General features: G+C 46.5%; 3 protein-coding genes across 3 annotated transcripts; 1 reads left to right on the top strand and 2 right to left on the bottom strand.

Annotated features, from left to right (window-relative positions):
• Nucleotides 1-22,582: 22,582 nt before the first annotated feature.
• Nucleotides 22,583-23,578, top strand: LOC115385419 (trace amine-associated receptor 1-like). The gene is made up of 2 exons (XM_030087410.1): nucleotides 22,583-22,871; nucleotides 22,944-23,578. The coding sequence occupies exons 1-2, from the start codon at nucleotides 22,583-22,585 to the stop codon at nucleotides 23,576-23,578; spliced, it is 924 nt and encodes a 307-aa protein (XP_029943270.1).
• Nucleotides 23,579-34,706: 11,128 nt separating this feature from the next.
• LOC115385426 (dehydrogenase/reductase SDR family member 13-like) lies at nucleotides 34,707-91,069 on the bottom strand. The gene is made up of 5 exons (XM_030087417.1): nucleotides 90,767-91,069; nucleotides 78,115-78,233; nucleotides 59,078-59,201; nucleotides 35,619-35,945; nucleotides 34,707-35,094 (listed from the first exon to the last, which is right to left on the bottom strand). The coding sequence occupies exons 1-5, from the start codon at nucleotides 90,891-90,893 to the stop codon at nucleotides 34,838-34,840; spliced, it is 954 nt and encodes a 317-aa protein (XP_029943277.1). The 5' UTR covers nucleotides 90,894-91,069; the 3' UTR covers nucleotides 34,707-34,837.
• A 1,177-nt stretch (nucleotides 91,070-92,246) lies between these two features.
• On the bottom strand, nucleotides 92,247-121,961 carry LOC115385422 (PHD finger protein 12). The gene is made up of 15 exons (XM_030087412.1): nucleotides 121,269-121,961; nucleotides 119,993-120,174; nucleotides 110,372-110,444; nucleotides 109,827-110,280; nucleotides 109,317-109,437; nucleotides 109,101-109,233; nucleotides 108,408-108,572; nucleotides 103,058-103,201; nucleotides 99,649-100,318; nucleotides 97,313-97,414; nucleotides 97,091-97,237; nucleotides 96,911-97,006; nucleotides 94,799-94,881; nucleotides 94,585-94,723; nucleotides 92,247-94,414 (listed from the first exon to the last, which is right to left on the bottom strand). The coding sequence occupies exons 1-15, from the start codon at nucleotides 121,332-121,334 to the stop codon at nucleotides 93,963-93,965; spliced, it is 3,027 nt and encodes a 1,008-aa protein (XP_029943272.1). The 5' UTR covers nucleotides 121,335-121,961; the 3' UTR covers nucleotides 92,247-93,962.
• Nucleotides 121,962-130,192: the final 8,231 nt, after the last annotated feature.

Raw genomic sequence — 130,192 nt, 5'->3', positions numbered from 1 at the left:
TCTCTGCAGTCTGTCCCTGTCTCTGGACTCTCTGCAGTCTGTCCTTGTCTCTGGACTCTCTGCACTCTGTCCTTGTCTCTGGACTCTCTACAGTCTGTCCTTGTCTCTGGCCTCTCTGCAATCTGTCCTTGTCTCTGGACTCTCTACAGTCTGTCCTTGTCTCTGGACTCTCTGCAGTCTGTCCTTGTCTCTGGACTCTCTACAGTCTGTCCCTGTCTCTGGACTCTCTGCAGTCTGTCCTTGTCTCTGGACTCTCTACAGTCTGTCCTTGTTTCTGGAATCTCTACAGTCTGTCCTCGTCTCTGGACTCTCTACAGTCTGTCCCTCTCTCTGGACTCTCTGCAGTGTGTCCCTTTCTCTGGCCTCTCTCCAGTCTGTCCTCATCTCTGGACTCTCTACAGTCTGTCCTCATCTCTGGACTCTCTACAGTCTGTCCTTGTCTCTGGCCTCTCTCCAGTCTGTCCTCATCTCTGGACTCTCTTCAGTCTGTCCTCATCTCTGGACTCTCTGCAGTCTGTCCTTGTCTCTGGCCTCTCTGCAGTCTGTCCTTGTCTCTGGACTCTCTACAGTCTGTCCTTGTCTCTGGACTCTCTACAGTCTGTCCTTGTCTCTGGACTCTCTGCAGTCTGTCCTTGTCTCTGGACTCTCTGCAGTCTGTCCTTGTCTCTGGACGCTCTACAGTCTGTCCTTGTCTCTGGACTCTCTACAGTCTGTCCTTGTCTCTGGACTCTCTACAGTCTGTCCCGGTCTCTGGACTCTCTGCAGTCTGTCCTTGTCGCTGGACTCTCTGCAGTCTGTCCTTGTCTCTGGACTCTCTGCAGTCTGTCCCTTTCTCTGGACTCTCTACAGTCTGTCCCGGTCTCTGGACTCTCTGCAGTCTGTCCTTGTCGCTGGACTCTCTGCAGTCTGTCCTTGTTTCTGGACTCTCTGCAGTCTGTCCTTGTCTCTGGCCTCTCTCCAGTCTGCCCTCATCTCTGGACTCTGTACAGTCTGTCCTCATCTCTGGACTCTCTGCAGTCTGTCCCTGTCTCTGGACTCTCTGCAGTGTGTCCTCATCTCTGGACTCTCTTCAGTCTGTCCTCATCTCTGGACTCTCTACAGTCTGTCTCTGTCTCTGGACTCTCTGCAGTCTGTCCTTGTCTCTAGACTCTCTGCAGTCTGTCCTTGTCTCTGGACTCTCTACAGTCTGTCCTCATCTCTGGACTCTCTACAGTCTGTCCTTGTCTCTGGACTCTCTGCAGTCTGTCCCTTTCTCTGGACTCTCTGCAGTCTGTCCTTGTCTCTGGACTCTCTGCAGTCTGTCCTCGTCTCTGGACTCTCTGCAGTCTGTCCTCGTCTCTGGACTCTCTGCAGTCTGTCCCTGTCTCTGGACTCTCTGCAGTCTGTCCTTGTGTCTGGCCTCTCTGCAGTCTGTCCTCATCTCTGGACTCTCTGCAGTCTGTCCTTGTCTCTGGACTCTCTACAGTCTGTCCTCATCTCTGGACTCTCTACAGTCTGTCCCGGTCTCTGGACTCTCTGCAGTCTGTCCTTGTCGCTGGACTCTCTGCAGTCTGTCCTTGTCTCTGGACTCTCTGCAGTCTGTCCCTTTCTCTGGACTCTCTACAGTCTGTCCTTGTCTATGGACTCTCTGCAGTCTGTCCTTGTCTCTGGACTCTCTACAGTCTGTCCCGGTCTCTGGACTCTCTGCAGTCTGTCCTTGTCGCTGGACTCTCTGCAGTCTGTCCTTGTCTCTGGACTCTCTGCAGTCTGTCCCTTTCTCTGGACTCTCTACAGTCTGTCCTTGTCTCTGGACTCTCTGCAGTCTGTCCTTGTCTCTGGACTCTCTGCAGTCTGTCCCTTTCTCTGGACTCTCTACAGTCTGTCCTTGTCTCTGGACTCTCTACAGTCTGTCCTTGTCTCTGGACTCTCTGCAGTCTGTCCTTGTCTCTGGACTCTCTGCAGTCTGTCCTTGTCTCTGGACTCTCTACAGTCTGTCCTTGTCTCTGGACTCTCTGCAGTCTGTCCCGGTCTCTGGACTCTCTGCAGTCTGTCCTTGTCTCTGGACTCTCTGCATTCTGTCCTTGTCTCTGGACTCTCTGCAGTCTGTCCCGGTCTCTGGACTCTCTACAGTCTGTCCTTGTCTCTGGACTCTCTGCAGTCTGTCCTTGTCTCTGGACTCTCTGCAGTCTGTCCCTTTCTCTGGTCTCTCTACAGTCTGTCCCTTTCTCTGGACTCTCTACAGTCTGTCCTTGTCTCTGGACTCTCTCCAGTCTGTCCTTGTCTCTGGACTCTCTACAGTCTGTCCTCATCTCTGGACTCTCTACAGTCTGTCCTTGTCTCTGGCCTCTCTCCAGTCTGTCCTCATCTCTGGACTCTCTTCAGTCTGTCCTCATCTCTGGACTCTCTGCAGTCTGTCCTTGTCTCTGTTCTCTCTGCAGTCTGTCCTTGTCTCTGGACTCTCTACAGTCTGTCCTTGTCTCTGGACTCTCTGCAGTCTGTCCCTGTCTCTGGACTCTCTGCAGTCTGTGCTTGTCTCTGGCCTCTCTGCAGTCTGTCTTTGTCTCTGGACTCTCTACAGTCTGTCCTTGTCTCTGGACTCTCTGCAGTCTGTCCTTGTCTCTGGCCTCTCTGCAGTCTGTCTCTGTCTCTGGACTCTCTGCAGGCTGTCCTTGTCACTGGACTCTCTGCAGTCTGTCCTTGTCTCTGGACTCTCTGCAGTCTGTCCCTGTCTCTGGACTCTCTGCAGTCTGTCCTTGTCTCTGGACTCTCTACAGTCTGTCCTTGTCTCTGGACTCTCTGCAGTCTGTCCCTTTCTCTGGACTCTCTGCAGTCTGTCCTTGTTTCTGGAATCTCTACAGTCTGTCCTCGTCTCTGGACTCTCTGCAGTCTGTCCTTGTCTCTGGACTCTCTACAGTCTGTCCCTTTGTCTGGACTCTCTGCAGCCTGTCCTTGTTTCTGGAATCTCTACAGTCTGTCCTCGTCTCTGGACTCTCTGCAGTCTGTCCTCATCTCTGGACTCTCTACAGTCTGTCCCTTTCTCTGGACTCTCTGCAGTCTGTCCCGTTCTGTGGCCTCTCTCCAGTCTGTCCTCATCTCTGGACTCTCTTCAGTCTGTCCTCATCTCTGGACTCTCTACAGTCTGTCCCTGTCTCTGGACTCTCAGCAGTGTGTCCCGTTCTGTGGCCTCTCTCCAGTCTGTCCTCATCTCTGGACTCTCTGCAGTCTGTCCTTGTCTCTGGACTCTCTACAGTCTGTCCTTGTTTCTGGACTCTCTGCAGTCTGTCCTTGTCTCTGGACTCTCTACAGTCTGTCCTTGTCTCTGGCCTCTCTCCAGTCTGCCCTCATCTCTGGACTCTCTACAGTCTGTCCTCATCTCTGGACTCTCTACAGTCTGTCCCTGTCTCTGGACTCTCTGCAGTCTGTCCTTGTCTCTGGACTCTCTACAGTCTGTCCTTGTCTCTGGCCTTTCTCCAGTCTGTCCTCATCTCTGGACTCTCTACAGTCTGTCCTCATCTCTGGACTCTCTGTAGTCTGTCCTCATCTCTGGACTCTCTACAGTCTGTCCCTGTCTCTGGACTCTCTGCAGTCTGTCCTTGTCTCTGGACTCTCTAGAGTCTGTCTCTGGCCTCTCTCCAGTCTGTCCTCATCTCTGGACTCTCTCCAGTCTGTCCTCATCTCTGGACTCTCTGTAGTCTGTCCCTGTCTCTGGACTCTCTGCAGTCTGTCCTTGTCACTGGACTCTCTGCAGTCTGTCCCTGTCTCTGGACTCTCTGCAGTCTGTCCTTGTCTCTGGACTCTCTGCACTCTGTCCTTGTCTCTGGACTCTCTACAGTCTGTCCTTGTCTCTGGCCTCTCTGCAATCTGTCCTTGTCTCTGGACTCTCTACAGTCTGTCCTTGTCTCTGGACTCTCTGCAGTCTGTCCTTGTCTCTGGACTCTCTACAGTCTGTCCCTGTCTCTGGACTCTCTGCAGTCTGTCCTCGTCTCTGGACTCTCTACAGTCTGTCCCTGTTTCTGGAATCTCTGCAGTGTGTCCCTTTCTCTGGCCTCTCTCCAGTCTGTCCTCATCTCTGGACTCTCTACAGTCTGTCCTCATCTCTGGACTCTCTACAGTCTGTCCTTGTCTCTGGCCTCTCTCCAGTCTGTCCTCATCTCTGGACTCTCTTCAGTCTGTCCTCATCTCTGGACTCTCTGCAGTCTGTCCTTGTCTCTGGCCTCTCTGCAGTCTGTCCTTGTCTCTGGACTCTCTACAGTCTGTCCTTGTCTCTGGACTCTCTACAGTCTGTCCTTGTCTCTGGACTCTCTGCAGTCTGTCCTTGTCTCTGGACTCTCTGCAGTCTGTCCCTGTCTCTGGACTCTCTGCAGTCTGTGCTTGTCTCTGGCCTCTCTGCAGTCTGTCTTTGTCTCTGGACTCTCTGCAGTCTTTCCTTGTCTCTGGACTCTCTACAGTCTGTCCTTGTCTCTGGACTCTCTGCAGTCTGTCGTTGTCTCTGGCCTCTCTGCAGTCTGTCTCTGTCTCTGGACTCTCTGCAGTCTGTCCTTGTCACTGGACTCTCTGCAGTCTGTCCTTGTCTCTGGACTCTCTGCAGTCTGTCCCTGTCTCTGGACTCTCTGCAGTCTGTCCTCGTCTCTGGACTCTCTACAGTCTGTCCTCATCTCTGGACTCTCTACAGTCTGTCCCGGTCTCTGGACTCTCTGCAGTCTGTCCTTGTCGCTGGACTCTCTGCAGTCTGTCCTTGTCTCTGGACTCTCTGCAGTCTGTCCCTTTCTCTGGACTCTCTACAGTCTGTCCCGGTCTCTGGACTCTCTGCAGTCTGTCCTTGTCGCTGGACTCTCTGCAGTCTGTCCTTGTTTCTGGACTCTCTGCAGTCTGTCCTTGTCTCTGGCCTCTCTCCAGTCTGCCCTCATCTCTGGACTCTGTACAGTCTGTCCTCATCTCTGGACTCTCTGCAGTCTGTCCCTGTCTCTGGACTCTCTGCAGTGTGTCCTCATCTCTGGACTCTCTTCAGTCTGTCCTCATCTCTGGACTCTCTACAGTCTGTCTCTGTCTCTGGACTCTCTGCAGTCTGTCCTTGTCTCTAGACTCTCTGCAGTCTGTCCTTGTCTCTGGACTCTCTACAGTCTGTCCTCATCTCTGGACTCTCTACAGTCTGTCCTTGTCTCTGGACTCTCTGCAGTCTGTCCCTTTCTCTGGACTCTCTGCAGTCTGTCCTTGTCTCTGGACTCTCTGCAGTCTGTCCTCGTCTCTGGACTCTCTGCAGTCTGTCCTCGTCTCTGGACTCTCTGCAGTCTGTCCCTGTCTCTGGACTCTCTGCAGTCTGTCCTTGTGTCTGGCCTCTCTGCAGTCTGTCCTCATCTCTGGACTCTCTGCAGTCTGTCCTTGTCTCTGGACTCTCTACAGTCTGTCCTCATCTCTGGACTCTCTACAGTCTGTCCTTGTCGCTGGACTCTCTGCAGTCTGTCCTTGTCTCTGGACTCTCTGCAGTCTGTCCCTTTCTCTGGACTCTCTACAGTCTGTCCTTGTCTGTGGACTCTCTGCAGTCTGTCCTTGTCTCTGGACTCTCTACAGTCTGTCCCGGTCTCTGGACTCTCTGCAGTCTGTCCTTGTCGCTGGACTCTCTGCAGTCTGTCCTTGTCTCTGGACTCTCTGCAGTCTGTCCCTTTCTCTGGACTCTCTACAGTCTGTCCTTGTCTCTGGACTCTCTGCAGTCTGTCCTTGTCTCTGGACTCTCTGCAGTCTGTCCCTGTCTCTGGACTCTCTACAGTCTGTCCTTGTCTCTGGACTCTCTACAGTCTGTCCTTGTCTCTGGACTCTCTGCAGTCTGTCCTTGTCTCTGGACTCTCTGCAGTCTGTCCTTGTCTCTGGACTCTCTACAGTCTGTCCTTGTCTCTGGACTCTCTGCAGTCTGTCCCTGTCTCTGGACTCTCTGCAGTCTGTCCTTGTCTCTGGACTCTCTGCATTCTGTCCTTGTCTCTGGACTCTCTGCAGTCTGTCCCGGTCTCTGGACTCTCTACAGTCTGTCCTTGTCTCTGGACTCTCTGCAGTCTGTCCTTGTCTCTGGACTCTCTGCAGTCTGTCCCTTTCTCTGGACTCTCTACAGTCTGTCCCTTTCTCTGGACTCTCTACAGTCTGTCCTTGTCTCTGGACTCTCTCCAGTCTGTCCTTGTCTCTGGACTCTCTACAGTCTGTCCCGGTCTCTGGACTCTCTGCAGTCTGTCCTTGTCGCTGGACTCTCTGCAGTCTGTCCTTGTCTCTGGACTCTCTGCAGTCTGTCCCTTTCTCTGGACTCTCTACAGTCTGTCCTTGTCTGTGGACTCTCTGCAGTCTGTCCTTGTCTCTGGACTCTCTACAGTCTGTCCTTGTCTCTGGCCTCTCTGCAATCTGTCCTTGTCTCTGGACTCTCTACAGTCTGTCCTTGTCTCTGGACTCTCTGCAGTCTGTCCTTGTCTCTGGACTCTCTACAGTCTGTCCCTGTCTCTGGACTCTCTGCAGTCTGTCCTTGTCTCTGGACTCTCTACAGTCTGTCCTTGTTTCTGGAATCTCTACAGTCTGTCCTTGTCTCTGGACTCTCTACAGTCTGTCCCTCTCTCTGGACTCTCTGCAGTGTGTCCCTTTCTCTGGCCTCTCTCCAGTCTGTCCTCATCTCTGGACTCTCTACAGTCTGTCCTCATCTCTGGACTCTCTACAGTCTGTCCTTGTCTCTGGCCTCTCTCCAGTCTGTCCTCATCTCTGGACTCTCTTCAGTCTGTCCTCATCTCTGGACTCTCTGCAGTCTGTCCTTGTCTCTGGCCTCTCTACAGTCTGTCCTTGTCTCTGGACTCTCTACAGTCTGTCCTTGTCTCTGGACTCTCTACAGTCTGTCCTTGTCTCTGGCCTTTCTCCAGTCTGTCCTCATCTCTGGACTCTCTACAGTCTGTCCTCATCTCTGGACTCTCTGTAGTCTGTCCTCATCTCTGGACTCTCTACAGTCTGTCCCTGTCTCTGGACTCTCTGCAGTCTGTCCTTGTCTCTGGACTCTCTAGAGTCTGTCTCTGGCCTCTCTCCAGTCTGTCCTCATCTCTGGACTCTCTCCAGTCTGTCCTCATCTCTGGACTCTCTGTAGTCTGTCCCTGTCTCTGGACTCTCTGCAGTCTGTCCTTGTCACTGGACTCTCTGCAGTCTGTCCCTGTCTCTGGACTCTCTGCAGTCTGTCCTTGTCTCTGGACTCTCTGCACTCTGTCCTTGTCTCTGGACTCTCTACAGTCTGTCCTTGTCTCTGGCCTCTCTGCAGTCTGTCCTTGTCTCTGGACTCTCTACAGTCTGTCCTTGTCTCTGGACTCTCTGCAGTCTGTCCTTGTCTCTGGACTCTCTACAGTCTGTCCCTGTCTCTGGACTCTCTGCAGTCTGTCCTTGTCTCTGGACTCTCTACAGTCTGTCCTTGTTTCTGGACTCTCTACAGTCTGTCCTCGTCTCTGGACTCTCTACAGTCTGTCCCTCTCTCTGGACTCTCTGCAGTGTGTCCCTTTCTCTGGCCTCTCTCCAGTCTGTCCTCATCTCTGGACTCTCTACAGTCTGTCCTCATCTCTGGACTCTCTACAGTCTGTCCTTGTCTCTGGCCTCTCTCCAGTCTGTCCTCGTCTCTGGACTCTCTTCAGTCTGTCCTCATCTCTGGACTCTCTGCAGTCTGTCCTTGTCTCTGGACTCTCTGCAGTCTGTCCTTGTCTCTGGACTCTCTACAGTCTGTCCTTGTCTCTGGACTCTCTACAGTCTGTCCTTGTCTCTGGACTCTCTGCAGTCTGTCCTTGTCTCTGGACTCTCTGCAGTCTGTCCCTGTCTCTGGACTCTCTGCAGTCTGTGCTTGTCTCTGGCCTCTCTGCAGTCTGTCTTTGTCTCTGGACTCTCTGCAGTCTTTCCTTGTCTCTGGACTCTCTACAGTCTGTCCTTGTCTCTGGACTCTCTGCAGTCTGTCGTTGTCTCTGGCCTCTCTGCAGTCTGTCTCTGTCTCTGGACTCTCTGCAGTCTGTCCTCGTCTCTGGACTCTCTACAGTCTGTCCTCATCTCTGGACTCTCTACAGTCTGTCCTTGTCTCTGGACTCTCTGCAGTCTGTCCCTTTCTCTGGACTCTCTGCAGTCTGTCCTTGTCTCTGGACTCTCTGCAGTCTGTCCTCGTCTCTGGACTCTCTGCAGTCTGTCCTCGTCTCTGGACTCTCTGCAGTCTGTCCCTGTCTCTGGACTCTCTGCAGTCTGTCCTTGTGTCTGGCCTCTCTGCAGTCTGTCCTCATCTCTGGACTCTCTGCAGTCTGTCCTTGTCTCTGGACTCTCTACAGTCTGTCCTCATCTCTGGACTCTCTACAGTCTGTCCTTGTCGCTGGACTCTCTGCAGTCTGTCCTTGTCTCTGGACTCTCTGCAGTCTGTCCCTTTCTCTGGACTCTCTACAGTCTGTCCTTGTCTGTGGACTCTCTGCAGTCTGTCCTTGTCTCTGGACTCTCTACAGTCTGTCCCGGTCTCTGGACTCTCTGCAGTCTGTCCTTGTCGCTGGACTCTCTGCAGTCTGTCCTTGTCTCTGGACTCTCTGCAGTCTGTCCCTGTCTCTGGACTCTCTACAGTCTGTCCTTGTCTCTGGACTCTCTGCAGTCTGTCCTTGTCTCTGGACTCTCTGCAGTCTGTCCCTTTCTCTGGACTCTCTACAGTCTGTCCTTGTCTCTGGACTCTCTACAGTCTGTCCTTGTCTCTGGACTCTCTGCAGTCTGTCCTTGTCTCTGGACTCTCTGCAGTCTGTCCTTGTCTCTGGACTCTCTACAGTCTGTCCTTGTCTCTGGACTCTCTGCAGTCTGTCCCGGTCTCTGGACTCTCTGCAGTCTGTCCTTGTCTCTGGACTCTCTGCAGTCTGTCCTTGTCTCTGGACTCTCTGCAGTCTGTCCCGGTCTCTGGACTCTCTACAGTCTGTCCTTGTCTCTGGACTCTCTGCAGTCTGTCCTTGTCTCTGGACTCTCTGCAGTCTGTCCCTTTCTCTGGACTCTCTACAGTCTGTCCCTTTCTCTGGACTCTCTACAGTCTGTCCTTGTCTCTGGACTCTCTCCAGTCTGTCCTTGTCTCTGGACTCTCTACAGTCTGTCCCGGTCTCTGGACTCTCTGCAGTCTGTCCTTGTCTCTGGACTCTCTGCAGTCTGTCCTTGTCTCTGGACTCTCTGCAGTCTGTCCCTTTCTCTGGACTCTCTACAGTCTGTCCTTGTCTGTGGACTCTCTGCAGTCTGTCCTTGTCTCTGGACTCTCTACAGTCTGTCCTTGTCTCTGGCCTCTCTGCAGTCTGTCCTTGTCTCTGGACTCTCTACAGTCTGTCCTTGTCTCTGGACTCTCTGCAGTCTGTCCTTGTCTCTGGACTCTCTACAGTCTGTCCCTGTCTCTGGACTCTCTGCAGTCTGTCCTTGTCTCTGGACTCTCTACAGTCTGTCCTTGTTTCTGGAATCTCTACAGTCTGTCCTCGTCTCTGGACTCTCTACAGTCTGTCCCTCTCTCTGGACTCTCTGCAGTGTGTCCCTTTCTCTGGCCTCTCTCCAGTCTGTCCTCATCTCTGGACTCTCTACAGTCTGTCCTCATCTCTGGACTCTCTACAGTCTGTCCTTGTCTCTGGCCTCTCTCCAGTCTGTCCTCATCTCTGGACTCTCTTCAGTCTGTCCTCATCTCTGGACTCTCTGCAGTCTGTCCTTGTCTCTGGCCTCTCTACAGTCTGTCCTTGTCTCTGGACTCTCTACAGTCTGTCCTTGTCTCTGGACTCTCTACAGTCTGTCCTTGTCTCTGGCCTTTCTCCAGTCTGTCCTCATCTCTGGACTCTCTACAGTCTGTCCTCATCTCTGGACTCTCTGTAGTCTGTCCTCATCTCTGGACTCTCTACAGTCTGTCCCTGTCTCTGGACTCTCTGCAGTCTGTCCTTGTCTCTGGACTCTCTAGAGTCTGTCTCTGGCCTCTCTCCAGTCTGTCCTCATCTCTGGACTCTCTCCAGTCTGTCCTCATCTCTGGACTCTCTGTAGTCTGTCCCTGTCTCTGGACTCTCTGCAGTCTGTCCTTGTCACTGGACTCTCTGCAGTCTGTCCCTGTCTCTGGACTCTCTGCAGTCTGTCCTTGTCTCTGGACTCTCTGCACTCTGTCCTTGTCTCTGGACTCTCTACAGTCTGTCCTTGTCTCTGGCCTCTCTGCAATCTGTCCTTGTCTCTGGACTCTCTACAGTCTGTCCTTGTCTCTGGACTCTCTGCAGTCTGTCCTTGTCTCTGGACTCTCTACAGTCTGTCCCTGTCTCTGGACTCTCTGCAGTCTGTCCTTGTCTCTGGACTCTCTACAGTCTGTCCTTGTTTCTGGAATCTCTACAGTCTGTCCTCGTCTCTGGACTCTCTACAGTCTGTCCCTCTCTCTGGACTCTCTGCAGTCTGTCCCTTTCTCTGGCCTCTCTCCAGTCTGTCCTCATCTCTGGACTCTCTACAGTCTGTCCTCATCTCTGGACTCTCTACAGTCTGTCCTTGTCTCTGGCCTCTCTCCAGTCTGTCCTCATCTCTGGACTCTCTTCAGTCTGTCCTCATCTCTGGACTCTCTGCAGTCTGTCCTTGTCTCTGGCCTCTCTGCAGTCTGTCCTTGTCTCTGGACTCTCTACAGTCTGTCCTTGTCTCTGGACTCTCTACAGTCTGTCCTTGTCTCTGGACTCTCTGCAGTCTGTCCTTGTCTCTGGACTCTCTGCAGTCTGTCCCTGTCTCTGGACTCTCTGCAGTCTGTCCTTGTCTCTGGCCTCTCTGCAGTCTGTCTTTGTCTCTGGACTCTCTGCAGTCTTTCCTTGTCTCTGGACTCTCTACAGTCTGTCCTTGTCTCTGGACTCTCTGCAGTCTGTCGTTGTCTCTGGCCTCTCTGCAGTCTGTCTCTGTCTCTGGACTCTCTGCAGTCTGTCCTTGTCTCTGGACTCTCTGCAGTCTGTCCTTGTCTCTGGACTCTCTGCAGTCTGTCCCTGTCTCTGGACTCTCTGCAGTCTGTCCTCGTCTCTGGACTCTCTACAGTCTGTCCTCATCTCTGGACTCTCTACAGTCTGTCCCGGTCTCTGGACTCTCTGCAGTCTGTCCTTGTCGCTGGACTCTCTGCAGTCTGTCCTTGTCTCTGGACTCTCTGCAGTCTGTCCCTTTCTCTGGACTCTCTACAGTCTGTCCCGGTCTCTGGACTCTCTGCAGTCTGTCCTTGTCGCTGGACTCTCTGCAGTCTGTCCTTGTTTCTGGACTCTCTGCAGTCTGTCCTTGTCTCTGGCCTCTCTCCAGTCTGCCCTCATCTCTGGACTCTGTACAGTCTGTCCTCATCTCTGGACTCTCTGCAGTCTGTCCCTGTCTCTGGACTCTCTGCAGTGTGTCCTCATCTCTGGACTCTCTTCAGTCTGTCCTCATCTCTGGACTCTCTACAGTCTGTCTCTGTCTCTGGACTCTCTGCAGTCTGTCCTTGTCTCTAGACTCTCTGCAGTCTGTCCTTGTCTCTGGACTCTCTACAGTCTGTCCTCATCTCTGGACTCTCTACAGTCTGTCCTTGTCTCTGGACTCTCTGCAGTCTGTCCCTTTCTCTGGACTCTCTGCAGTCTGTCCTTGTCTCTGGACTCTCTGCAGTCTGTCCTCGTCTCTGGACTCTCTGCAGTCTGTCCTTGTCTCTGGACTCTCTGCAGTCTGTCCCTGTCTCTGGACTCTCTGCAGTCTGTCCTTGTGTCTGGCCTCTCTGCAGTCTGTCCTCATCTCTGGACTCTCTGCAGTCTGTCCTTGTCTCTGGACTCTCTACAGTCTGTCCTCATCTCTGGACTCTCTACAGTCTGTCCTTGTCGCTGGACTCTCTGCAGTCTGTCCTTGTCTCTGGACTCTCTGCAGTCTGTCCCTTTCTCTGGACTCTCTACAGTCTGTCCTTGTCTGTGGACTCTCTGCAGTCTGTCCTTGTCTCTGGACTCTCTACAGTCTGTCCCGGTCTCTGGACTCTCTGCAGTCTGTCCTTGTCGCTGGACTCTCTGCAGTCTGTCCTTGTCTCTGGACTCTCTGCAGTCTGTCCCTTTCTCTGGACTCTCTACAGTCTGTCCTTGTCTCTGGACTCTCTGCAGTCTGTCCTTGTCTCTGGACTCTCTGCAGTCTGTCCCTTTCTCTGGACTCTCTACAGTCTGTCCTTGTCTCTGGACTCTCTACGGTCTGTCCTTGTCTCTGGACTCTCTGCAGTCTGTCCTTGTCTCTGGACTCTCTGCAGTCTGTCCTTGTCTCTGGACTCTCTACAGTCTGTCCTTGTCTCTGGACTCTCTGCAGTCTGTCCCGGTCTCTGGACTCTCTGCAGTCTGTCCTTGTCTCTGGACTCTCTGCATTCTGTCCTTGTCTCTGGACTCTCTGCAGTCTGTCCCGGTCTCTGGACTCTCTACAGTCTGTCCTTGTCTCTGGACTCTCTGCAGTCTGTCCTTGTCTCTGGACTCTCTGCAGTCTGTCCCTTTCTCTGGACTCTCTACAGTCTGTCCCTTTCTCTGGACTCTCTACAGTCTGTCCTTGTCTCTGGACTCTCTCCAGTCTGTCCTTGTCTCTGGACTCTCTACAGTCTGTCCCGGTCTCTGGACTCTCTGCAGTCTGTCCTTGTCGCTGGACTCTCTGCAGTCTGTCCTTGTCTCTGGACTCTCTGCAGTCTGTCCCTTTCTCTGGACTCTCTACAGTCTGTCCTTGTCTGTGGACTCTCTGCAGTCTGTCCTTGTCTCTGGACTCTCTACAGTCTGTCCTTGTCTCTGGCCTCTCTGCAGTCTGTCCTTGTCTCTGGACTCTCTACAGTCTGTCCTTGTCTCTGGACTCTCTGCAGTCTGTCCTTGTCTCTGGACTCTCTACAGTCTGTCCCTGTCTCTGGACTCTCTGCAGTCTGTCCTTGTCTCTGGACTCTCTACAGTCTGTCCTTGTTTCTGGAATCTCTACAGTCTGTCCTCGTCTCTGGACTCTCTACAGTCTGTCCCTCTCTCTGGACTCTCTGCAGTGTGTCCCTTTCTCTGGCCTCTCTCCAGTCTGTCCTCATCTCTGGACTCTCTACAGTCTGTCCTCATCTCTGGACTCTCTACAGTCTGTCCTTGTCTCTGGCCTCTCTCCAGTCTGTCCTCATCTCTGGACTCTCTTCAGTCTGTCCTCATCTCTGGACTCTCTGCAGTCTGTCCTTGTCTCTGGCCTCTCTGCAGTCTGTCCTTGTCTCTGGACTCTCTACAGTCTGTCCTTGTCTCTGGACTCTCTACAGTCTGTCCTTGTCTCTGGACTCTCTGCAGTCTGTCCTTGTCTCTGGACTCTCTGCAGTCTGTCCCTGTCTCTGGACTCTCTGCAGTCTGTGCTTGTCTCTGGCCTCTCTGCAGTCTGTCTTTGTCTCTGGACTCTCTGCAGTCTTTCCTTGTCTCTGGACTCTCTACAGTCTGTCCTTGTCTCTGGACTCTCTGCAGTCTGTCGTTGTCTCTGGCCTCTCTGCAGTCTGTCTCTGTCTCTGGACTCTCTGCAGTCTGTCCTTGTCACTGGACTCTCTGCAGTCTGTCCTTGTCTCTGGACTCTCTGCAGTCTGTCCCTGTCTCTGGACTCTCTGCAGTCTGTCCTCGTCTCTGGACTCTCTACAGTCTGTCCTCATCTCTGGACTCTCTACAGTCTGTCCCGGTCTCTGGACTCTCTGCAGTCTGTCCTTGTCGCTGGACTCTCTGCAGTCTGTCCTTGTCTCTGGACTCTCTGCAGTCTGTCCCTTTCTCTGGACTCTCTACAGTCTGTCCCGGTCTCTGGACTCTCTGCAGTCTGTCCTTGTCGCTGGACTCTCTGCAGTCTGTCCTTGTTTCTGGACTCTCTGCAGTCTGTCCTTGTCTCTGGCCTCTCTCCAGTCTGCCCTCATCTCTGGACTCTGTACAGTCTGTCCTCATCTCTGGACTCTCTGCAGTCTGTCCCTGTCTCTGGACTCTCTGCAGTGTGTCCTCATCTCTGGACTCTCTTCAGTCTGTCCTCATCTCTGGACTCTCTACAGTCTGTCTCTGTCTCTGGACTCTCTGCAGTCTGTCCTTGTCTCTAGACTCTCTGCAGTCTGTCCTTGTCTCTGGACTCTCTACAGTCTGTCCTCATCTCTGGACTCTCTACAGTCTGTCCTTGTCTCTGGACTCTCTGCAGTCTGTCCCTTTCTCTGGACTCTCTGCAGTCTGTCCTTGTCTCTGGACTCTCTGCAGTCTGTCCTCGTCTCTGGACTCTCTGCAGTCTGTCCTCGTCTCTGGACTCTCTGCAGTCTGTCCCTGTCTCTGGACTCTCTGCAGTCTGTCCTTGTGTCTGGCCTCTCTGCAGTCTGTCCTCATCTCTGGACTCTCTGCAGTCTGTCCTTGTCTCTGGACTCTCTGCAGTCTGTCCTCATCTCTGGACTCTCTACAGTCTGTCCTTGTCGCTGGACTCTCTGCAGTCTGTCCTTGTCTCTGGACTCTCTGCAGTCTGTCCCTTTCTCTGGACTCTCTACAGTCTGTCCTTGTCTGTGGACTCTCTGCAGTCTGTCCTTGTCTCTGGACTCTCTACAGTCTGTCCCGGTCTCTGGACTCTCTGCAGTCTGTCCTTGTCGCTGGACTCTCTGCAGTCTGTCCTTGTCTCTGGACTCTCTGCAGTCTGTCCCTTTCTCTGGACTCTCTACAGTCTGTCCTTGTCTCTGGACTCTCTGCAGTCTGTCCTTGTCTCTGGACTCTCTGCAGTCTGTCCCTTTCTCTGGACTCTCTACAGTCTGTCCTTGTCTCTGGACTCTCTACAGTCTGTCCTTGTCTCTGGACTCTCTGCAGTCTGTCCTTGTCTCTGGACTCTCTGCAGTCTGTCCTTGTCTCTGGACTCTCTACAGTCTGTCCTTGTCTCTGGACTCTCTGCAGTCTGTCCCGGTCTCTGGACTCTCTGCAGTCTGTCCTTGTCTCTGGACTCTCTGCATTCTGTCCTTGTCTCTGGACTCTCTGCAGTCTGTCCCGGTCTCTGGACTCTCTACAGTCTTTCCTTGTCTCTGGACTCTCTGCAGTCTGTCCTTGTCTCTGGACTCTCTGCAGTCTGTCCCTTTCTCTGGACTCTCTACAGTCTGTCCCTTTCGCTGGACTCTCTACAGTCTGTCCTTGTCTCTGGACTCTCTCCAGTCTGTCCTTGTCTCTGGACTCTCTACAGTCTGTCCCGGTCTCTGGACTCTCTGCAGTCTGTCCTTGTCGCTGGACTCTCTGCAGTCTGTCCTTGTCTCTGGACTCTCTGCAGTCTGTCCCTTTCTCTGGACTCTCTACAGTCTGTCCTTGTCTGTGGACTCTCTGCAGTCTGTCCTTGTCTCTGGACTCTCTACAGTCTGTCCCGGTCTCTGGACTCTCTGCAGTCTGTCCTTGTCGCTGGACTCTCTGCAGTCTGTCCTTGTCTCTGGACTCTCTGCAGTCTGTCCCTTTCTCTGGACTCTCTACAGTCTGTCCTTGTCTCTGGACTCTCTGCAGTCTGTCCTTGTCTCTGGACTCTCTGCAGTCTGTCCCTTTCTCTGGACTCTCTACAGTCTGTCCTTGTCTCTGGACTCTCTACAGTCTGTCCTTGTCTCTGGACTCTCTGCAGTCTGTCCTTGTCTCTGGACTCTCTGCAGTCTGTCCTTGTCTCTGGACTCTCTACAGTCTGTCCTTGTCTCTGGACTCTCTGCAGTCTGTCCCGGTCTCTGGACTCTCTGCAGTCTGTCCTTGTCTCTGGACTCTCTGCATTCTGTCCTTGTCTCTGGACTCTCTGCAGTCTGTCCCGGTCTCTGGACTCTCTACAGTCTGTCCTTGTCTCTGGACTCTCTGCAGTCTGTCCTTGTCTCTGGACTCTCTGCAGTCTGTCCCTTTCTCTGGACTCTCTACAGTCTGTCCCTTTCTCTGGACTCTCTACAGTCTGTCCTTGTCTCTGGACTCTCTCCAGTCTGTCCTTGTCTCTGGACTCTCTACAGTCTGTCCTCATCTCTGGACTCTCTACAGTCTGTCCTTGTCTCTGGCCTCTCTCCAGTCTGTCCTCATCTCTGGACTCTCTTCAGTCTGTCCTCATCTCTGGACTCTCTGCAGTCTGTCCTTGTCTCTGGCCTCTCTGCAGTCTGTCCTTGTCTCTGGACTCTCTACAGTCTGTCCTTGTCTCTGGACTCTCTGCAGTCTGTCCCTGTCTCTGGACTCTCTGCAGTCTGTGCTTGTCTCTGGCCTCTCTGCAGTCTGTCTTTGTCTCTGGACTCTCTACAGTCTGTCCTTGTCTCTGGACTCTCTGCAGTCTGTCCTTGTCTCTGGCCTCTCTGCAGTCTGTCTCTGTCTCTGGACTCTCTGCAGTCTGTCCTTGTCACTGGACTCTCTGCAGTCTGTCCTTGTCTCTGGACTCTCTGCAGTCTGTCCCTTTCTCTGGACTCTCTACAGTCTGTCCTTGTCTCTGGACTCTCTGCAGTCTGTCCTTGTCTCTGGACTCTCTGCAGTCTGTCCCTTTCTCTGGACTCTCTACAGTCTGTCCTTGTCTCTGGACTCTCTACAGTCTGTCCTTGTCTCTGGACTCTCTGCAGTCTGTCCTTGTCTCTGGACTCTCTGCAGTCTGTCCTTGTCTCTGGACTCTCTACAGTCTGTCCTTGTCTCTGGACTCTCTGCAGTCTGTCCCGGTCTCTGGACTCTCTGCAGTCTGTCCTTGTCTCTGGACTCTCTGCAGTCTGTCCTCGTCTCTGGACTCTCTACAGTCTGTCCTTGTCTCTGGACTCTCTGCAGTCTGTCCTTGTCTCTGGACTCTCTGCAGTCTGTCCTTGTCTCTGGACTCTCTACAGTCTGTCCTTGTCTCTGGACTCTCTGCAGTCTGTCCCGGTCTCTGGACTCTCTGCAGTCTGTCCTTGTCTCTGGACTCTCTGCAGTCTGTCCTTGTCTCTGGACTCTCTGCAGTCTGTCCCGGTCTCTGGACTCTCTACAGTCTGTCCTTGTCTCTGGACTCTCTGCAGTCTGTCCTTGTCTCTGGACTCTCTGCAGTCTGTCCTTGTCTCTGGACTCTCTACAGTCTGTCCTTGTCTCTGGACTCTCTACAGTCTGTCCTTGTCTCTGGACTCTCTGCAGTCTGTCCTTGTCTCTGGACTCTCTGCAGTCTGTCCTTGTCTCTGGACTCTCTGCAGTCTGTCCTTGTCTCTGGACTCTCTGCAGTCTGTCCCTGTCTCTGGACTCTCTGCAGTCTGTCCTCGTCTCTGGACTCTCTGCAGTCTGTCCCTGTCTCTGGACTCTCTACAGTCTGTCCTTGTCTCTGGACTCTCTGCAGTCTGTCCTCGTCTCTGGACTCTCTGCAGTCTGTCCTTGTCTCTGGACTCTCTGCAGTCTGTCCCTGTCTCTGGACTCTCTACAGTCTGTCCTTGTCTCTGGACTCTCTGCAGTCTGTCCTCGTCTCTGGACTCTCTACAGTCTGTCCTCGTCTCTGGACTCTCTGCAGTCTGTCCTCGTCTCTGGACTCTCTGCAGTCTGTCCTCGTCTCTGGACTCTCTGCAGTCTGTCCTCGTCTCTGGACTCTCTACAGTCTGTCCTCGTCTCTGGACTCTCTGCAGTCTGTCCTCGTCTCTGGACTCTCTACAGTCTGTCCTCGTCTCTGGACTCTCTGCAGTCTGTCCTCGTCTCTGGACTCTCTACAGTCTGTCCTCGTCTCTGGACTCTCTGCAGTCTGTCCTCGTCTCTGGACTCTCTACAGTCTGTCCTCGTCTCTGGACTCTCTGCAGTCTGTCCTCGTCTCTGGACTCTCTGCAGTCTGTCCTCGTCTCTGGACTCTCTCCAGTCTGTCCTCGTCTCTGGACTCTCTGCAGTCTGTCCTCGTCTCTGGACTCTCTACAGTCTGTCCTCGTCTCTGGACTCTCTGCAGTCTGTCCTCGTCTCTGGACTCTCTACAGTCTGTCCTCGTCTCTGGACTCTCTGCAGTCTGTCCTCGTCTCTGGACTCTCTACAGTCTGTCCTCGTCTCTGGACTCTCTGCAGTCTGTCCTCGTCTCTGGACTCTCTGCAGTCTGTCCTCGTCTCTGGACTCTCTGCAGTCTGTCCTCGTCTCTGGACTCTCTACAGTCTGTCCTCGTCTCTGGACTCTCTGCAGTCTGTCCTTGTCTCTGGACTCTCTGCAGTCTGTCCTCGTCTCTGGACTCTCTACAGTCTGTCCTTGTCTCTGGACTCTCTGCAGTCTGTCCCTGTCTCTGGACTCTCTACAGTCTGTCCTTGTCTCTGGACTCTCTGCAGTCTGTCCTCGTCTCTGGACTCTCTACAGTCTCCTGGACTCCTGCAGTCTGTCCTCGTCTTGGACTCTCTTCCAGTCTGTCCTCGTCTCTGGACTCTCTGCAGCTGTCCGTCTCTGGAATACCTCAGTCCTGTCTCGGACCCTCTCTGCAGTCTGCCTCCGTCTCTGACTCTCTACAGTCTGTCCTCCGTCTCTGGACTCTCTGCAGTCTGTCCTCGTCTCTGGACTCTCTACAGGTCTGGTCCTCGTCTCTGGACTCTCTGCAGTCTGTCCTGTCTCTGGACTCTCTACCAGTCTGTGTCCTCGTCTCTGGAGCTCTCTGCAGTCTGTCCTCGTCTCTGGACTCTCTACAGTCTGTCCCTCGTCATCTGGACTCTCTGCAGTCTGTCCTCGTCTCTGTGGACTCTCTACAGTCTGTCCTCCGTCTCTGGAACTCTCTGCAGTCTGTCCTCCGTCTCTGGACTCTCTACAGTCTGTCCCTCGTCCTCTGGACTCTCTGCAGTATGTCCTCGTCTCTGGACTCTCTACAGTCTGTCCTCGTCTCTGGACTCTCTGCAGTCTGTCCTGATCTCTGGACTCTCTGCAGTCTGTCCTCGTCTCTGGACTCTCTGCAGTCTGTCCCTGTCTCTGGACTCTCTACAGTCTGTCCTTGTCTCTGGACTCTCTGCAGTCTGTCCTCGTCTCTGGACTCTCTGCAGTCTGTCCTTGTCTCTGGACTCTCTGCAGTCTGTCCCTGTCTCTGGACTCTCTACAGTCTGTCCTTGTCTCTGGACTCTCTGCAGTCTGTCCTCGTCTCTGGACTCTCTACAGTCTGTCCTCGTCTCTGGACTCTCTGCAGTCTGTCCTCGTCTCTGGACTCTCTACAGTCTGTCCTCGTCTCTGGACTCTCTGCAGTCTGTCCTCGTCTCTGGACTCTCTACAGTCTGTCCTCGTCTCTGGACTCTCTGCAGTCTGTCCTCGTCTCTGGACTCTCTACAGTCTGTCCTCGTCTCTGGACTCTCTGCAGTCTGTCCTCGTCTCTGGACTCTCTACAGTCTGTCCTCGTCTCTGGACTCTCTGCAGTCTGTCCTCGTCTCTGGACTCTCTGCAGTCTGTCCTCGTCTCTGGACTCTCTACAGTCTGTCCTCGTCTCTGGACTCTCTGCAGTCTGTCCTCGTCTCTGGACTCTCTACAGTCTGTCCTCGTCTCTGGACTCTCTGCAGTCTGTCCTCGTCTCTGGACTCTCTACAGTCTGTCCTCGTCTCTGGACTCTCTACAGTCTGTCCTCGTCTCTGGACTCTCTGCAGTCTGTCCTCGTCTCTGGACTCTCTACAGTCTGTCCTCGTCTCTGGACTCTCTGCAGTCTGTCCTCGTCTCTGGACTCTCTGCAGTCTGTCCTCGTCTCTGGACTCTCTACAGTCTGTCCTCGTCTCTGGACTCTCTGCAGTCTGTCCTCGTCTCTGGACTCTCTGCAGTCTGTCCTCGTCTCTGGACTCTCTACAGTCTGTCCTCGTCTCTGGACTCTCTGCAGTCTGTCCTTGTCTCTGGACTCTCTGCAGTCTGTCCTCGTCTCTGGACTCTCCACAGTCTGTCCTTGTCTCTGGACTCTCTGCAGTCTGTCCCTGTCTCTGGACTCTCTACAGTCTGTCCTTGTCTCTGGACTCTCTGCAGTCTGTCCTCGTCTCTGGACTCTCTACAGTCTGTCCTCGTCTCTGGACTCTCTGCAGTCTGTCCTCGTCTCTGGACTCTCTACAGTCTGTCCTCGTCTCTGGACTCTCTGCAGTCTGTCCTCGTCTCTGGACTCTCTACAGTCTGTCCTCGTCTCTGGACTCTCTGCAGTCTGTCCTCGTCTCTGGACTCTCTACAGTCTGTCCTCGTCTCTGGACTCTCTGCAGTCTGTCCTCGTCTCTGGACTCTCTACAGTCTGTCCTCGTCTCTGGACTCTCTGCAGTCTGTCCTCGTCTCTGGACTCTCTGCAGTCTGTCCTCGTCTCTGGACTCTCTGCAGTCTGTCCTCGTCTCTGGACTCTCTGCAGTCTGTCCTCGTCTCTGGACTCTCTACAGTCTGTCCTCGTCTCTGGACTCTCTGCAGTCTGTCCTCGTCTCTGGACTCTCTACAGTCTGTCCTCGTCTCTGGACTCTCTGCAGTCTGTCCTTGTCTCTGGACTCTCTGCAGTCTGTCCCTGTCTCTGGACTCTCTGCAGTCTGTCCTTGTCTCTGGACTCTCTGCAGTCTGTCCCTGTCTCTGGACTCTCTGCAGTCTGTCCTCGTCTCTGGACTCTCTGCAGTCTGTCCTCGTCTCTGGACTCTACTTGAATGGTTCTTCAAGCAGCTCCTGTCACATCAGTGTGATTGTATTAAAAGTGACACAGAGACACGGGCAGCAATGTTCTCCCTCTTTTTTGCAGCTGTAGTGTGTAACACCATTCTCTTTATCAGAGACAATTTTCCTTTTCCACATGTTCAAACAAAGGTAACAATAGAAAGGGAATCCTCACTTTTAGCAGATGTTGTTGGAGGGAGAATCAGCTCATGGGTTAGGTGGAAATTTATTCTACAGAAAGAAAGCAAGTGAGCCAGCTGAGAGGCACTACAGTTTTTCAATTTGGCTTTATTAATAAGGACCTATTACGACATAGTGATTTTTAGACACTTTTACAGAGAAAACCCAGATCCACCAACCAGATCCACACGAGCAAGCACAGGTAACTGTGGTCAGGAAAAACTCCCTTTCAGAAAGAAAAGAATCCTGCAGAACCAGGCTCAGAGATGGCGGCTGTCTGCTGTGTCGGTTCGAGTGAGGGGATAGAAAGAGATAAGAGACAGATACAACTCAGCAAAGCTCCACTCAGGCAGGTGGGTGACCATCAAGAGACAGACAGACAGACACCAAGAAAGAATGAGTGGCGTTGTCCTGAAACACTGCATGTGTTGCCATACACACAGAGCAACCCTCACTTTGGTTAATATTGATATGATCCCAAATAAGTTGACAGCAGAGAACGTTGTATTTTTATTCTTTATTATATGCCTTTCATCTTTTTATCACTTAAGCCACCACTTCGGACAAATGCATTTCAACCTGGACAGGTCAATCAGACGACAAACCACAAACACACTCACATTCACCTTTCAAAGTAAGAAAAAACTAAGTTGAACAAGATGAACATCGCTGAACATTTCTGCAGAGTTCATAAAACATGAAGTCAAACAACAAACAAATCAAACAACTTGCTTTAAAAAAGGAAAATAAATTGTGTCAAAAACAACTAAAGCTACTTTGAATAGTCAACAACTCATCCTGTCGGCTTTGTTTTTCACCAGAAGACCATGAAGCCTCTCCTTTGGTGATAGCTCCCTGGATAAGAGCTGCTGGAACACCTGCAGCGATAATGAGGTCAGGAGAGGATTGTGGACTGAGGTCCTGACACTTTTAATTGGTGTCTGTGGTGTGTTTACACACAAGGCAACACTACACACTAAAAACTAAAACGTTCCACTTGGAATTTCCAGTGCTGGTTGTGTTTTCCAACAAATTCACCACGATGGTCCAGGTCATGTTGTCAGTCGATGAAAAAGAATTGAAGGAGTGAAACAGCAAAGTCCTCCGACTGACCTCGAAAATGTGTTTTAGAAGGTATTTCACAGATTTTCACTCACATATTTGATCTATAATTCAAACGGATAGTAAATAAATGAAAATTGCTCAAATCTTTCTCATTTACATATCAGCAAAGCATAAACTGCTTTCACATGTCTTAAAACACCAGAGGAAAAAGTCTTCAGCTGACTTCATTTCTATAAAAATGAACATTTCACAATAGGATCAGTTCAACAAATAGCTATAAACGTAATGACAATATTTTTCAAAATCGATAAAAACTTTCAGAAGTCCAGATCAGGCAGGAAGTGTGTAGTACTCAAAAAAATCAAGCAGCTTTTTGTAGTTAATTCTTTGGTCACATTTCAGTTAACAAATGAAACAATTAAACTTTTTACAAACTACAACATGATCAGAGAAACATTTGAGGAATATTGTAAACCATCATCCAGTGAGAGGCACCCACAGCACCGACTCCCAGAAGGCTCCTTATTTAACCTTCATGCAGGCCACAGCTGCTCAGACGGCCTCTGGCAGCATCTGACTGAAGGTAAGTTCAGGTTCAAAGGTGTTTCAAGAGCTACCGTGAAGGGTGTAAGTCATTTTTGTTAAGCTGTTTTTAAAATAAAAATTGCCTTGTAGATGAAAGCTTTAAGAGTCACAGGATGAAAAATATAGATGCCTTTTTGTCAAATTTCTCACTGTCATCTGAGGGTTGTGCCATGTTTTTTTTTTCATCGAGTTCAGAGGCTGCATGCAGTAATTTGATTTCATTGCGTCGTGCTGGTAAATTGCAGGATTACAGACATTTACATGTATTTATTTTGTTTCTCCACAGACAGATGGAAGAAGTTTTGTGCTATGAGACCAGGAACAATTCGTGCCTGAGGACCGTCCGTCCTCTGCCCGTCCGCCTCAGCCTCTATGCGATTCTCGGGGTCGTGGTGATCCTGACTGTGTGTGGAAACCTTCTAGTTACACTCTCAGTCGCATATTTCAAGCAGCTTCACACTCCAACCAATTACCTGATTGTCTCGCTCGCTATGTCCGACCTTCTTTTAGGATTGGTGGTTATGTTTCCCAGCATGGTTACATGTGTCGAGTCTTGCTGGTATTTCGGAGAGCTTTTCTGTAAAGTCTATCTGAGTTCTGATGTCACGCTGTGTACTGCATCCATCCTGAATCTGTCCTTCATATCACTTGATCGACACTATGCTGTCTGCCAGCCTCTACTGTACAGAAGGAAAATAACAGTCAGCACTGTGGGGGTCATGATTCTGCTCAGCTGGAGTATTTCTCTTTTCATAGGTTTTGGAATGATTTTTCTGAGGTTAAATATTTTAGGCGTTGAGGAATTCTATTATAACAACATTGCTTGTGAAGGAGGGTGTGTTTTGTTCCAGAGTGGTCTTTCCAGCACAGTGTCCTCACTCCTCTCTTTTTATGTTCCGGGGATCATAATGCTCGGTGTTTATTTGAGGATCTTCGTGGTGGCACAGAGGCAAGTGTGCCGTATACAGAATGTCTCTTGCAAAAGCACTGCCAAAACATCAAACACAAGTCAGACAAAAGCTACTAAAACACTTGCAGTTATAATGGGAGCCTTTCTTACATTCTGGACTCCTTTCTTTGTCTGTAACATCACTGATCCCTTCATCGGTTACTCAACACCACCAGGCCTCTTTGAAACAGTGGTGTGGGTGGGCTACCTGAACTCTATGGTCAATCCTTTAATCTATGCCTTCTTCTACAGTTGGTTCAGAAAGGCACTACAATTATTCACATCAGGTAAGATCTTGAAATATGATATTTCAGAGACAATGCTTGTCTCAGATTAATAAAACAGCAGCCACTCATCATGACACATTTTATTGATAACAAAAAATCCTGTAATAGCATCATTTTGAGCAGAAATACTTTCTGCAGAGCCACACAGTTTGATCATAGTATCTTCTGATCCTTGGCTGAACTGAATTATTCAGATGAACTTTTGTTTTTTTCTCGTTTGATCAAATTGGACATACAGGGTTGTCATTCTCACTCAGCTCAAGATCCACACATTTCCAGTTCCACATATGAACAAACAGTGGTGTAGTGCACTACACAACTCTGAGCTCAGGCTCTTTCTGTGTGCTGCTTGTCGTCCCTGCGTAGGTCTCCTCACAGTAAGCCAATCAGCTGCTGCACTGAGCGACATGGATTTAGACACTCGGTACAGTGATACGCTGAATGAACAATATTGCTCTCCAATGAATCAGGTGTGGTGCCTGTGTCCATCAGCACACCCACAAAGAATCGAGCCATTGTTCTCAAGGCGTTTGAGTGGAGTAACTTCCCCATTGTTTGGTTTTGGTTTTTTCTTTGTCATTTTCTGTGGAATCGGTTGTTCGCACCTGAAGCTCGGTCTCACTGTGTGGTACAGTTGGACTGCTGCCATTGAGTTACTGTCTAAAAAAAAAAACTGAAGGTATTGGAAAGCACCATACCAGCACCAGCACAGTGTACCAACCCTTGACAGCAAAATGTAAACCTTTCCTGTAGCAATAAAAGAGACCCGGTTTAATGTGGTTTTTTTGGTCAGGCACTCTCAGCCACAGCCAAAACAGAGCTGATCATCAGTGAAAAGACCAAGGTCCTGAACTCTCCCTGGCTGAACTGCGAGAGACTTTTTTCATGTACACTGACAACATAATCATCCTCAAAATCTCAAGAGCAAAAGTCTCCAGAACAGAAACTGCAGAAAAATAAGGGGCTGGACATTATGAGTAACTACGGTCATGAATAAAGAAATTAAAGCAAGACTCACTGAAGAAATCAATATTATTTTGAAATCAGTATTTTGTAAATGCTCATTGTCATTGCACGATGCATAGTGGGATACAATGACATACACAACACAGGACTGACTGTCTGGAACTCAGCTGGTGCTTCGCTCTGACTCCACCCCCTTTCAGTGACACACAGGCCCACGTTTAACAAACGAGCATGCGGCAGAAAACTAGGCGTACAGCCAGATCAGGCATAAAGCCGTGGCTGCGATCGTCATTTATCAATATGGATGTGAACTTACAATGAGATCAAGTCTCACCACAGGTCTGACAGTGTCCAGCAGGAAGGTCTGATTCATACAGCAGCAAAACCTGGACGAGCATGAAAAGAATTATAAAGCAAACCTCAAACACCATGAACCACAACCAGCCAAATATTCAGTACAAATTTAAAATTAAAAGAATAAAAGGAGAAAGATATATACCTACGGAATAAAACGTGTCCCCCTGTGGGATTCATAAAGGATTTCTACTTTCAATAACCCTTTATTATTGTGTTTATTCTGTGTTTTACAGTGATACTGTCCATACAGATGGACAATAGATGATGTACCTATACCTACCTATACTATTTTTCTGATATACAGTGATAAACAGGCCTTTGAAAAATTTAATAGTTAACAAACATATAAAACATTTTAAGAAAACAGTTGTCTCCCCCCTGCTGTGAGGGAGCATCTCCTGGCCCTGAGGGTGTCAGTCACCAGTCTTTCAAACACTGATCTATTTCATGTTTCACCGAATAGGAGTCATGTCAATAACATCCGAAATGCTGGCAAAGTTGACATGAATATTTCATTAGCAGCAGGGGGCGTGGGACTACATGACTTTATTTTCATTGCATGTCCTCGATTGTGTGACTTTACTCTTAAGTATTTTTACACTACAGTATAAGACAGATAAACAAATGTTTTTAATCTAAACGATATCATAGATATGAGGTTGTGTTGTTTTACTCCCAATATTTTTATAAGTTGCAATAAACTGCGTCCTTTTATCAGTGGCGGTCGAAGAGTATCAATGCTATCACAGGCAAAGCTCTGCATCTGAGGAATGTTTGGCTTTAGCAGGTGTTTATATGACTGACTTATCATCACCTTTGTTATAATACTACTATAACTCGTCACACACACTTTCAAAGTGAGAAATATGACTCACACACCTGAATAATCAGCCTAAATTACCCTCCAGCATGAGACGGTTTGGCTTCTGCCACGTTGGTCAGCACCAAAGTTTCTACACCCATTGTTATAACAATGAGCATCCTGTACTTCAGGGGTCGAGCCAGGAGGAGCCCATCCACCTTCTAAATCTGGACTGAATATGTGGCCGGTTGTGGTTCATGATGTTTGCGGTCAATCAATCAATCAATCAATCAATGTATTTTTGTACAGCCCAGTATCACAACAGCAGCTGCCTCAGAGGCTTCAAGACGTTACATTGGTCGGTAAAAGTAAAAACAGTGAATAAGCATCATGGTAATCTGTCAGTATTTACAGTAACGAGACAGAACGAAGTAGGGCTGAACGATATGGGCAAAATTTCATATCTCGATATCCATGCCAGATATCTTGATATCGATACGATATATGACAATGGATTCAGTGAAAGTTACGCATTTTTCAGAAAAATAAAAACATCATAATGCAGGGCATGAAATTCGTCAACATTCTAACAGGCCCTCCAAGCTTTTTCAGCAGGTCCTCAGAAAATTTTAACAGGTCCTCACAAATTCTAACAGGTCCTTAATTTTCAGTTTTGTAAAATGCTGATCAGAAACAGGATCCAACAATAATTTTTTTAATTAAACTGTTGTATTTTGTTGTGCTTGTTTAGTTCTGCTTCTGTCTATCTGCTGCTCTGTGTCTGGGATGGTAGATCTTCTTATGCTATATGACCCACTCTAATTTGCAAATTTATGAAATGATTTTTATTTATTTTGCTGCAGGTCTGCATGTTGCTAATCGCTGATTAAAGCATCCCAGCTTTGACAGGTTCCTTTGGTGGTGGTGGAACATTCACCCCAGAATCCAAACCAGCACAGACCACATTTCATATCATGTCGCTGCTCCCAGTTGAAACTAAATATTTTAGCTGAGATCCTGCTGATGGCTGTGATGTTAGTGTAGGTTCTGGTTCTATTCAGGTCTTAATCTGACCAGGTTTTGTCTCTGTATGTATCAGACCCTGGAGGACCTCTCTCCCTGATGTTCATTGATGTTGTTCTGTATTTGCGCGCCTGAATCGAGCAGTACCGCCTTAAATCCAGCAGAGGGCGCATGGTGATCGTTAGATGCACAGTGCAGAGTGAAGCACAGAGAAGAAGAATGCAAACATGGAATCCCAGAGTTATGAGGGGTGTTGGTTATGACTGATTCATTCATTGAAAGAGAAGCAGCGTAATTTCATGATAAAAAAAAAGCCATCAGGCGGTGAGGACCTGCTGATATGGCACCTAAACCGACGGAGATTCAATCTCAATCTATCCCCGCCGCCATTTTATAGGGAACTTCGCGTGTTGCAATGGATTCAGTCTAAGTTAAGCATTTTTCAGAAAAATAAAAACATCATAATACAAAAGGATGTAAAAAAAAATGCAGTTTTATTTATGAGAACTCACTGCCAGTCATCAACATTAACACAAATCCAGCAAATAAAGAAATCCAATCTTTAACAATAAATAACAAATAAAATTTGTTGCAACTGCTGAAACAACACTCTTGTGGTCTTTAAAAGACAACATAACAACTGTGCAGAAACTATATTACTTACAGAACAGAGGTAGGCGTGTGTGTGTGTGTGTGTGTGTGTGTGTGTGTGTGTGTGTGTGTGTGTGTGTGTGTGTGTGTGTGTGTGTGTGTGTGTGAGAGAGTGTGTGTGTGTGTGTGTGTTGTACATCAGTTTGTTCTTGCATGTGTTGCTAGTTGCATTGGCATCACAGCGCAACTTCTACAGATTGTTTGCCAGGAACACAAGCTTGTTCGCCATGTCTGGCTTCAGACAGCACCTCTCACAGCTCACAATGCTGCCCCATGTACTGAAGATTCTCTCCGACGGGGAGCTGGTGGCCTGCATGCACAAGTATTTTCCTGCCATGTTGCTGAGCCGGGGAAGTTAACTTTGTATGTTCTCCACCACAGCAGGGGGTCCTCTTCGTTGTCAATCGTGGGGAACTGCAAATAGGCACTCAGCTCAGCCTCTATGGCAGCAGTGGGATCCGCCGGTACTGTGTGACTGGCAGCGGATGTTTTGAAGAAGCTTGCCAATGACTTCTTAGCCTTTCTGGTGGGTGGGTTAGAGGTTTCTTCCACTCTGGTCACTCAGTAGGACTCTAGCAAATAGTGGGGTAAAAAGAAGAATAAATCTAATTATTATTGTGTCAAAATATTATAATGCAGTATCATGATATAATAATGATCATCTCACTATGAAGAACAATGTAAGATGAGCTCAATTTAAACTTACACATTTACTGAAATATCAGATAATATACTGAAATGGAAGAAACTGTTCTCATTTAATCCATCCAATTCATTACAGTTACCTTGTGTTCCATCGTTTTCATCTCTGACACCAGTCTGGCTTTGATGATGGGGACGTCACCAACAGTAATGTACTGTGTCTTATATCTCGGATCCAAGAAGGACGCCACATCCAGGAGCTCTTGTGTGTCTCTGCCTTGATACTTGCTGTTCATGTACTCCAACATTTCCTTCTTTAAGGACTTGGTCATGTCAGTGTCGTCCTCCTTTGGTGCCAAGATTGTTGTGTTAAAAAGGCTGAGTACTGGCTTGATGTGTGAAACACCAACATGATCCTCCCCTGACAGAGCATCGGTGAACTCAAGCAGTGGCCCCAGTGCCTTGCTGACTGACTCCAGCACATCCAAATCTTGATACCCAAGAATTAGGTGTCGGGTGCTTCTGTCCTCTGAGAGGACCTCTGACAGTGCCGTCTGCTGCATGAGCAGCCGAGACCCCCATCCAGTTTGACACTCAGTTATAAGTCCATGGACTGGAAGGTCAAGGCGCTTCTGTGCTTCCTCAAGTGCAACTCTCCTTTTCCAGCTGTGTGAGAAGTGGCACACCAACTTTTTGCACACACCCATTGCATGGCTGATCCTCTTGTCACCTCTCACTGCATGTTCTAGAGAAAACAGATGAACAAAACAATACATAAATTACAACACAGCTAAATAACCACATACTAATGCAGATTGTTCCATCTCTCTCTCTCTTACACACACACACACACACGCACACACACACACACACACACACACACACACACACACACACAAACTGTCTTTCTCCTTTTTCTGACAAAGATATTTCAATAAATGGGGTAAAACGTACCTGTCGCCAGGTGCAGCCTGTGTCCAAAGCACTGAGCCGCGTCCAGCCATTCTTTATCATATTAGCTGCGTTATCGGTGGTCACGCAAACCTGTTGGTCCTCCTTTAAATCCCGGTCCGCTAACGCAGCTCTCATCTCATGCGCGATGTTATCCCCAGTGTGCTCCCCAGGGAAGAAAGAAAGACGTCTGCAGACAGCGGGTCTTGAGTGCGAAGTTAGTTGTAATAAAGTGGACCGTTAAACTGATGTAAGGCTCCGCCGTCCGGCTCGACCACAGGCCTGTGGTTGAGGCAAAACAATCAATTTCACGGAGCTCGGATTCAACGTTCATTTTGCATTAATTGTAGAGTTTGGGTATGGCCACTTGATTAAAATACGTTCGGGATGGCATTCTGTAACGCTTGTCCAGGGTCCGAACCATCTTCTGAAAGCCTTCTTTTGAGACGGTGTACAAGGGTACCGTATCTTTAGCAATGTGGTGTGCTATAGCATCTGTAATGTCCTTGTGTCTGGTGGACGTCGACTCGTATGGCATAACGCTACCGAAGGAGTCGGCAATCAAACTTTGTTTGGGCTTACTTTCGGACGACTGGGAGGCTGCCGCAGATTTTTTCATTGCCATACACTGGTCGTGTAGCACGCGGTGGTGTTGTTTCAGGTGGTGAAACATGTTCGTTGTATTGCCTTGCTTCGTCGCAATTTTCGCCAAGCACGACCTGCAAAACACCTGGCTCTGGTTCACATCCTCTTCTTTAAATCCAAAATACCTCCATATAACAGAGGAAGACTTTTTTTCCCCACCAAACTCGTTTCTGCAGATTCTGCAGCCGCCCTCTCTTCCTCGCTCATGTTGTAGTTTTGGTTTCTCCGTGCAGCACATGTGCGTCTCCGTCTCCCTCCTGCCTCCCTCTGAGGTTTCTCATTGGCTGCCATCAGCTGTCAACCAGTAAACGAGGTTTGTGGTTGGCTGGCCTGACCTGTGCACGGACAAGCTGACATGCTGGGCAAGCAGGGAAATCTTGATATCGTCGATTTGGAGAAACTAACGTCCTGAATGTTCAAATCCCGATATCGATATGATAACGATATATCGTTCAGCCCTAAAACGAAGCAACCACCGCCTTAGACCCTCACATCCGGCAAGAACAAACTCCAGAAACCCAGTGGGAGAAGAAGAAATCTTGGGGAGAACCACAGTATGGAGGGATCCCTCTCCCAGGGACGGACAGCTTTGGCAACAGCTAGCATGAGACCATAAGAAGTAAAGCCTAGGACTATGTTGAGGACAGTCCGTTGGACGGTCCAGCACAAGAACCACGGATCCCAGCAGTAGAACTGAAGCCAGTCCACGGGCAGGACCGACAGGAGTGTCCTCCCGGTCCGGACGGAGCTTGTTCGTAGGTCCTCGTAATAGTGGAGTCAGCAACTGAAACTGGAGAAGACTCCCCCTCGAAGGGGGTTTGCTTTATAATTCTGTAGATGGGCTCCCTCCCGGTCCACACTTAATGCTGGTCAGTGAGCCAGCCGGCGGTGGAATATACACACAGACCAGAGAGCAGAGTAGAGAGTTTCTTTATTAGTCCCAAAATGGGAAATTGTGGATAAAAATTGCCATTGCAGGTGTTATAGCAGCATCAGTAGCAAGCACACCAAAGTAAAAATATATCATTTGTGCAGAAAATGTTATGCAGTGCAGGCTAAATATACATATATTTATATACCTATACACAAACACCCACATATGTATACATACAAATACACACACATATATACACACCTGCACATGCATTCGTAAATACAAATTAGGAATAAGAGATTAAAGATATGAGAAATGTGCTGATAAAAGAAAAGCGGTATGTGCAGAGCAGGGTAAAAGAAAAATAAGAGTGCTGGGATAGTAAGACAGCTGTCTGGAGAAACAGAGCCTGTGCTGCACACCACTTTGAGCTTCCTCTGTTGGCCAGGTGAGAGTTACTGTAAAGAGTGATGGCCAGTATCAGGGGTGAGTTCCTGTATCTGTCCTTGTGACAGCTGAGCTGTATCCGTCTGCTGGAGAAGGAGCTCTGCTGTCTGTCCAGTGTGTGTGTGTGTGTGTGTGTGTGTGGGGGGGGGGGTCGGGGTTCTCCATGATGGGTAGCAGTGTGTTCAGTGTCCTCCTTTTCACCACAGCCTCCACAGTGTCCAGTTTGCAGCCAATCACAAAGCAGCTTTCCTGAAGTCTCAACAGAGTTGCTGGCTCCAACGCTGCTCACTCAACAAGCCACAGCAAAGAAGAGAACCCTGGAGAACAGACTGGGAGAACGTCGCCAACATCTGGCTGCACACGCTGAAGGATCTCAGCTTCCTGCTCCTCCCCTTCCTGTTCACAGTGTCTGTGTTGGATTTCCAGTCTCGTCTGTTGTTGATTTCGATGCCCAGGTATTTGTAGTCCCACACCTCATCCACATCCTGTCCCAGAATGCACTGTGGCTGTGAAGGCTTCCTCTTCTTTCTGATGTCGATCACTGTAATGGATGGTGTTATATGTACATGGAATGTCATTTAAAATCCTATAGGTGGCGGTGTTGCACTGTAAATAATTTTATACTGCGTTTCTTTTAATGTTGTATTTATGAAGAGGTACAGTAAATATTGTTTGTTTAAACTAAGTATTTTGACAAGAATTTAAATTATACCTGTATTTGCCAGCCAGTCCGCTGTCTGCTGTCATCCAGCTCCTCTACAACGTCAGGAGAGAGTTCCGGTGCTGTGAAAGACGTCCTGCCCGGTTACTGTCCCCAAGAAGTCGACCCCATCGGACCCCAACGGCTCCCGACCAGTGGCCCTCACTTCCCATCTGATGAAGGTGCTGGAGAGGCTGGTCTTGTCCCACCTGAGGCCGCAGGTGAAAGCGATCCCAGACCCTCTACGGTTTGCTCGCCAGCCCCGGAGTTGACGACGTTGTGATCGACCTGCTGCAGCTCATGTGCATCTGGATGGGGAGGCAGCACTGTGAGAATCACATTCTTTGATTTCTCCAGTGCTGCTGAGCCAGAAGCTGCGGGGGATGGGTGTCGACTCCTCCATGCTGACTACCTGACAGGCAGACCACCGCATGTCCATCTGGGCAGTGTTCTGTCTGATGCGGTGGTCAGAGTGATGCAGCAGCTCCGCAGGGGGCTGTGCCCCCCCCCCCCCCCCCCCCCCCCTCCTCTTCACCTCACACACCACTGATTTTCAGTATAACTCTGAGTCATGCCACCTGCAGAAATTCTCTGGTGACTCAGCTGTTGTTGGGTGTGTTGGTGAGGAGGGGGAGGGGGAGTACAGAGCAGTGGTGGATAACTTCATGGAGTGGGCTGGACGCAACCACCTGAGGCCGAATGTCAGCGAAACCAGAGATATGGTGATCAACTTCAGGAAGAAGTTGGAAGCCTTCACAGCCACTGTGCATTCTGGGAGAGGATGTGGAGGAGGTGGAGGACTACAAGTACCTGGGCATCAGTGTTGCCAGGTCCTCATGGGAGTTTCCAGCCCAAGCACGACTGAAAACCCGCCCATTTTTATAAAAACCAGCCCAATTCGGCCAAACCCATGAGACAGCGCCAAAACATTACACACACAACAGAAAACACTTCCTAAGCGCATAAACCTTCACATAGTGACCATGACGAGGATAAACAGCTGTATAAGACAACGCAAGTAGCACCTCTCTGTTGCCACAATGCAAAAACAATGCATTTCAAAACCAGCAGCTGCTCTCTCATGTGCACAGCGCGGCTCTCACATGCACGCGCACACACACGCGGACACACACGCACATCCTAATTAAATTATCTTACCTTCATGGAGAATCAAGTTCCATTTCTTCTTTTTTATTACTTTGAACGTTGAACTCGCCAATTAACAGGGAAACCAGTTCTTCCAAAACCCCGGCTCCGCTCCGGGTTCTACACACTCCTCCTCCGCTAGCTAGCTGCTGCGTTCAGGTGACTGGAGCGAGCGGCGGAAAACTGAAACTCGGTCGTTCACATGAAGGCAGCAGTGACAGCTGGACTCAGGAGACACTCAGGAGACACTCAGGAGACACTCAGGAGACACGTGAAGGAAGCGTGGACTATTTGCAGAAAGGAACGGCTTTCAGACAGCTGTGAACCGGCTCTCGTCGTTCACTTAAAAGAGCCGTCAAACGAACGGCTTGTTCACTGAACGTCACAGTAAGTCTGTGGAGGATGACAATGGTTGCTGCAGACAACTGGTTTTTCGTATCTGCCGCCTTGCAGTCGTCTCAGCGCGGTACACAGTGGAGGGGGGCGTGTCGCGTTTCTGCACCGGCCGCGGAAGAGCAGACAGACGTGATTTCCGTGAAAAATTCCGCTATTGCGGAACTTGGGCTCCCGCCCAAGGCTCATTTTTCCAGCCCAAGGAGGAAAACCAGCCCAATTTTTACATGCCCGCCCAAGGCTCTTTTTCCCAGCCCAATGACTTTTAAAGTAGCCCAATGGGCCATTTTCACAGCTACTTCCTGAAATTAACTGTGCACATTCATTTCCTGTCTTGCATTATTGGCCAAAATGATAAATCCAGGTGTGTCTTGTTGCAGCAGTCTAAACCAGAAACACCTGGATCAATCAGTTTGGCCAATAATGTAAGACAGGAAATTAATGTGCACAGCTATTTTCAGGAAGTAGTGAAGCTGTGAAAATACCCAAATGGGCGGGAACCCGCCCAATCTGGCAACACTGCTGGGCATCGAAATCAACAACAGACTAGACTGGAAATCCAACATCGACGCCGTGTACAAGAAAGGGAGGAGCAGACTCTACTTCCTGAGGAAGCTGAGATCCTTCACCGTGTGCAGCCAGATGTTGGAGATGTTCTACCAGTCTGTGGGGGCCAGGGTTCTATTCTTTTCTGTGGTTCTCTGGGGGAGCAGCATTGGAGCTGGTGATTCCACCAGACTCAACAAACTGATCAGGAAAGCTGGCTCCGTGATTGGCTGCAAACTGGACACTGTGGAGGCTGTGGTGGAGAGGAGGACACTGAACACACTGTTATTCATCAACAATATATACACATATATATATATATATATATATATATATATATACATATGTATATATATATATATATATATATATATATATATATATATATATATATATAAAATAGGGATGGGACGAGATCCCGTGTCACGAGATCTCGCGAGATCGAATGCCACGAGATTGAGTACCTTTATATGCAGGCAATAACTCTTTATTAACTGGAATATTGACGGAATGATACATTACATGGCGCACAGCCATATAAGCACGTGCAAAACCCTGAATATGGTCATTTTCATATTTAAAAACCCGGTCGAAAGGGACATGAAATACTGTTCTGCGCATGTTCTATCTGCAAGGAATCTTGGTCTTTTGAGTCCACAAACTACTTGTGATACAGTTTAATTGATACGACGTAAAGAAAATGTGCGGAAACGATCGTTCAGTTCTTCTCTTTTATTGAAAAAACGCTGCATCGCATCAATGAACATTTCACCACGTCTTGCCGGCTCACACTCTTCTTCTAACAGCATGTAGAGAGAGCCTGCAGCCTGCAGCCCTTCTTCCTCTGTGGTGTCTGTGTGAAATAAGGTTGAACATGCAAACAGCACACCTAGTGGCATGAAATGCAAATGCAGTCATGGCGTCTCGTCCCACCCCTAATATATACATATATACTGTATATATATATATATAGGCCATGAACGTGCCCAGCCCTAATATACACCACACACACACACACACACACACACACACACACACACACACACACACACACACACACACACACACACACACACACACACACACACACACACACACACACATCTTTAATATAAACATGTGCTGACATGAGGAATTACTGTTTCTGGATGAAGTTGAATCTCTCATCATAAACGAGTGAACCTCTCACTCAATTCCCAAAGCTTTTTTGCAAGAACATCATCTTGTCCTTTGGCACCAGTTTGCTGAAGAGAACAGTTGACGAAATAGCGACCGCTGAAGGGCTCGATGCCCTCCTGCAGGGCGCAGTGCAGGACAGTCTGAGATCCTCCTTCAGGGTCCAGGAAGAACATCTTTGCAAAGGGCCTGAGCAGAAGCTGAAGAGTTGGACTGATGCTGTGACACAGTTCCGTATACATGACTCCTGCAAATAACAGAAGGCGCACACACATGTGAAACACTACTTTACCTCTGCAGTAGAGAGATCCACAGATAGGGATTTTCAGGGATCACAACTGATCTAATAAACTGTCATTATTACGTTTACTGTGTCCGGGCCACAGTCCTGCATGGCTTTAATGGTTGCTTCAACACACCTGGTTGCTTCAGTTGCTTCAACACACCAGATTGTATCGATTGGTTCCGTATCAGAATTTCTGCAGACCTCCACTATGGTACATTACATTAAATTCAGGTCTGTTGGAGCTGGCAAACATAGAAATATGCAGGACTGCAGGACGTATGTACAGACAGACAGAGACACATAGACAGGCAGGCAGGCAGAAAGACAGGTATACAGACGGACAGACAGACAGACAGACAGACAGACAGACGGACGGACGGACGGACGGACGGACGGACGGACGGACGGACGGACGTATGACGTATGACGAACTAAACGATTCAATTGAGAACATTATTTGAGTTCCTGTACTGAGGAAATACTACCTGGGTGTACGCAGTAGCAGGAGACGTTGGTGCCCTCCAGTCTGTTGGCCAACTCTCGGATGAAAAGCATATTACACAACTTGCTGCTACAGTAGCTTTTGTAGCTGTTCCAGGCAGAATGACCTAAGACAAAATCCTTTTTGGAAGTTAAAAAAGGTAAATTGATATCTGCAAAGCAGCTCAGGAAAGCAGTGACCGTCACCACTCGACTTGGTCCACACTGCTGCAGCTTCTCCAGGAGCAGTGTGGTGAGCAGGAAGTGCCCCAGATGATTTACCCCAAAAGCCATGCCAAAGCCGTCCTCAGTGTATCCTGAACACATCACACCTACAAAAGCAGAGTGCTTCACTCAGTGAGAGTTCTGGCAAAACAAAATTAGGTCAAACAACATTTAAAGATCTTATCTTTAAAATTATGGTTGTAAGTAATTAAGTAAAATTTATCTGTATAGCACTTTTCACAGAACATCCATCACAAAGTGTATCACAGTAATGGAGTCATATAAAGATCAGAAATACACATGGAAATAAAAGATCATATAAACAGTATATAATAGATAACACATAACTTCAGAGATATAGGAATAGATAAAAGGTCAGATACAATAAACACAATAGGGCCAGCAGAATGCTGAGTGACTTGGACGGTCAGTCTATTCAGACGGTGCCCTGTGTCTGCTGAAGGAATGATGGCGGCACCCAGTGAGACCGCTGCGTTCTGACAAACCAAAACCAAAGTGTTCTGCAATCGAAGCCGTGTGTAAACTGAAACATCACGGAAAACTGACACAATGCCACCCAAGAAAGCACAGGGGAATGAAAATGACGGAGGAACGGAGGAAATCTGTAAATCGTTGGACAGCATGTCGGGTGAGCTGATGAAGGGAACTCAACAGCTGACCAAGCTCATGTAGCTGTTTGATGAAGTCAAACAACTCAAGCTAACAATCGCGGAAAAGGACAAAACCATAACTGAGCTTGAAAGGACGATTGACAATCTGGAGCAATACACTCGAATCGAGGATGTGATTATCACCGGGCTTCATGTTAAACCTCGCTCGAACGCGAGAGAACGGAAGAAATGTGAGTGAGGATGCGGACGCCGCCGATCTGCTAACACTGGAAAGTCAAGTGCTGCGTTTTCTTGCCGAAAAGGACATCATCGTGGACGCGAACCACATCGCGGCGTGCCACACTCTCCCGAGGAGAGACGAGACAAAGCCTGCTGTGTTACTGCGTTTCGTCAACCGCAAGCATAAAATGGAGCTTCTACGCCAGGGAAGGAAACTACAGGGTTCAGACGTCTACCTGAACAAACACCTCACCAAGAAGATGCCGAGATCGCAAGAAATGCTCACCTTCTGAAAAGAAACAAGATCAAAGCAACGTGGATGAGGAATGGTAAAGTGTTCACTGATATGAAAGGACCCCTGAACAAGCCAAAGTAATTCTGACTAACAGAGAGAACTGACAGACCTCGACCAGTACAAATAATCAGAGTTGGGGTCCGTTACTCAAAAAAGTAAAGAGTTACTGTTACTCGTTACTTTTGAAAAAAGTAGTGCCTTACACTACTTGATGACTCCATTGAAATAGTAAAGAAGTTACACTACTCGTTACTGCATAGCGCTCCGCGGAGCTGTGCTCCGGTGTTTCCTTCCAGAGCGCTGCGCTGCCCCGGTCTGTGGATCAACACGTTATTTTAACTTATTGAAAAGAAAACACGTCTTTTAAAATGTTTTATAGCCATTCGGATTGACTTCACGTGCTGATACGCCGTCCCCTGGACCACTGGACGGAGGATTTTGTCCACTTGCGTAGTCCGGCTCTGATTGACTTCCAGCTAAACTTCGAGCTAAGCTAGCTACGATGCTAACAGCTGGGAACCAGCCGGACCAGAGACACAAGGTATGAGCTTGTCTAACTTTGTCAATGACAGGGAAAGGGCGTGGGTCCCTGATCTTCGGAGTGTTCCTTTAAAAGCAGCATTTACAGCAGGAGGGAGTGCAGTGTGTCAGTGGGGCACAGGTTTATATCAGGCAACCAATTTTACCTTCACGCTTCCATCAGCCCTGACCCGGAAGAGATAGCGAGCAGCTGCTCGCATGGCCACCGTTCATCTACTGGTGGTAATAAAAAGAACTCCGCTTAAGTAATAATATTTTGGTTGCTCTGTTTGCAGTCATTGTAAAAGTAACGATCGTAGCGTTTCATTTGTAACGCTAGTTTAACTACCAGTCTAGAAGGAGTAGTGCCGTTACACTACTCGTTCCCATCAAAAGTAATTTAAAGGGGAACGGTCATTTTTACAATCTGGACCTTATTTCACATTCGTCACAACAACATTGACTCACCCGTTTGACTTTCGTGTGATTTGCAGTTGGTTCGGAGATAATTAGCTCCTCCCATATCCATATAAGGCAGTGGGCAGGGCGCCGACATGCAGCCGTTACAGACGCTCTTTTCTCTTATGTTTGTTGTGGGGTGGTAGATACATGTACATTTATTAAAGCGATACTTCAACATTTTGGCAAATTGGCCCATCTAGGGCAATTCGGTAGTCATTTAGAACAGCATACTTACTTTTTTTGTGAGGGCGAGCTGTTGTTTATTCAGCGGTGAGTCTGAGGAGAGCTTCACGGCGGACATAATGGAAGTGGACGGTACAGTAGCTTCCCTCGTCAAACTCATCAATCCAACATAATCCAACAACCCCAAAACACACTTTGGTGGACACGTTATAATCCCCACATTCACTACGCTGTGAAATATTAATGCAAAATTACGAGATTGAGCGTTTTTTTGCGAAGATTGCTAAGACGGAACTACTTACTAAACATGGCGTCTGGGCGTAGTGATCTCAAAAGAAAAAGTAGTTCCCAATATTTGCTTCAATGTCGTAATGCTACAATATTATTTGTTGGTGTTCCACAGCGTAGTGAATGTGCGGATTATAACGTGTCCACCAAAGTGTGTTTTGGGGTTGTTGGATTGTGTATTTGATGAGTTTGACGAGGGAAGCAGCTGTACCGTCCACTTCCATTATGTCCGCCGTGAAGCTCTCCTCAGACGCACCGCTGAATAAACAACAGATCGCCCTCACAAAAAAAGTAAGTATGCTGTTCTAAATGACTACCGAATTGCCCTAGATGGGCCAATTTGCCAAAATGTTGAAGTATCGCTTTAAGTCAGCATCACTTAGCGCTATTGGGAAGTCTGTAAACCGGCTGGATTGAGCAACTCTCCAGGAACTCTGAAGCGATGATGTCATCACACTGCGCCGTGGCGCACATTCATTCTGTTTATTTACATGGAAGTAGCGTCTCTGCTCTGCAGTCAGACCACGGCATCTCCATCGGCTTGTTTAGGCAGTCAGAGTTTATTTTCAGCTGGTTGTAACTTTGGTACAATGGTTCCAGTGTGCAGACATCCTGCTGTGAAAGTGAAATGACCAGCTGGACGTCACTGAGCTCACAGGCTCCCACTTCGTGACGGGATTTATTGAAGCTATGGCTAATAGCGCTCAACACGGACCCCAGCATCAAAGTTCCAACTTTACCACATTTGGATTATCGGGTGTGTAGTGCCCACTTCACATCGGAGGACTTCTTCCCAGTTCAGGAATGAAATGAAGGCCAGAAGATCCAGAGAATGAACCTCAAAAAGAATGCCATCCAGCGGCTGCAGGAGGAGAGCAGGTCGAGGTAACGTGATGCTGATAATATTCATTTTTTCCTTTACTAATGTCTACAGTTGGCTAGAATGTTATAAACTTGTTCCTACTCCTTTTGAGCAACAGTGTACAGAATATTGTACTGTTTATGTACAACTCTTGTCATTGACAGATATACTTGTATCATCCTTTGCTGTTGCTCAAATGAACTAAACAGTAAACATCCAGCCTCTAGACCAGGGGTCGGCAATTAGATTTGGCGGCGGGCCACTTTTTTTGGGGGCACTTCAATCGCGGGCCAAGGGGTCTCCGGGCTAGCGGACTGGAGGGGCAGGGGGGGGGGGGGGGGGGTGCAGCGGTCGTGTTTCACGCAATTGCATTCGCACAACAAATGACACCAAGCCGCGCTTAGACGCCCGACTTTTATCGCTGCTGTGTGAATTCATTCGCGGGACGCGTCACGCTGCTACAAATATGCAACACAGAACATCCTGCAGAAACATCACAGCTCCTCCTCACGTCTCCTGCAGCAGCAGAGGACAGGACTCTTCTGTTTGTCCCACAGTCCTGTGTGCACCCGGCTGTCTGTGTGTGTGTATGTGTGTGTGCGAGAGCGCGCATACTGATCGATGGTGCGGGTTTTGTTATTTTTTGTTTTTATGACTGTTTTTACTGTTCAGCACTTTTATGAATATGAGAAGTGCTTTTACAAATAAAGATTGAGATTGAGATGCTCCGCCTGCCACCGTCGCTGCTCTGTATCTGGCATGAGGAAGTCAGCTCCGGCTGCAGCGAGGCGCCGGCCTCTGGCTGCCTGCTGCCCTGGAGGCGGTCTGAGCTCGGTGAGTTCCACCGTCTGCAGGAGCTGCCGGACGGTCGGTTCCAGCGCTGCTTCAGGCTGACGCCCGGTTTCCACCAGAAGCGGTGAACAAGTGAGATCGCGCACGCCGCTTGCCTTGGCATCATGCCAACTGTTTTGCGTGGTCGGAGTCCTGCTGCCCTGCGTCAGCACGTCCGTGAAGCCCTCCACGCTGACAGGCTGTCCTGGGCCATTCGCTATTTCAACCAACTCGAACGACGAGCGATGGAGCGGCGGGTGGCGGGCGGCAGCGAGTGGCAGTGCAAGTCGACGGGCGCGCTGATTTTTCCCTGGAAACGTTCGCCGCCGGCCGCTCGCCGCGCACTCACTTGCGCTCTCTGTTCACCAAACGAGGTGCCACTCCTCTTTATTTTTCAGTGACAAACCGGAAACCACAACTAAACAACACATCCTTCAAAGATTGTCTATTGCAACACAATGACAGACATCGCACTCCAACAGGGGTGTGGCTGTCCGCTGGAGGGCCCGGGGTAATGCGTGGGTTTGTGCGCGCGCGTGTTGGAATCCTCTCGCGGGCCGGATTGAACGGTTCGGCGGGCCACATTTGGCCCGCGGGCCGCTAATTGCCGACCCCTGGTCTAGACATTAGTAAAGAAAAAAATGAATAGCGTTAGCGTCTTGTTACCTCGACCTGCTCTCCTCCTGCAGCCGCTGGAATGGCATTCTTTTTGAGGTTCATTCTCTGGATCTTCTGGCCTTCATTTCATTCCTGAACTGGGAAGAAGTCCTCCGATGTGAAGTGGGCACTACACCCCCGATAATCCAAATGTGGTAAAGTTGGAACTTTGATGCTGGGGTCCGTGTTGAGCGCTATTAGCCATAGCTTCAATAAATCCCGTCACGCAGTGGGAGCCTGTGAGCTCAGTGACGTCCAGCTGGTCATTTTACTTTCACAGCAGGATGTCTGCACACTGGAACCATTGTACCAAAGTTACAACCAGCTGAAAATAAACTCTGACTGCCTAAACAAGCCGATGGAGATGCCGTGGTCTGACTGCAGAGCAGAGACGCTGCTTCCATGTAAACAAACAGAATGAATGTGCGCCACGGCGCAGAGTGATGACATCATCGCTTCAGAGTTCCCGGAGAGTTGCTCAATCTAGCCGGTTTACAGACTTCCCAGTAGCGCTAAGTGATGCTGACTTAATAAATGTACATGTATCTACCACACCACAACAAACATAAGAGAAAAGAGCGTCTGTAACGGCTGCATGTCGGTGCCCCGCCCGCCGCCGTTATATGGATATGGGAGGAGCTAATTATCTCCGAACCAACTGCAAATCACACGAAAGTCAAACGGGTGAGTAAATGTTGTTGTGACGAATGTGAAATAAGGTCCAGATTGTAAAAACGACCGTTCCCCTTTAACTACTTGTAACGTTAGTTACTTGTCGTTACATACCCAACTCTGCAAATAATGCAACAGATTCTTTCTAAACCTGACATCTGCAGAAACTTATGGACTGGATGGAGGACCAACTATTATTTTTAGTTTTTTTCACATTGGCTGGGAAAACTGTTACTTTATGAAGACTGTGAAAATTCCTTTCCTCTTGCTCCATTTTTGCTGTTGAACTATATAAAAATGAGATTCCAGCAAATTAAAGGACCTATATCATGCAAAATCCACTTTTTTAAGGTTTTTACCATGCCCCAAAGTTGAATTCCCTTAAAAACCACCCCCAAAAGGTTATTTGCCTTCATCCACATGTCTGAGTAATCTCTTCAGTCTGCTGCTCTCTACAGCAGCCCCTCCCTTCAGGGAGAAAACAGCTTGTTTGAAACTCTTCAAACCTAAGTACGTCACAAAAGTTGAACTCCTCCCACCACTCTTCTCCCACCCCAACCCCCGCAGACAACACCCCACTCTCCTCTGACCAGCAGCAGCTGATTCACATTTTCCACTGAGGAGACCTCCCCGCCCCCCCCCCCCCCAGGCCCTCGGCAATCAGCATTGCTGCTTTTTGTGTCTCCGATTACGGAGATAAACTTTAACCATCGTCTGAAAGCAACAATCAAGCAAGAGCAAGAGTCTGAAGGGTCTGGAGGGTCTGGAGGGTCTGGAGGGTCTGGAGGGTCTGAAGGGTCTGGAGGGTCTGGAGGGTCTGAAGGGTCTGGAGGGTCTGGAGGGTCTGGAGGGTCTGGAGGGTCTGGAGGGTCTGGAGGGTCTGAAGGGTCTGGAGGGTCTGAAGAGTCTGGAGGGTCTGGAGGGTCTGAAGGGTCTGGAGGGTCTGAAGGGTCTGGAGGGTCTGGAGGGTCTGAAGGGTCTGAAGGGTCTGGAGGGTCTGGAGGGTCTGGAGGGTCTGGAGGGTCTGGAGGGTCTGAAGGGTCTGGAGGGTCTGAAGGGTCTGGAGGGTCTGGAGGGTCTGGAGGGTCTGAAGGGTCTGGAGGGTCTGAAGGGTCTGGAGGGTCTGGAGGGTCTGGAGGGTCTGGAGGGTCTGGAGGGTCTGAAGGGTCTGGAGGGTCTGAAGAGTCTGGAGGGTCTGGAGGGTCTGAAGGGTCTGGAGGGTCTGAAGGGTCTGGAGGGTCTGAAGGGTCTGGAGGGTCTGGAGGGTCTGGAGGGTCTGAAGAGTCTGGAGGGTCTGGAGGGTCTGAAGGGTCTGGAGGGTCTGAAGGGTCTGGAGGGTCTGAAGGGTCTGGAGGGTCTGGAGGGTCTGGAGGGTCTGGAGGGTCTGAAGGGTCTGGAGGGTCTGAAGGGTCTGGAGGGTCTGAAGGGTCTGGAGGGTCTGCGCTTGGTGAGTTTCTAACAGGAAAAGACGTTTTCGTGTGTCTTTGCGTGTAGAGAAACTAGAGCTAAAGAGCTAAAGCTAACCCTTAGAGACACTAACGAAGCTCTGATTGGTTGAAGCAGCTGTCAGTCAAAGTCCACAGGGGGAGAGGCGGGATGTTCAGTGAAACGGAGAGTTTTCTCTTCCGGGTTTCAGAATTAACCTCCGAAAATCCTTTATTTAACACAAAATGACTTTTCCTTAGCACCAAAAAATAAACTATTACCATGTTAATGCCAATAATAGGGTTTGGACGAGCTAAAAAAGCAGGATACAGGTCCTTTAAGATTTTTGTAGAAAGTCAGTGGTCCATTGGATTTTTTGTTGATTTTCTCTCTGATAGACTGAAGACGTTTCAACACTCCCAGCACACACTAAGAGCGTTTGGAAGCTCTTGCGAAATCTTATGTGTATGTTTGTACTGTGTGTGGATGTGTGCGTGAATCCTATTTCATCATAATATATCTCATTGTAAACAACCTCGATTATATTGTATGATAAAAAACAGTGATGAGGATTTAAATGATGCAAGAGGTATTTTTGGTGACTTTAACATAACTGATGATGATAAATATGAACCATATACTAGTGCTCTACACACACTCTATGACAATTTACAACTAGACACACTTGACTCTATGGATTACAAAAGCAATGAGTTTGGTTCTGACATAGACCCGGATAACAATTTTATTATTCCCTCAATGAACTGCTGTAAGTATTATAATAATGAACAATTCAATAAGATCAAAATGAACAACACCTTCACAGTTATACACTTAAACTGTAGAAGCCTTTACAAAAATTATAATGATTTAAAAGTATTCCTAAATAGGTTTAAAAAATTCAGTGTCATTGCTATGTCTGAGACATGGTTAGATGTAAAAAAGGGGTTAGATGTCGAATTGAATGGATATGAATTATATATATTAAATAGAGATGGGAAAAGAAGTGTGGGGGGGGGGGGGGGGGTTGCCTTGTATGTTGACTCAAATTTGAGAAGTAGGTTGGTTGAAAGTAAAACCACCTCCATAGAGGGGATCATGGAATGTATAGGTGTCGAAATCGAACTTGAAGACAATAAAAAAATTCAAGTAAGTTGTGCACAGAATGGTTATATGTTTAGATACATTTAATCAAAACATTGGGAAGCTGTTTATGGAGGCAAATAAGACCAAGATTATCTGTGGGGATTTTAATATCAATCCTTTGAACCCTTATAATAGTATAAAAACATCTGACTTCATTTCTTCAATGTATCCCAACAATCTTTTTCCACTGATCCTCAAACCCAGTAGAATTTCAGTGAAATCAGCCACTTTGATAGATAACATTTTCACTAACGACATAGATAGAGAAATCACAGCTGGTTTACTTGTGGCTGACGTTAGTGATCATTTACCCGTTTTTAGCATTTTTCATCAACTTGTACCAAAGGCACATGCCTCAAAAACAGTAAATCATAAAGTATTTAGACTAGTGCTGGACAAAGATTAAATTTCTTCCATCCATTTTCTACCGCTTATCCGGGGCCGGGTTGCGGGGGCAGCAGTCTCAGTAGGGATGCCCAGACTTCCTGTCCCCAGACACTTCCTCCAGCTCCTCTGGGAGGATCCCAAGGCGTTCCCAGGCCAGCCAAGAGACATAGTCTCTCCAGCGTGTCCTGGGTCTTCCCCGGGGTCTCCTCCTGTTGGGACATGCCCGGGACACCTCCCCAGGGAGGCGTCCAGGAGGCGTCCTGAACAGATGTCTGAGCCACCTCAGCTGGTGTCTCTCGATGTGGAGGAGTAGCGGCTCTACTCCGAGCTCCTCCCTGGTGACTGAGCTCCTCCCCCTGTCTCTAAGGGAGCGCCCAGCCACCCTACGGAGGAAGCTCATTTCGGCCGCTTGTATCCGGGATCTTGTCCTTTCGGTCATGACCCAAAGCTCATGACCATAGGTGAGGGTGGAAACGTAGATTGACCGGTAAATCGAGAGCTTCGCCTTTCGGCTCAGCTCCTTCTTCACCACGACGGACCGATACAACGACTGCATCCCTGCAGACGCTGCACCGATCCACCTGTCAATCTCACCTCCATCCGTCCCCCACTGTAAACAAGACCGAAAATACTTGAACTCCTCCACTTGGGCCAGAGTCTCTCCACCAACCTGGAGGGGGCAAGCCATCTTCCTCCGGTCGAGGACCATGGCCTCGGATTTGGAGGTGCTGATCCTCATCCCTGCCGCTTCACACTCGGCTGCGAACCGCCCCAGTGCATGCTGTAGGTCCGGGTTCGATGAAGCCAACAGGACAACATCATCTGCAAAAAGCAGAGATGAAATCCTGTGGTTCCCGAACCAGACCCCCTCCGGCCCCTGGCTGCACCTAGAAATTCTGTCCATAAAGATTATGAACAGAACCGGTGACAAAGGGCAGCCCTGCCGGAGTCCAACATGCACCGGGAACAGGTCTGACTTACTGCCGGCAATGCGGACCAGACTCCTACTCCGGTCATACAAAGACCGGACGGCCCTTAACAAGGGGCCCCGGACTCCGTATTCCCGGAGCACCCCCCACAAGACACCACGAGGGACACGGTCGAATGCCTTCTCCAAATCCACAAAACACATGTGGACTGGTTGGGCGAACTCCCGCGAACCCTCGAGCACCCTATGGAGGGTAAAGAGCTGGTCCACTGTTCCACGACAGGACGAAAACCGCATTGTTCCTCCTGGATCCGAGGTTCGGCTATCAGTCGGATCCTCCTCTCCAGTACCCTGGAATAGACTTTCCCGGGGAGGCTGAGGAGTGTGATCCCCCTATAGTTGGAGTACACCCTCCAGTCCCCTTTTTAAACAGGGGGACCACCACCCCGGTCTGCCAGTCCAGAGGCACTGTCCCCGACCGCCACGCGATGTTGCAGAGACGTGTCAACCAAGACAGTCCCTGCACATCCAGAGACTTAAGATACTCAGGCCGAATCTCGTCCACCCCCAGTGCCTTGCCACCGAGGAGCTTGCCAACCACCTCGGTGACTTCAGCGTGGGTGATGGACGAGTCCACCTCTGAGACCTCAGCCTCTGCTTCCTCTACGGAAAACGTGGCGACGGGATTGAGGAGGTCCTCAAAGTATTTCTTCCACCGTCCAACAATATCCCCAGTTGAGGTCAGCAGCTCCGATCCTCCACTATAAACAGTGTTGGCGGAGACCCGCTTTCTCCTCCTGAGGCGCCGGACGGTTTGCCAGAATTTCTTCGAGGCCGACCAATAGTCCTCCTCCATGGCCTCCTGAACTCCTCCCAGACCCGAGTTTTTGCCTCCACAACTGCTCGGGCTGCAGTTCGCTTGGCCTGCCGGTACCTGTCAGCTGCTTCGGGAGTCCCATGAGCCAACAAGACTCGATAGGACTCCTTCTTCAGCTTGAAGTCCACCACCAGGTTCGGGGGTTGCCACCATGACAGGCACCGGAGACCTTACGACCACAGCTCTGAGCAGCTGCTTCAACAATAGAGGTGGAGAACATGGTCCACTCGGACTCAATGTCCCCAACCTCCCTCGGGACATGAGAGAAGCTCTCCCGGAGGTGGGAGTTGAAAACCCTGCTGACAGAGGGTTCCACCAGACGTTCCCAGCAGACCCTCACAACACGTTTGGGTCTGCGAAGTCTGTCCGGTTTCTTCCTCCGCCAGCGAATCCAACTCATCACCAGGTGGTGATTGGTCGACAGCTCTGCCCCTCTCTTCACCCGAGTGTCCAAGACACGCGACCGGAGGTCAGATGACACGACAACAAAGTCGATCATCGACCTCCGACCTAGGGTGTCCTGGTGCCAAGTGCACTTATGGACCCCCCTGTGCTCGAACATGGTGTTTGTTATGGACAAACTGTGACTAGCACAGAAGTCCAATAACAGAACACCACTCGGGTTCAGATCGGGGAGGCCGTGCGATCCAATCACCCCCTTCCAGGTCTCACCGTCGCTGCCCACATGGGCGTTGAAGTCCCCCAGTAGAACAATGGAGTCCCCAGTCAGAGCACTGTCCAGCACCCCTCCCAGGGACTCCAAGAAGGCCGGGTACTCTGCACTGCTGTTCGGCCCATAAGCCGAAACAACAGTGAGGCACCTATCCCCGACCCGAAGGCGCAGGCATGCAACCCTCTCGTTTACTGGGGTGAACTCCAACACATGGCGGCTGAGCTGTGGGGCTATAAGCAAACCCACACCAGCCCGCCGCCTCTCACCGCGGGCAACGCCAGAGCAGTGGAGAGTCCAGCCCTTCTCCAGAGATTGGGTTCCAGAGCCCAGGCTATGTGTGGAGGTGAGCCCGACTATATCTAGCTGGTACCTCTCAACCTCCCTCACAAGCTCGGGCTCCTTCCCCCCCAACAAGGTGACATTCCATGTCCCAAGAGCTAGTCTCTGTGCCGGGGATCGGATCGCCGGGCACCCTGCCGTCGGCTGCCACCCAATCCACACTGCACCCGGCCCCTACGGTTCCCTCGGTGGGTGGTGAGCCCACCGGAGGTCAGGCCCACGTCACCCCTTCGGGCTGAGCCCGGCCGGGCCCCTTGAGCAAAGGCCCGGCCACCAGGCGCTCGCTTACGAGCCCCAACCCCAGGATTAAATATCTTAATCGCGATTATTCGCACAGTTTTTCTGCGATTACTCGCGATTAATCGCATTATGCACATAAAACAATAATGAATTCAAAAGTACTCTGTAATGATCATCCTGCCCCCAGTCGGGGACAGGGACCTTGTTTTTTTGCAAGAATTTTGCAAATAGCATAATTTAACAATAATAATTTTACAATTCATCAAATATGATTTAAAGTAACTTAAAAACGTAAAATACCAAGTCTTTACCAAGATTGCCCCCCCCCCCCCCCCCCCCCCGCCCCCCGCCCCCCCAAACACACACACCAGCAAGAGCAGAGCAGAGGAAAAACTAAGTTTGTTATGAGCACACACTTCCTCAAACTTCATTCTATTTCTGACCTTCAGAAAGAGACGGCAGGATAAATTCAGTCACGCCGAATTGTGCCTCATTAAGACAGATTGTGTGTTGAAGGGAAATTGACTTTATTATGCGTGTTTTCAGAGCTTGAAGACTGCCCAGCGGGCTGAAACGATCTGCCGGCAAAAGTTAACGCCTGATGAAAATATTTGTCGGCATTAAGGAAGTAGTGCGTTAACGCGTTATTAACACCCTAATTTCGACATAGAACACCTGAAGCCATGGCTGTCCTTCAGGCAGACCTACTTGATCAAACATGGGAGGAGGTCTATGCTGCCCCTCACCCAGGGGTGAAAGTAAGATAAGATTCTTGCAGGAACTGTGCAACTCAAAAAAATGTTTTCGTTTGTGTGCAAAGCATGTGGGGATCGTACAAGACAGGTATTGATAAATCCTGCTCTTTTTTGATATCCTTGAAAGCATAATTCATTCATTCATTCATGAATGAATTGAAAGCATAATGTTTTTTTAATTGTTTGAATTTTATTTTGAATGTTTAAATATAATACATATTGTGACGGTGGTTGCAACCTCTTCATAATGGAATCAATGTTTGGCAAAGACTGCCACTCTTTAGCTCATCCAAAATGTCCATTGTTGTAACACCTAATGTTTACTGGGAGCACGTTAATCATTCACACCGACCCTTCTCACTGTTGGTCCAACATAACGTAAATGAAACTTAACATAAAAAGACGGGAAAAAGACATCAACACATAGAAAAACGATAACTTAACACACCTATAACAAAACGACGTACATTTTAACACATTTTAACACGAAATACATCTTGAAACGGCCCGAACAATCCCCTCCCATGATGCCTTGCGGTACCAAACAGTATGGCGGCCCCCAGTGGCGCCTGTCGCCGCAACAATATATACAATATATATTATTTTTTGTTTTTAGTTAAATGTTTTTTTTAATTTTTCTTTGCATTTTTGACCTGTCCTGGTTGTCTCTTGAGACGGGGACGGGGGGAGTGTCCTTACATCACCTAGGCAACCAGCCATGCAATGAAAAGAAGCATTGAGTTTACCTCACTTCCACGTGTGCTTGTTTGCGGAAGGAGTGATGCTGCTGCATGACAGAGACGGAGAATATTTTATGACGCGTGAACCCTCACAATTTATTACTTGTTTATTTTATGTTTATGTTTATGTCAATTTATGTTTTGTTTATTTTGCAAAAATAAACAAAATGCAAAAATATGCAAAAATGACTTCCCTGTTGTCTACAAAAAACACACAACAGTGGACATTGGATTAACGTTACGCTACAGCGAGAGACTGCCGCTACAAGCTGCAACCTGTCACGGTAAGCGAGTGCTCCAGTGCTCGTCAGGCGCATTAACCTTGTTCAACACGTCACAGAAGATGTAGTCTGGAGATGAGTTTTATGTATTCATCAATTTTACACGCATTTCGGTAAAATTTGCTTGAAAAAAGAAAGGGCTCGCTTTGTATGCATGAGTGAAAGTTGCTTTTCAGAGGCGTTCCGGGGCGTTCCTGTAGAAGAGGCCAGGATATTTCTTAACGGCACGGCGTTCCGGTGCGTTCCGGCTTACTTTCACCTATGAGGTTGCAACCACCGTCACAATATGTATTATATTTAAACATTCAAAATAACATTCAAACAATTAAAAAAACATTATGCTTTCAATTCATTCATGAATGAATGAATGAATGAATTATGCTTTCAAGGATATCAAAAAAGAGCAGGATTTATCAATATCTGTCTTGTACGATCCCCACATGCTTTGCACACAAACTAAAACATTTTTTTGAGTTGCACAGTTCCTGCAAGAATCTTATCTTACTTTCACCCCTGTTCATACATCGCACTTTTAAAATGACTATTATGACTTGACGTGACTCGTCGAGTCAAAGGATTCGAGTCAAGTCCAAGTCTAGAGTCACTGAGCTTAGAGTCCAAGCAAGTCCAAGTCTTTTTTTGATTTTATCAAGTCGAGTCAAAAAGTCATAAAATCGTGACTCGAGTCCGAGTCGAGTCCGAGTCTCGAGTCCGAGTATCCCATCTCTGCAGTTTGTCCTCCAGTCCCCTGCCTGCTGCGTGAGGAGAGGCGGCGCTGCCGGCACGAAAACACTGCAAATCGTCGCGGCGCAGCCGGCATCGCTGCACTACGATTCCCAGAATGCCTTGGGACCGGTCACATGACCAGACAGCCGCTAAGCGCTGCGCGCTTGTAGCTAAGCTACTCGGACGTCAAACATGAAGCTCCCAGGTACATTATCCACCATCGTGATTAAAAAAAAAAGAAAGACGCTTTTGGCCGAGTTGGTAAGCAGCTTACAGTCAAGTCGGCACCGACCAACTCGGCCACTCGAGAGCCCCCCCGCCCGCGAGGCCGACTTGGCGAGATGCCGACTTGGCGAGATGCCGAGTTGACTGTATCCCGGGCCGGGGCCGACTTGGAGTGGTGCCGACCTGACTGTAAACCCCCTCGTATATATTAATGATATATTTCAGGTATCTACATTACTAAAACTAATCCTGTTTGCAGATGACACCAATATATTTCATTCTAATGATGATTATAATGATTTAATCCATAATATAAATAATGAATTAATGAAATTGAAAGCATGGATGTACATTAACAAATTCTCCTTAAATCTAAGCAAAACTAAAGTAATGTTCTTTGGATACTACAATGTCAATTTAGACCCCGTAATAAATATTGATGGTGTAGACTTAGATACTGTTTTGGAAATTAAAATTTTGGGATTAACTATTGACAGCAAAATAACCTGGAAATCCCACATAAGACACATACAAGGTAAAGTCTCCAAAAGCATTTCAATCATTAATAAGGTTAAACACTATTTAGATTATCATGCATTACTGTTATTATATTGCTCATTAGTTTTGCCTTATCTAACCTACTGTGTAGAGGTTTGGGGTAATAATTACAAAGGTGCATTACATCCCCTCATTATACTCCAAAAACATGCAGTAAGAATCATACATAAGGAAGGATATTATGACCACACTAACACTTTACTTTTGCAGGCAAAACTTTTAAAACTCCCTGATTTGGTTGAGTTTTATACAGTCCAGGTTCTATTCAAAGCTAGTAAAGATACACTGCCGGTGAATCTCCAAAAGCTTTTTATGCTGAGAGAAGGGGGCTAGAATTTGAGGGGATGTGGTAACTTTAAGATTAAAGCAGCGCGGACCACCAGAAAGAGCTTCTGTGTGTCTGTATGTGGAGTTAAACTTTGGAATCAACTGGGACCAGAACTTAAACAATGTCCAAATATTCATCTGTTCAAATCCAGATTTAAAAATATGGTATTCTCACGATACAGAGGTTTTGTGCTGGGCTGATTCATAAATGTGTTCTTAATTATCAATTATTTAAGCTAATAATGGGAAGTATGCATTATTATCACCATTATCAAGATGACATATATATAAAACGCTATCTATATCTATCTATAACGCAGTTACTTAATGTTATTTGGTACTATTAAAATAGAATGTTATATGTATTATATAAGACTATTTTACTAGATTACTGGTCAATTATAGTATTTAATATTCAGTCATATATTGGTATTATTATTATTACTATTACTATCATTATTATTATTATATTATTACTACTACTGCTACATTTGTCACTACAATTATATCATCAACATATGATACTTGATATTAGTATTACTACAACTACTATTATATCTTAATTAAGCACAATACTTTGATGTTGTGTTATTATATCTATTATCAATGTATAACATGTTATTTTACTTTGCAAACATAAAATCAATATAGTAAGTGATAATGGTGCTAAGCTTAAACAAATACATAATAAATATTACACTTAACAAGTCTTTAGTATCGGGCAGGCAAGGGGGGCTCTGCTGCTGGGAGGCCACCACCATCCAGCAGTAGACTCCCAATTCTTGTCTTTTTAATGCACAGTACAGACACTTCCATAAGGTGGTCCTGTTGGCTGAGGACTGTCCCCCTCTGGCAGCAGGTCCATATAACACCATGCTTAAACTAAAGTTAAATATAAACTATTAGCACCATTGATTACAATCACTGGAGATATCCTTCTATATGTTGATACGTGTTGATGATGTGATAAGGGCGGTGGTATTGATAATGGTAATATGTATGTTTATGTGTATATGTGTGTATGTATGTATATGTGTATATATGTATGTGTATGTATGTGTGTATATATGTATATGTGTATGTGTATATGTATGTGTGTGTGTGTGTGTGTGTGTGTGTATATATATATATATATACTTATATACTATTAGCACTTAATTCATTTTTATGGCAACCTAAAGACGTTTAGGAAGACAAGGGGCGGGAGTTAACAAGTTATATTCAGATTCAGATTCAGATTCAGATTCAGAAAACTTTATTGATCCCAAAGGGCAATTTGTTTGCAGCACATCTCGAGTCGTTTCACATGTAAATACAACATGAGACAGTTCAGTTTAACCCCAAGTGGAACTCAGGTTGAACAATATTAAAACAAGCAATACAATAACAATTTAGAAGCTGGAATTCAATAATTTGATTGCAGAAGGCACAAAAGAGTTTGAAAAACGGTTAGTTTTCCTAGCTGGAGCCAAATACCGGCGTCCAGAAGGCATCAAGATAAACTCTGGAGTCAGAGGATGAAGAGGCTGAGCCAAGATGCTGTGAGCTTTACTCAGCAGCTGCTGCTCCACAGAGACAGCAAGTCCCTCAGTTTAGCACCTGTGATTTTAGAGCAGGTCTTGACAATGTTCTGCAGTTTGTTTTTGTCCCTCACAGACAAGGATTGAAACCAACAGATAAAAGAAAATGTGAGTAAACTCTCAATAAACGAGCAGTAAAAATTATTTAAAAGAGTTTTGTTCACATTAAAAGAGTTCAACCTTCTCAACAAGTAGGTACGCTGCTGCCCACGTTTGACAATGTGCTCAGTGTTCATGTCAAATCTTAATTTGTCATCCATCACCGTGCCCAGATATTTATAACTATTGACAATTTCCACGTTTTCTCCATGGATGACACTGACACTGTGGGAGGAAGTCCGTCTAAAATCAATGACCATATCCTTAGTTTTTAAAACATTTAAGTCAAGGTAATTTTCCTCGCACCACTTAACAAAATGGCCTAAAGCAGGACCATGATTTCCCTCCTTTCGTGACAGTAGAGAAACCAGAACTGTGTCGTCTGAAAATTTAATCAGAAATCTGTTCTCCTCAGCGGATCTGCAGTTGTTGGTGTAGAGAATAAACAGAAGAGGAGACAGGACACAGCCTTGAGGAGACCCCGTGTTGGAGGTGGTGGGAGGAGACCAGAACACGCTGGACCCGATCAGTGAGAAAATCTAAGATCAATGACAACAATTGGTCCGGAAGGTTAAAATCTGAAGCCAGCCTTTGAATCAGGATGTGAGGCCTCATTTTATTAAAAGCAGAAGAGAAGTCTGCAAATAAGAGTCTGACATGGGCCCCTGCGTTTTCAAGGTGCTTGTAGATAGTGTTAAGTAGGAAAAGCTTTGCGTCCTCCACCCCTTTATTTGATTGATAAGCGAATTGCAGTGGATCTAGTCTCCCTGCTGTAAAGGGCAATATGTGGGCTTTTAATATTTGCTCAAAGCATTTCATGACGAGTGACGTGAGTGCGACTGGTCTGAATTCATTCAGCTCTCTTGACTTGTTGGATTTTGGAAGAGGAATTACTGTTGAGGTCTTCCATAGAGAGGGAATTTTACAGCGATCCATACAAGACTGGAACAGTCTGGAGAACACACCACTGAGCTGTGTGGCACAGTGGTGCAGGGTACGGCCACAGATGGCATCAGGGCCCCTCGCCTTCCCTGTTTTGACCTTCTTGAAGAGGGCAGTGACATGACTCTCAGAAATTATCTATAATTATTAATCTCACTTACAGGCTTGAGAGTATTCCTGCAATCTGACACATTTTCCTCCACATCAACTCTTTCAAACCGAGTGAAAAAAGAATTAAAAGCACTTGGCAGTTCAAAATCAGACACACCATTAATTGTGACAGGCTTCCTGTCCTCCTTTTGATGGCTACCAGAGGCCATGTTTTTAATCCCACGCCAAGCTGCTCTGATATCACCACTGGTGTACTGGGCCTCAACTTTCTCTTTGTACTTAAGTCTGGCCTTTCTAAGTTCACCTTTCACTTCTCTGGAGATTTCTTTCTTCTCCCATTGATCACCAGTGCAATAAATCAATTTCTTCTTATTGATAGCTGATTTGAGCTCTTTAGTTACCCATGGCTTGTTATTTGGATAAATAACAACCTTTTTTGACGGGATAACTGAATCCACACAAAACGTGACATAAGAAGAGATCAAGTCACACATTTCATTAATATCATCAGAAGAATCAAAGAAGCAGTCCCAGTCTGTGCATTCAAACGAAGCTTGAAGAGTAGAAATGCTGTCCTCAGACCAACATTTCACAGTCTTTTCCTCGCGTGGCAAGCGCCTGAACACAGGGACATACCGCGGCATGAGGTAAACACAGTTATGATACGATGATCCAAGTGGAGGAAGCGGCATTGACTTGTATGCTCCATTCACACTGCCATAGCACAGATCTATGGTCGTGTTCCTCTGTGTTGTGGCACAGGTGACATATTGTTCATCAGTCTTCAGAGTGTCTCCCAGACGACAGTGATTAAAGTCCCCCAGGATAAATTTTGGGGCGTCAGGGCAGATACTGTCAAGCCGGTGCGTGACGTCACCGATCAGCTGTGCAGCGGCTGCAGCGTCTGCACGCGGGTGCACGTACACAATGGTGAAAAATAACTGTTGAAACTCGCGCGGCAAGAAAAAAGGCCGGAGAGAGATGCACAAAAGTTCTATGTCAGGTGTGCAGATCTTCTCTCGCACCACCACAGTGTTACAGTACCTTTGGTTAATGTAGCAGCACACTCCTCCTCCGCGTGACTTGCCAGTAACTTCCTTGTTACGATCCAGTCTCAGCGGAATCCCAAAGCCGCTCAGTGACAGATCCTCATCCAGGTCGGAGTCGTTGAGCCAGGATTCAGTAAAGACAAGCAGGCAGGCATTCCTGATCTCCTGACTGTGATCCACGCCTCTACCTCATCCAGTTTGTGGCGGATCGACTGTGCGTTCCCTAGCACGATCGGCGGCAGAGCCGGGAGCCGACGCCGGTCCAGAAGATCCATCCTCTTCAGTCGCCGGATTAATCCACCACGTTTACCCCGTTTGCGGCGCGCGGGTTTAGCTGCCGTGCATTGGAGCTCCGGTGGGATGCCAGGAGGCGGCCTGACATGAAGCGTGGGGAACCGGAGCTGAAGTAAAGACTCCCGGCTAAAGGTGATGCGCGGGAGAAAACCAATCCGGGTAGGTTCACTCGGCTCGTAACACGTACAGAGCACGAGAAGCAGTCCGCACAAAAGCAGCAAGTAGTCCAATCTGAGTAACCACATTGTTGATCACTGACAAGGTGACACCTCAGACGCTGTGCAAACAACCGAAACAACACTCGAGGAGCTGCCGGGTCGCACGCTATGGAGCGTCCCCCGGACCCACTCCTTTTTGAGGCACAGTCATCAAATTTGAAAACAACATATGTCTTGTTCTTAATTGTAAATATTGTTGTTGGGGGTTTGTTTGTTTTTTTTTGTTTGTTTTTTTTATAATTATTTTTTTTCTTTTTCATTTATTCATTTATTTTTTTATATTGCTTCTGTATAATCTGGGTTTTTTTTTTGCCCAATGTGGGGAATTTTGTGTTAGTTATTGTACAATATATTTTGTGTTGCTTTTCCTGTACCTCGAATAAATGTATTCATTCATTCATTCATTCATTCATTCATTCATTCATTGGTTGTAACATTTGAAAATGAGCACATTTTGGGAGTATGCCTTTTAGAACATTAGCTTTCTTTTACATTTTTGTGAATCACTGGAAAAACTCACTGAGGAGCTTTCTTATGGTGTTCAAAGAGATATTTGCAGTCTCCCACAAAAGCTGATTGACAAGTTCATGTCCATTAAGAATGTAAGTATTCAGTCACAGTTTGTCTTGCTGTGGGTTTTAAGAACACTGTTAATGCTGTTGAACTGTTCACACTGATTGCAGGTTTTTATGAAAGAATTGAAATGAATAAAGGAATGACGTGCTCAAAATGTGTGTTTTTATTGAAGGCTGTTCAAAAGAAACACAAGTTCTGCAAAATTGTAGTCTGTGAGTTTAGAGTTTTAATAATTAAAGTTGAGGAAAACAGAATTAATTATGTTAGGAACATCCATTTTTAATGAACATAATTAGGTTCAATAAATATAAAATAGACAAATAAAGGACAAAACATTTTTAAGTTTTTTGTAAAGGAAATGTTCATGAACTGTATACATTAATATAAGTGCACTAAACTTAAATACAACAATAATAAATAGAAAACTTTTTAAGTTTGAGAAAATTGTAATCTTTATTGAACTGCTGACTCGAAAATTCTAGTTTGCCAACTTAAAAATTTCGAGGTAATCGGTTTCCACAAACATTTTGAGTACTCTGAACTTATCGGGGTTTACAGTGTGCATTCATTCGACTTCAGACTGGAGTTAGACTCCTGAACAATCATGTTTTCCTCTTTCCTTCCTATCTTTTTTTTTTTTTTTGGTGTTTAGGATGGCTACAAGATGTACAGCATGATGCCAGATGTACAGCCAGATGTCAGAGCCTCCATGGAAAAGAAGGCTGGAGTTATGCTGTGTTTCCACGACGCAAAATTTTTACATACAGTCAATGTAATTACGCGATTGTCGATCAATCTAGAGTGGTGAGCGGCGAGCGTTTCCAGTGAAAGCTTGCTTGCTGCTCCAGTTGAAATAATTGAAGTTTTCAAGTGAATTCACTTGTTGACAGCCTATCAGCGTGGAGGTCGTCACGGAGGAGACGGGTTGGAGTGACGTGATGCCGTGGCGAGCGGCGATGGTTTTTTACAGTGATAAAACTCGAGCATCTAGCGCGGCGCAATTTCATTTGTTGCGCAAATGAATTTGTGTTCACCGCTTCTGGTGGAAAAACAGCATTAGCCTCCTGACAGAACTGAACAGAGGTGTGAAGCTTAAGAAGGAACTGTCTAATAAATACAGCGAGCTGTCCACGGCCGAGGCGCTGGGGGCTGCTGAGCAAAGACTCGCAGCCTGAGCTGCCCGCCTAAAGAGATATACAAGAGAAGTGTAAGCCAGGAGAATAAACACAACATTCTCCAACAACCCAGCAAAGGTATCCTCTCAATGGCAGGACATTAAGGCCACAGCAGATCCACCCTGAGCGGAGGCTGAGCAGTACTGACAGACTGTCTGCAAGAAGAGGTGCCACACAACACTGTGCTATTTCTGCAGCTCCAGTTTGCTCTGGTGAACTGTGGATGCTTACGCTGAGTGTTACTGTAAACACAAACTGCTGAGCAACAAAAACTGCTGGACGAACGACAATAGCTAATATTGAATCCACTACAGAAGTGCAGAGCAGTCAGCTGATCGGCCACACTCTGCATTTACACCCTGAATTACATCCAGCAATGTTACTGTCCAGGAACATCTCCACCAGCTGCACCACAGGCTCTGATGGGTGGAGGCAGGGTGTGGGTGGCAGTGCCTTGCTCAACTGCTCTCTTTCCCCCTTTGGTTTTTAACCAGGAGGAGGCTGGAGCACCAACCAGACCTGACGGAGCCCTGAGAGAAATCCAGGCTTCAGGTGAGCTGGGAGCTGCAGCGTCATGAACGGCATGTCCATCAGGAGGAGGAGCAGCAGGAGGAGCGGCGTCTGAACCTGCAGCTCCTTGAAGATGAAGCAGGGCAGCGAGGCTGAATCAGGCTGATTTGTCCTCTCAGCAGCAGCAGAGCCAGGCCTTCAGATGTCCCTGCAGCGGGTCTCTCTGCTGGTCCAGACCCCGAGAACCCAGCGCTACACAGGAGCAACTCAACAGCTGGTGGTGTCGATGTCCTTTCCAATAAAAACAGTTTTCACCCCATATGTGTCTGAATTCACTGGTTCCTGCTCAACACAAGCTCAGCAGTGTTTTTGCATTTAGCATTTCTTTCCAAGTAGTGGTGCTGAATGGAGATGAAATAACTCCATTTGTAAAGGTTGTACGTGATCTGCATTGTTGATGAGGATATCCCGTCTGGGTTCACTGATTTGTGCCTGGTACACTTCTTACCGACCCGACCCCAACCGACCTGACCCGTACCCACACCAGCTGCGAAAACGAGGCGTTACTGGTAAGAAACAACACCTAGAGCAAAGCCGCTACAGTGATAAGTACATCAATAAATAATAAGCTGAATTAAGTGACTTTTAAAGGAGAACTACGCGTGCAGAGCGCGTCCCACGCCCGTTTCCTTTTGGCCGCTCGTCAGACAAAGGTTTTTTCTGTCCTTTTCGTTCTACCATCCGTGAGCACCTAAGGGTGGTGTTGCTAACGCTAGCGAGGGTTTCATGTTTGTTTTACGCGCGTTTATCCTTGTACTCCCGTATGAGCGCCGTAAAGCGGGTTTGTCCTCGTGAGATGTAGTTGGGTCGGATCCTCTGAAAGTTGCAAGCGCTGTTTTCAGGACCCAGACCCCGGGGGGAGGGGAAGGACCGGCCAATCACTGTGACAAGTCTTTGTTTACCCCCACAGGGACTCTGAAACACATTTATTGAGGTAAAAAAGTTGCATAGTTCTGCTTTAACAGGCACGATTGTGGGGTCTTTCTTATTTGGGGCTTTTTGGCAACTTGCTTCCCAACAGCTGCACTATCGCCATCTGGTGGCTCTGATACACACCACACAGCCCGGCTCCTGGCTGCGTGGTTCATACATAAGGTGCACCGGATTATAAGGCGCACTGTTGATTTTTGAGGAAGTTAAAGGATTTTTAGTGCGCCTTATAGCCCGAAAGATATGGTGTTTCACGGTTCTGCACATATATTTGACTGCAAATGAAACTTGATGAAAAACAAGTTGACAGCTGTCTGACTGACATAGTACAACAAAATGGAAACACCGAAATGTGTTTTTTGCTTTTGAAATCAAGCCCAGACATCAAATCTTGATGAAATCCTGAATTGTAATTGTATGCATCAGAAATGATTGTCATTATCTTTACCTGCATTGTTGATGAGGATATCCAGCCTGGGTTCAATCTTCAGAAAGGTTTCAACAAAGTTGCGGACAGATTTCAGGCTGGCCAGATCCAACTGCATGAAGAGCACCTGGTTGTTTCCAGTCTCCTGCAAGATCAGAGGGTGAATATGGCAAAGAAACATATCAATGAGGCTTTGGAAAGGTTGTGGCTGTTACGTCAGGCCAGAGGATGTTGTGCAACAGGTTAAAAGTTGCAGGATAAGTTGACGGAGCTGAGTTCTCCACTCTCTCACTCACTTTATGTGACCCCCTTGAAATTGCGCACCTTGCGATTCAAATATTGCGTTTAAGCACCCAGTATAAAAAAGCTGCACTGAGGTCTAGGAGAAGCAGGACTGAGACTAGACCTGCGTCAGCCGCCAATAGCAAGTCATTAGTGACTTTAACTAACGCAGTCTCAGTGCTGTGATAAGCTCTATATCCTGACTGAAATTTCTCAAATAAACTATTGTCCTGTAGGTGGCGGTAAAGCTGTTTAACCACGACTTTTTCCAGGACTTTTGAAATAAAAGGCAGATTTGATATCGGTCTGTAGTTAGCTAGAATATCAGGATCGAGATTAGGTTTTTCCAGCAGTGGTTTGATTACTGCGAATTTAAATGACTGTGGCACATAGCCAATTTCTAGAGACGTATTTATTATAGTTATGATCGTATTTAAGATAACTGGAAGAATATCTTTGAAAAGCTTAGTTGGAATTGGATCTAGGAGACAGGTCGAGGTTTTAGAAGACATTACAATTGAAGTAATCTCAGCCCCATTTACTGATGAGAAACTATCTAGTATTTCAGGTATTTCAGGTGGAGGCAGTGGCTGGATTCCCTGAGCTTGATCTGAGGAAAGCGCTTCACTGATTTTACCTCTGATGGTTATGATTTTATCATTAAAGAATTTAAGAAAGTCATGGCAGTTTAAAGATTCTGGGATTACTGGTTCCACTACAGTATGACTGTTTGTCAGTCTGGCTACAGTGTTGAACAGAAACCGAGGGTTATTTTTGTTTATTTCTATTAAACAAGAGTAATACAATGTCTTGGCTTTAAAAAGAATTTGTTTATAGCTTAGCAAGCTACATTTCCAGGCCTTCAGAGATTGTTCTGATTTAGATTTACGCCACAGTCTTTCTAATTGACGAGTTTTTTGTTTGAGAACACGGGTTTCAGAATTAAACCATGGAGCAACGCGCCTGGGTCGATTGGTTTTCAGCTGCAACGGGGCCACTACGTCAAGGGCAGATTTTAGTGAGTGCATAGCACTGTCAACAAACTGATCACTATTATCACCGTCAATAAGCTCATTTCTGTGAGTTCACAAGATAATGCAGCAAATGCAGGCTGGATCAATTCTTTGTACCGAGCCACAGATTTTTCAGATAATGTCCGTATCAGCTGAATTTTATCTTTTTGAGCAGAGTAGTCTTCAATCAAAACCTGAAAAGTAATTAAAAAATGGTCTGAGAGTATGGGGTTCTGAGGGAGAACATTTAGGTCCCTGACCTCTATCCCATATGTTAAGACCAGATCCAGGGTGTGCTTGTGACTATGAGTGGATTCATCAACATTTTGAGTGAAACCGATACTATCTAATACTGCAATAAACGCATTACTCAAACTGTCACCAGAATCATCCACATGGATGTTAAAGTCACCTATTATAAGGATCTTGTTATGAGTCAATACTATATTGCTTAAAAACTCTGAGAACTCAGTTAAAAAGTCAGAGTAAGGACCAGGAGGTCGATACACAATAATTAATAGCACAGCTTTTTGATTCTTCCAATTTGGACAAGTAAGCGTTAGTATTAAGCTTTCAAAAGAGTTGAATTTAACATTAGTTTTGGGTTTAAGAAGAAGACTGGAGTGGGAAATCACTGCCACACCTCCACCTCGACCTGTTGATCCAGCTGTTTGGAAATTAACATAGGTTGGAGGGGTACATTCACTGAGCCTCACATAATCATCTTGCTGGAGCCAAGTTTCTGTTAGAGCAAGGAGATCAATGTTATTGTCACCGATAAGGTCATTAACTAACAGAGATTTAGTGGAGATTGCTCTAATGATGAGCCCAGGCTTTCCCCAGAAGGTGCACCAGTTGTTTAGAAAAATAACTCCGTTTTCCTCACTCCATCTGGACAACCAGCGATTGAATGATGAAAGTCGGCTATACATTTCATCATTGACCAAATTGGGCAGGGGACCAGAGAATATTACGGCATCAGACATCGACTTCGCCAATTCACACACCGAGGCTACTTGTAATTTGAGCACCTCTGATCGTCTCCGCCGGGCATCATTACCGCCTGCGTGAATGACGACTCGACGGAATCTCCTACCTTCCTGTTTTAAAAGCCTAAGGTTCCCCTCGATGTCCCCCACTCTGGCCCCCGGGTAACACCTAACCTTCACCGCTGGCAGCTTCACGTCTCTAACTATAGAGCTGCCAATCAGCAGCGTGTCCAGTTCAGCCGGCGTGTCGTCGCTGAGGGGAGAGAACCTATTGCAGACGTGAAGTGGTTCTTGGAGTGCTACATGGCGGTGCTTAGCACTAGTCTTCCTCCGGACCGTCACAAACCGGTCCTGGTCTTGCCCCGGCTGCTCGGGACACGCTGCGGGGCTAGGCTTGCTAACACTCCTCTCACTGCGGGAGCGGGCTGCGAGCCCTGCCGCTACCTGGCTGTAGCTAGCGCTTGCCCTGCCCCTCACATCTGCACAGCCGCTCCTCTGACTCGGTTACCCTGGCCTCCAGCGCTGTCAATACACTGCACTTTACGCAAATACCCCTATCGTCAAGGGAGGCAGGGTTCTGACTCAACATACAGCACACTGAGCAGGAAAGAAAAGAAGACAGAGGGGAGGACGCCATAGCGGTCCCGGCGGACCAAGCTAGTTAGCACACTAAGCTAGTTAGCACGCCGGTGGCGCTAACGGCGGAGAAGAAATGTAATTCACGAGAGATCACTGGTCAATCGGGGGTGAAAGTAACCCCGGGGGCGTAAATAACCCCAATTTTTGATTGCTTCATGAATTAACAGTAATAGCAAGAGAGAGACAGCAAGCACTTCAGTCGCTCGCAGGCTTCACCAACACGGAAAACACTCACCGGAGTGACGTCAGCCAGAGGTGTGCAGCCTCACCAGAACAATACCATCTATATTATGAAGCATCTCTCTTGTTCATATGATCGATGATCGATTCCTGTCTGCAAAACAAACTGCTAATGTGAACTCACTGGGAGGCAGGCTGATACAGCAGTGAGCAGCAGAAAGTGTAAACCAACTGATACCCTTTCACAGTTGTGCAAAGAAAATGTAAATAATTTGGCATCTGAGACTCACAGCTGCTGCTGTATTGTAAACACAAACAGATTACTCTCACTGACTGTCTCATATGAAATGTCCATCTCCGTAACACAGAAAGTAAAATACAATTTAAACTAGAAACTGGCCCTCAGAGAGGCAGACCTCCGCCACAGCTCAAATCAGTCACCAGCAACCAGAAGAACACCAGATATAATCACACAACACTGTGATCGGGGTGTGATCGCAGCGGAGCGCTGCAGCGTGCGGTGCCTCTCTCTCTCGCCCTCTCTCCCTGTGTGTGTGTGTGTGTGATTATCTGAAAAGGAAAACCGAAAAGCAACATCATTTATGTTATTTTACTTCATTTTAATTTGAAAATTGACCGGATTCTCTCGTGTTTTCCGTTCCCGACTTCCTGTCTGGTGCGATCTGCTCTGTCCAGCTTTACGACTGGCGGTCCACGGCGAGCGGCTGGCGGAGAAAATAGAGAGGAGCGGAGCGCCACGGTCCACGGCGCGAGCCGCTACCCTCCTGTATGAACCGTCAGAGAGGTTAACAGGGCGCCGATCTGACAGTCGGTGCGCGGCGCTTCCACTTCCACATCGGAAGCGGTGCGTCCTGTGAACCAGGCGTTTGTCGCCCCTGTCGGCGGGCCTGTCCAACCATGTGAAAGACTCCCTATCTCTCAATCATAAAGAATCCTTTAAAAAATTCCTGGATCCAGACAGTGATCCGGATCTTCACCAAAATTTAATGGATTCTAAGTTAGCCCAAGACCCACCTTTACACTAAGTTCCATTGCAATCCGTCCATTACTTTTTCCGGGATCTTGCTAACAAACCAACCAACCAACCAACAAACCAACCAACCGACATGATTACATAACCTGTGTACTGCAGTGTGAACAGACTACTGTCACTGAGTATCTCATTATGAAATGTCCATCAGAATTAAAAAAGAAAAGAACAAGAAAACAGATCTTTCTGCAAATACCACCCTCGCTGTCAACACATCACTTTGTGATGCATTTCATATGGCGCTGCTTCAGGTTTGTTTTTTTCAGGAAGATTAATTGGTGATTATTTGAAGATCTCTGGTGTCTGACGAGGAACTAGACGGGGAGGCGGCAGTACACTCGTGATGTGGTTTACCCTTTTTAAGTGGGTCTGCGTGTTTCTCGTGCTGCCATTGTACACCTTCTTAACGCGGCATTCTTTGCAAATGACGTTTTCTCAAGCTTTCCACCTTTCTTTGCGAATCCATAGCAGGGTTTCCCTCAGTGCTTTACAGGCCTGGCGGGCCGCCAGGCTTTTCTTGCCCCCCCGCCAGGCTAAGTGTCGCTGGTTTATTTATTGTAAATGTGTTTTTTAATGCACCAAAACAGTGATACCAAAGACGGTCTCCAGAGCTTTTAAAGCGATTCTTCAACATTTTGGCAAATTGGCCCATTTAGTGCAATTCCTTAGTCATTTCGAACAGAAAACTTACTTTTTTTGTGAGGGCGAGCTGTTGTTCATTCAGAGGTGAGTCGGGGAAGGTTTTCGGGACGGACACAATGAAAGTGGACGGTATTTTTGCTTCCCCTTGTCAAACTCATCAAGTACAAAATCCAACAACCCCAAAACACTTTGGTGGACACGTTATAATCCACACATTCACTACACTGTGGAACACCAACAAATAATATTGTAGCGTTACGACACTGAAGCAAATACTGGGAACTACTTTTTCTTTTGAAATCACTACGCCCAGACGCCATGTTCAGTAAGTAGTTCCGTCTTAGCAATCTTCGCTTAAACAACTCAATCTGGTCATTTTGCATCAATATTTCACAGTGTAGTGAATGTGTGGATTATAACGTGTCCACCAAAGTGTTTTGGGGTTGTTGGATTGTGTATTTGATGAGTTTGACGAGGGGGAACAAAAATACCGTCCACTTCCATTGTGTCCGTCCCGAAAACCTTCCCCAACTCGCCTCTGGATAAACAACAGCTCGCCCTCACAGAAACAGTCTGCTGTTCAAATGACTGAGGAGTTGCGCTAAATGGGCCAATTTGCCAAAAATGTTGAAGTATCGCTTTAATGGCATCTGGTGATACGGTTGCAATGGCGACACCTTCTGGTCGATACGTGAACACACAGGGGGTCAGAGGTGAGGTGTGTTTTCATCAGAGAGCCGCGGCAAGTTGATGAGGCAGAGCCGGCGCGAGTTAGCATGTTAGCAGTTAGCGTGGATGTCAGCACGTCGTCAGAGCAGCCTTCTGCGAGCCGCGATGGGAAACATGGAACTAGCGGATTTAATCCAAAACGGTTGGTGTTCCATCCTCAGAATGATTCACTGTCCAGACGGTGGAACTGCAGTGCTTCTGTTTAATGAAGCAGAGCGAACAACACGCTTCATCAGTCTGGAGGATCCATTCATACACATTCTGCTTCTACTGCTTCACACTGCACTATACGTCTAACAGCAACACTGCGCCCTCTGCTGGACTGAAGGAGGTACTGCTGGACTGCTGCACTGCTGTGAACTCCATAGAAACAACAAATACTTAAAGAACATAAGAATATTATTAACTGTAAGCAATCCAATAATTTTTCTTTAGTTTCTCATTCATAAAGTAGACGAGGTCAGACAGTCCAGCAGAGACCTCTTCAGCCTCTGAGTCCCTGTTTTTACACCTTGATCATGTTTGCACTTTTTTATTTTTGTTGATTTATTTTACCTTTAAATGTGAACAGCAATGCTTTGTTTTAAGATTCATTAGGATTTAACTTAATTGAAAAAAAAAGATATTTATTTTAATTGTATTTTTTGTGTTTGTTAAAACTTTATTTCAAGATTGTGGCTTTCTGTAAGACTCTGCATTTAAGTAATGCTAATAAATGCTGACAATAACACAAAGTAGTCATAATTTCAAAATTTCTGTCAACTTTTAACTTTTTTTTTTTCATAAACACGGTGGGCTTCTCTCGCAGTCCAACCCCCAGGCTTAGCAAGTTTTCTGGGGGAAACCCTGCATAGTGTTTCCAAACATACGATTTAAATGTTGCAGGTGCATGAAATATGGGATCTTCCTTGCTGCTACTCGCGCCAATGTCCATGGTGTTTCATTAGTAGTGTATTGTATGTGCCTCATGGCTTCCGTCCCTATTCAATACAAAACGCCAAATAATGATGGTGCATTCACTGCGCCTGGGGAACAGCAGATGAGATGAAGTTTACAATGAATAAAACGGCGCTTGCATCGGATTTTACCGATACCCGCCAACGTATCGAGGTGAATCTAAATTTCACCCGTCAATTGCATCAATGCCCAGTGAATGAGCCGATGCTCTCGCCCATGCATGTGCCCATCGATGCATCTATAAATATCGATTATTTTCCACATCCTTAAAACTCAGCCGTACATCCGTTTCCATAGTTGCTGTGATGATACTCAGCTGTGCATCACCGTGTCTCCTGAAGACTCGGGGCCAATGGAGGGATTATTTGTTTACCAACACGGTGGATGCGTGTGCAACGTGGGTGCAGAAAAAGCCGCCCCACTGTTGTGTTGCTGTGTGTATTAATGGTTATCGTGCATTGTTAACCAGTGATGTTGTCCGCGTTTCACAATAGTTTATAACCCAGTGATAAAATAAGTGATGCTGCTAAATTACCATTGGTAAATGGGATGTAATGACCCATACGCATTAGATGCAGCTGAATGGATAAAGGACAATTAATTTAAATTAATGATTTACCCCCTTACATCTGTTTCTTTCATTGCATTCTCACGGGACAAGAGAACTCTGAGTTTTACTGGAATTTACAGATATTACAGCCAGATATGATCCCAGATGGATGCATACATTCTGGTCAAAATATTGTTTCATTATATTTTTATTTTGCAAAATTGTTGGATCTTTAATACCATTACCCCAAAAATACTTGTGATTTTGCCTCCTCTTTGCTGTGATCAACAATATCCTCCCAAATTGCTCCTAACGGAGCCTCCAGGCTACTACATAATCCGGCTGTCCCAGAGAAAAACAAACACAATCATGAGAAAATGGTGGTGATATCTTTGGTTCCTGGCCCGCAAAATAACACCCTCAGTCACTGAGGTGCAGATTCGGGCTGGACTAGTATTATGTACTACTATATATACTACTAGTAGTTCTAGTAATACTAGTATTTCTAGTCCGTGGTAACAGAAATGTATAAAGGGGTGTGAGTCAATGCTTTCTGTAAAACTCGCACATTTTGTTGTTGATATCAAAACGGTTTGTGTCACCGACAGAACAATGACACATCAAATCGCTGGTCTTCCTGCGCTTTACGCCGGGCTCACACTGAATGTGTTTCGGCTGCGGTAGGGACACCACAACTAATCAGTGGTCATTAACAAAACCTCAACAACAACTGCTGAACATATTACACCAATTAGTTTGACAATTTTTGTTGTTTTGACATTGAAAAATTGACATTTTTATTATTAATAAATTTCAATAACATCACTGTAGTGTACAGCCGACGAATTAAACTTATCTCAACTATCAAAGGAGATCTGCTGATAACATTACAGACTTTTGGTTTGGTTTGTTTGTTTGTTGCTTGTTTGTTTGTTTATCAGTTTTCTTTCATCTGCTGATAAACACAGTTTTTAAGTACTCAGCCCCCCAATGCAAGATACAATGCAAGATAACAGTAGATAAACACAGCGACATGTCAGTGAGAGTCCCCCCAGTAAGGAAGGCATGAGGTACGAGGGTGTACCCAAAAAAAACCGGAATTTGATTATAACTTTTTATTTATGACATTTCAAAATAAAACACCACCGTCGCCTTCAAAATAATCCCCATCTGCATTCATGCAGCGCTCCAGCCGTGTCTCCCACTTCACCAATGTGTCGTCAGACCCGTGCGTAAAAGTGCCATTTTTTGCCGGCTGCGATTTTTCTGTCACCTCCTCCACATCTGCAAACCGCTGTCCCTTCAGCTGCTTCTTCAACCTGGGAACAAGAAAAAGTCCCTGGAGGCTTCATCTGGAGAATCAGGCGGATGGGAGAGGAGATTCATCTCATTCTCCTCCAGAAACGGCGTGAGGCGCAGCGCCGTGTCCGCTGGCGCTCTGTGGTGGTGGATCAACCGGCTCCACTCCGCCACGACGCTCTGCTTCCTCCTCACATCCTCACGGAGCGTCTGAGGACTTCCTGTAGTAGTCCTGGTTTACAGTCTGACCTGGAGGGACGGACTCGCTGTGGACGAGACCCTGGACAGCCAGGAAGCAGCTCAGCATTGTTTTCACGCTGAGCGGACCTGACGCGCCGACATCTGGCCCTTTTTAAACCACCCGAACCACTTATGGACCTGAGTCTTCGCCAGAGCATCATCCTTGTAGGCTTGCTGCAACAAGCTGAGAGTTTCTGCTGCTGTTTTTTCCCAGCAGAAAGCAGAATTTAATGTTTGCGCTGCTCTGGCTTCCCAGTCAATGTCGCCATTTTGGAAAAAATCGCAGACCGCCTCTGCACTCTGTTGCTATAAATAGCTCCTGACAGGCGTCAGTGTCACTCTGGGAGCTCAGATTTCTCACAGATGTGCACGAGGCTTACCTGCAGCACATCTGACGGCCAGAAGTCGAAACTCATTATTATTGTTTTCTGACCAAATTCCGGTTTTTTTTGGGTACCCCCTCGTATACCTCGACAGGTATGGTTGTAATAGGAGAAGGTTTATTTCAAATGTTTAAAACAAAAATAAACAACAAAAAAAGAAGATCCTAACAATACATAAGAGACAGGTCAATCATGGGCCAGTCTGGTTGTACATGTATGCAAAGTAGAAGATTTTAATCCTTTCCCTTTGCATATTTGCCATTTACTTAATCTGTAAATCAGACACTATACGAGGGCATACCCAAAAGAAACCGGAATTTGGTTGTAAATTTTTATTTCTTACATTTCAAAATAAAACACCACCGTCGTCTTCAAAATAATCTCCATTCGCATTAATGCAATGCTCCAGCCGTGTTTCCCACTTCACCAATGCGTTGCCAAACCCGTGTGTAATTGTGCCTTTAAGAACCTGCTGCGGTTTTTTTTTTTTTTTTGCACCTCCTCTACGTCTGCAAACCGCTGTCCCCTCAGCTGCTTCTTCAACTTGGGGAACAAGAAAAAGTCACACGGGGCCAGATCAGGCGAATAATTCAGATCGGGGAGGACAGTCATTCTATTCTGATCCCATTCTACTGAGCTCCAGAAAACTCCAAGATGGCAGCGCCAGGTACGACAGGGGTAGTTGCAGCTCTCCTTGTGCACGTTCTGCTCATAAGTAACTTTGCCGTATCCGACACTGGTCAAACATCTACAGACTTTTACACATTTGGCATGAATTCACCGTCCTCGAATCGAAAAAGCCACTCCAAACCCAACTGAACAAACATTTTGGGTTTGGAAAACATGTACTGGCTGCTCTCATCCATCCTCAACTCTTCAGTCGCTCGTCAACATGCTACAAGACCATGTTGAAGCAACATCAAACCCTGGCATTCATCATAGCCATCTGCCTTCTGCTGTCCGGGGACATTCACCAGTGCCCCGGCCCGGTCAACTACCCAGCAAACCAGTGCTAACAACAGGAGCACCGTCGAAAACTTACAGGTATTCTCCCTTTGTTCAAGCTACACACCATGGCAAACAACTCACCCGCATCCTTCTGTCCTCCCGGCGAGCGTCTCGTTGCAGCTGTAACGCCAGAGTCCAGGACAGGAGAGGCGATCCGCGGGACGGAGCCATTGGAGCCCGGGAGTGGCGCGTCTACCTGGGACAGACCGCGCTTGCTAGCCCCGCTGCAGCGTCTCCTCGGTCCCGCATCTCCTGCTCGGGCTGCTCCAACCAGCGCCTGGGAACGCAGGCTCCACCATCGTCGACCCCATTGCCATTCCAATTCATCCGGATTCCGCAAAAACAGAGAATATCCCTCCAGTCCGCCTCCACCACGACCTCACCGGTATCTCCCCGGCGCACGTCCACCGCGTCACTGGCAGTGTCGTCATCAGAACGCGACCACAACAAGGACCAATAAGCATCGGCAACATGGAAAACGAGGGGTGGATTTCCACCTCCTTCGCACTGTTCTAAAATGTAAGACCATACCCGACATAAAAATAGAACTCTTTAACTCCCAGTCTTTAACCAATAAATCCGGCTTCAATTTCAACATATCCTTGATGAGCACACACAAATATTGTGCCTCACAGAGACTTGGCATAAACCACAGTCATCTTGCTTTGAATGAAGCCTGCCCACCAGGACACACCTACCTTGAGAAGGCAAGGACCACTGGTCGTGGTGGCGGCCTGGCTGTCATTTATAACAATAATTTAAACATAAGCCCCCTCCCACTGCCAGAGTTGACAACATTTGAAGGTCTTCTATTCAAGTGTTTATCACGAAAAGAATCCACAACATTCCTCCTCATTTATCGCCCCCCCAAACCACACCCTGGATTTATTTCTGAATTGCAAGATTTGCTGACATCACTCTGTATAACCTCTGATAGAACAATCATTCTGGGAGATTTTAATTTGCACGTTGACTCCCCCGCAAATCGCTCCGCTGCAGAATTTCTTGAGGTCCTGGACTGCCTACACAAACTACAGTTAACTGGCCCATACATTAAAACAAAATGTCAGATCCAATTTAGAAATCTGAAAGAAATAGACACCGTCCTCTTCAATCAGGATATTCACAACATTTCACAAGTCACACAGTTCACATCAGTAAATAACACCAACCTTAGCAGTATCCTTGAAGCACATGCACCAATCAAAACAAGAACTGTAACATTCTCTCGGTCTGCTCCTTGGTATACGAAGGGGTACCGGAAAGAAAACGGACTGCATTTATAAAATTAAAACAAGAATGATTTCAGAGTTTTGGTTGTTCAATCTCGCCACAGCATGTTCTTGTGCAGATCTCTGCAAATTATCGTCTCACAAAGTTCCACAGGGAAAGCACAAACAGCGCCGATGTCAACACAGCAGGACCCCCTTCTTCGGAAAAGCACAAAATGGCGGAACACATCACTAAACGCGATCAGTGCACAAGCATCCGATTTTGTTTTCTGCTGGGAAAACAGCGTCAGAAACACTCAGCATGGTCCAGGAGGCGTATAAAGACGGTGCCCTGGGAGAACGCAGGTTTTGAATGGTATGGGGCTTTAAAATGGACAAAATGTCCACTGAAGACCAGCCCCGCTCCGGACCACCCGCATCCTCACGCACGCAGGAGAAGATCCGCGAGGTGGAAGCCGTGGACTCGGCTGACAGGCGAAGGACGATCGGGGAGGTGTCCACCTTGACGGGGGTTCCATGGAGTTCCTGTCAGGAGATCCTGTCCCAGGATTTGGGCTTGCGGCAGGTCGCAGCAAAGATGGTTCGGCGCTTCCTCACTCCGGGGCAGAAGGCGGCCGGCGTAGATGTGTGCCGGGAAATCCTCCAGCACACTGAAGAGGATCCTGGGCCGCTGGGCAGAGTCCTCACGGCGGATGAGACCTGGCGTCACGCCTACGATCCCGAGACGAAGCAGCGGTCGAGCCAGCGGCGACACCCGGACGCCCCTCGGCCGGAAAAAGCGCGCCAGTCCCGGTCGGCGGTAAAAGTCAAGCTGATCTGCTGTTTGGATGTGAAAGGGGTCGTCCACAGCGAGTCTGTGCCGCCTGGCAGTCTGTTACCCAGGACCACTACATCCAGGTCCTGAGGGGCTCCAGGAAGCAGTGAGGCAGAAGCTCCGGAGCTTTGGCGGGATGGCGAGTGGTGGCTGCACCACGATAACGCGCCGGCGCACCGGGCCCTGCGCGGAATGCAGTTCCTGGAGAAAAACAGGACGACCCTGCTGCCTCATCCACTCTATTCGCCGGACTTAGCACCGTGTAATTTTTTTTCTCTTCCCAAGAATGAAAAAAGAGTTGAAGGGGCGGAGATTTGAGGACGTCGAGGAGGTTAAACAAAAATCGAAAGACGCACTGAACGGGATCAATACGCACGAGTTTTCAAACGCCTTTGAAAGCTGGAAAACACGGATGCAACGGTGTATTCAAACCAGCGGGGATTACTGTGAAGGCGACAACTTTGAATAATTGTTAAAATAAAACAAATGAAAAGTTAGAACCAGTGTCCGGTTATTTTCCGGTTCTCCCTCGTACATCAGAGCTCCGGAGCATGAAGACAGCTGGTCGCGTCCTTGAGCGGCGGTATGTCTCCGGTGGCCTCCTTGTTCATAAGCAAGCCTACCGTGATCATCAAAAATCATATTTAAAAGCACTCACTACAATCAGGTCCCAATATTTCTCTCATAAAATATCACTTATCACTGGTAATTCTAAACAGCTCTTCTCAGCAATAAACAAGTTACTCAAACCTCCCGCATACTCGCATGCCGACTCCAGCACAGATCAGTGTAATACATTTATGGACTTCTTTATTAACAAAGTATCTTCAATTCGGTCTGCCCTCTCGCCCTCAACCACACCTCTCTTGGACACTTCTCTCCCTGAGCTACCGAACACTCTCTCTCTATTCTCAGATGTCACCAAGTCGGAGGTTGAGAGGGTTTTAAAAAGCATGAGGACCTCTACATGCCCACTGGATCCTCTCCCAACACAGTCACTCAAATCAAACATCTCTGCCATCAGTCCATTAATCACTGCCATCATCAATCAGTCACTTCAATCCGGTCATGTCCCCCCACCTCTCAAAGCTGCTGTTATACGCCCCCATTTAAAAAAGCCAACTCTCGACCCAAGCATTCTAGTCCGTTATAGACCGACATCAACCCTCCCGTTTATATCGAAGGTCCTGGAAAAAGTTGTTCATACCCAACTCCATAGTCATCTTCACTCTCATAATCTGTATGAAAAACTTCAGTCTGGATTCCGTCCATCTCACAGTACAGAGACGGCCCTGGTCCGGGTTATCAATGACTTGCTGGTGACTGCGGACCGGGGCTCACCGTCCCTCCTCCTCCTGTTAGATTTGTCGGCCGCTTTTGACACTGTTGATCACACCATCCTGCTCCATCGGCTCCGGACCACGGTCGGACTCTCTGGTACAGCACTAAGCTGGTTCAAATCATATCTCACTGACAGAACAGAGCATGTGGCTCTTGGACAATCAACATCATCACCGCACACCGTCACCTGTGGAGTACCACAAGGGTCTGTCCTTGGTCCAACCCTGTTCACCATCTACATGCTCCCCCTAGGTCAGATAATTAACAAACACAAGGTTTCTTTTCACTGCTACGCTGATGGCACACAGTTATATATGAAAATGGACTCCACACTCCCTTCAGCTCTGCCAGATGCATTTCAAGCCTGCCTGGGGGAGATAAACGCATGGATGGCAACCAACTTTCTCCAACTCAACAGCAATAAAACTGAAGCCATTATCATAGGCACTCCACATCAGACCCAGTCTCTCTCCCTCAACAGCATTCCCATTTTTGACCACAACATTCCCCTGTCCACCTCTGTTACAAATCTAGGAATTAAATTGGACTCTCATCTCTCATTTGACGCCCACATCCGCCACCTCTGCAAGGTCTCTTTTTTCCATCTCGAAAACATCTCCAAACTCCGTCCCTCCCTCTCCAAACCGGATGTGAGAGGTTGGTCCATGCCTTTGTCTCCTCCAGGTTGGACTACTGCAATGCCCTCCTCGTCGGGATCCCTGCCGAGAGCCTCCAAAAACTCCAGTACATTCAGAACTGTGCTGCCCGGATCCTGACGAGGAGGCGCAAATACGATCACATCACTCCTGTCCTCAAATCACTCCACTGGTTACCCATACAATACAGAATACAATATAAACTGCCTCCTCACCCATCAGTGCATCCATGGAACTGCCCCTGCCTACCTCAGCAAATTACCATCCACACCACCACGCGAAGCCTGCGCTCCTCCTCCTCCACCTACTGCCTTCACCAACCAAGGACTAAACTCTCCACCATGGGATGCGGAGCCTTTCAGGCATTCGGCCCCCGGCTCTGGAATGCCCTCCCAGAGACCCTGAGGGCTCCACAAAGTGTGGAGGTCTTTAAAAAAGGCCTTAAGACCTTCTTATTCAAAAAGACCTATTAGAAGTCTCTTAACGACATTGTTTTGATTTTTGTATTGCATTTTAAACTCTATTTGTTGTCATTGTTTTTAACACTGGTACTGCTGTAGCACTTTGAGATTTCATTGAAATGTAAAGTGCATTATAAATAAAATTTATTATTATTATTATTTTATTATTATTCTTCGTCAGAAACTGCCTGACGCGCAGGGCCGTGTGCCACCATTTTGGCAGAGACACGGCATGGCCCCAAATCCTGGCTTATGATCCTCTGGCAGGAACTCCAGGAGACCCCCGTCAGATCAGCACCTCTCCAACGCCCCAGGGTCGATCCGCCATCACAGCCGCTTCAATTTCCCTGACAATTTCAGCTGTGCGGGAGGTGGAGGATCGTCCTGATGTGGGCTGGCCCTTCTTAAACCGCCCGAACCACTCACAGACCTGCGGCTTCCCCAGAGCATCATCCTTGGATGCTTGCTGCAACAAGCTGATTGTTTCTGCTGCTGGTTTCCCAAGCAAAAAGCAGAATTTAACGTTTGCGCGCTGCTCCAGCTGTTCAGTCAATGTGGACAAATCGCACAGGGGCGCTGCACTCTGTTACTATAAACAGTGCATGACAGACGTCAGTGTCACTCTGGGATCTCAGATTTTTCACAGATATGCATGAGGCTTACCTGTAGCACATCTGATGGCCAGAAGTCGAAACTCATTATTATTTGTATTTTATGACCAAATTCCGGTTTCTTTTGGGTTCTCCCTCATAATTTCCTAATTTAACATCAATGTCATAATCATAATTAGTCAGTCTTTATTTATAATGCACCTTTCATACATAAAAGCAACACAAAGTGCTTTCCAGCATTTAAAAAGCAGAAAAATACCCACGGCACCCGGCCCCCTAGGCCGACAGACAAGGATCAGTCCACATCAACGACTTTAAGACTGGTGTAATGTGGCCCCGCCCCCTGGTCCTCATCAGCACGGCAGCTGAATCTTGAATAATTCAAAGATTTGAAATAATCTTTTTGTTTCAGAGCAGAGAGCAAGGCACTACAGTAATTTAACCAACAGGAGATAAAAGCTGCATTAGCACCTCCTGCTGGCCTGAGAGAGAAACGGGCGACTCTGGCTTTGTTCTTATGGTGCGTTCACACCGGACGCGTCGCGGGCGTCGTCGACGCTTGGGACGCCTCGAAGCTGACGCTTGTGACGCTTCAAGCACGACGCTTGACACCGGGTGGTCACAAAGCTCGCGACGCTCTTGATGTACGTCAGTTAATTGGCGCTGGAGGCTGATTTCTGTTTCCTGCTCTGGCGGATCGCATCAGGAGAGCGGCTCGGCTTTATTTGTTAAATAAAGCTAGACCGCGTCGTCGTCGGAAAAGTGGCTATTGGCTGGTCTGCTCCTCTCTGCTCTGCCTGCAGCAGAGACTGACCGCTTGTGAGCGCTTTGGGACGGGGGAGGGGCTCACGCAGCACCTGCTGCTCATTGACGACAGCAGCGAGACGTCCTGTCACGTCTCCAGAGCACCAGAGGAGGTTGCTAGATTTGTCGCTAGTTGCTTTTGACAAAAAAACGTCGTCAAGAGGCTTTGGAAAGTCGCCAGATTTAGCGAGAAAGTCGTCAAGTTAGCAACACTGGCCGGCCCGCATCGGTGCTCGGATCACTCGTAGTGACGTAGCACCGGAGGGATCGTCTCTGATTGGTTGACGCTCAGCGGCAGCGCGTCGAAAGTTCAGTTTTCCCAACTCTCAAAAAGCGACGCTCACAACGCTCCTGACGCCGGGGACGAGCGTCGTGGGCGTCGACGCTCGAAACGCTGGAAAGGCGACGCTCATGACGCTCATGACGCGCCGCCCCGCCGCCCGCCGCTCCACGCCGCTCGTCCACCAGAGACTTTGCATAGAAAAGCGCCGCTCACGACGCTTGTGACGCGTCCGGTGTGAACGCACCATTAAGATGATAAACACCAATCAGGCTTTTAACAGATTGTTCCGGTTTAAAATCTAGTAGTTTTGGTCAAAGTTTCTCTCTCTGGCCTTTCGGACTGAAAACTAAATCCTCAGTTTTGTCCTGGTTGAGCTGCAGAAAATTCACTGACATGGTTTGCTCTGTCACTCCCTGCTCTAACGCTGGGCTCACACTGGATGCAGTGCGTGTCCGGTCCGGTTCCAACACGGAATTACTGCAACACTAGGTACTCACACTGCCTCGAGTGCCTCTGCAGTCAGCTGGAGGAGGTTGCCAGATCCGTCGCTCACTCCCCGCAAAGAATATGAAACCAGTTTAACTCAATAGAAAGAAGCACAAACTGCCATCTTGGTTGAAAATGCAGGTTGAAACCCTTAAAACCATATCTGTAAAATAAAAAACATGTCGCAAACAACACGTAACCATTTCACCAACCCGCCCGACGTGTTCAAAAAGAAGACTGATTTGGCAGAAATAAGTATTGACTAATGAAACATCTTACTAGTTTGTAAAAGTATTTTAGTTATGAGTCATGCTAGAATGCTTAAAATCAATGTTGTTCTGACGTTATTTTTTTTTTTCAAATTAAGACATCAATTTTGGTGGTTTATTACATAATGCACCAAATTATTACATTTTCTACAAAAAAAATTTTAGCACCCGCATTTTGTAATAACCGGTGCAGTATGTGACGTTCAAGGGTGGACTGTCTTTTCAAATCGACGGGCAAAAGCAGAGGCTGACCAAGTTTGCCAACTCTTTCGAAGGATGAACAATTTTGCTGGGATTATGGACGATCTGAGGCGCAAGATGGATTCGAGCACGGGAGGGTACAACTCAGCTTTGGTCTGAAACGGTTGAGAACCAGCGATAACCGGAAGGTCACAACGGCTCTTTCTGACCAAAACAAGATACCAAGAAAACCCTCGGACTGGATCTGGCTCCCCTTGGAATTCAAACAATCTCCCGGAAGAAGATAAGGACACGAGGTCGCTCTCTATCTCTCCCACTACTGTCCCGAAAAAACACCCTCCCCTTTCTGGACTGCTTCTTTGGAGGACATCCCCATGACAACTAGGGCTGTCGCGGTAAACCGGTATTGACGATAATCGTGGTATTAAAAAAATGAAATTTCAATATCGTGTTCAAAATGCGCACATGATGATATCGCATAGAGGATCTAGCGCCTCTTGAAACGTGTTGAAGTGTATTTTCAAAATCCGCTCCTGTTCTTCCGCCCTGCTTCGTCTCCCTCCTGCAGCCCCCCCCCCCCCCCCCCCCCCCCCCCCCCCCCCCCTCACATGTAAACACAGCAGCAGCGGTAGCGGCACGGCTGCTAGCTAGCTAGCTCCCAGTTAGCGAGCGTCACGAGTGAACTAAACATGTCGGCGGTGGCCGACAACGACGAGACGCTCTATCCTCACCCGAAAAAGTGTTTACCAACACTGACTGCAGGTTGATGCAAGCCTGGTAGCAGTGGGGCCCCATTAGGTAGGTTCCAGACGTGTCATTGTAATGTGTCCGGGGGGTTTCAAGTTGTGTCGCTGATATCCGCCGTCTTCTCTGCCGGCCCCCTTCTAGCAACTAACCGGTGAGTACTCGGAAAAGGGCCCCATGAGGGGGATTTTCGCCGTATTGTCGTTGCAGCGTCTAGTGTAGAGCCTTAAATTTGTCATTGAAATTGACTGATGTCAGCCGTCCCTCGGGGCCCCCTTCAGCTCGGGGCTCTAGCCAGTAGCGGCGCCTCTGCTGGAGAGAAGCAGCTGCTGCTCATTCCGCCTCGATTTAAACAAACAAACAAAAATCCTCGGCAGTGTGGTGGTGGGACAGGATTTCACCCCAACAGGGTCCGAGGGTTTTCATAACCCACCAACCCGACGTAAATGACGCCTCTGCTGTGGATCCTCTGTTATCAGTTCATCAGATTTTAATTAGCTGAGTGTAACTACACTTTTGGTTTGCAGCTGTACAGTTACTGTTCTCATATTGTTTCAACACCTCATTTGACAGGTATTCTGACTGTAATTCATCTGGGAAAAGAGAGAAAACAAACAAAAATAAAATGAAAGATGAATCTGAATGTTTGAACCATTATTAGTTAAATTTTTGCTGATATCATGATAATATCGTTATCGTGATATTTTTTGCCCATGATAATCGTGAAGAGAAAATTTGATATCGTGACAGCCCCAATGACAATGGAGGTCACCAGCAGGAGCGCAGAGAGGACGGGCCAACCACACACACATGGACTGATGAACCAATAGAGCACACACTCGCGCGCCGTAATTGGCTGCCTGGGCGTCTTAAAAACCCAGTAATTTCATTGCACTTGTAACTTCAGTAACTTGTTGCGATGACAATAAAGGCTATTCTGATTCTGATGTAACAACGTATTACAAAATGTATTACATATTGCGTTCAAGAATTTTATTACAAAATGCGGCAAGTTATTACATAATGTGGCGTTGGCGCTACAATTCTTACAATCGTCATCGCTTAGCCTTTTATTTTGTCTTCTTCATATCTTACTTTCTATTCATTTGGTGTGGAGCAACGCAAAAAACATTTCCCTCTAGGTGTCTCATGTTTGAGACAGGGTGTGTGATTACACGGTTTTTATTTACTTACTCTGCGAATATCAAAAGCAGCAGCCTCTCCTTTCTCCTTGTTGTGGCAGGCCAAGATGACTCTGGCTCCTCTCTTGGCCAGATCCAGAGCTGTGGATTTACCAATGCCGGTGTGGCTCCCTGAACAGACAGCAGACCACAGACAGGACGTGAGTCTTCCTCTCTTGACTGTTGTTACAATGCTGCAGTTAGTTTCACAAACGTTATCAATTAATCCAGCAGTTTCCAATGAGGACTGATGCCAACAACATTTCACAAACATCACTTCAGTGTATGGGTGTCACAAAAAACTGTTCTCTTCAAATACTTAGGCATTATGCTTGTTCACACGAATGCAACCTCTGCTCGAACAGAGATGAAAGGACTGTCCCACTTCAAAAACATTGCTGTCCAACTGCAAGTTCTACCTGTGGTATGATCGCTAAAAAAATCAAGAAGCCACTTATAATTTCAAGTGTTAGACTGGACAAAGAAAATATCTGAGCCAGAGTCCTCAGGATAATCTTTGTCACCTAATTATTCCTTTCTATATTGTTGGGATAACTACTCAGTAAAATTTGGCTATAAGCAATAATTAATGATTCTCAAAGATAATCATTAAAGAATATGGGATCTGATTTTCAGCACCTACATAAGTAGGAAAATACAGCCAATTTGTAGTCATCAGTCTCATAAACTAGCTGAACTATTAATTTGGAATTTGAAATAATAACTAAATGATTGACAATTACCAAACTTTAAAGGGGCTGTATCATGCAAAATTCACTTTTTGTATGTTTTAACCTTGTTATATAGTTATGTTCTCACCAAAAACACCCCAAAGCGTTTTTTCCTTCGTGCCTGCGTGTTTGAGCTTTCCTCCTTGTTGTGCTGCTCAGAGAGGCAGCCCCTCCCACCGTGAAAACGCTCTGTTTCCCATGTTCACGTCACACGGTGAAGGTGGCTCCCCTGAAGAGTCTGAAGGGTCTGGAGGGTCTGGAGGGTCTGAAGGGTCTGGAGGGTCTGGAGGGTCTGGAGGGTCTGGAGGGTCTGAAGGGTCTGGAGGGTCTGGAGGGTCTGGAGGGTCTGGAGGGTCTGAAGGGTCTGGAGGGTCTGGAGGGTCTGGAGGGTCTGGAGGGTCTGAAGGGTCTGGAGGGTCTGAAGGGTCTGGAGGGTCTGGAGGGTCTGGAGGGTCTGAAGGGTCTGGAGGGTCTGAAGGGTCTGGAGGGTCTGGAGGGTCTGGAGGGTCTGGAGGGTCTGGAGGGTCTGAAGAGTCTGGAGGGTCTGGAGGGTCTGGAGGGTCTGGAGGGTCTGCGCTTGGTGAGGTTCTCACAGGAAAAGACGTTTTCGCGTGTCTTTGCATGTAGAGAAGCTAAAGCTAAAGAGCCAAAGCTAGCTAGCGTATTTGTTTTGAAGCACTGATTGGTTGAAGTAGCTGTCAGTCAAAGTCCACAGGGGGAGAGGCGGGATGTTCAGTGAAACAGAGCGTTTTCTCTTCCGGGTTTCAGAATTAGCCCCAGAAAATCTTTTATTTCACACAAAATGACTTTTCGTTTGCGCCAAAAATAGTCCATGGGCCAGACCAGATATCGGTACCAGTCAGGGTGACGAAGGTTACTTATATTTTTTGAAAAGATCTATGTCTGTGGATGATATTTTGGTATGATAGACCTTCCAGAGTGGGAGCTAAATCATAGTTATCAGCTCATGAAGTATACCCGCCCCTTCAAGAAATTGCATTTCAGATAACGGTACATATCCTGCTTTAGACTGGTGAACAGGACATCTGTCAGTGCTTCACAACATTGTCTCTGGTATCATTTTAAAGGGGACGATGTAACCTTTCATTCAAGATAAAATGTGAACCTTTCTGACCAATATAGAGGTTACTAGAACTCCTTGAACTGTCAAAACTTAGGCGAAAAATACAATTTTCGCCTAAATGATGTACTATCTTTTAGCCCTGTGTCATCTAGGAGCAACAGGGACACAAAATTCAAAGTCTACAACACTCCCAGGACCATAATGATTCAGGAAAATGTATAATATGCCTATACTATTTCTTGCCATGGATGATTGTGAGCCTTAGATTAGAAGAGCAGTAGGTCTCCTATTACGTAAAGTCCAGAACAGCCGGGATATATATGGTGACATAAAGGACACCACAATGGGATACAGGGAACCACAGAACAACCTACAAGGAAGATGCACAAAGCAAAGTGGATCAGAAGTGTGTGGTACTGTGGAATTAGTGGAAACAGGGCGGCCACGTGAAGGCTCAGTACCGCGAGCCCCTTTTGTTTATCTTTTTAGGTTTTATATGTTTTTATATATTTTTTGTGTGTTGTTTTTTAAGAAAGCATGTGAATGTTTGTCCTTACCATGAAGGAAATAAGGTCACCACAATGGGATAAGGAAGTTTGAGTTTAATGAACAACATATTTAAGTATTAAACAGAACAGCATTATAATGAACTCCTTACGTCACTCAGACGCCTCGTCTCGCTCATCTTCTGACTCCTCGAGTTCCAACTCAGGCTCTGGATCATCCTGCAGTGTCTGGTTGCTGCATGTCTGCAGCTGGCACATATCTGTGCATGCCAGTCCATTTGGTAAGCATGTGCAGCTTGGCATTTTGCATGAATGAACACAGTTTCATGTTAGCAATTCCAGGACTACGTCTGGTGCAGGTGGAGAGAGCATCCAGCAAATTGCCAGCTTGCCAATTAGACTGTCACAGAGGCTGTCTCCAACTGAGCTCGCCAGGTTGCTGATGTTCACATATCGTGTTTGATTCTGTGTCCCACACTTCAAGTAGATGGAACAGGTGATGTCCTTCTGGAATGAAAGACAAAGCACCAGGACATCAGTGTCTTCGGCTGTGATGAAACTGCTTTTGAGCCCATGTTTGTACCATGTGAAGCATGCAGGAGCAGGCGAGTGTCAGCTTCTTCATGTGTGGATTTCAGTTCTGTTACTTCATCATATCCAATGTGAACATCAGCACACTGGCGAGCTCAGTTGGAGACAGTCTCTGTGACAGTCTAATTGGCTTACATGCCTTCACTGGTTGTGACACTGTTAGTGCCTTTGCTGGCCAGGGCCAGCTGAAAGCCTTGAAGACGGTGAAGAAAGAGCCTTCTTACCAAGTAACCTTCAGTGGACTAGGGCAGTCATGGAATGTCAGTGAGGAGCTGTTCCAGAGAATTGAGTTTACATGTCACATGGACGCTGCAAACAGCAGCACAGTAGAGGTGAACCAACTGCGCTACCAGCTCAGTTGGAGACAGCCTCTGTGACAGTCTAATTGGCAAGCTGGCAATTTGCTGGATGCTCTCTCCACCTGCACCAGACGTAGTCCTGGAATTGCTAACATGAAACTGTGTTCATTCATGCAAAATGCCAAGCTGCACATGCTTACCAAATGGACTGGCATGCACAGATATGTGCCAGCTGCAGACATGCAGCAACCAGACACTGCAGGATGATCCAGAGCCTGAGTTGGAACTCGAGGAGTCAGAAGATGAGCGAGACGAGGCGTCTGAGTGACGTAAGGAGTTCATTATAATGCTGTTCTGTTTAATACTTAAATATGTTGTTCATTAAACTCAAACTTCCTTATCCCATTGTGGTGACCTTATTTCCTTCATGGTAAGGACAAACATTCACATGCTTTCTTAAAAAACAACACACAAAAAATATATAAAAACATATAAAACCTAAAAAGATAAACAAAAGGGGCTCGCGGTACTGAGCCTTCACGTGGCCGCCCTGTTTCCACTAATTCCACAGTACCACACACTTCTGATCCACTTTGCTTTGTGCATCTTCCTTGTAGGTTGTTCTGTGGTTCCCTGTATCCCATTGTGGTGTCCTTTATGTCACCATATATATCCCGGCTGTTCTGGACTTTACGTAATAGGAGACCTACTGCTCTTCTAATCTAAGGCTCACAATCATCCATGGCAAGAAATAGTATAGGCATATTATACATTTTCCTGAATCATTATGGTCCTGGGAGTGTTGTAGACTTTGAATTTTGTGTCCCTGTTGCTCCTAGATGACACAGGGCTAAAAGATAGTACATCATTTAGGCGAAAATTGTATTTTTCGCCTAAGTTTTGACAGTTCAAGGAGTTCTAGTAACCTCTATATTGGTCAGAAAGGTTCACATTTTATCTTGAATGAAAGGTTACATCGTCCCCTTTAAAATGATACCAGAGACAATGTTGTGAAGCACTGACAGATGTCCTGTTCACCAGTCTAAAGCAGGATATGTACCGTTATCTGAAATGCAATTTCTTGAAGGGGCGGGTATACTTCATGAGCTGATAACTATGATTTAGCTCCCACTCTGGAAGGTCTATCATACCAAAATATCATCCACAGACATAGATCTTTTCAAAAAATATAAGTAACCTTTGTCACCCTGACTGGTACCGATATCTGGTCTGGCCCATGGACTAAAATGAACTATTACCATGTTAGAGCCATTTCTAGGGTTTGGACTTGCTAAAAAAGCAGGATACAGCCCCTTTAATTGTGAAAAACGATTTTGGCTGCCACACTGAACCTGATCGTCAGCGATATTTCCATTTAAAACGCGGTTCTGCTGCAAAACCAATTTAGTCAAGCACTTTCAATACCAGCCACCAGGGGGCAAACGGTAGTTAAGGCTTCATTGAGCTTCCCAAATAATAAGTGGCAGCCTCATATAAGTCGGTGGAGGGATGAGAGCGAGTTGTGTGGACAGAAGGTAGTCCTGCAGCCTGGACAGTGAAGACAACCTGCTGGACTGGAAGAAGGAGCATCACAGACTCCACCCACCAGGTTCAAAGCTGGTCAAAAAGGACTGATTCATCCCAGCAAGAACTTCCCCATCAGAGTCTTTAGCACTGGAGGAAATGTCAAGACCTGCCTTCACTTGTCTCTCAAGACAGAAAATGTTGACAGGCTGAAATTTCTGACCAAAAACCTGTCGGCTTATAACAGCCGACAGGTTTTTACTGTCAGTTACTGTCTTTTCTGTATAAGCTGTTGAATTGTTAGTTATTAAAGGTGCTGTAGGCAGGATTCCGCATCTCCGCCATCTTGCTTCGGTTTACCTAAGCAAGATGGTGATTTGACCCATCTAAGATGGCGATTTGAAACCCAGCACAGCCAATCCTGTCCTGTTTTCTCTGACATTACGCCCTTATGCAAGTTAAGCCCCTCCCACAAGAACGTGCGACGAACGCCCCTCGACCAATCACGGTTAGAGCCTCAGGAGCTCTTCTGAATGGTCAAAGATACCTGGAGCTGTGGAGATTCCTTTTCAGCTCAGAACAGAGACCGATGGAAACGCTGCGCCCTCGCGGTAGAGCAGTGATGCTACACTCCTAAAGGATTATCAATGGATACTCTAACATTTAATCCAAAGAAAACACAGAAAAATGATCATTGACTAGCAAAATCCTGCCTACAGCAGCTTTAAGTTGTACTTTGTGACTGCTCTCTGGAAAAGCATAATTTTTTAATTATCCTTTGTTAAATTTTAGATTCTGTGTGTGCATCTGTGGAGTGTGTAGCGAATATTTTTTAATGACAGGTGAATGAATGATTGTTTGGCTGAGTGAATGGAGTGAGGTGGGCAGCTGGGCCTGGCCCGGCAGAGGACAGAGGATGGAAATTAGCCTAGGCTACAATCCTGCATTTATGTATATTTTGCTTTAATGTACTGTATACTGTGTAAATGCATTGTCCCTTTAAATAAATAAATACAAATACAAATACCCTCAGATGAGCAGCAGTCGTTACACCTCTTTGCTGAGGGAGTACTGGAGGAGGACATTGATAAAATGATTGTATATAGATGGTTGTGTTTGTATAATATTAGTGCTGTCAGTTTTAATCGCATTGATCGCAATTTAATCGCATTGATCACAATTAATCGTGATTAATTCATGGAGAACTGTCAACAATTAACTTTTTTAAAGTAGAGATTAATTGCAATGAAGAATCTAATCCTCATAAATCAGTCCCAATGTCAGGAAAAAACACTATTATCCTCCAGTTATTTTCTTTGACCCAATTGGCAGACCTCAAAGGATTAATCGCGATTAAAATTGACAGCACTAGATAATATACATATTGTTGTACTTCTTTTAATCTATATGGACCTTTGTTGTGTCTGGCTTAAATAAAGAATAAATGAATGAATGAATTATTTAAAGTTTCATTTTGGACTGTTTGCTTGAAAGTAGTGCAATAAAAATATAGATATTTTTCCTAAAATGATGAATAAACATGATTACAAAATTGATCAAAATAATTGTGATCATCACTGTGACCATAATCGTGCAGCCCTATTCTGCAGAGAGACAATAAGATGTCATTCCATCAAAAGAAGATGCTCTCCTTACAGCCTCACCTCTCTAATGTCACACACTCCCCGGACTGCAGCAATCACACACACTTTATCCTGCTGCCTGCAGCTCCAATCACAGCCTGACTGACTGCAGGTGTGACTGCTCTCTCACCTGCAGACCATGCAGGTAAGAGGAAATACAGAGATCACAAAGGAAAAAGCAAAGACCAAACTGATCTAAAAACAAATGACATCAAAAGGAAAAATCCTTACAAACACAGTGCAGTATTCCAATCCCAAATATACTTTAAAAGTAAATCATACAGTCACCCAAGATAGTCACACAAGTATTGATTTAAGTGCCAGAGGTTTGTGAGCCTTAAATCAGTGACAAATGAATAACCTCATGACAACTACAAGAAATGGTGGTGAAAGTGATAAAAACAGTGAGCAGAAATTGAGGAGGAACTAAGACAACAATATAATAAACAGTAATAAAACTCTACTTTAGTGTTGAGGACGCTTTACACTAGTAAACTGAAGCCCAGCAAGTAGGGCTGCATGATTTTGACAAAAAACCTAATTGCGATTTTTCTGACCAATAATGCGATTGCAATTCGATTTGCAATTTTCACATTTTATTCTTTTAAATGCAGAAAACAGCTAAAATTATGGTTGAAAATAATTCTTGTTACTTTTACATGGTCTTGCTCAAGTTCACATATAAAATAACCTAATGTAAACTAACTTGACAAAGCTTCAGGCAGCGGCAGCGAGACGCCACCGTGCTGTCTGCATCACGTTTGGAAAAGAAAAGGAGTGCGTCATTTTGATGAAATAACAAAATAATCAAAACCCAATGCTGTCGAAATTGTAATTCAATACTGGTCTTGCTTGCATGGTTCACAGAAAATTACTTAGACAACAGTTTTCAATGTGAAATAAATGGAAATTAAAAACCAGAACCGCAAATAGGCACCACTGTGAAACCAACTTCAACTCACAAAAAAAAAAAAAAAAGAACTCGCCAGCCTCGAAAGATAAAGTGTAAAAAAAAAAGAATCCTTATTGCTGTAATATTCTTAGATCACAGTCAGTTTAGTAATCCTGCTCTGGGTCGTCTTCCCTCTCATTCTTGGGCTGCGCTTCATGTTTTCATGGAGAGAGAGAGAGCATCACATGCTGGATGAAGGCTGAGCTGTGGGGCGATCGGGGGAGAGAGAGAATAACCTACGACTTGCTGACGTTTCTGTAATGTGTAGCGGTGAGTCTTCAGGTGTTGGTACAAATTAGACATGTTTCCTCTGATCTGGCTGCTGCACAGCGACACGATCTGCATCTGGCTCCACATCATTTTTTTCAAACCCAAAGTAAGTCCAAACAACTGAACTACAATTCTTTTTTAATACCAACTGCTCCGCTCCCTCTTCTGTTGTCAGCTCAGCCATTTTCACACCGTGAACGAGTCACACGAGTCGCACTGAAAACCTTTTGCTCCTCAGACACCGCAAAGCACACAGTTGTTAGCAACCTGACGCTAGTTAGCTGCAGCAGTGCAGTGCATACATACTTGCTTGCTATTGTCATTTCTGATTGGCCGGGGGCCCGGAACGTGAGACTCGAAAGTTTTGATTGGCGGACAGGTCTGTCACTCAAATGCCTCGAAAAACCTCAGCTCTGTGCGGTTCCGTTACCGCAGTAGTTAAAACCTCAACTCTGTCGCTTAATCGTGCAGCCCTACCAGCAAGTGTTAATAGTCTGAGGCCAGTGCTATTATTCATGTCAAGAGGCCATCTGGTAGCCAGACAAGTATCTTACCAGTGATGGTCAGTGTGGTAAGTCTTGGGAGTCCAGTGGTGGCTGCAGTCAGTCCTGCCAGAAGCATTGACTGTCACCTGGTCAGTGAACGCCAACCAGAGACTTCTGCGGGATTTCTCCTTTGGAATAATGAAAAACTTAAAGTCCGCGTTTTTGCTGATATTGGCCATGCAACCGAGCACACAGCAACTCTTCAGCATTGCGAAAGCTGCTGAAGCCTGGAAGACGAAAAGTGACTGATCGTTTTTCAATACGCATACTCAGTGGTGGGCATAACTAACCAAAAAGTTAGCTTCGATAACCGTTCTTCCGCTGACTGAAAAGTTAGCTTCGATAACGCTAAACCGATAAACTGCTAAAAGATTTAGCTGAAGCTAACAATAACCGCTAACCGCTAACGCCTGGTTCACACAGGACGCGGCGGAAGCGGCAGCGCCGCACACCGAGTTTCGGATCAAGCTCCTATCTGACGGTTGATCGGCGCGGGGTAGCGCCGCATCAAGCTCCTATCTGACGGTTGATCGGCGCGGGGTAGCACCGCATCAAGCTCCTGTCTGACGGTTGATCGGCGCGGGGTAGCGCCGCATCGAGCTCCTATCTGACGGTTGATCGGCGCGGGGTAGCGCCGCATCAAGCTCCTATCTGACGGTTGATCGGCGCGGGGTAGCGCCGCATCGAGCTCCTATCTGACGGTTGATCGGCGCGGGGTAGCGCCGCATCGAGCTCCTATCTGACGGTTGATCGGCGCGGGGTAGCGCCGCATCGAGCTCCTGTCTGACGGTTGATCGGCGCGGGGTAGCACAGCATCGAGCTCCTGTCTGACGGTTGATCGGCGCGGGGTAGCGCCGCATCAAGCTCCTATCTGACGGTTGATCGGTGCGGGGTAGCGCCGCGAGGGTAGCGCCGCGAGCGGAGCGCCGCAAGCGGAGCGGCTCGCGCTCTGCAGCTCGCCCGCTCCGCTCCTCTCTATTTTCTCCGCGAGCCCAAAGCGCCGAGAGTGCATAGGAGATTATTTGTTGACGTTGCGCCATGACGCAAGCACGTACACGAGTCATTCAAATATCCCCGGAATCTTGAGTTCCGGGGCTTTCTAACAGTTTTTGAATCGTTTCAATCGGACAAATGGATCGGGAGTTATATGCATTACAAAATCCATGTTTTTTCGAAACAATTTTCGGCGTTTTTTAACCGCAGAGAAGAGACTTTTCATTACTTTGCACAGTAACAGAAGCTCGTACGAGAGGCGTTCAAGTACCCTCGGAAACCAGAGTCGCTAACGTGTAAATTTAGCGGAAGCTAATTAGTCCGCTAATGTTTTTAAAAGTTAGCTGAACAGCTAATCCGCTAATGAAAATGTGATAATGAAAACGTGTCTCGGTACAATTTAATCTGTTTCAGAGTTAATCTGCTCAGCTGAAGGAACGTGATAAACACTCATCTTATGTTGCTTTTCATTCATATTTGAATGTATGGGTGGATGAAAACTAACAGATATTGGCGTTGTAAACACAGCATGATATCATCAAGTATGCTGGTTCCAAGTGTGCATTAACTTCACTGTGTTCTCGTCTTATCACAAGTCTGTACTCGAAGTCCGACTAACACGTGTGTTCTCGCCAAGTACATGGGTAGGCACTCGCGGATTAAGAATTGAGAAACGGCCGTTGTTTCCCCCCAAGTCAACATGGCGACTACCGGCTGAGGGGATGCCGTCACAGGGTACCCGGATGTTCAACTTCTCCCATCACTTATTTTTAATTGTGTTGATTCTGCCCGGGAGGCCTGATTCTTACAGAAGGGGAGCGGTGCAACATTAGAAGGGTGGTCTGACTTCTTTCACCGTTACTACGGTCAAGCCAGCCTACACTTCTTAGCCCACAGTCAAACCAGCTGCATGTTGATTAGTGGTGCGCAAATACACTGAGCAATACGGTAACACCAAGCCGAAACAGATTTCAAAATAAAACTTAAGCAGCATGCAGGGTTTCCCTCAGTGTTTTATAGGCCTGGCGGGCCGCCAGGCTTTACTTGCCCCCCCGCCAGGCTAAGCGTCGGTGTTTTTTGTTTTTTTTTTTAATTGTAAATATGTTTTTTTTTATGAGCCAACACAGCGACACCAAAGACGGTCTCTGGAGCTTTTAATGGCATCTGGTGATACGGTTGCAATGGCGACACCTTCTGGTCGATACGTGAACACACAGGGGGTCAGAGGTGAGGCGTGTTTTCATCAGAGAGCCGCGGCAAGTTGATGAGGCAGAGCCGGCGCGAGTTAGCATGTTAGCAGTTAGCGTGGATGTCAGCACGTCGTCAGAGCAGCCTTCTGCGAGCCGCGATGGGAAACATGGAACTAGCGGATTTAATCCAAAACGGTTGGTGTTCCATCCTCAGAATGATTCACTGTCCAGACGGTGGAACTGCAGTGCTTCTGTTTAATGAAGCAGAGCGAACAACACGCTTCATCAGTCTGGAGGATCCATTCATACACATTCTGCTTCTACTGCTTCACACTGCACTATACGTCTAACAGCAACACTGCGCCCTCTGCTGGACTGAAGGAGGTACTGCTGGACTGCTGCACTGCTGTGAACTCCATAGAAACAACAAATACTTAAAGGTGCATTGAGGAGTTTGCACGTTTTATACGAAACAGCACCCCCTGCAGGCCTTGGGCGTAATGCAGCTTAGCGGTGCCTGTGGCTCCCGTGCACGGAAGAGGGGAACTCCTTCCTCGCTCGTTTAGTAGCGCTCAGGTAAAATATGTTTCTTTCACCTGGTGGAGTCTGTGTGGAGCTGCAGTGCTAGAAGCCAGTCTGTTCTGACTTTCTGGAAGCTCCTGCTCAGTTGTTGCTCACTAAGCATTTGGCGGAGTAATGGCGGACAAGACGAAACTTAACAAGGCGTCATTCCTTTCAAATTCTCCCCAAAAAAATGCTGGTGCCAGAACCTGCACTGCAACTTTCAAGTGTCAATTTAGCCTGTTAGAGGAACTTGTAATGAATATTTCAGGGCACATTGTACACATCATTAAAATTGTGTAACATATTTATGGTGGAAAATAAGTATTTTTAAGGTTGTAAAACTCCTTAATGCACCTTTAAAGAACATAAGAATATTATTAACTGTAAGCAAACTAATAATTTTTCTTTAGTTTTTCATTCATAAAGTAGACGAGGTCAGACAGTCCAGCAGAGACCTCTTCAGCCTCTGAGTCCCTGTTTTTACACCTTGATCATGTTTGCACTTTATTTTTGTTGATTTATTTTACCTTTAAATGTGAACAGCAATGCCTTGTTTTAAGATTCATTAGGATTTAACTTAATTGAAAAACATGGATATTTATTTTAATTGTATTTTTTGTGTTTGTTAAAACTTTATTTAAGATTATGCCTTTTTGTAAGACTCTGCATTTAAGTAATGTTAATAAATGCTTACAATAACACAAAAAAATCATAATTTCCAAATTTCTGTCAACTTTTAACCTTTTCTTTCACATAAACACGGTGGACTTCTCTAGCAGTCCCACCACCAGGCTTAGCAAGTTTTCTGGGGGAAACCCTGAGCATGGAAGCCAACTCATTTTATGTATATAACACATACCACTACAAAGACAAAAAAAAAAAACTGAACAGAAAGTAAATGACTCAATGCTTTATTAGTACTGATTAGAAGGCAATCCATTAATAAGCTTAGAGCTTAACACTGTAATGTTGATAAAAAAAAATGTGAACTTGCCATTGTAGCATTACTGTGATACACAAGTGATCGGAGACAATAGGTCATATAACCTAGGAGCTATTGAGCAAAATCACTGTCAAGTATTACTCATGGACTAATAACTTTGTCAAATAAGACTTGAATAAATACTGTGAAGGGTTATCACTTTGTACTTTTCCAAGACTTTATAGCCAAAATCTCTGAGAGAAAGTAGAAGAGAAAATAGGAAATTGGCTCAATAATAAAAACAATAAAACCATTTTTTTCAATGAGTAGTCAACGAAATTCTGTACTGCTGGACTTATTATGTCATTAATACTATGAAGTACTATTACTGTGTACTTTTGTACCACTAATCAACGTGCGGTTGGTTTGACTGCGGGCTCAGAAGTGTGGGCTGGCTTGACCGCAGTTCACTGTTCCCATTATGTTGAAGTGATGCTTCGATCGACAAAACAGAAGCTGCTGAACTGTGAGGGTGATATCTGGCCTGGAATCTGCCTTCCAGAGTCATTCAGAGGAAGACATGAACCCTGAGTGAGGTTCAGCTTAAACCCGATAATCTCACTGATACATAACGGTATGTTTTGAAATTTAGCCCGGGGCTCCGCTGTCTGGAAGTCAACTGTGTGTGTGTGTGTGTGTGTGTGTGTGTGTGTGTGTGTGTGTGTGTGTGTGTGTGTGTGTGTGTGTGTGTGTGACAGAAAAAACAGAGAGAGAGAGAGAGAGAGAGAGAGAGAGAGAGAGAGAGAGAGAGAGAGACACAGAGACAGAGACTGGCTGTGGTCCCGGGTTACCTGTAATCAGCGCCGTCCTGCCCTTCGCCTGGACGCTGCTGTGACAGCTTTCTCCTCTGATCAGACTGTAGTACACGACCACATACAAGCAGACTGCAGCCACAGCTGCACTCAGTAACACAAACATGACTCCGACCTCAGGTCCCTGTTTTACCCGCTCTTTAACGCTGAATTCGCATCACTTGAACGGATTTAAGTGCAGTTTCTCACAGAAAAATATCTGAAATTGGCTCAACCATAATATCAGGACGCAGTTTGAATCTAATAAGATCTGAAGAGCGGACAGAATGTACTGCTCTCCGCTGACACTTCCTGATTGTTGCACCGCTCGACCAGCAGAGGGAGCAAGTCACACACCGGAACCCTGCATGAAGAGCTTCACATCCGAGAGTGTGCGTGTTTGTGTGTGTGCGCGCATGCAGGTCTGGCACGTATTTTATCTCTTAATAATAGATCTATCATCTTATATCTCTTTATTTTGACATATATATTTAATTAAAACGTGAGAATGATGTTTGATCTCTTGCTCAGTAGGTGTTGCCAGTGTTACAGGACAACTAGAAGAATGTTCCGTGTCCTCACAGAGAGACTGTTGGGAAAACAAAAGATGTCGGGCAGATTATATTTTCACTACTAAACAAGCAAACACAAATGTTTCTATCTTCAAAGTAAATCTACAGTTTCTCTGTTTTTGACTTTACTTCAGAAAAACACCCTTCACTGAAAAATACGTCCAGAGTGGTCATCCATTTGAAACCTGAACACCAATAGAGATAATCCACCCAATGTCTTCACAGAAATCTGTTAATTCTATTAGTTTAATTCAGTTTTACTGACTCAGCACCAACAACATAAGAGTAAAATTAAAACACTTTCAAAGTGAAAAATCAACAAGTGTACATCGCAAATGACCAACCAGACTCAGAGGAGGAGACTTTCTGCAGAAGCACATCCACAGGAGATGTACTGTGGAACCAGACTAAGAGGAAACGCCAAGGAAGCAGACTCAGAGGAGACTTTCTGGATAGAACCAGACTCAGAGGAGACTTTCTGGATAGAACCAGACTCAGGGGAGACTTGCTGTAGATCCAGACTCGGTAGAGGAGACTTTCTGTCGTACCAGTGTTCCACAGAAAGTGTCCACCTGTGGGACTGGTTCTACGGTTTCTTCATTTAAAAAGGAGTTTTCCCTGTTCGTGGTCTTCTTTTCTTGTTTAAGTGGAACTGTAGAGATCTTCCTTTCATCTGGTGCAGAAACAATCCTCCAAGCAGACAGCGAGTGGACCAATACCATGAAGACCAGAGAAATGGAGCTGACGTCCTACTTGTGGTTTTATTTCAGCAGAAACATAGCACCCTCTGGTGGACAACATCACTCTGTGCCTGTGCATGGAAAGAGACTGTCCTGTGGTCGTTAATTCATACCTCAAATTACGACCATGGGGTACATTTTAAACTCAAGCGCCCCCAAGTGGCCATGTAAATAATGTGACTGAAGGAGGACTGAAGGAAGTTTTTTTTTTTTTTTTTTTTTTGAGCGGAGTACAGCGAGTTGCAATTAGTAGTTACATTTAACCACAAATGCAATTCTCTGCATTGAATGACTTCAGTTTGATTTTCAAAACACAACTGGGGGGTTCCTGCCCCTCCCCCCATCACTACTGGACCACTGCTCCTTCACAGCCCACATCTCCAGCTGCTCCTCAGTCCTTGGTGGTTCTCCAGCGGTTCCTCTTCCTCCTTCCATACGCTCTGTCACTGGGGTTGCTACGCCCTCACTACTGCTCTCTTCTCCTGGTTCTCCACCACTATGTCAGGCTGATTGGTCATCACCAGTTAGAAGACCAGAATCTGTAGGGCTTCAAGATTCAGACTATGTTCTCCAGTCCGTCCTCTCCACAGATGTTTCTGTGAACTCTGCCTCAGCCTGGTTCTGGTTCCAGGTCTTTCTTGCAGCATCTGGCCCCCTGCTGTGACGGTCTGTACTGTTTCAGGACTTCCTGTCTCAGTCTGGTTCTGGGGTCTGGTCTAGTCTGGTCCACGCCGGCCTCTATTGATCTGCTGTTTAGGGCCTGTTCTTGTGCAGCCATGATCAGAGCCGCTGTTCTCTCAGTCCTGCCTTTTGCAGCCAGTGGTCTGTTCCCTCTATGTCAGTCACTTCTTCAATTTGTCAGTATGTTGTGTTATTAATCAAGATTAGCTTATGAAGTGGAACATTTAGAAACCAAACCATTTGTCACAACACAAAATTACATTTTACAAAGGAAGGATATTGTCAATGGAATTATAAATGTTGCTATTGTCTCAGTTTTCAGCAGCAGAAACCATTTCAAAAAGACTGAGGTGTTTTCATTTCAGTCACACGATGAGAGAATGTCCATTAAAACCCAAAAGACAAGAACGCAGGAATCTGTGGCATTTGTTATTAGAAAATCATTGCATTTACAAGTTTGAACAGACAAGCCAGTACAGACAAAGAATGCTTATATACAGAGCAGCACGAAATGTTAAAATGAGTGCTAAAACAATGTGATATTTACAGGTGGGCTATTGCAGAAAATACGCACTAAGAACAAGTTTTATCACAAAACTTCTGGTACTCTACACAGTATAACAAATTTCATGAACTGTACATTAACACAACCCCCCCCCCCCAAAAAAAAAGGGCAAATCTACATAAAATCCAATGTTTCTCCAATTGAGAGGCACTGAATTATATTTACACACACACACACACACACACACACACACACCACACACACACACCACACACACACACACACACACACACACACACACACACAGTATATAAGCATGTATCTTGTCATACATATATAGCTACCTGTGGTGCAAAAGCAGCAAAGGAAATGAGAATGTATGGAATTTAATACTACAAAAAAAAGTTTGTGCTAAATGAACTGACTGACACAGTGAGGTTACACCAAAACTAACACTGCTAGAGAAAAGAAGCACTGCTAATTAATGTCCACTCCAAGTCAAAACAGGCTGAAGTGAACACAAGAGGCCTATCAGTCATTCACAAACAGAAAAGATTGTCCATAATACTTCAACTTCATGCAAAGATATAAACCATGAAAAAAGAAAAAAAAAAACTTTTCCCTGTTGACCAACCAGCTGTGCAGCTTTCCCTTCATTGTGGCTTGGAAGGTGCAAAACTAAAGTGGGCTTTCCTGTGTTATGGAACAGAGTTGGAGCGCAGTACGGGCACTTGGTGTGGAGGAACAGAGTCAGCCTCGTCCTGGCTCGAGGGTTTTGCGGCAGTGCTGAGCGGTGGAGGAGAGTGAGGAGTGCTGGAGGCAGTGGTCGCCAAGCTGCTGCTGGTGTTTGTGCAACTGGCAGTAGTAATCCGTGTGCTAACGTGCTCCTCTTTGGGTTGCTTACTGGCAAATTCAGTGATGCTGAAGACAAACTGGAGGCAGCCCAGCTTGATGTAGCTCCCATGGTGCAACAGGGCCGTGCCCTCCCAACCTGCCCCGCTGCCTCCGATCAGGCTGGAGCTGCTGGCCTTGCAGCTGCACGTCTGTTCAGCGGCACCCCGACACTGGCTGCTCATCACTCCACCGGCTGGTAACAGCCCCACCATGGAGCTCAGACAGCTGTTGTCCTCCTCACGCCTTTTACTGCGTCCTGCACACAAAACAGACAGTCGGCTGGAGACAAAACTCACGCCTGAATCAACATCAGGCCATGGCTTTTAAGATACTGATTGCAAATGCAAATGGAAAAAAAAGGGTGATTCTTCAAGTTTAATGGCAATGTGTAAAGTGGAACAATCTGTTGGAAGAAAATGCACTCACGGACGATGCCTTGAACTTTAGCCACGAGGCAACTGGGTGGAGAAGGAGAGGCCTTCTCAGAGAAGTCACAGGAGTACAGCACGTTGTCCACTGTAGTGCCGTGCTCACTGTAGTTAAGCAGTTCGTAATGTTTGGTATTCTGAGAAAGGACACAACACATTTAGCACCGAGCATGTGAACATGCCCTGTGATGTTCTGCTGCGTCACAGCTTACCTCATCGTAGAAAATACAGGCGTGTTTTCCCGATATGTAGTTGCAGTGACCATAGTTTGTAAGGCACACGTCCATGTCAGCACCTGCAGAAATATCAGCATACACGCTCATGACAGTGGTCACATCCTCCCTGCTGCGACACACAAACAGAAGGAGCCTCAAGTTCCCTGACAGCAAACCTGACATTTTTTCAGCAGTTTTTTTGCAGCTCACACACTTCAGGACACATTGTTCTAGGGCACATTGATATGTTGAGCAGGGAAACAAACCAACCAAGCCCTGGGCTGGAAAGCAACAACAACACCCTCATGGTGTCACAAAATTGGACCCGTTTTACACAAATTGGACAGAAAAATCAAAATAATCTGCTATCTGACTGCACTTACACAGTCAAAGTCAGATCATTTACAGATCCATCCATTTTCAACAGCTTATCTGGGACCAGGTCGCAGGGCAGCAGTTTAAGCAGGGAAGCCCTGAACACCAGACTCTTCTCCCAGCTCTTCCGGGAGGATCTCGAGGTGTTCCCAGCCAACCGAGAGAGATAGTCTCTCCACCGTGTCCTTGGCCTTTCCTGGGGCCTCCTTCCAGCAGGACATGCCCGGAACACCTCCCCAGGGAGGCGTCCAGGAGGCGTCCTAACCAGATGCCCGAGCCACCTCAGCTGCTCCTCTCGATGTGAAGTAGCGGCTCTACTCCCAGCTCCTCCCTGGTGACTGAGCTCCTCCCCCTGTCTCTAAGGGCGCTCAGTCACCCTACAAAGAAAGTCCATTTCAGCCGCTTGTATCCAGAATGTTGTCCTTTCAGACCAAGATCCCAAAGCTCACCTTTGTTGAGGGGAGGAGCGTAGATTGACTGGTAAATCAAGAGCTTCGCCTTTCAGCTCCATCACCACCACAGACGGATACGACTGCATCACTGCAGCTGCTGCAGCAATCTGCCTGTCAATCCTAGCTCCATCCGTCCCCCACTCATGAACAAAACACTAAGATACTTGAACTCCTCCATTTGGGGCAGGGTCTCTCCGCTGACCTGGAGAGGGCAGACCACATTCTTCCAGTTGAGGCCCATGGCCTCGGATTTGGAGGTGCTGATCCTCATCACTATAGTTTCACACTTGGCTGCAAACTGCCCCCAGTGCATGCTGTCGGTCTGGGTTCGATGAAGCCAACAGGACAACATCATCTGCAAATAGCAACAGATGAAATCCTGTGGCTACCATACCTGACCCCCTCCAGCGCCAAGAAATTCTGTCCATAAAAATCATGAACAAAACCGGTGACAAAATGTGGCCCTGAGGAGTCCAACATGCACCGGGAACAGGTCCGACTGACTGCCGGCAATGCGGACCAGACTCCTGTTTTGGTCATACAGAGACTGGACAGCTGGGAAAACTGGGTGAGGAGGTTCTGCTTCGAGTGAAGATGCAAGTTTGATAAGTTGCCTTTTTTTTTGCCACTACTTTCACAAAAATTTTGGCAAAGTGGTTTGTCTGTGTTGATGGGCTCACCTTGATCATTTGGTCTGAAGCTGTAACATTCCCACACTGGGGCTGATATTTTTTGCCTTTGCAACAACTGTTTTCCATCCTAATTTCTACTATGGTACATGGCTGCACTGTGTGTATGCCAGCAGTTCTGCCTCCCCCCGCAGACAAAGAACCTACATTACTGACAAGAGCATTTACTCTCTTGTTTCCGTTGTGAAACAAATGCATCCAGGCACTGAGACCCACGCAGAGTGAATCCTCTAGCCATTCAGCCTGCTTCTAGGTGAAACACTGCATGCATGTTTGCTGTCCTTGTGGTAATATGGCTATTTATCGAGGCTGGCAAAATGATCAAGTTAATTTTTACTTATCGTGCAAGTCATTACCTGATTATCGTCCCGGCCCTATCTCCAGCTCCACTGATTACCATATAAACCTGACAACCTCAATAAAAATATGTTATGGTTAAATGCACTACAACTGTCCAAATCTTAAATGCAGAGAGAAGCATTATGATATGCTGGTATTGATGTGCAGAGCTGTAATCTGGTGAATACTCCAATTCAGCTGTTGTTGATCCAAAACTGTTTTGAACATTATTTTTGTGGTATGTCATGTCTCACCAGAGCCCAGGTATAGTGTCCTGTAACACATGTTGACAGCTCCTCCTTTTCCTGTCAGAGGGTAGAAGACGGCTCGGGCCTGCACCTTCTTCTGAGCTGGAATATACACAGCATTTCATCTTTAAACCGATTCAAAAAAGAAGTGAAAGGGAGGCTAAGTAGTAATAAACAAGTTCTTACTGTCAGGGGTGGATGGGCACGTTCTGGGGACTGCAGTAGGAGAGGGGAGAGACGGAGTGCTCTGCACTTGGGGAGGGAACAGCTGTTTAATCCTCTGATAGGCCAGCAGTTTGATCATCTCCGTGTCCAGTTTATCCAGCTCAATCCCTACACATACATCCAACAACCATCAGCCACATGGCAAGCTTCAGGGTGCATGTGGCGTCACATGATCATACTCACCAGCATCTTCTTTTCCATCCTTGATGCAGCTGGACAGGTCGACGAGTGACGAGGAGGCAGCAGGCACCAGAGAGTCTATCTGTACAGGTCTGGTCTTTGTTTCTTTGGAGGACAGAGTGGACAAACCGTCTGACAATAGGCTCCTGTCATTCAATGAAGTGACACTGGCCCATTTAAGTCCAATGTCTTCACAGCAACTGAAAGAACTGTACTTATGTAAGAAACTTACTGGAGTAGATGCAGACATGCTCAGATGCTATTGAGATGAGTCCTGATTTAAATGTAGAGAGGGACCGTGGGTGGCTATAGCAATTTGAGTACACTTGTTTTGGCCTACATTTAATATTAGACTCCTTTTGGGCACACGGGCTTACCCAACAATCTGACTTGAGTTCCACTTGTATCATCTCAATCAGGCATCTCGTGTTTAGTAGTCACGTAAAGCCTCGGTGTACTGCACCCGGCTGGACCAGTAAAACAGCTCAAATAGTCTTCTCTTCCCTGTTCACTGTGGCGTTCATAAAGAACACCCCAAAACCATACAATTCCAACGAATCTCAATTTCCATCCCCACAACCACTAGGTAAGTAAAATGTTTTATGCGAATAGTCTGTGTGTGTGTGTGTGTGTGTGTGTGGGGGGGGGGGGACGACCAGGTATACGCATGTGCCAGAGTGCCGCAGAAAACACAACATGTCGGACGCTACTTTGAAAAGTGACTGTGTGAGGCCGTCTGCGGAGACTTCCCGAGAGTGAACAACTGGTAGACGGAGAAATCAAACTCTGTCTGGAGGAATAAGAAGGTCTGCCGACAGAAGTGAACGTGAAAGTAACTAATTGCTTGGGTGCCGCAACCCACGATTCAGATACAGAAAAAAAAAAAAGAAAAAAGGCAAAATAAACTACTACTAAATACCAGGGATGGGACGGGATCTTGTGTCACGAGATCTCACGAGATCGAAATGCTGCGAGATTTCTCATCCATGCGTTGAACGATATCGAGCACGTTTACATGCAGGCAATAACCCCTTCTTAACTGGAATAATACATTACATGGCGCACAGCATTGTGAACACAATACTCTGTTACTCTGACACTCACTTTGATACTTTTCTACGGTGAATAGTACTTTATTGACTTTTTAATTGGGGTGCCAGAAAAAATAGATTCGCATCGAATTTGGATTCTTATTAAGATTCTGAATCTATCACAGTGATCATATTGATCACTTTGTCATCTGAACCAAATATCGAGCCAGTAAAACTACCATGACTCAAAACATTGATCAGTTGAGAGCAGCCTGAATATCTCCACTGCCACCTACATTTTAAGCTCATCACTGCAATAAATTCTTTGTTTACAAGTCTGAAATTCATACAGAAGGCCCCCCAGCCCCACCTGCTGAAAAACCTCAATAATGTCTGTAAACATCAGCGCTAGCCAGCGAGTTAAATGGTTTTTTTTTCATCCTAAAATTTGAGAAGTTCTCAAATAATCACTGTAATTTCCAGATTATAAAGACTATATTTTAGGTGTACTTTATAGTTTGGAAATTAAACATTAATTTTTTGGTATTGACAAATGAGAGTTCACGTTCCCCTTTTTGTTGTAAGAAATCTGAGACTCAAATGTGAAACTTTGTAGCAACGGAAACTTCAAAAGAGACTCCTTGCCAAACGGCTGCCTCTTTATGTATTTTATTCTTTATGGTGCTTTGGTGAAATTCTTTACTCTTAGTAGTACTTTAGTGACACTATTCTAAATTCAATGTTATTCGTTGATACAGCTTTACTCCTAATGATATATCACTGATAACCTTTTACTCTTAATGATGCTGTATTGGTATTATTTGACCTTTTAAAGCTTCCTTGGGTATTCGGCTCACATCTCCTCCAACCCTTGACCAATCAAACCCTGAAGCTTTTGAAGAATAATCCTGTATTTTGAACTTTACTTCAAACCCCCCCCCATGATGTATGCACACTGATCACAAACTGGACAGCCATCAGCTTTCCTTTCACAATGCCACAACATCTGAATGAATGACACAATGAATTTCTAAGCTATATCTGGTCAGCTGAGGTCTTCCTCTGCTTTAAACAATACCGAGCAGTGAGGCTGGAGAACCACTGTGCAACACTTAGGAGACAATTGAGTAGTGTATTCCTAAGCATTTGTGTATGCATGCACCTGTGATAATTCAGGAGTGAGGGATTTTAAACCCTATGAAGCAAAAAAAAAAATTACTTAATAACAATAGTATTTTCTCTACAGACTAATCACAATGTCAATAACCCCTCAACTGTAGATGTATGTGTTGATGTATGGACATGTACCTTGAGGAGAAGAGTCATGTTTGGACGTGGACAGCTCCTGCGGCTCTTTAGGAAGAATGTCCGATACAGAAGTGCTGGTGGGAGAGTGAAACAGCTTTGCATCGTTGCTGCTGTCGTGGTTTTTTTGGCTGCTGAGGGACCATACCATGGAAGAAGTGGAGCAGTTTTTTTGGAGACAGGGCTCTGCTGTGTTGTCGGGCTCCTTTTTGACCACTTCTGCTCCAATGTGATTGAGCAGGCTGGAGGGAGGAGCACTGCCTGAAGGTGCAGCAGCAGGATGGAGTCTGTGCTGCAGCTCAGCCTGCCTGGAGGAGTCTAAAGCACTCTTACAGTCTACAGACCCGTTGGCTTTTGAAACCTTAACTCCTACTAGAGGTCCGTTAGGTTTTCGACAGTTCTGACATGGTGTCATGTTGCATTCACATCCATCCAGCTCTATGGAGTGGTCCCTGGAAAGAGAAGCCATCTGAGGCTCATCAGTTGTATTGCAGGGTTTGAAGCAGGCTTCTGGTGAAGTCCTTTCCAAAGAGGTGTGCACTTTAGTGTCTTCCGGTGTCACACATGGTTTGCTGGAGTCGGACTCTGCTGATGGTTCGGGGGACATGCTCTTGTGTTTGATACACAGATGTCGCATGATGCTGCACTGCAGTGTGATGACATCCTTAAGCCACTGTTAAACACAGGGACACATTTCATTATCACTTCTGTTGACAAATTCGGCTCGAGCCCAAACACACATCTAAGCACTCCCATCAAGATTTGGCGGGCCTTGTTTGTGATTGCTGTGACCCAAAATTAGTGATTTTGCAGGAGCTTTTCCACAGAATTGCAAATAAAGTTGGTGGTTTTTTTTAGTTGTTTGTTGTGGTGAGATTGAGGACAGCCAGAGGCTAAGCTGACAGCCCTAAGAGACTAAAACGCCTCGAGGCCCAGACAAAATGAGACAGGTCGAGGAAAAAAAAGAAGAAAAGGAAATGAGTTTTCTCTCTGAAGAAAGTTTGTCATATTTAACTGTAACAGAAAAAAAAATTACATCTGATTAGAGTTGTTCCAATTCCGATACCAGGATCGGAAATTGCGCCGATACTGCCGAAAATGCTGCATCGGTATCGGCGAGTCCTGGAGTCCAGGCCCCGATCCGAGACCACGTCATTAATTAAATTAGTAATCTATTTACTGGTCAGCTCCGTTTGCTCCGTTAGCACTGACACTTCTTCTTCTGTAATGTTTTACGGCAGCTTGCATCCCGTTGGCTGCACTACCGCCACCTGCTGGCCGTTAGCTCTGACACAGTTCTTTGCCGCTGTGCTGCAGCTGCTGTTCTTGAGAAGAAGAAGAAGAATGGATCAGGTGACCGACGTACAGCGCCGTTAAAGAAGCCTGTTTCTTTTGTTTAGAGTGCAGCTTCTGCTCTTTGGATTTTTATTGTTTGAATGTAACTTCATAGGCTGATTTTGGAAAGTAATCTTTTAAGTTGCTGTTGAACTATTTTTTTACTGTTCTATTTAAATGCCTTGTTCATTTTACTATGCTATGTTTGCACCGTAATCAAAAAAAAACCCTAGATTTGTTTATTAAGTTACTGTTGCACTGCTGTTATTGATACTGTTTTATCTAAATAACTTCATTTTACAATATTGTGTGTGCACTTTAATTTAAAAATGCAATAACATATATTCCTAGAATTATTTAAAAGTGCCTTAAGGAGTTTGCACGTTTTATGCGAAACAGCGCCCCCTGCAGGCCTTGGGCGTAATGCAGCTTAGTGAAAAACTCATCCTTGTGGCTCGCGTGCACGGAAGAGGGGGACTCCGTCTTCGCTCATTTAGTAGCGCTCCAGTAAGATGTCAGTGTCTCCTCCCTGGTGGAGTCTGTGTGGAGCTGCAGTGCTAGAAGCCAGTCTGTTCTGACTTCCTGGAAGATCCTGCTCAGTTGTTGCTCACTAAGCATCTGGTGGAGTAATGGCGGACAAAGCGAAACTGAACAAGTCGGAGCGCGCATTACGTCATTCCTTTCAAACTCTCCCCAAAAAAACTCTGGAGCCGGACCGGCACTGTGACTTTCAAGAGACAATTTAGCCTGTTAGAGGGACTTGTAATGAATATGTCAGGGCACATTGTTCACAGCATTAAAAATGTGTAACATATTTTTGGTGGAAAATAAATATTTTTAAGGTTGTAAAACTCCTTAATGCACCTTGAAGTTGCTGTTGCACTACTGTTTTATATTGTTCTATTCAAATTCCCTTTAATTTAAAAATATTGGGGCACTTTAAAGGAGCACAGCACAGTTTTAAATATTAAATGATCAATTATTCACACCCACACACGTTTTCACCTTTGCCTGATGGGCAGCAGGAGCTATTTCTGCAAGATTGCAGTCGCTCCTATTTCCCTGTGCAGGGCGCTGAAGGCACAGCAATGTGAGTGATTCGGGTACGAATCGCTCTGAGCCTGACGTAATGCGCCTCCCGCTGGAATGGTAATCCTTAAGTTTCGTTTTGTCCGCCATTACTCCGCCAGACGCTTAGCAGCAACAGCTGAGCAGTACTGAGGATGGAGCTTCCAGACAGTAAGAACAGACCGGCTCCCAGCACTGCCACAGCTCCACACAGACCCACCAGGCAGAAGAAACTTACATTTTACTGGAGCGCTGCTAAAAGAGCGAGGAAGGAGTTCCCCTCTTCTGTGCACGTACATGGGCACAAGCCAGACACGAGCTTTTCACTGAGCTACAGTTACGCCTAAGGCCTGCAGGGGTCGGTGTTTCGCATAAAACGAGCAAACTGCACTGTGCTCCTTTAAGTTATTGAAAATAATTATTCCTAGATTGATTTAGTTCAGTTGTATTTGCACTGCTGTTTTTTATACTGTTCTATTTAAAAATAAATGGCTTGAATTTGCTGTATTGATTCATATTTTAGAGGGTTTAACCTGAGCCAGGCCTCACCACAGTGATGATCATGTGACAGTCCTGCAGGCGAGGCATGGTGTTATTTTATAATATACTGGTATCGGATCGGTACTCGGTATCGGCTGATACCAACAGTAAAAGTATCGGAATCGGTATCGGGAGGCAAAAAATGGTATCGGAACATCTCTACATATGATATCTTCAAATGTCATTCAAGAGTAACCGGGAACATTACAAATTTACAAAAAGTGATTTGTTTCATACTGTCATATATGCTGATATCGACTTACATGAAAAAAGTCAAACTGGTGAATGGACTTTTTCCCACATCGCACAGCCCTATCCATCTGTGTCACTTGATTTTATGTTCTGAACAAAAATGCAGAAAGAAAGCAAGTCCTCCTGCTTCTGCTCCTGTTCTGCACTATCCCACTTCTGATGATTACTCCCATAATCCCGCTGAAGAAGCCACTCACAGCAGCTGGTCGGTGCCTACCTCCTGCTGTTCTGCCTCTGTGGTGAGGTGCTTTGAGGGTGGAGAGTCAGGAATTCCACCACAAACAAGTTCCAACTGACGAACCCCAGCAGGAAGCAGAATGGAGGGAGGATTCTGGTACTGTGCTTTGATGGCATCAGGCACCTGAGTGAACACAGACATGGTCACAATAGATCCACCTAGCCATGCATCTGCTTTATATGGGTGACTTCACAAGGCGTGATGGAAATACTTCCATTAATCCCAGGGGGAAATTCCTTGAATGTTTTTTTAATAACTGCAAATTGCTTCTATTGATATCGTCGCATTTTAAAGCGGACCTATTATGCTATTTTTCAGTCACGTCATATCGGTCACAGAAGCCCAAAAGCATAGTATATAAGTTTGCCCCAAATTCATCCTATGTTCGGAGTTTGAGGGTCTAAAAAGTGGCTCTGAGGAGCCCTCCTCAGAACAGCCTGATTTTCACAGCCTGCTTTCCAGGAAGCACTTGAACGCATCTGGCCACGCCCACTCTCTCACACAGGGTGGGGGCACAGTCAGAGGCACGCCTCCTCGACCGTTTCAGCTTAAGTTTCAGTTTCATTTTCAAAAATGTGGTGTAGCGAGACAAGGAGGAAAAACACAATTTTCAAATGTGTACATCTTAATGAGGCTACGGCAACACACACTACTATAATCACCTATCCGGGGCCCCCAAAGGCTGGATCCTCTTCCAGGGGGGGGAGTGGTGTTCCTCTTGTTGACGTCGACAATAGGAAGATTTCAGAATCGCGTGTTTGAGTGTATATTTCCTTAAAAGTGGAGTGCGCAATTGAGGGAGGTGACTGAATTTTTCACTTCTGGGGGATCATACAGAGGCTCTGGGAGGTGATACGACTGTAAAGACACCTTTTTAAAGTGAATTTTGCATAATATGACTCCTTTAACTTAGACTAGTTCCTTTCAATGTCAAACACAGTGTGTGATGCAGCCAACAGCCTGTGCTCATGTGTTAGAGTCACTTCCAAAGATCCAACACAACATCAGAGCAACAGTTACAATAATCCAACATAACGTCAGAGTAAGGCTGCGTGGTATACACGGTATGACGGTTGAAACGATATAACTTTGGCCACGGTAGAGATTTGCGCTCTACTGTCATCTCACCTGATACAGTTTAACTGCTACTACTACGTAAATAAAATGTGCTCAAAAGATTGTTCAATTCATCTCTTTTACTGAAAAACGGTGCACTGCATCATTGAACATGTTACAGCTTCTTCTGGGGCACAAATTGCGGCTAAACACTCTTTTTCTAACAACATGCAGAGAGAGCCTGCGCTTCAGGGGTAATCCTTTTTCTGTGGCGTCTGTGTGAAAATAAGGTTGAACACGCCAACAGCACACCTAGTGGCATGAAGTGCAAATGCAGGGGAATTAAACTACAAAACCCATTCAGAAACACTTCCATTATAGGTTTTACACTGCAGCATTTATACAGCGATACATACCGTCGGGTCCGCCGACAGGGGGGACAAACGGGTCTGTTGTTGTCCCCCCCCCGCCCGCCCCGCTAGTCGGGACAGGGCCCAATTAACAATAAGTTGTCCCGGGCCCAGAAAAAGCTGTCAGCGGGCCTGCATACCGTTACCCTGAAGGGATTAAATTTATACCAACAACTATAATGGTCCAACACAACGTCAGAGTAATGGCTACAACAGTCCAACACAACGTCAGAGTAATGGCTACAACAGTCCAACACAACGTCAGAGTAATGGCTACAACAGTCCAACACAACGTCAGAGTAATGGCTACAACAGTCCAACACAACGTCAGAGTAATGGCTACAACAGTCCAACACAACGTCAGAGTAATGGCTACAACAGTCCAACACAACGTCAGAGTAATGGCTACAATGATCCAACACAACGTCAGAGTAATGGCTACAACAGTCCAACACAACGTCAGAGTAATGGCTACAATGATCCAACACAACGTCAGAGTAATGGCTACAATGATCCAACACAACGTCAGAGTAATGGCTACAACAGTCCAACACAACGTCAGAGTAATGGCTACAATGATCCAACACAACGTCAGAGTAATGGCTACAATGATCCAACACAACGTCAGAGTAATGGCTACAATGATCCAACACAACGTCAGAGTAATGGCTACAACAGTCCAACACAACGTCAGAGTAATGGCTACAATGATCCAACACAACGTCAGAGTAATGGCTACAACAGTCCAACACAACGTCAGAGTAATGGCTACAATGATCCAACACAACGTCAGAGTAATGGCTACAATGATCCAACACAACGTCAGAGTAATGGCTACAACAGTCCAACACAACGTCAGAGTAATGGCTACAATGATCCAACACAACGTCAGAGTAATGGCTACAACAGTCCAACACAACGTCAGAGTAATGGCTACAATGATCCAACACAACGTCAGAGTAATGGCTACAATGATCCAACACAACGTCAGAGTAATGGCTACAATGATCCAACACAACGTCAGAGTAATGGCTACAACAGTCCAACACAACGTCAGAGTAATGGCTACAATGATCCAACACAACGTCAGAGTAATGGCTACAACAGTCCAACACAACGTCAGAGTAATGGCTACAACAGTCCAACACAACGTCAGAGTAATGGCTACAACAGTCCAACACAACGTCAGAGTAATGGCTACAATGATCCAACACAACGTCAGAGTAATGGCTACAATGATCCAACACAACGTCAGAGTAATGGCTACAACAGTCCAACACAACGTCAGAGTAATGGCTACAATGATCCAACACAACGTCAGAGTAATGGCTACAACAGTCCAACACAACGTCAGAGTAATGGCTACAATGATCCAACACAACGTCAGAGTAATGGCTACAACAGTCCAACACAACGTCAGAGTAATGGCTACAACAGTCCAACACAACGTCAGAGTAATGGCTACAACAGTCCAACACAACGTCAGAGTAATGGCTACAATGATCCAACACAACGTCAGAGTAATGGCTACAACAGTCCAACACAACGTCAGAGTAATGGCTACAACAGTCCAACACAACGTCAGAGTAATGGCTACAATGATCCAACACAACGTCAGAGTAATGGCTACAACAGTCCAACACAACGTCAGAGTAATGGCTACAATGATCCAACACAACGTCAGAGTAATGGCTACAATGATCCAACACAACGTCAGAGTAATGGCTACAATGATCCAACACAACGTCAGAGTAATGGCTACAACGGTCCAACACAACGTCAGAGTAATGGCTACAATGATCCAACACAACGTCAGAGTAATGGCTACAATGATCCAACACAACGTCAGAGTAATGGCTACAATGATCCAACACAACGTCAGAGTAATGGCTACAACAGTCCAACACAACGTCAGAGTAATGGCTACAATGATCCAACACAACGTCAGAGTAATGGCTACAACAGTCCAACACAACGTCAGAGTAATGGCTACAACAGTCCAACACAACGTCAGAGTAATGGCTACAACAGTCCAACACAACGTCAGAGTAATGGCTACAATGATCCAACACAACGTCAGAGTAATGGCTACAATGATCCAACACAACGTCAGAGTAATGGCTACAACAGTCCAACACAACGTCAGAGTAATGGCTACAATGATCCAACACAACGTCAGAGTAATGGCTACAACAGTCCAACACAACGTCAGAGTAATGGCTACAATGATCCAACACAACGTCAGAGTAATGGCTACAACAGTCCAACACAACGTCAGAGTAATGGCTACAACAGTCCAACACAACGTCAGAGTAATGGCTACAACAGTCCAACACAACGTCAGAGTAATGGCTACAATGATCCAACACAACGTCAGAGTAATGGCTACAACAGTCCAACACAACGTCAGAGTAATGGCTACAATGATCCAACACAACGTCAGAGTAATGGCTACAATGATCCAACACGCCAGACTTACAAATACAATGATGCAGCACAACTCCAGATGAATGGCTACAATGATCCAATGTTACCAGAGTAACACCAACAATGTAGTCAGGAAGGAGTCTTGCGTTTTGGTGCATATGGTCAAAGGCAACACCAGGAAAGATGGCAGTCGTGTTAGGATGCAAGCTGCCAAAAAAAATCCCAAATAAAAAGGACTCCACAACGGCTTTTAACGTTGCTTAATGTGCCTGATTATGTATTTGTGTACTTATTACTGTAGCACATTTGCTGTAGTTATTTATACAGGTTCATTGTGTTCTATGAGGACGTATGTTGTCAAGTTAGCTCAATGCACCGCTGTGGCGTGAGTGGCTAGGAGGGAACAGGGGGCAGGACTAGAAAACAAGTGTGTGTGTGTGTGTGTGTGTGTGTGTGTGTGTGTGTGTGTGTGTGTGTGTGTGCGTGCGTGCGTGTGTGCATGCGAGAAGCAAAAGAGCAATCTCTCAGCAGTTTTTTCTTCAAGTTAGGCTGTTGATTTGCTATAGTGTTGGCATGTTGACAGCCACAGTAACCTCACTTCTAAAACTTAATAAACCAGCATTAAGACACCGACCTCAACTTCCTTTCAAGCAGACCCCTGGACGTTACGTTATTATTATCCAGTGCATCGTATCTATGAACACAGGGCCATTACTTACACGTTTTAGTTGGGCATCAATCAAAACAGTTGATCCATAGATTGAATGAGACGGCCGAGACCTGGTAGGTGCAAGCGGTTTACTGAACCCCGGGCTCCTGCCATGTGGAACCGGCTCCCAGTTCTGCTTCACCTCTCTCCTTTCTTTCATGCAGTGTTTAATAACTGTGTCATTGACCGTTATTTCTCCTTTAGTCTATGTATTCTCTGTTTATACATGAAATGTGTGTCGATACAAGAAATGTACCCGTCTGTCCTATCTCTCTCCTTCTTCTCCTGTCCCCTCACCCCACCCGGAATAGCAGAAAGCCGCCACCTCTGAGCCTGGTTCTGCAAAGGTTTCTTCCTGTTAAAAGGGAGTTTTTCCTTTCCACAGTTGCTGATGCTGGCTCATGTAGGGTTGGGTTTTCTCTGTAAAAGTGTCTAGAAATGACTATGTTTTAATTGGCACTTTATAAATAAAACTGAATTGTATTTTGGTATTGCGCCTTATGATATGGTGTGCCTTATGGTCCGAAAAATAAAGTTCATTATGAGAGAAAGCATAGTGGTGTTCATACACCCTACTGTTATCTATCACACAAAGGCATTACATCCAGTACAAACTCTATACTTTCTGAACAAGCCTGTTTGGGGAGAAAACATTCACAGTGCACACAGGAGGAGACACAGTGTACCAACAATCACAGAAACTGAATACTGAATACAGCTGGTCTACCTTGATGCTCTTCTTGCTCTGTGGGTGTGTGCTTCGCCGGTTAGGAGTGTTCTGACGATGGACTGTTCGCAGGAAGTGCAATTTGACGGCATGTTGAGACATTCGGTCCTGGAACTGATCAAAAAGCTGACAGCGGCTGGACAGGCTCAGAGTCCTCTGATTCAGCTGAATACAGGAACAAACAATGATTGCAAAATCAGCCACAGAAAACACAACAGAAGCTGGGCAAATATTAGGCATGGTCCAGTCCAAAACGCTGGATCGGCATCGGGTCCAAAATGTCCCCATTGGATGAAATTATGAAAACATATTTTATGAACTGAAGAGGAAAAAAAGAAGGAATTGGATTGGTATTGGTACTTAGGATGTGACACTGGACATAAAGTGGTATTGTGTCATCCCCAGTAAATAAATCCCTCTATAGTTTCATACCTTAATCTACCAGTCAGTCACAGTTAAGTGTCTCACCTAGTCTGTTCAATAAAGAAAATGGGATTAGAAGAAAAACTCCACCTGACCCTGTGCATAATAAGATGAATATACTGGAGCATGTTCACATGTTCAGCCAACACTGCAGCATCGGAGCGCCCACGTGAACCCATGACTTAGTAGGAGAAAGTCTATGGGATATGTTGGCCTAAAACAAACAACATGCAACTTACAATAGGGCCACAGCCTTTTTAATTCTCTTACCACTATGTGCTCCACATGGTTTGGACACATCCATTTTCCAGCTGGGTAAGCTGTGAGTGGGGGGTCAAGACAGTCCATGTGGAACAGAAGGGGGCAGTAATCACATTGGATCAGGGGAGCCAACCTGCAACTCCTGTCAAAGTAAACAAGGCCATCAATAAGAGTGCAGTAACTTGTCAGCTCGGGCGACACACTGCAGTGTGGGACAGTTCAAACCTGTTGCATGTAAAACAGACTTTAACTGGCAGAGGAACAAGACCGTTGGGATCTAACTCATGCTGAGGCCTTCTGAATGGCTTCCCGAGCAGCTCCTCTTTTCTTCTCCGCTTACTGCTGCCTACAAATTCAAACGCAGGAAAATGGGTGAATGATATCATTCATATAAAATTCTAACAATATACACCAGATTTGAGCAACTGACATATCAGGCCTCAAGTCAATTTCAAACAAACAATAAATACTTTGTATGATAATGGTTATTTTATGCCTCATTCAGCATGACTGAAATTATTCAAAATCATTGGATTACTGACTATTATTCAAGCTTAAAACAGTATATGCATGCATTCAAAATGGATACATCCAAGAAGTCCTTCTCTTTAAATTAGTTTCCATGAATGTCATCATTTCTTCTGATAGCTGTGCTCGAGGAGCATGAAGCCCATGGTAGCGAGACTGCAGACAGCTGTCCTCTGATGAACTGAGAAGAGCCATGCTCCTGCTGACCTGGTAGTGCAGTGGTGCAAGTGAGCTCGCTGGGCAGCTGGAACTGTGTGGGATTTCTCTCCATGGCAGCTGCTATGAGAAGCTGAAAAGGCCTTTTGAGGAGGCGTGGAGGTGCAGACAGCACAGGACTGTCTACTTCTCCACCCTGAATATCGTCCTCCGGCTCAGCTGTGTCTTCCTCGCCGTCGTTCTGATCCTCTGACAGGGTGGGTGTGGATGAAGTGTTGGAGGTTGGAGTCCCCGGCCGGCTGCTCGGTCTGCTGCTGGTCCTGCGGTCTAAGAGGCGTACCTGTGCTACCCGCAGACCGGGCCCTGCTGCTCCGGCTCCTGGAGGCAACCCGTCGAGTCTCAGCGGGCCTGTGTTGAGTTCCAGCTCAACAGCTGGAGATGCACAGCGCTTAGACGACGACTTGTCAGGTAGACCATTGGTCTGTTCTGACTTCTGGTCTCGCTTCTGACAAAGACAAAACAAGACTGATTAACACATCAAATACTGTATGTGTTTCTCTTCACTCAACACGCCAGAGACGAGCTCCGCCACTGACCTGTTTCCGAACATTGCAGCGATGGCACATCCACTCTCCTGGGGGAAGCATTTCTTCACTCAAAGGTGGGTTACTGTGGTGAGATGAAAGAAGAGCTTTGACAGACAACCCATATGTTTCCACTGCATCTAATATCACAGCACAAACAACTTTAAACATCAAAACCTTAGAAACATTTTAGAATGACAGATAAACATTAAAATGAAACATGACCATCTATTGGTTCAATTATAGATTTACAACTAGAATGTTTGACATGCAAAACATTCATCATTGACTTTATACTCCCATTACTAGTACACAAAAAACGTGATCAGTAGGGGTGGGACGAGACACAAATTTCACGGGACGAGATGTCTCGCGAGATTGAGTCCACGAGATCGAGACGACACGAGACCGGGGGGGGTTGGTGCTGAGGTTGTGGGGGGGGGGCAGGGCGGTACTCACATGCAGCGTGAGAGCATTGAGTGTCGGGTCGGAGTGCCCCTTGTACGACCACGTTGCCCTCCGCTCTACACTGCGCCCGAGGCGGCCGCCTCGTTCCCCTATTCCCATTCAAACCGCGGCGCACAGACGACGCCATGACTGCATTTGCACTTCATGCCACTAGGTGCGCTGTTTGCATGTTCAACCTTATTTTACACAGACACCACAGAGGAAGAAGGGCTGCAGGCTGCAGGCTCTCTCTGCATGCTGTTAGAAAAAGAGTGTGAGCCGGCAAGACGTGGTAAAATGTTCATTGATGCGATGCAGCGTTTTTTCAATAAAAGAGAAGAACTGAACGACCGTTTCCGCACATTTTCTTTACGTCGTATCAATTAAACTGTATCACAAGTAGTTTGTGGACTCAAAAGACCAAGATTCCTTGCAGATAGAACATGCGCAGAACAGTATTTCATGTCCCTTTCGACCGGGTTTTTAAATATGAATATGAGCACATTCAGGGTTTTGCACGTGCTTATATGGCTGTGCGCCTTGTAATGTATCATTCCGTCAATATTCCAGTTAATATAGAGTTTTTGCCTTTATATAAACGTACTTTATATAAACGGCATTGCGATCTCGTCCCATCCCTAGTGATCAGCTATTAACACGAATGAATCGCAATCAAATGAGGATGAAAAACTGAACAGTAAAATGTGTGATCATGTGGTGAGAGGCTGTGTCAGGTGAAGTCAGAGATGATGGCCTGAAGCCACTGTCGCTGATATACTATTGCAACTTCTTTTACTAGAATTGTGAGGTTTGATCACCTGAAAAATGTACTTTCAAAAATCCCCAAAATAGGCTGAATGTAGAAAAGCTTGAGAATTTATTTGAATAAGCGATGCCACAAAGTTCAGAGTGCTGCTGCAAGCTAACTTTTTCACTTGGAATGCTGGCACCGTAGCCTTGAGAATCGGTTGAGGCCAACACCGCAGCCTTTAGAATCTGTCTTGAAAATCTGTCGATCGATACTGACAGTTCAGCCTTGAGAATTTGTCGATACCCATACAATACCAGAACATAATTGTTATTATGTATCTCTCTGTATTCTGTCTGCCAGCACAAGTTTCTATTTTCACTTTTTTTTTTTAACACCCGTTTTGGAGTCTCAAATGTTACACACTCACTGTTAGGACTGTTTATACATGTGTTGATGAATGTGGAAAATGCTTGTTGGTAGTGGATGGGTGGGAGGTTTCTGTGTGTTCGTGTGTGTGCAAAAGTGGTGGTGTGTTTTTATTTTAATTAGGGACCGAGCCCCGGAGGGCATGGTCTCTATTGTTTTTCGTCCGTTTCTTTGTTTCTTATTATTGTCCTAACGCGGCTTCTAACCCCAATTTGACCCCCTAAACATGCACGAAAACTCACCAAATTTGGCACGCACATCATGACCGGCAAAAAATTTTATGAAATGCAAAAATTAACCCGATCTGCTCTATAGCGCCACCTAGAAACAGTTAAATTGTTGCCACGGCCCGTAGGAATGTCGTAGAGAGATTAAACCAACACTCACGCGTTCGTCTCATCGAGATCTAAAATTCACGCACTGACACCCCTGACCTAAATCCAACAGGAAGTCCACAATTTCCCTTTCAAAGTAAAATTTTGATCAAAATCACTCCTCACGAAAAAATGATCTCCTCCGAGACCGTTTGTCGCACAGACATCAGACTAACACGACATGATAGAGAAGTTTCTCTACAAAAGTTGTTCAAATATTTGTCAAAAGTCTGACAGTGTGGATTTTATTGATGTTCAAATTTGGAAGTCTGAAATCCTGCCTTGCTCCGGCCCTCATCCGTTATAATGGGGGAAAAAGGAAAAAAGTTGCCTTTTTTCAGCTCCTCAAACAAGTGGCGACTGCGGCTAAACTGTGACTCCTATCAACAAACCGAGCACATGGAAAGCCTCACAAGGTTCTCCCGAACAAGATGGTGTGACATAAGTGGGGAAAATTTCATGATAGATGTATGTTTTCACAGGTATAAGTAGGTGTGCACTCTGCATTTTTTTTGCTCTCAGTTATAATGGAGCCGGATGGGGGAAAATCTCACACTTCTCGCAAACTGAGGCCTCTACGGTCCAAACTAAAAGTCTGACTGCTCTGAAAGCCTCACCAACTGAAAGACAACGAATTTTCCTATCAAACGTGATATTTTTTGTTCAGTTTTGTCACACAGGAAAGGAACAAGGAGCAGTTGTTTCCCAGACAGAAACCTTAATGGGCCATTTTCACAGCTCTACTACTTCCTGAAATTAACTGTGCACATTCATTTCCTGTCTTGCATTATTGGCCAAAATGATAAATCCAGGTGTGTCTTGTTGCAGCAGTCTAAACACTTTATGGTACACAGTAATATTTCAATAAAGGTTTAATGAACTATCATGTGAATTGTCTTTATATTTATTTAGTATATACCTTAAACACTTAAAGCTGAAATATAATTACAGTTATATAAGAGCAGCTTCTTGGTGGTGCGATAAACTATGTTTTACATTTAATTTACATATGATGTGATTAGTCGACTAATCGAAAAAATAATTGGTGATTAGTCGACTAACAAAATAATCGTTTGTGGCAGCCCTACTGTCTATCGAGACAGACTTCATCCAAAAATTACCAAACTTCAGCGACATGGCGATTAACCTGTTTGCATCCCAGAAAGGCGTTGATGTGAGCTTCTTTTCAAATAAGGTAGGCGCATGTCGACCTGTTGTAGGACTGTGACGCCTTGTTTTTGCTGAGGTTAGCTGTTGTACTGAAGACGTGTTTGGCTACATGTCACCAAACAGCTGTAATAAGACTGTTGCAGCAGGTTGTCTGTGGCCAGTCGTTGAAGTTGGGTTGGAACACGTCTGCAGTGTGTAAATGTGTCCGTGTGACAGAGAGACAGAGAGAGAGAGAGAGAGAGAGCGAGAGAGAGAGAAAGAGCGCGCGAGAGAGAGAGAGAGAGTTGATGTAGAGCACTATAACAGTATAGTGTACCTGTAATTGTTGTAACTGTGTATCATAGCTGATGTTGCTTTAGCAACTCTGTTAACTATTTAATCGGTATTATGCAAGCATTTGTTAGTGTAACCCATGTCGCCTGACTGCCCACGAACGCACCACGCACTGATTGGCCCAGGCCACTAGAGGGCACTAAACAAATATGGCCGTGCCGAGCCCACTTCCGGTTTCTCCGCCTGTGACTGTGTTGTTGCGGCAAACCCTCTCTGCCGTGAGAAATTGCCCTCGCTGCGGCAAAACAGAACTAAATGCGCTGAAATCAGAAATCATACCTGCAAATGGTGAGTTACTCCACTCCTCCTGTGTGCCACCGCTTCCAAATATTCCACCTTAAGTAAGCATGTGACTGCAATCAGCACTCGTGGGTAACTCAGCCTTGTCTCCTTATGGTAACAGAGACACGATCCACTCCTGCCTCAAATCCACTTCATTCTGTGCCTTACAAACTACACCATCCGACGGTGAGTCACCAAAACAGTATAATCACTTGAACCCTTCCCATAAAATAGAGGATGGTATCATCTAATGTGTCTAATTTGATTTAATTTCGGCACTTCCGGGTTAGCGCCGGACCGGTTCCGAATGTGTTTTCTTTTTTTTATCGAGTCTCTGTACCTGCAGTAACGACACCATACGATGTGATGTGACGGCCGTTTGCCGTTATCTCTTTTTGTTATTTCTTGGGTTGCATTTTTTATTGTAGCCTTAGGCTCAATACAGTGCCATTGATACAGATTGTGAAGTTAATGTTGTACAACTGATTTATTTATAGATATTGATTTAAATGGCCATTTTATTTATGAAGAAAGGATTTGTTACTAGTAACTGAACTTTGATGCTGATTTTGTGTTTTGCTTTGCATCTCCTCTCTCTGGCCTTCATTTTAGGTCAGGTTTTTTTTTTCTCTCCTACCAAAAGAACACTGAAAAAGATTCCTCCTTTGGGAGGTGGCGAGCTGCCCGAGCCTGGTAGGACTTCTTTTTTTTTCCAATTCGCCTGGATTATAAAAACTGAACTGAACCGTGTGAACAAACTCAGGATCGTATGAACTGAACTAAACTCTGCGAACCAGCCGAAGAATCGCATGAACTGAAATAAACTTTCCAAACCAACCAAAGATTCTATGGACACCTGAACTGTGCCTAAGGTTGAAGGGTTTTTTTTCCTCCCTTTGGGTTTTTTTTTTCCCCCATCTGTGAATTTTCTGTTGTGTTGGGCCCTTTGTTGTTTATTATTGTTTATGTCTGTCATTGTCAATACATTTTCCAAACTCAATTCCTGTTTCCACTGGTTTTCATTCACATACCGAGCTCCCATAGCGAACCTGGTTTCTTTTGTTAAGTCAGATACACCCCTCCATCGCAATAACTCAGCCCTAACGTTTATTTGCTTTAATTCCCTTGTTACACCCTCTAATAAGCGTTACATTAGCCCCCCCAACAAATTTCACCACCAGCCGCAACTGCTCATAACCAATCACAAACGCAAACCTAGGCTCGTTTGGTCACCAAGCCCCGCCCCTCTCAAACCACAACAGAGAACATATGCAAACGACATCACCACAAGGAGAGGTGGAGGAAACTGTCTTTTAAAAAGTTTCATTCATTCAGCAGCGTGATGATGTTTTAGCTCAGAAGACGGTAGCACCTTCAAAACAAACACAAAATAAAAACTATTGGCTCAGTTAAATATCAACAGCTGCTCCTTTTCCTCTATCTCCACTTTCTGCAGTCCGAGCATGACGGGGAGATTCGTCTTCAAGAGCATTCTCCTTTTCTTGTCAGTGACGCTGTGCATAAGAACAAAGAGGAACATATTCAACCCATCCGTCCAGACCTGCACATGGCACGGTTTGGATTTGGCTGTTTGCAAAATAAAATACTCCTACATGACTGACTGATATGACCCCAATCCAATCCAAGCACTTCATGCCAGGGCAACACTTAACTTTCATCTCCACCATAAGGCTGTTATAGCGTCTCACTCACTACACTTCATTCTGACAAGCAGGGTTTGCAGAGACACAGAAATTCAGGAGTAACTGTTTTCATGAACTCATTTTGAGAAAGCTCCATCCAATGTATGTGGTCACACTTTTAAGATGTGAAAGCTGCTACATTGTTACCTAAAAACTAGTTTAGATTTGTATATATGGTGTGAAAATGCATGTTCTCATTTTTTTTTTTTAAAGCCCGAATATCGGTACCAGGCCCAAAAACTCTATTTCAGTCAGGCTCTATTTTCTAGCAGATGTTTATAGCTAACAGTTCAGGGAGTGGGACCTGAGTGGACGTTCTCGGGGGCTTAGTGGGCGTTTCTGGGAATAGTGTCTTCGTAGAAGTTTCAGGGTGTTTTAGCAGCGCATTTCAGGGTGTCTTAAGCCCCTTTCACTCTGGCCAAAAAACCCGTTCAAACCCGCTAATTAATCGGCTCCTCATGGCAGTGTGAAAGGGTTCACTCGGCATTAGACCCAGGTTTTTCAACCCTATCATCGACGTGGGTTTTTAGTGGGTTGCTACTATCGACTTTTTAGTGGGAGGGGGAGTGTGAAAGGCAGACGCGAGTCGACGCGGTAATTTACGTGATGACGTCGGCGCAGCGTGGCTACGTTAGCGCGCTAGATGTTGTTTCTGGACACAGCGTGAGATTTCTTTCGTCAAGATGACCCAGTATTGGCAAGATAGTGAGACCAGAGAGCGCCTCTGGATCCGTGGGGAAGAGGAGACTCGTCTACAGGTAACAGGGACTGTGTTCGCTGCATTGTTTACTTTCGCTTTGCTCCGTCGCGCTGATGATGTCATCAACGCGGGACACTATCAGCGTGGGAAAACGCAGCGATGCGGCTCGCCAGCAGGCGGTTTGGACTCGAGTCTACAGGCAGTGTGAAAGGACACAAAAGGCGAATATTAGTGGGTCGAAAACACAGGTCGACTGGCTAGTTGCAGTGTGAAAGGTGTATTAGTGGGTATTTCAGGGTGTCTTAGCAGGTGCTTCAGGGTGTCTTAGGGAATATGGAAGAGGTTCACTTTTCCACCTCTCAAACATTACTGTGTCCTGTGAAGACAGGCTCCACAAGGAGTAACTAACACACAGCCACAAATGGCCCGCAAGATGGGCAGATTTGGCCAACCATGCAGAGAGAAATAGAAAACAATGAATTGGTACTTTGTAATTTAATCACTGGGATGTGTGCTGGGATTAGACCGTTGTGAGACAGGTTAGTTTTACCCTACTGATAATGTGTTGTTGCAATAGTAATTCTTCAAATATCAACAACTAACCATTTTTCACATCGCTTTTATTCAGTGTGTTTACATGGGACTTTCAATCCTTCTTTCATTCTGAATAAATGTTAATTCCACTCTAAAATGACCATGTAAACGGATGAAATTTTAATTTGGAATCAAATTCAATTCTGAATAAACTGACTGGTTTATTCTCACCCTAAAGCAGAAGAACTGTATGTAAACTCGGCATGAAAACATCTTATTATGCCTCAACCTTGTTCAAGTCATTCTGCGCATCGCCATGATGTAGTATTCCAAAATGGCGGCCAATAGCAAGAGTCTGACTCGCTTGGAGACAATTGATTTAACAGGAGCCTCACATTTTCAAGTTTCAAGTTAATCGAGAAAGTAAGAGAAAATTTGCTGGCAACATGCTTTGTTTAGTTCCGATAGACGTCACTACATCGCGGCTGACTCCTGTCCAATCGGAACACTTCACAGCCCCCAGCGTTAGAGGATTTAACCCTTGGGTTTTCCCATGTAAACACACAGCTCATACATGTAATTCAGAATAACTTAATTTAGAATAAACCAATTCTGAATTTAACACCATGTAACTAGGGTTGCACCGATACCATTTTTTGGTCGCCGATACCAATTCCGATACCTGGCTGTGTAGCATCGGCCGATACCACACTTCTTCTAATTGTCAGGAACTGTCATGTTCTTTGCCTCGGCCACCAGGTGGGGGCAGTGTTGCTGTTGTTCCTCCTCCTCCTTGTTTCTGTTCTCCCCAGTTACTACATACTGTATTTTTTGGGCCACAAGACGCACTGGAATATGATAATGTAGCATCCAGCAGCATGAAAGGAAGATGAGTTGGATTCTTAATGCTAGTTTATTAAGCTTCAGAACTTACTGTGGTTGTAACCACAGCAAAACATCCATCCATCCATCCATCCATCCATCCATCCATCCATCCACCACTTCCGGACCGGGTCTCAAAACAACAGTCTTAAGAAAAAACAGCTGAGAGGCGGTTCTCTCCGTTTTTCCAACACACACACATGCTGGCTTCCTGGCCCCGCCCCCTGCTCCCTCCCAGCCACAGCGGTGCATTCAGGTTACTTGAAAACATAGGAACTCACAGAACTCAATATACCGGTTAAAAAATATGAACTACATCAAAGATGCTACAAAAGTAAGTCCGTAATTAAATAATAAGGCAAAGTAAGCAACGCCATTGTGGGATCCTCCTTTGTTGTCAGGAGCGGCCACCACACTGCAGCCTCCTGACTCCCGCGGCTGCGCGGTTCGTACAGAAAGCAGCGCAGAGGATGTGTAACGATGCTGATTGATTAAAAAAAGCAACGTATTTACTGCGGACGGCAGAGCGGAATGACACACTTTATGTGGAATGTGGCGGTCAGCCTGGACCTGTACCTCCAGTCAGCTCCTGTTAGCCGCCTCAGCCGCTCGCCGCTCCGCCGGACCTGCTCCTGGAGCCCGGCTGCTTTCCTGACTTCACTGGGGAACTTAGTAAAACTCCAGACTCCGTCTGCTCCTGTGGCTGGAGGCCAGCTTCATCTCTCAAAGACTCATCATACTAATAAAACTCCTTTTCTGCTCTTCAGACTCAGATCCAGGCTCTGGAACAAGAACTGCATCCTCACTGGGATGTAAAATCATTGATAGCATTCCCTGAAAAAACGATCACACAGCGTGAATGTCGAAGAATGAATTCACACGGCGGTGCGTTCAACTGCAATATGAAAGTCGGTAAATGGCATCGGCGTGTTATTTGTGAGTACTCGCCGATACAGATACCAGCGTTTTAGTGCGGTATCGGGGCCACTGCCGATACCAGTATCGGTATCGGTCCAACCCTACATGTAACTAGGGTTGTCATGATTAGGAGTTTTTGGAGACAATTAATTGTCAGACAAATAATCGCAATTGAGGAATATATTGCCTGTTATTTCTTTTTTATATCCTACTATTTTTGACAGGCACTTTTTTTATGGCAAGGTTTACACATGGCTTCCTGCACGTCACTGGGCTCTCCCTTATCGTTGGGCTTAAAACCGAAATGCATCCACAGCGGTGCCCTGGTACATGTTTTCGGAAAAAGGACCTTCTCACCATCCATTTTATTAGCCTAGCCTCGCTAACCATCCAGCCGAAACCAGAGGGAAACAGCAGGGTGAGCGAGGCTGCGAGGCTGCATGCGGAAATGAGGTGCAGGTCGGTAGGTACAACGCAAGACAAAGACTTTGAAAAATTTCAGAAGTAGTTGTAGTGGAACCAAAACAAGGACAGATTAAGCAACTGCACAGCTTATTTGCCAGCCCAAATATTTTGAAATGCTTCGTGTTGTTCTTCTTTGATAATATAAGAGGAACTCTGTGACTGAGCTAACACCAACAGCAGCAGCCACACGGTCATGTGTGCAGGAAGGGATACTTATGTAGTTATTGGCAGGGCAATGAATCCCAGTCTTCTTCTGTCCATCACACTGTCCTGTATGAAAGTGTTGCGGTTCAAGGAAAGCCTCTTTTGAACTAGACAAAGGTGACATGCCCACCAAGTGAGCTATTTTCAGATGCAGTGCAAGTCTATGTGAAAACAACAAAAAAATGCAAACCACTGAGACCTGAGCAGAGAAATCAATCTTCAAAATGAATGCATACTTGATTTCTGGAGTGCAGGGATATTATGCAAATATGACTTCAACGACAGCTTGAATTGCAAAAGCATCATAGAGAAATCTACTGCAAGCCATTTTTCCAAATTAACAACCCTTTAGCTGATGCCGTCATCAATGCATTTTAGGTGTGCTGCACGTACCAATTGTCTCTGCACTTTCAGATCTTACTGATACATTAAAGTAGTACTGACCAGCACTGGAGGTGGAAGGCTGCAGGGCAGTGGTCACAGCACAACAAGTCTCCCCCTTCACGGCAGCTGTCGCAGGTGTCATGATTTGTGGCTCGGCCGCTCCTCCTGACATCTCTGACCAACTTCCGACTCCTTTTCTCAACTTCTTCAGACTTCGGAGGTGCCAGCAGGGATTGGATTTGCTGTAAAAGTTACTTAGCTCTCAGTATGTGTTAGGGTACTTGCATCTCAAACTAACACAGTAATGACATTAACTTTTGGGCTGCATAAATAAGACAGCAGTAAGGCTTCACCCTTTTTTGAACAAGTGAACATTGTATGTTGTGTCATTTGTATATTAAAGGAGCACAGTGCAGTTTGCTCGTTTTATGCGAAACACCGATCCCTGCAGGCCTTACGCGCAACTGTAGCTTAGTGAAAAGCTCGTGTCTGTGGCTTGTGCCCATGTACGTGCACGGAGGAGGGGAACTCCTTCCTCGCTCTTTTAGCAGCGCTCCAGTAAAATGTAAGTTTCTTCTGCCTGGTGGGTCTGTGTGGAGCTGTGGCAGTGCTAGAAGCCGGTCTGTTCTTACTTTCTGGAAGCTCCATCCTCAGTACTGCTCAGTTGTTGCTGCTAAGCGTCTGGCGGAGTAATGGCAGACAAATTGAAACTTAAGGATTACCAGGCCAGCGGGAGCGCGCATTACTTCATGCTCAGAGCGATTCGTAACCGAATCACTCATATTTCTGTGACTTCAGTGCCCTGCACAGGAAAATAGGAGCGACTACAATCTTGCAAAAATAGCTCTTCCTGCCCATCAGGCAAAGGTGAAAACGTGTGTGGGTGTGAATAATTGATCATTTAATATTTAAAACTGTGCTGTGCCCCTTTAATTTCAACTGAATCAGCACTTTCAATCAGCAAACTGAAGCAAAAAATAAAAGACAGGAGGAAAGAGTAGAGCTAATATTTTAATTTATGGTTTTGATGGTTTGGCTGATTTGCTTTGGCAGAACACCTTCTTAAACAATTAGTGTACTTAATAATGTGTTTCAAATTGTGCTTAACAAATGTATACAGAAAACTACTGCCAGTGACAATGCTTTAAACATACTGCCAAAATGTTTGGAGTCCTTATTGCGAATAAGATGGAGGATGTTTAATGCTACTTTGCAATGATTTACATAAAAAACATGCAGGGATTTATTTCTATGTTGATTTAAAAGTGCTAAAGGACAGTAATACACGGTCGTATCCTATAAAGGGTTAATTGAGGCCTCAGCAAAGCAAACTCACCTCCATTAATCCCCCAGAGGTATCCAGATCGTACACAATCGTCGGGGTCTCCATTTTGTCCCACATTCATTCAACAAACGCTGCGAAATAAATTCACTGTAAAATTGATGCCGGGCACAGTTTTTGTTTCGCTCCTGCGAGAAAAAGTTCCCCTTGCAGTTCTTTTTATCAGGATGTCTGGTCGAGCAAACCAGTGGCTAACTACAGTTAGCAGGCTAACGCAGCTAGCTACGATGGCAAGCTGTCAACCAGTCAAGGTTGAGAAGCTAGCGGCTCAGCGACGTCCTGTGATGCCCCGAAAGAACAACATACTCCAAAGAAGAAGAGTGAAATCTAAAGGTTCGCGTCTCAGCTCCACTTTCTCAAAGCAAACAGAGATCGCATCCAGTATTTTATATCAACAAATGGCTGTTTCTCGCTGGCAAATCCAGCCGCGGCCTAGCTGGCCAGCCATGGTTGTTGTTTGTGCTCCTGCAGAAAAGAGCCGTGCAGACCCGCAGACTTCTTCGCTCACATCCCCAGCACAAGACACTCACAGGGCGCGATGCAGTCCCAAGCACAGCTCCTCGTGCTTGTCTGGATGTCAGGTCCTGTGATCGGGCAGGTAGAAATGCAGATGTGCTGGATGTTATTGTTGTCAAAAAGCTTTGCTACTAGCCTCTAGCTGTTGGCGCAACCGCGAAGGGCCCGGAGCGCATGCGCAGTGTAGGGGTCTAGATAATGACGTGGAAGCTGACGTCATGACGAGGTCGTGCTGTCATGGCGTCTGCTGCCGCTATTGTTCCATTACAGCGCGTTAGCAGTAGGTGCGTTCACGATGGCAAAGCCAGAGGCAGACGGAGCGAGACGAAGCAGACGGCGCAGCTGTGGGGCGGAGTTATAAGTCTGCCTCCAACTCGGACAACCGTATGGTTCTCCATGTTTGTGTTTCTCATGACTCCCACAGTGGGAGCCTGTGCCTCCTTGCCCCCCACCCCTCCCTGGGTGTCAGAGGGGTGATTTTTTTTTTCTTATTAAAAACAAAAGAATCAATAATTTGTTTCGTGTGTCACATTGTGTTAATTCATATTCAGTTAACTGAAGTAAATAAAATTTAAAAAAACAAAATAATTTTAAGTTACATGTGACACGTGCGTGCTCCTGCAAGTGCAGACCTGGCGTCAAGGGGGGGCAGACTGCCTCGCCCCCTCAGTCAAAATATAGTATTTCATTAAAAACGTTAAGTTTTCAGTCTATTATGTCCTTAAAAAACAACAGCAAACTCTGCTGGCTTGCTCAGATCAATATGAAGTGTTGTGCTATTCAAAAGTCAAAAAAAGAGGAGACTCCAGCTCTGCTAAAGCTGAGAGCTGGTTATTTTATCATTTGTTTCTTTTTTTTGTTTTTTTACTATTTGTGCTTTTTAGCAGTGTGATTAATGATCATACGTTGTTGGACATGGTAGAACAGCGCCTCTGATCTGTGGATTCAGTTTTTGTGTTGCTCTGTTACTTTTTCGGCACCTATGCGTCCCCCCCCCCCCCCCCCCCCCCCCCCCCCCCCCGGGTTTAAGCCGCCGCCCCCCCCCCCCTCCCCGTCTACACTGGGCTGGAGCCAGGATTGGGTGTTTATTTATGCAAATAAAGCGTGTTGTCATCAAACTGATGACGAGTGGGCTCGGGTCCAATCCCCTGCCTGTATGAACCAGAGCAGTGGGCCAGGCAGTGGTGAGTTGCTCTGGAGCAGCTCACAGCGGAGCGGCTACCTCTGTGACCGATCTCGCGAGTTTTCGATGCCCTACGTAGGTCCTACGTGTCAGTGACGCCGGGCCAAATCTGGGCGGGGCGGCTCAAAAGTCTCAAAAGTCTGCCTCTGGCTTTCTCATGTCGAATGCACCTAGTGTGTTTAGGGTGCCGTGCAGGACAGAATTCATTAACTGTCTCTCGCACACCTCACTGTGCTGTTCTTTCAGGACTGCTGGTGGCTCCTTTTGCTCACAGGCCCATCTGCAGTGTCGTAGGCTTGCATTGGGACTAGTGGTGAAACGGATCACTAAACTCACGGATCGGATTGGTCCGCGGATCAAGAGTCATGGATCGGATCATTTTTAGGATGGCAAAAAGCAAAAAGCAAAACAAGAAAAAAAAAATCTATTTTGGTAGTCCGATCAGATTTAAAAAAATCTGTTTTGTCTGTTTATTAGAAACTTAAATTATTAAATTGAAATATATAAAAGTAGTGCACAAGGCATAATAGCTTCTTTTTAAAATAATTATTATTGACAAACAACTTAAAGTGCAATTTATACGAATATCTCCTTCATTTAAAATATAATAATGAACCAAAGATCATTTTAAAGTGCAACAGCAACATAAAAAGGCTGGTTCAAAAGACCATTAGTAAAATAAGACTCAAAGGTAAACGTAAGCAGACATCTTCCTTGAAACAAGGAGAATGAAAGAACCTGACCGGTCGAACTGCGCAGGGAGAGGCTGCTTAAATGTTGCGGTGTCGCTTCAAATGTGCGGATCCGTTGCACCACTAATTGGGACCATGGAAAAAGTGCCTAGAAAGTGAATTTCGCTCCACTACGCTGGATCTACGTGTTCAATGCATTTTTCAAAGACAATACCCTTCTAGACTCTGGGTTAAAAGTCCTACTCAGAATATGTGTCCAAACTTTGTCACCAGTCAGGAATGTCTTTATGAGAATACCCAAAAACGAAAATCTGGTGCTGCTGTTTTTGCTTGTTTTAAGTACTGTGTTAATTCTGGCAACATAAAATCTTTATCAAATGTCATAAACACATCTACCAAACATTTGAAACAAGTATCAGTGCCTTTGTGTACACATAGGTGAATTCAGAGTGAGAAATGTAGCTACTTTCTTGAAGGAAACACTTCAACTTAAGTGATTTGCACTCAGCACAATGAAATATATTGGAAATTTAGCTGAAAGATTATGTGTCATATATTAAAAATATCACAACCTACTGTGTAATGAAAGATATAGAATAAAAAATGCACACCATGGCCATAAATAGCTGAAAATCAACCGAATTGCAACCACGCCCTCCTAAATCGGAATAATGGCAAAAATGGAATAAGACAAAAAATAAATGGACAAAAGGTTAGAATCATTCACAAGCATGGTATAAAACATTTATTCAAATATGACAATATCTCTGAATATGAAAATATAGATTAATACACAAACAAATATAGAAAAAAAAAGAAAGAAAAATAAAAACTGTACATGCTGACATGGTGCGTATATCACTCTTCAATATCATTTTCATCAATGTCATCATCCCATACAGCTCTGTCCTGTTTCTTCTGAAACATTCTCATATGCTTGGCACTGACATAAATCTGTACAAGACAGTCTTGCAGACATACAAGAACGTCTTTCAGTTTCACATTTAGTTGTATTGCAACTACAGTGGAACTTCCTGCAAAACACCATCAGGAGCAGGATTTGTAACCCTCCATGTCACTGCCAGCTCCCATCCTCACTGTGCCACCCACTGCCACACATTCTACCAGTCAGACAGTGTTTCAGAATCGCTCTGGTGGTTTGCTCTCCTGCAGTGCTGGTACAGGGCATCCGTTGCTGGGGGAATGGGGAGTTCTGGCCAGGCTGACGAGGCCATTTGTATCTTGCATCATTTACATTTTTGGCAGATGACTGGCCATACAGGTGGTACACATATTTATTCAGCGTGTTAAAGGTAGGTTGGTCAAGTTTGAAACTGCTGCCCAGCTTTGCAGAGCCAGTCAGGTGTTCTTCTGTTTGACATGCAACATTTCTGAAAGAACGGGCCGCTCTCAGGATGTCAGTGAATTCCAGCATGGAACTGTCATAGGATGCCACCTGTCCAACAAATCCAGTCATGAAATGGCAGGGCAGTGGAAAGTGAGCTACGGGAATACAGCATCAGCCGCCTCTTCAGTAGATTCTACCTGAAACACAAACAATATGGGGAAAGATGACTGTGTGTGTGTGCAAGCATGTGTGTTTAGCACGTGTGTTTAGCACATACATGCATAAGCGTACATGCATACCCTTTTTTATGAGAATAAGTCAATAAGAATTAATCTTGTAGTATTTACTTTTTTTGTTTACAAGAACCGTGAGAGAGAGACATGATATTTGGGTGACCTGTATTCTGAAGCATCAAGACCCTCTTGATTCTTCACTATGTCCACAGATGTTGCTCGTAGCTTGTGCATTCGCAGCACGTCATATTTACATAATCATCCAATCAAATAACAGTGACAACAGATTTGTTTTGCAATGATGAGCACAAAAGACCTCTCTCTCTCTCTCTCTCTCTCTTGCACAGCCATTAATCTGGGCTGGGCAAGCCCAGAATTCACATTAAGTGTTAACTTCATCTGTGATCTGACCAGAAGCCCCCCTCCCCCACCCCCCTGTGTGGCTGGGATACAGTCAGGTCCTGGCAAAAAGGGACACCAACTGTCTGTCTGTGCATCCCAGTCCAGAAGCGGGTGGCGATAGCCATCTGGAAACTGGCCACCGGCAGTGAATACCGCACCATTAGCCACCTTTTCGGGGTGTGACTGTGCACTGTTTATAACTGTGTGCAGGCGTTCTGCACTGCAGTCATCAGACTGCTGTTGCCGGTGCATGTGAAGACCCCCGACGGGGCAAAGCTGCTGGAAATGGCCACCTTTTTCAGGAACCGCTGGCGAGCTCCCCAGTGTGTGGGTGCGATTGATGGCAGCCACATTCCCATAACCGCGCCAGAGGAGTACCCCAAGGACTTCTTCAACCGGAAGGGCTGGCATTCCATCATCTTGCAGGCGGTGGTGGACGGCAGAGGACTGTTCTGGGATGTGTGTGTTGGTTTCCCAGGCAGCATGCATGACGTCAGAGTCCTCCGACTCTCTCATCTCTGGGAGCTTCTGAGCGACGGTCAGACAGCAGAAAGTCACCATTGGAGGTTGCCAGGTCGGGCACTACATCATTGGTGACCCTGCTTACCCCATGATGGAGTGGCTGATGAAACCATTTTCAGACACGGGGGGACTGACACCAGAACAGCAGGCATACAACCACAGGCTGAGCAGTGCACGCTCTGTTGTGGATATGGCCTTGGGGAACCTGAAGGGGCGATGGAGGTGCCTGCTGAAAAGAAACGTCTGCAAGCTGGAGCTGGTGAAGCGAATGGCATTGACCTGTTGTGTGCTGCACAACATTTGTGAGGAGCATGGGGACAATTTTGTCGAGGAGCACCCCGGCCGACATGACAGCTGCCAGCCCGCCGTCCAGCCCTTGCCTTACAGTGGAAGTTGCGCCGGGTCCGACATCAGGGCAGCTCTGATGGACTACTTCAGCGGTGGGGATGAGTGATGTCTGTCATCCACAGTGGGACTTAAGATGGTGTGTGCTCCTTCATTTGTGACATTTGCATTTCTGTTGTTTTCTCTCACCGCGATCCCATCAAACACTGGAAATGGGGAAAATGATCCTGTCTGTTTCTGTCCTCTACTCCCATGATGTCGGCTGACAGATGACTGTACACCTCCACAACACAGTAAATGTGATGTGTTCCATGCGATGGTTCTATGAGCATAATTTAGGGATCTGTGTGCTGAAACAATCCATGTAAACTCCATGTGATGGTAAACACAAGCACATGACACAACAAAGGAAATGCACACTACAGATGCTTGTATTATAAAAAAATACATGAGAAAACAAAACACATAAGCACCTGTCGTCGCCTTGGATATATGAGTTCTGATCACATTTCACATGAGTGCATTAACAAAGATCTGAAACAGTCCTGGCGGTAATTACAAACACATGTGTCCGAAAAAAAAAATGAAAACAAAGAAAGGCTGTCATTCCGACAGCAATGCTGGGGAGCTATTTGGCGGCTGTGTCCCCCGCACCATCGTTTCCAGCAACTGCTCGATACCATCCAGCTTTGCCAGCAGCTGCGATGTCAGCTCGTTGTCCCTCCGTGCCTGCTCCAGATAGCGCTCATCAGATCGCTCCATGTCGTCGATCAGATCTGCAATGGTGGCACTCTTCCTCTTGCCTGTCCAGACAGTGCGAGCTTTTAGTCATGATTCTGTGCATTCATACGAGGGACTATGAATTTTCTGTGCTGCCATTACTTGGTGTTTAAACACAAATCATACCGGGTCGGGTCCGCGATGACGATATCGAGCCTGACGTGCTGCTGGCCGGGATCGGTGAGCTGTGGGCTGGAGAAGTGGAGCCTCGGGCTGGAGGAGGTGAGCTGCTTGGCGGGTAAAAGGCAGTCGTCGACGGGGCCGGTGAACTGCACCTGCACGGCCCTCCTTCATCGCCGGGAGACAACGGCTCTATAAAAACATGATCAGCACAAACTGTAGCGCTCCTGGCTGTGACATCACTTAGCTTTACCATTGCCCATTGTAGCGTAGCACCGGCATTTATTGATGTGTTTACCTGCCACGGGGTCGAGAGCGTGCTCGGCGCGTTCATCCACCATGGACTCCAGCAGCGCCGCTGCTGTGGCAGAGTTGAGAGCCCCCGTTGTGGAATTGGCCAGCCGGTCCCCGCGGACGGAGTGCAGGATGTCGTAGTGGGGTTCCTCCACGGACGCCCACTGCCGCTGCATCCCAGCTCCTGCTTCTGGTCCCTGTACTCCTTCTTGATTTTTCTTAACTTGTTGAGGAGTTGGGGGACGGTCCGGGTGTAGCCCGCTGCAGCCATCGCTTATTGGAGCTGCAGGTAAATGGCCTTGGTGCGCTGGCCCCTTCTAATTTGTGTTGGACTTCAGCTGAGGACCACAGTGCCAGGAAGCACTGGGTCTCCTCCTCGGACCAGTGTTTGGAATTCGAGTCCATTTCCCTGGTGTTGTGATGTGTGAAGTGTTTGTGCCTCTCGCGGTGAAGGGATAATGGCAGCTTCTTCGGACAGCACCTGTCGCCATAACTCCGCCCCCAGGGCCAGACTTAGTCGATGAGTGGCAGGGGCCTGATCGGGGCCTGATCTGGACCAGGAAGAAACTGGTTCCTGAAAATTCCTGACTTTTGGGAACCGGGGCCGGGGCCGAGGTTGGTGAGAACACAAGAACCGGTTCAATTTTGGGTGCCGGCCCAGATCTGGCCTGGGAACCGGTTGGGTGGAAGAGAGAGAGGGTTAAGTTGATTTTTGAAGATTTTACAGGCCCAGTGCAGAATCTGTCAGTTGTTGAATAATTATATTGTATTCTTCATATTATGTATTCTTCATATTATGTCTATCTAGTAGTCATTATCTCATGTTATTTAGTATTATTCATATTATGCATGTTTTTGGTTGTGTGTGTACTCATGTGTGGACAAAACAATGTATTCTTTCCGGTTTGCCTGCCTGTCATTTTTCATTTTTACAGCAGCCACTTGGCAGCTGGACAGTTTGCTTTTTCCTAAAGCTAAGACTACAGGTCAATTGCCTCTCTGTCTCCATCTTGTGCAAATGAGGCTTATTGGACAAGGAATGTGACACTATGATTTGTTGCACAACACCTGGCATTTGGGAAGAATGGATGGAGACTTGATGGAGGCTGATAGAGCCTCCCAAGGGGTCACGGACAGTGACCTTTGTAGGGAGGGGGAAAAAGAGTCAATTGAGAAGCAATAAATGGTTTAGAGCAATTGTGGTTTGATGAAGAATCAACTGAGACGCAACAGACTCCCAAAAAATAGTATAAATAGATGGAGCGGAGAGCAATCGGGGAGTCAGTTTTTTGATCTGCCTGACTGCCGGAGGGTTTTTTTGGGAATAAAGTCCTCCTTTTGCATCCTGACTTCGACTCTGCCTGATTATTCCGAGGAGAACTACGATTGAAGACTTCAAGAACCAAGTGGATATAATTGAGGATTTTACGTTTTTTCTGGAATATATGTTTGGGTTTCTCTTTTGTATCGCAGCTGGCCTAAGATACTTTTTAAATAAAAATCCACGACACAGTGCATGATATATTCTGACATTCGCTGACAGATTCTGCAAAGTGAGCTCTAACTCTGCATTGGAAAGACCACAGGTGCTTGGGATGGGCTCAAATTAAAGCATGAGATGGACTGAACAGTATGAAACCCTGTTTGAGTCAGTGTGACCTTGAGTTGCCAAGTTATAGGTCTTTGAAGGTCAACATGAAGTTTGCAGTAACTAGTTAAGTCAATGAGCTAGAGATGCGGGATTTGGACTAAATGGACTAATCTGGTTGTTTCTAGGCAGTGCACGGTGAGTATGACCCTTTGAAGACATTTTAACCCTGTGCTGTCGAAGTTGGTTCAAGCCTCTAAATTGATTTTTGAAGATTTTACAGGCCCAGTGCAGAATCTGTCAGTGGATGACAGATTCCGACATTTGCTGACGAATTCTGCTATGTAACCTGTAACTCATCATTGGAAAGACCCAAGGTGCTTGGGATGTGTTCAAATTAAAGCATGAGACAGACTGGACAATATGAAACCCTGTTTGAGTCAGTGTGACCTTGGGTTGCCAAGTTATAGGTCTTTGAAGGTCAACATGAAGTTTGCAGTAACTAGTTAAGTCAATAAGCTAGAGAAGCGGGATTTGGACTAAATGGACTTCTCTGGCTGGTTCTAGACAGTGCAAGGTGAGTATGATCCTTTGAAGACATTTTAACCCTGGGCTGTCGAAGTTGGTTCAAGCCTCTAAGTTGATTTTTGAAGATTTTACAGGCCCAGTGCAGAATCTGTCAGTGGATGACAGATTCCGACATTCGCTGACAGATTCTGCAAAGTGAGCTCTAACTCTGCATTGGAAAGACCACAGGTGCTTGGGATGGGCTCAAATTAAAGCATGAGATGGACTGAACAATACGAAACCCTGTTTGAGTTAGTGTGACCTTGGGTTGCCAAGTTATAGGTCTTTGAAAGTTGACATGTTTGGGTTGCAATAACTAGTTAAGTCA

This window comes from Salarias fasciatus, unplaced genomic scaffold (genome assembly GCF_902148845.1).
Source record: "Salarias fasciatus unplaced genomic scaffold, fSalaFa1.1, whole genome shotgun sequence".
NCBI classification, from domain to species: domain Eukaryota; kingdom Metazoa; phylum Chordata; class Actinopteri; order Blenniiformes; family Blenniidae; genus Salarias; species Salarias fasciatus.
The sequence above is the reverse complement of the archived record's forward strand: the minus strand, read 5'-3'. Positions and strand labels throughout refer to the sequence as shown.

What these genes read in the sequence shown, in the direction of transcription:
- LOC115385419 (XM_030087410.1), top strand. Translation starts at nt 22,583, where the DNA reads ATGGAAGAAGTTTTGTGCTATGAGACCAGGAACAATTCGTGCCTGAGG. An exon ending in GTATTTCGGAGAGCTTTTCT is followed by an intron (nt 22,872 to 22,943) that starts GTAAAGTCTATC and finishes TCATATCACTTG; the next exon opens with ATCGACACTATGCTGTCTGC.
- LOC115385426 (XM_030087417.1), bottom strand. Translation starts at nt 90,893, where the DNA reads ATGTTTGTGTTACTGAGTGCAGCTGTGGCTGCAGTCTGCTTGTATGTG. An exon ending in CTGCTTTTGATATTCGCAGA is followed by an intron (nt 59,202 to 78,114) that starts GTAAGTAAATAA and finishes CTGATCTTGCAG; the next exon opens with GAGACTGGAAACAACCAGGT. An exon ending in CTGCTACTGCGTACACCCAG is followed by an intron (nt 35,095 to 35,618) that starts GTAGTATTTCCT and finishes TGTTATTTGCAG; the next exon opens with GAGTCATGTATACGGAACTG.
- LOC115385422 (XM_030087412.1), bottom strand. Translation starts at nt 121,334, where the DNA reads ATGTGGGACAAAATGGAGACCCCGACGATTGTGTACGATCTGGATACC. An exon ending in GGATGGAAAAGAAGATGCTG is followed by an intron (nt 97,238 to 97,312) that starts GTGAGTATGATC and finishes ATGTATGTGTAG; the next exon opens with GGATTGAGCTGGATAAACTG. An exon ending in CCTGTATTTTCTACGATGAG is followed by an intron (nt 94,724 to 94,798) that starts GTAAGCTGTGAC and finishes GTCCTTTCTCAG; the next exon opens with AATACCAAACATTACGAACT.